General features: G+C 40.7%; 1 pseudogene; it reads left to right on the top strand.

Moving 5' to 3' along the window:
• Positions 1-31140: 31140 nt before the first annotated feature.
• Positions 31141-82192, top strand: LOC129557776 (frizzled-3-like; annotated as a pseudogene).
• The last annotated feature ends 61987 nt before the right edge of the window (positions 82193-144179 follow it).

Below are 144179 nucleotides of genomic sequence, written 5' to 3'. Positions count from 1 at the left end.
TTTAGAGTTTGAAGAGGGCATGTGGGATTTCTCTTGAGACCCTGCAGCGGAAAGGGTCGTAGTGTCACGGTCACGGGAGAATTTCATGGTTTTTCTTGAGTTGCAGCTTGAAGCTTGGAGGTCTTCTCGAGTTACAACGGGGACGTCTGGAACTCGCTAGTGTTGCCTCAGGGAAGTCAGGTCTCCTTTCGTGTTGAAAGTGGAACCTCGGGATTCCTTTCGAGTTGCTGCAGAGCATTAGGGCCTCGTTTAGACTTGAGTCGGTAAACTCAGTGTTCCTCTCCAGTGGAGACAGGGATCTTAAGCTTTCCATGAAGGTTCCACTTGGGAATCAGACCTAGTCTTTGTTGAGGATGGAGCTCTGCTTTCCTCCCCAGTTGTGAAAGGGTTGTCAAGCCGGCTGTATCTTCAAGTGGGGAATTTGCGCTTTTTGAGAGGCTCAGTCGGGGATTCATGCCTTGGATCAAGTTGCGAGTTGACACTCAGTGTTACAATGGAACGGGGGTAAGCGCATGATGACTCTTCTTTAGTTGAGTGTGAACTCAGAGTCTTTTTACCATGCTGCAGGTTCCATGGTGTTGCCCTCAAGTTTCAATATGTGAGACAGGACTCGTCAAGTTGTGCAAGGGGAAGTGGGGATTGCTCTTCTGTTGAAAAAGGAATGGCCCATTATCTTGAGATGAGGTGTGATCACGCGGCTTCTCTTAAATTGTGGTGGGAAATTCGGAGTTCTTCTCTCATCATGACGGGTATCTCTGGGCGATCCTTGAGTTGCCTCAAGGAATTCAAGCTTCATATCGAATTTTGAGAAGATCTCAGGATTGCTATCTAGGCACTGCAGGATAAAAACATCCTCCTATCGCTTTGAAGGAGGAACCTTGAGGTTTTTCTTGAGTTGCTACGGGAAGTTTGGGGTTCCTCTCGAGTTGCGACGGGGACCTCAGAGACTCGCTCATGTTGTCTCAGGAAAGTCTGGTCTCCGTTCGTTTTGGATGGGGAACCTCGGGATTCCTCTGAGTAGGAGCAGAGGATTAGGGCCGCATCTAGTGTTGGGTCGGTCAACGGTTTGTTCCTCTCCAATGGCGACAGGGATCTCCGGGTTGCCATGAAGGTTCCACTTCGGAGTCAGACCTAGTCTTTGTTGAGGATGGAGTTCTGCTTTCCTCCATAGTTGTGAAAGGGTTGTCAGGCCACCTGTCTCTTCAATCGGAGAATGTGGGCTTTTTTGAGAAACTCAGCCAGGGATTCATGCCTCGGATCACGTTGCGAGGTGATACTCAGAGTTCCAATGAAGCTAGTGTAAGCCCATCACGATGCATCTCTAGTTGAGTGTGAACTCGGAGTCCTTTTACCATGCTGCATGATCCACGGGGTTGCCCTCCAGTTTCAATATGTGAGACGGGACTTGTCAAGTGGTTCGACGGGAAGTTGGGATTGCTCTTCAGTTGAAAAGGGAACGGCCCATTATCTTGAGGTGAGGTGTGATCACGGGGCTCCTCTTAAATTGTGGCAGGAAATTCGGATTCCTTCTCTCATCGTAATGGGTATCTCTGGGCGATCCTTGAGTTGCATCAAGGAAGTCAAGCCTCATATCGAATTTTGAGAGCAACTCGGGATGCTGTCTAGGCGCTGCAGTATAAAAAGAGCCTCCTATTGCTTTAAAGGGGGAACCTCGAGGTTTTTCTCGAGTTGCTGCGGGAAGATTGGTGAATCTCTCGAGTAATGAGGGGATTATCAGGGAGCCTCCCGTGTTGTCTCTGGTAAGTCAGAAAGCCTTTCCATTTGCTAGGGGAACCTCGGGATTCCTTTGGTGTCTCTGCAGACATGCTGCTACTGCTACTGCTAAGTCACTTCAGTCGTGTCCGACTCTGTGCGACCCCATAGATGGCAGCCGACCAGGCTCCGCCATCCCTGGGATTCTCCAGGCAAGAACACTGGAGTGGCTTGCCATCTGCAGACATATAGGACTGCATATAGATTTGAGTCTGTCAACTCAGGATTCCTCTCCAGTGGCAACAGGGTTCTCACTGTTGCTCTCAAAACTGACCTAGGGAGTCAGTCCTTGTCTCGTGTTCACACATGGAACTCCGCTTCCTTCGTGAGGTGTAAAAGGGGTGTTAGGCCTCAATTGATTTGAATTTATACATAGCAATTCCATCACGAATGCTCTGGAAGGCAGGACTCCACTCGTCTTGTGAGTTGATACTGGAGGATACATTTGAATCGGTGCAGTGGAATCAGACAGTATCTCGAGTGGGTGTGGACATTGGTACCTTTTCAAATTTTGGTTTGACCCCCGGGGTTCCTCCCGAGTTTCAAGGTGATACAGGCCTCCTCGTAATGTGCAACGGGAACGTCGGAATTCCATTCCAGACAAAGAAGGGGAATTGACTCTCATATGGAAAAGAGGACTGTACAGCGGGGCACTTTGTCTGTTGCTGCGGGAAACTCGGTGTGCCTCTCAAATGGGGACGGGTATATCGGGGTAATTTTTCAGTCACATAAAATGTTAAGTAACCTTTTGTGTTTCAATCATGAACATGGGATTTCTCTTGAGACTCTAGAGCGGAAATGTTCCTCATCTCTCCTTGAGGGGAGAATCTTATGGTTTTTCTCGAGTTGCAGAGGGAAGCTTGGGGTTCCTCTCGAGTAGCCACGGGGACCTCAGGAACTCACTAGTGCTGCTTCAGGGAAGTCTGGTATCCTTTCATGTTGGAAGGGGAACTTCGGGATTAATCTCGAGTCACGGAATTGGAATAGGGCCTCATCTAGAGTTGAGTCCGTAAATTGTGTGCTCCTCTCCAGTGGGGACGGCTATATCAGGGAACTTTCTGAGTCGCATAAAGGGTGTCAAGTACCCTTTATGCAGGAATGTGGGATTTCTCTTGAGACTCTGCAGCGGAAAAGTTCCTCATGTTGCCTTGAGGGGAGAATCTTGTGGTTTTCCTCAAGTTGCGACGGGAAGCATGATGTTCCTTCTAAGTTACGACAGGGACCTCTGGGACTCGCTAGTGTTGCCTCAGGGAAGTCAGGTCTCCGTTCGTGTTGGAAGCGGAATCTTGGGTTTCCTCTCCACGCATGACAGAGGAATAGGGCCCAATCTAGCGTTGAGTCGGTCAACTGTGTGTTCCTCTCCAGTGGCGACAGAGATCTCGGGGTTACTATTTAGGTTCTATGGGGGAGTCAGGCCTCGTCTGGACTTGAGGCATGGAATTCTGCATTCCTCTAGAGTTGTAAAAGGTAGTCAGTCCTCGTATGGTGACCAGGTGGTTCAATAGGACTTTTTCTATAGACTCAGCATGAGTGTCAGGTCTCCCATCATGTTGTGAGCGGGACCTACCTCAGTTGGAGGGGTCACTCAGAGTACTTTATCCTTGCAACAGGATCCACGGGATAGTCCTCGAGTTTCAATAGGAGACAGAGACCTCCTCTTATAGTGGGAGAAGGAAGGATTCCTCTTGAGTTGAAGCAGGATTGAAAGCTCATATTGTGATGAGGTGGGGAATATGTGGCTCTTCTAGAGGTGTGGACAGAAACTCAGGGTCTCTCTCGATTGAAGACAGGTATTCTGGGAGACCCTTGAATTGGAAATAGGGATTAAAGCCTCCTATTGATTCTTGACAGTAAACTACGGATTGCTCTCCAGGCGCTGCCGGAAGAAAAGGGCCTCATGTGATGTTGCCGTGGGGCTTCTTGTGGTTTTAGTTGAGTTACAGAGGGGTGTTTGGCTTTCCTTTAGAGTTATTATGTGGAACACAGGGAGATTCTCTTGTTGCCTCAGGGAAGACAAGATGCGAGGGGAGCTCAGGATTGCTCTCGTGTCACTGCAGAGGAATCGGGCTTCAATTCGCATTGAAGGGTTTAATCACGTAGTGTTTCTCGAGTTGGTGCAGGAAACTTTCGGATCCCTCAAGAGGCAACAGGGTCCTCACCGAGACTCTCAAGTTTCTCTGGGAATTCAGGAATCCTTTTGAGGTGTGAGGAGCCTTTGGGATGCCTTTCCAGTCAGTGGAGAGGACTAGGGTCTCATTTGGAGTTGAGGCGCTAACCTCAGGTTGCCTCTCCAGTTCTGATATGGATCTCAGTGGTCCTATGGAGTTTCAACTGGGGAGTCATGCTACGTCTCTTGTTGAGGCATCGGATTCCGCTAACCTTTCGAATTGTAAAAGGGGTGGGAGGCCTCCTTTCGAGCTGAAGTTGGGTCCTGTGGCTTTTTCTCAGTGATGCGCCTGGGAAGTCAGGCCTCCTTTCGTGTTATTATTTGATCCTGGGGGGTCCATTTGAATCGATGCAGTGCAATCAGGCCTTATGTCAAGCAGATGGGCAAATCCGCTTCTTTTTCAGTTGTGGCATGACCCCACGGTGTACTCTCGAGTTTCAAGGGGAGACCGGCCTCCTCTTCAGATTCTACGGGAACATTGGTATTTCTTTCCAGACGAAGCAGGGGAGTTGATCCTCATTTCCAGATGACGAGTGGAAAACAGGGCCTCTTCTTGAGCTGTGGCAGAACCTCGCTGCTCCTCTCGAGTGTGGCCGGGTGTCTCGGGGAACTTCTTGAGTTGCGTATAGGGTGTCGTGTATACTTTAGAGTTTGAAGAGGGAATGTGGTATTTCTGTTGAGACGCTGCAGTGGAAAGGGGCATCCTGTCACGTGGAGGGGAGAATTTCATGGTTTTTCTCGTGTTGTGGCTTGAAGCTTGGAGGTCTTCTCGAGTTACGACGGGGACCTCTGGGAATCGCTAGTGATACCTCAGGGAACACAGGTCTCCTTTTGTGTTGTAAGTGGAACCTCGGGATTCCTGTCATGTGGCTGCACAGCATTAGGGCCGCATTTAGGCTTGAGTAGGTAAACTCAGTGTTCCTCTCCAGTGGCAACAGGGATTTTGGGGTTGCTGTGAAGGTTCCACTGGGGAGTCAGGCCTAGTCTTTGTTGAGGATGGAACTTTGCTTTCTCCCCGAGTTGTAAAAGTGTTTCAGGCCTGTTGTCTCTTCAAGCGGGGAATTTGGGCTTTTTTGCTAGGCTCAGCCAGGAATTCAAGCCACTAATCATATTGGGACATGATACTCAGTGTTCCACTGCAGCGTCAACTCAGAGTCCTTTTACCTTGCTGCAGGATCCACAGGGTTGCCCTAGCGGTTCAATAAGAGAGACAAGACTCCTCAAGTTGTGTGAGGGGAAGTTGGGATTCCTCTTCAGTTGAAAAGGGAATGGGGCATTTTCTTGAGGTGAGGTGTGATCACAGGGCTCCTCTTAAATTGTGGCAGGAAATTCATAATTCTTCTCTCATCGTGATGGGTACCTCTGGGCGACCCTTGAATTGCAACAAGGAATTCAAGTCTCATATTGAATTTTGAGAAGGAACTCGGGATTGCTGTCTAGGCGTTGCAAGATAAAAAAGGCCTAATCTCGCTTTGCTTGCATATTGAGTGCAGCACTTTCACAGCATCATCTTGCAGGATTTGAAATAGCTCAGTTGGAATTCCATCACCTCCACTAGCTTTGTCCGTAGTGATGCTCTCTAAGGCCCACTTGACTTCACATTCCAAGATGTCTGGTTCCAAGTGAATGATCACCCCATCGTGATTATCTTCGTCTTGGAGATCTTTTCTGTACAGTTCTTCTGTGCATTTTTGCCACCTCTGCTTAATATCTTCTGCCTCTGTTAGGTCCATACCACTTCTGTCCTTTATCAAGCCCATCTTTGCATGAAATGTTCCCTTGATATTTCTAATTTTCTTGAAAAGATATCTTGTTTTTCCTATTCTGTTATTTTCCTCTATTTCTTTGCATTGATCGCTGAGGAAGGCTTTCTTATCTCTCCTTGCTCTTCTTTGGAACTCTTTGGAAAAGGTCAGCCTTCATTCCAATCCCAAAAAAAGGCAATGCCAAAGAATGCCCAAACTACCGCACAATTGCACTCATCTCAAACGCTAGTAAAGTCATGCTCAAAATTCTCCAAGCCAGGCTTCAGCAGTATGTGAACCGTTAATTTCCAAATGTTCAAGCAGGTTTTAGAAAAGGCAGAGGCACCAGAGATCAAATTGCCAACATCCGCTGGATCATGGAGAAAGCAAGAGACTTCCAGAAAAACATCTATTTCTGCTTCTTTGACTATGCCAAAGCCTTTGACTGTGTGGATCACAATAAACTGGAAAATTCTGAAAGAGATGGGAATCCCAGACCACCTGACCTGCCTCTTGAGAAACCTGTATGCAGGTCAGGAAGCAACAGTTAGAACTGGACATGGAATAACAGACTGGTTCCAAATAGGAAAAGGAGGACGTCAAGCTTGTATATTGTCACCCTGCTTATTTAACTTATATGCAGAGTACATCATGAGGAACGCTGGGCTGGAAGAAGCACAAGCTGGAATTAAAATTGCTGGAAGAAATATCAATAATCTCAGATATGCAGATGACACCACCCTTATGACAGAAAGTGAAGAGGAGCTAAAAAGCCTCTTGATGAAAGTGAAAGAGAAGAGTGAAAAGGTTGGCTTGAAGCTCAACATTCAGAAAACGAACATCATGGCATCTGGTCCCATTACTTCATGGAAAATAGATGGGGAAACAGTGGAAACAGTGTCAGACTTTATTTTTTGGGCTCCAAAATCACTGCAGATGCTGACTGCAGCCATGAAATTAAAAGACGCTTACTGATTGGATGGAAAGTTATGACCAACCTAGATAGCATATTAAAAAGCTGAGACATTACTTTGCCAACCAAGGTCCGTCTAGTCAAGGCTATGGTTTTTCCTGTGGTCATGTATGAATGTGAGAGTTAGACTGTGAAGAAAGCTGATCACTGAAGAATTGATGCTTTTGAACTGTGGTGCTGGAGAAGAATCTGAGAGTCTCTTGTACTGCAAAGAGATCCAACCAGTCCATTCTAAAGGAGATCAATCCTGGATGTTCATTGGAGGGTCTGATGCTGAAGCTGAAACTCCAATACTTTGGGCACCTCACGGGACGAGTTGACTCACTGGAAAAGACTCTGAGGCTGGGAGGGGTTGGGGGCAGGAGGAGACGGGGACGACAGAGAATGAGATGGGTGGATGGCATCACCGACTCTGTGGACATGAGTTCGCTTGAACTCCAGGAGTTGGTGATGGACAGGGAGGCCTGGCGTGCTGTGATTCATGGGGTCGCGGAGAGTCAGACACGACTAAGCGACTGAACTGAACTGAATCTCGCTTTGAAGGAGGAAACTTGAGGTTTCTCTCGAGTTGCTGCAGGAAGTTTGGGGATCCTCTCGAGTAACGACGGGAATACCAGGGAGCCTCCCTTGTTGTCTCTGGGAAGTAAGAAAGCCTTTCCATTTGTGAGCGGAACCTCGGGATTCCTTTGGAGTCACTGTAGAATAATAGGGCTGCATCTAAATTTGAGCCCGTCAACTCAGGATTCCTTTCCAGTGGCAACAGGGTTCTCGGGGTTGCTCTCAAATCTCACCTGGGGAGTCAGGCATTGTCTCATGTTCAGGCACGGGACTCTGCATTCTTTGCAATTTGTAAGAGGGGTTTTCGCCCGCAGTCAAGTTGAATTTGTACCTGGAGATTCCATAAGGAATGCTTGGGGAGTCAGGTCTCCACTCCTCTTGATAGTTGATACTCGAGGATACGATTGAATCAGTGCAGTGGAATCAGTCAATATCTCGAGTGGGTGGGGACATCGGTACCTTTTCTAATTGTGGTTTGACCCCATGGGTCCTCCCTAGTTTCAAGGTGATACCAGCCTCCTCGAAATATGCAACGAGAATGTTGGTATTCCATTCCAGACAAAGCAGGGGAATCGACTCTCAATTGGAAAAGAGGACTGGACAACGGTGCACTTTGTCAGTTGTGGTGGGTAACTGTGTGCCTCTCGAGTGGGCACTAGTATGTCAGGGTTATTTTTGAGTCGCATAAAGGATGTTAAGTAACCTTTTGAGTTTCAAGCTGGAATGTGTGATTTGTCTTGAGACTCTAGAGCGGAAATGTTCCTCATCTCGCCTTGAGGTGAGAATCTTGTGGTTTTCCTCGAGTTGCAACGGGAATGTCAGCAACTCACTCGTGTTACTTCAGGGAAGTCAGGTCTCCTTTCATGTTGGAAGGGGAAGTTCGGGATTCCTCTCGAGGCACAGCAGGGGAATAGGGCCGCATCTACCATTGAGTTGGTCAACTGTGTGTTCCTCTCCATTGGTGACAGGGATCTCAGGGTTGCTCTGAAGGTTGATCTGGGGAGTCAGGCCTCATCTCAATTTGAGGCATGGAATTCTGTTTAATTTGGAGTTGTAAAAGCCGAGTCCTCATATCATAATCAGGCATTTCAATAGATGTTTTTTTATAGTCTCAGCATGGCTGTCAGGTCTCCCATCATGTTGTGAGGGGATAGTCGGTGTTCCATTGGAGCTCTCCTAGGACATCAGGACCTCCCTTGATTGAAGGGGACACTCAGAGTCCTTTATCCTTGCAGCAGGTTCCACGGGATAGCTCTCTAGTTTCAATAGGAGACAGAGGCCTCCTCTTGTGGTGGGAGAAGAAGGAAGGATTCCTCTTGAGTTGAAGCATGAATTGAACGCTGATATCGTCTTGAGGTGGAGAATACGGGGTTCTTCTAGAGGTGTGGACAGAAAGTCGGTGTTTCTCTCGATTGAAGATGGGCATTCTGGGAGCCCCTTGAATTGTAATTAAGGATTCAAGCCTCCTATCTTATCTTGAGAGAGAACTCGTGATTGCTTTCCAGATGATGCAGGAAGAAAAGGGCTTCATGGGATGTTGCCCGGGGTATCTTGTGGTTTTTGTCGAGTTGCAGAGTGAACTTAGCCTTTCTTTTCAAGTTACAATGGGGAACTCAGGGAGACTCTCTGTTCCCTCAGGGAAGCCAAGTTGTGAGGGGGAGCTTGGGATTTCTCTCAAGTCACTGCAGAGGAATCGGGCTTCAATTCGCATTGAAGGGGATAATCACAAAGTGTTTCTCGAGTTGGGGCGGGAATCTTTCAGATCCCTCGAGTTGCAACTGGGGCCTCACGGAGCCTCTCATGTTGTACCTGGGAGGTCAGGAATCCTTTTATGTGGAAGGAGCCTTTGGATGCCTCTCGAGTCAGTGCAGGGGAATAGGGTCTCATCTGGAGTTGAGGCAGTAACCTCAGGGTGCCTTTCCAGTTCTCACATTGATCTCAGTGCTCCTATGAAGTTTCAACAGGGGACTCAGGCCAAGTGTCTTATTGAGGCTTGGAACTGCGCTATCCTTTCGAGTTGTAAAAGTGTGGGAGGCCTCCTGTCGAAATGAAGTTGGATCCTGGGGGTTTTTCTCAATGATGCACCTGGGTAGTAGGCCTCCCTTCGTGGTGTTAGTTGATCCCTGGGGTTCCATTTGAATCAGTACAGTGGAATGAAGCCTTATGACAGCGGACAGGGAAATCGGTGTCTTTTTGAATTATGGCACGACCACCCGGGGTCCTGTCCAGTTTCAAAGGGAGACCAGCCTCCGCTTCAGATTCGAAAGGAACATTGGGATTCCTTTCCAGACGAAGCAGGGGAATGGATCCTCATTTCGAGATGACGAGTGAAAAACGGGGCTCTTCTTAAGTCAGGAAACTCTCTGTTCCTCTCGAGTGCAGCCGGTATCTCAGGGAGCCTCTTGAGTTGCGTACAGGGTGTCTAGTATCCTTTCAAGTTTGAAGAGGGAATGTGGGATTTCTCTTGAGACACTGCAGTGGAAAGGGGCATCCTGTAGCTTTGAAGGGAAAATTGGATGGTTTTTCTCGAGTTGCAGCTTGAAGCTTAGAGGTCTTCTCGAGTTACGATGGGGATCTCTGGGACTCACTAGTGTTGCCTCAGGGAAGTCATTTCTCCTTTCGTGTTGAAAGTGGAACCTCGAGATTCATTTCGAGTTGCTGCAGGGCATTAGGACCACACTTAGACTTGAGTCGGTAAACTCAGTGTCCCTCTCCAGTGGCGACAGTGTTCTTGGGGTTGCTATGAATGTTCCACTGGGGAATCAGGCCTAGTCTTCGTTGATGGAACTCTGCTTTCACCAGAGTTGTAAAAGGGTGTCAGGCCTGCTGTCTGTAAAGGCGGGGAATTTGGGCTTTTTCGAGAGACTCAGCAGGGCATTCATTCCTCCAATCATGCTGGGAGGTGATACAGAGTTCCATTGGAGCTGTTGTAAGTGCATCAGGACTTATCTCTAGTTGAGGGTGAAATTGAAGACATTTTACCTTGCTGCATGATCCACGGGGTTGCCCTCGAGTTTCAATAGATGAGACAGGACTCGTCAAGTGCTGAGTGGGGAACTTGGGATTACTCCTCAGTTGAAAAGGGAATGGCCCATTATCTTGAGGTGAGGTGTGATCACGGGGCTCCTCTTAAATTGTAGTGGGATATTCAGAGTTTTTCTCTCATTGTGATGGGTATCTCTGGGTGACCCTTGAGTTACATCAAGGAATTCAAGCCTCAAACTGAATTTTGAGAAGGAACTCGGGATTGCTGTCTAGGCGCTGCAGGATAAAATGGGCCTCCTCTCGCTTTGAAGGAGGAATCTCGAGGTTTTTCTCGAGTTGCTGCGGGAAATTGGGTGATCCTCTCGATTAATGACGGGAATAATAGGGAGCCTCCCGTGTTGTCTCTGGGAAGTCAGAAAGCCTTTCCTTTTGTGAGGGAAACCTCGGATTCCTTTGGAGAGGCTGGAGAGGTACAGGGCTGCCTCTAGATTTGAGCCCGTCAACTTAGGATTCCTCTCCAGTGGCAACAGGGTTCTCGGGGTTGCTCTCAAAATTCACCTGGAGAGTCAGGCCTCGTCTCGTGTTCAGGCATGGAACTCCACTTTCTTCACAAGTTGTAAAACAGTGTTAGGCCACAGTTGATTTGAATTTTTACCTGGAGATTGCATGGAGAATGCTCGGGGAGTCAGGCCTCCACTCGTCTTGTGGAGTATCATAATCGAGGATACGTTAGAATTGGTGCAGTGGAATCAATCAATATCTTGAGGGGGTGAGGATATCGGTACCTTTCCAACTGTGATTTTACCCCCTGGGTTCCTCCCTAGTTTCAAGGTAATACCGGTCTTTTCTTAATTTGCGAGGGGATCATTGGGATTCCATTCCAGACAAAGCAGGGGAATCGACTGTCATGTGGAAAATAGGACTGGAAAATGGGGCACTTTGTCAGTTGTGGCGGGAAACTCGCTGTGCCTCTGGAGTGGGGACGGGTATGACGAGGTAATTTTAACTCACATAAAGGATTATAAGTAACCTGTTGAGTTTCAAGCGGGAATGTGGGATATCTCTTGAGACTCCAGAGCAGAAATGTTCCTCATCTCGCCTTGAGGGGACAATCTTGTGGTTTTTCTCGAGTTGTGACGGAGACCTCAGGAACTCACTCGTGTTCTTTAGGAAGTCAGGTCTACATTCATGTTGGTAGTGGAACTTTGGAATTCCTCCTGAGGCGCGTAATGGGAATAGTCCCTATCTAGAGTTGAGTCCACAAATTGTGTGCTCCTTTCCAGTGGGGACCACTATGTCAGGGAACTTTTTGAGTCGCATAAAGGGTGTCAGGTACCTATTCGAGTTTCAAACGTGAATGTGGGATTTCTCTTGAGACTCTGCAATGGAGAAGTTCCTCATCTCGAATTGAGGGGAGAATCTTGTGGTTTTTCGCGAGTTGTGGTGGGAAGCTTGGGGTTCCCCTCGAGTTGTGACGGGGACCTCAGGAACTCGCTCATATTGACTCAGGGAAATCAGGTCTCCTTTCGTGTTGGAAGGGGAACCTCGGGATTCCTCTTGAGGCGCTGCAGAAGAATAGGGGCACATCTAGCATTGAGTCGGTCAACAGTGTGATCCTCTCCAGTGGCGACAGGGATCTCGGGGTTGCTATGAAGGCTCAACTGGGGAATCAGGCCTCATCTCGACTTGAGGCATGGAATTCTGCTTTCCTTCTGAGTTGTAAATGAGGAGTCAGTCCAAGTATCGTGATCAGGCTGTTCATTAGGGCTTTTTCTACAGGATCAGCATAGGTCTCAGGTCTCCAATCATGTTGTCCAGGGATACTCGGTGTTCCATTGGAGCTGTGCTAGGACATCGATTAGAGGGGGAACTCAGAGTCCTTTATCCTTGCAGCAGGATCCGCGTGGTTGCCCTTGAGTTTCACTAGGAGACAGAGGCCTCCTTTTGTGGTTGGAGAAGAAGGAAGGATTCCTCTTGAGTTGAAGCAGGGATTGATTGCTCATATTGTTATGAGGTGGGGAATACAGGGCTCTTCTAGAGGTGTGGATGGAAACTCGATGTTCCTCACAATTTAAGATGGGTATTCTGGGAACCCCTTGAGTTGTAAAAAGGGTTTCAAACCTCCTATCGAATCTTGAGAGAGAACTCGGGATGGTTCTCCAGGCGCTGCAGGAAAAACAGGGCCTCATGTGGCGTTGCCTGGGGCATCTCGTGTTTTTTTTTTTTTTTTTTCCAGTTGCGGAAGAAAGTTAGGCTTTCCTTTTGGGTACGACTGGGAACTCACAGAAACTCTCCTGTTGCCTCAGGGTAGTCAAGTTGCAAGGGAGAGCTCGGGATTGCTCTCCAGTCACTGCAGAGGAATTGGGTTTCAATTCGCATTGAAGGGGGTAATCACAAAGTGTTTCTCGAATTGGGTCAGAAATCTTTGGGATCCCTCGAGTTGCAACAGGGGACTCATGTAGCCTCTCAAGTTGTCTCTGGGAAGTCCGGAATTCTTTTGAGGTGTGAGGAGCCTTTGGGATGCCTCTCAAGTCAGTGCAGGGGAATAGGGTCTCCACTGGACTTAAGGTGCTAAGGCCAGGGTACCTCTCCAGTCCTGACATGGACCTCAGTGTTCCTATGGAGTTTCAACAAGACATTCACAACACATCTCTTGTTGAGTCATGGAACTCCGCTATCCTTTCGAGTTGTAAAAGTGTGGGAGGCCTCCTGTCGAAATGAAGTTGTATCCTGGGGGTTTTTCTCAATGATGCACCTGGGTAGTAGGGCTCTCTTCGTGGTGTTAGTTGATCCCTGGGGTTCCATTTGAATCGTTACAGTGGAATCAGGCCTTATGTCGAGAGCATTTGGAAATTGGTGTCTTTTTAAATTGTGGCACGACCCCACGGGGTCTTCCCGAGTTTCAAGGGGAGACCAGTCTCCTCTTCAGATTCGACATAATCATCGGGATTCCTTTCCAGACAAATCAGGGGAATTGATCCTCATCTTGAGATGACGAGTGGAAAATAGGTCACTTCTTGAGCTGTGGCAGGAAACTCGCTATTCATCTCGAGTGCGGCCAGGTATCTCACAGAACTTCTTGAGTTAGGTATAGTGTGTTGAGTATCCTTTCGACTTTGAAGAGAGAATGTGGGATTTCTCTTGAGATGCCGCAGCAGAAAGGGGCAACCTGTCACGTTGAGGAGAGAATTTCATGGTTTTTCTCGAGTTTCGGCTTCAAGCTTGGAGGGCTTCTAGAGTTACCACGGGGACGTCTGGGACTCGTTAGTGTTGCCTCAGGGAAGTCAGGTCTCTTTTCGGGTTGAAAGTGGAACCTCTGAATTCCTTTCAAGTCTGTGCAGGGCAATCAGTTCAGTTCAGTTCAGTGGCTCAGTAGTGTCCGACTCTTTGTGACCCCATGAATCACAACAAGCCAGGCCTCCCTGTTCATCCATCACCAACTACCAGAGTTCACTCAGACTCATGTCCATCAAGTCCACAATAACATTCAGCCATCTCATTCTCTGTCGTCCCCTTCTCCTCCTGCCCCCAATCCCTCCCAGCATCAGAGTCTTTTCCAGTGAGTCAACTCGTCGCATGAGGTGGCCAAAGTATTGGAGTTTCAGCTTTAGCATCAGTCCTTCCAATAAACACCCAGGATTGATCTCCTTTAGAATGAATTGGTTGGATCTCCATGCAGTCCAAAGGACTCTCAAAAGTATTTTCCAGCACCACAGTTCAGAAGCATCAATTGTTCAGCGATCAGCTTTCTTCACAGTCCAACTCTCACATCCATACATGACCACTGGAAGAACCATAGCCTTCACTATATGGACCTTGGTTGGCAAAGTAATGTCTCAACTTTTTAATATGCTATCTAGGTTGGTCATAACTTTCCTTCCAAGGAGCAAGCGTCTTTTAATTTCATGGCTGCAATCAGCATCTGCAGTGATTTTGGAGCCCCCAAAAATAAAGTCTGACACTGTTTCCACTGTTTCTCCTCTATTTCCCATGAAGTGATGGGACAAGATGCCATGATCTTTGTTGTCTGAATGTTGAGCTTCAAGCCAACCTTTTCACTCTGCTCTTTCACTTTCATCAAGAGGCTTTTTAGTTCCTCTTTATTTTTCCATAACAATGGTGTCATCTGCATATCTGAGGTGATTTATATTTCTCCTGGCAATCTTGATTCCAGTGTCATCGGCATTTCTAAGGTGTTTTATATTTCTCCTGGCAATCTTGATTCCAGTTTGTGCTTCTTCCAGCCCAGGCTTCCTCATGATGTACTCTGCATAGAAGTTAAATAAGCAGGGTGATAATATACAGCCTTGACGAACTCCTTTTCCTATTTGGAAACAGTCTGTTGTTCCATGTCCAGTTCTAACTGTTGCTTCCTGACCTGCATACAGATTTCTCAAGAGACAGGTCAGGTGGTCTGGTATTCCCATCTCTTTCAGAATGTTCCACAGTTTATTGTGATCCACTCAGCCAAAGTCTTTGGCATAGTCAATGAAGCAGAAATAGATGTTTTTCTGGAACTTTGTTGCATTTTCCGTGATTCAGCAGATTTTGGCAATTTGATCTCCTGTACCTCTGCCTTTTCTAAAACCTGCTTGAATATTTGGAAGTTCACGGTTCACATATTGCTGAAGCCTTGCTTGGAGAATTTGGAGCATGACTTTACTAGTGTGTGAGATGACTGCAATTGTGAGGTAGTTTGAACATTCTTTGGCATTGCTTTCTTTGCAATTGGAATGAAGACTGACATTTTCCAGTCCTGTGGCTACTGCTGAGTTTTCCAAATTTGCTGGCATATTGAGTTCAGCACTTTCACAGCATCATCTTTCAGGATTTGAAATAGCTCAACTGGAATACGATCACCTCCACTAGCTTTGTTTGTAGTGATGCTTTCTAAGGCCCACTAGGGCTGCATTTAGACATGAGTCTGTAAACTCTGTGTTCCTCTCCAATGGCGACAGGGTTCTTGGGGTTTCTATGAAGGTTCCACTGGGAAGTCACGCCTAGTCTTTCTTGAGGATGGAACTCTGATTTGCTCCCGAGTTGTGAAAGGGTTGTCAGGCCTGCTGTCTGTTCAAATGGGGAATTTGGGCTTTTTCGAGAGGCTCAGCCAGGGATTCATGCCTCCGATCATGTTGGGAGGTGATACTCAGTGTTTCACTGGAGCTGGTGTAAGCGCATCTCTAGTTGAGTTGAACTCGGAGTCCTTTTGCTTTGCTGCAGGATCCACGGGGTAGACCTCGAGTTTCAATTGGTGAGACAGGACTCGTCAAGTGGTGCTTGGGGTAGTTGGGATTCCACTTCAGTTGAAAAGGGAATGGCCCATTATCTCGAGGTGAGGTGTGATCACAGGGATTCTTTTAAATTCTACGGGAAATTAGGAGTTCTTCTTTCATAGTGACGGGTGTCTATGGACGACCTTTGAGTTACATCAAGGAATTCAAGCCTCATATCGAATTTTGAGAAGGAACTCTGGACTTCTGTCTAGGCCCTGCAGGATAAAAAGGGCCTCATCTGGCTTTGAAGTTGGAATCTCAAAGTTTTTCTAGAGTTGCTGTGGGAAGTTTGGTGATCCTCTCGAGTAAATTCGAGAATATCAGGGAGCCTCCCATATTGTCTCTGGGAAGTCAGAAAGCCTTTCCATTTGCGAGGGGAAGCTCGGGATTCCTTTGGAGTCACTGCAGAGAAATAGGGTTGCATCTATATTCGAGTCCGTCAACTCAGGATTCCTCTCCAGTGAAAACAGGGTACTAGGGTTGCTCTCCGAGTTCACCTGGAGAGTCAGGCCTCGTCTCATATTCAGATATGGAACTCCACTTTCTTCTCAAGTTGAAAAAGGGGTGTTAGGCCGCAGTCGAGTTGAATTTGTACCTGGAGATTCCATCGAGAATGCTCGGGGAGTCAGGTCTCTACTCGTCTTGTGAGGTGATACTCGAGGATACATTTGAATCTATGCAGTGGAATCAGGCAATATCTCGAGTGGGTGGGACATCGGTTCCTTTTCAAATTGTGTTTTGACCCCCGGGGATCCTCCCGAGTTTCAAGGTGATATTGGCCTCCTCATTATGTGCGATGGGAACGTCAGGATTCCATTGCAGATAAAGCAGGGGAATCGACTCTCATCTGGAAAAGAAGACCCCAAAACGGGGCACTTTGTCAGTTGTATCGGGAAACTCAGTCTTCCTCTCGAGTCGGAACGGGTATGTTGGTGTAATTTTTGAGTCACATAAACGATGTTAAGTAACCTTTAGAGTTTCAACCGGGAATATGGGATTTCTCTTGAGAGTCTAGAATGGAAAATTTCCTCATCTCGCCTTCAGGGGATAATCTTGTGGGGTTTTTTTGACTTGTGGCGGGACGCTTGGGGTCCCTCTCGAGTTGCGACTGGAACCTCAGGTTGTCGCTCTTGTTGCCTCAGTGAAGTCTGGGCTCCTTTCGTGTTGGAAGGGGAAACTAGGGATTCCTCTCGAGGTGCGGCAGGGGAATTGGGCTGCATCTAGCATTGAGTCGGTCAACTGTGTGTTCCTCTTAGGTGGTGACAGGGATCTCAGGGTTGCTATGAAAGTTCACCTGGGGAATCAGGCCTCATATAGATTTGAGGCTAGACATTCTGCTTTCCTTTCGAGTTCTAAAAAGGGTGTCAGTCCTCTTGTCTTGATGAGGCGGTTCAATAGGTCTTTGTCAATAGACTCAGCATGGGTGTCAGGTCTCCCATCATCTTGTGTGGGGATACTCGGTGTTCCATTGGAGCTGTGCTAGGACATCTGGACCTACTTCGATTGGAGGGGGAACTCAGAGTCCTTTATCCTTGCGGTAGGAAGAGCAGGATCACCCTCGAGTTTCAATAGGAGACAGAGGCCTCCTCTTGTGGTGGGAGAAGAAGGATATATTCCTCTAGAGTTGAAGCAGGGATTGAATGCTCATATCATGATGAGGTGTGGAATACGGGGCTCTTCTAGAGGTGTGGATGGAAAAACAGGGTTACTCTCAATTGAAAACGGGTATTCTGGGAGCCCCTTGAGTTGTAAATAGGGATTCAAGCCTCTTATCGAATCTTGAGAGACAACTCGGGATTGCTTTCCAGGCGCTTCAGGGAAAAAAAGGCCTCTTGTGACATTGCCTGGGGAATCTCGTGGTTTCTGTCAAGTGGCAAAGTGAAGTTTGGCTTTCCTTTAGAGTTACGATGGGGAATTCAGGGAGAGTCTCGTGTTGCCTCTGAAAGTCAAGTTGTGAGCGGGAGCTCGAAATTACTCTCGAGTCACTGCAGAGGAATCGGGCTACAATTTGTATTGTAGGGAGTAATCAAAAGTGTTTCTTGAGTTGCTGCAGTAAACTTTGGGATCCCTCGAGTTGCAACAGGAGACTCACGGAGCCTCTCGAGTTGTCTCTGGGAAGTCAAGAATCCTTTTGAGGTTTGAGGAGACTTTGGGATGCCTCTCGAGTCAGTGCAGGGGAATAGGGTCTCATCTGGAGTTGAGGCGCTAACCTCAGGGTGCTTCTACAGTCCTGACACGGATCTCACGGATCCTATGAATTTCAGTAGGGGAGTCATGCCACGTCTCTTGCTGAGACATGGAACTCCGCTATTCTTTTGACTTGTAAAAGGGGTGGATGGCCTCCTGTCGAGTTATAGTTGCGATCTGGGGCTTTTTCTCAATGATGGGAAGTCAGGCCTCCCTTTGGGTGTTAGTAGATCCCGGGGGTTCCATTTGAATCCGTACAGTGGAATCAGGCCTTATGTCGAGCGGATGGGGAAATCAGTGTCTTTTTGAATTGTGGCACGTCCCCCTGGGTGTCCTCTCGAGTTTCAAGGGTAGACTCCCTCCTCTTCAGATTCAACGGGATATCAGGATTCCTTTCCAGACGAAGCAGGGGAATCGATCTTCACCTAGAGATGGGGAGTGGAAAACAGGGCTCTTATTGAGCTGTGACAGGAACCTCACTGCTCCTCTCCAGTGTGTCCGGGTATCTTGTATAATTTCTTGCGTTGTGTGTAGGCTGTCGAGTATCTTTTAGAGTTTGAAGAGGGAATGTGGGATTTCTCTTGAGACACTGCAGTGGAAAGGGGCGTCCTGTCCCGTTGAAGTGAGAATTTCATGGTTTTTCTCGAGTTGCGGCTTGATGCATGGAGGTCTTCTCGAGTTACAACGGGGACCTTGGGACTCGGTAGTGTTGCCTCAAGGAAGTCAGTCTTCTTTCTTGTTGAAAGTGGAACCTCGGGATTCCATTTGAGTCACTGCAGGGCATTAGGGCCGCATTTAGACTTGAGTCGGTAAACTCAGTGTTCCTCTCTCACGGCAACAGGGATCTTGGGGTTATTATTAAGGTTCCACTGGGGAGTAGGCCTAGACTTTGTTGAGGATGGAACTCTGATTTCTTCCCAAGTTGTAAAAGTGTTCTCAGGCCTGCTGTCTCTTCAAGCAGGGAATTTGGGCATTTTCGAGAGGCTCAGTCAGGGATTCCTGCCCCCAATCATGTTGGGAGGTGATACTCAGTGTTCCACTGGAGCTGGTGTAAGAACATCATTACTCATCTCTAGTTGAGTGTGAACTCGGAGTCCTTTTACATTGCTGCAGGATCCACGGGGTTGCCCTCGAATTTCAATTGGTGAGACAGGACTCGTCAAGTGGTGTGCGGGAAAGTTGGGATTCCTCTTCAGTTTAAAAGGGAATGGCCCATTATCTTGAGGTGAGGTGTGATCATGGGGCATCTCTTAAAATGTGGCGTGAAATTCGGAGTTGTTCTCTCATCATGACGGGTGTTCTGGGCGACCCTTGAGTTGCATCAAGGAATTCAATCCGCATACCGAATTTTGAGAATGAACACGGGACTTCTGTCTAGGCGTGGCTAGATAAAAAGGGCCTCATCTTGCTGTGAAGGAGGGATCTCAACGTTTTTCTCTAGTTGCTGCGGGAAGTTTGGTGACCCTCTCGAGTAACGACGGGAATATCAGGAAGCTTCCCGTGTTGTCTCTGGGATGTCAGAAAGCCTTTCCATTTGCTAGTGGAACCTCGGGATTCCTTTGGAGTCACTGCAGAGAAATAGGACTGCATCTAGATTCTAGCCCGTCAACTCAGAATTCCTCTCCAGTGGTAACAGGGTTCTCAGGGTTGCTCTCAAAATTCACCTGGGGAGTCAGGCCTCGTCTCATGTTCAGGCATGGAACTCTGCTTTCTTCTTGAGTTGTAAAAAGGGTGTTAGGCTGCAGTTGAGTTGAATTTGAACCTGGAGATTCTATCGAGAATGCTCAGTGAGTCAGGTCTCCACTCGTTTGTGAGTTGATACTCGATGATACATTTGAATCTGTGCAGTGGAATCAGACCATATCTCTAGTGTGTCGGGATATTGGTGCATTTTCGAATTGTGGCTTGACCCCCGAGCATCATCCAGAGTTTCAAGGTGATACCGGCCTGCTCGTAATATGTGACGGGAACGTCGGGATTCCATTCCAGACAAAGCAGTGGAATCGAATCTCATCTGGAAAATAGGACTGGAAAACGGGGCGCATTGTCAGATGTGGAGGGAAACTCGGTGTTCCTCTCGAGTGGGGCCAGGTATGTCGGCGTAATTTTTGAGTCACATAAAGGATGTTAAGTAACCTTTCGTGTTTCAACCGGGAATGTGGAATTTCTCTTGATTCTATATTCCTCATCTTGGCTTGAGGGGAGAAACTTGTGGTTTTTCTCGAGGTGCAGTAGGAAGCTTGTGGTCCCTTTAGAGTTGCGAGGGGGACCTCAGGAACACGCTCGTGTTGCACTAGGGAAGTCAGGTCTCCTTTTGTTTTGGAAAGGGAACCTCGGGATTCATCTCGTGGCCCGGGGGAGGAATAGAGCCACATCTAGCATTGAGTCGGTCAACTGTATGTTCCTCTCCAGTAACGACAGGGATCTCGGTGTTGCTATGAAGGTTCAACTGGGGAATTAGGCCTTGTATCGATTTGAGGCATGGAATTCTGCTTTCCTTTCGAGTTGGTAAAGGGGAGTCAGTCCTCTTGTCATGATCAGGCAGTTCAATAGGGCTTTTTCTACAGGTTCAGCATGGGTGTTAGTTCTCCCATCATGTTGTGACCGATACTCAGTGTTCCACTGGAGCTGTGCTAGGACATTAGGACCTACCTCGATTTCAATTGGAAGTCAGAAAATCCGCGGGATAGCCCTTGAGTTTCAATCAGAGACAGAGGCCTCCTTTTGTGGTTGGAGAAGGAAGTAATCCTCTTGATTTGAAGTAGGGATTGAATTCTCATATCATGATGAGGTGGGGAATATGGGGCTCTTCTCGAGGTATGGACTGAAATTCGGCATTTCTCTGGATTTAATACTGGTATTCTGGGAGCCCCTTGAATAGTAAATAGGGATTCAAGCCTCCTATTTAATCTTGAGAGAGAAATCGGGATTGCTCTCCAGGCGCTGCAGGAAAAAAAAAAAATGGGCCTCATGTGACATTACCTGGGCCATCTCGTGTGTTTTGTCGAGTTGCGGAGGGAAGTTTGGCTTTCCCTTCGAGGTACGACGGGGATCTCAGGGAGATTCTCGTGTTGCCTCAGGAAAGTCAAGTTGTGAGGGGGAGTTCTTGATTGCTCTGGAGTCACTGCAGAGGAATCTGGCTTCAATTCGCATTGATGGGGGTAATCACAAAGTGTTTCTCGAGTTGGGGCAGGAATTTTACGGATCCCTCGAGTTGCAATAGGGGCCTCACGGAGTCTCGCATGTTGTCTCTGGGAAGTCAGGAATATTTCTGAGGTGTGATGAGCCTTTGGGATGCCTCTCGAGTCAGTGCCGTGGAATAGGGTCTCATCTGGAGTTGAGGTGCTAACCTCTGGATGCCTCTCCAGTTTTGACATGGATCTCAGTGTTCCTATGGAGTTTCAAAGGTGAGTCATGCCACGTCTCTTTTTGAGGCATGGAACTCCGCTATGTTTTCGAGTTGTAAAAGGGTGGGAGGCTTCCTGTCGAGTTGAAGTTGGGTCCTGGGGCTTTATCTCAATGATGCACCTTGGAAGTCAGGCCTTGATTCACAGTGTTAGCTGTTCCCGCGGGTTCCATTTGAACCGGTACAGTGGAATCAGGCCTGATGTCGAGTGGATGGGGAAATCGGTGTCTTTTTGAACTGGTGCATGGCCCCCAGTGTCCTCTCAAGTTTCAAGGGGAAACCGGCTTCGTCTTCAAATTCTACGGGAACATCGGATTTCCTTTCCAGACGAAGCAGGGGAATCGATCCTCATCTCGATGTGAGTGGAAAACGGGGCTCTTCTTGAGCTGTGGCAGGAAACTCGTTGTTCCTCTCGACTGTGTCTGGGTATATCCAGCAACTTCTTGAGTTGGGTACAGGGTGTTTAGTATCCTTTCGAGTTTGAAGAGGGAATGTGGGATTTCTCTTGAGACACTGCAGCAGAAAGGGGCGTCCTGTCGCGTGGAGAAGAGAATTTCATGGTTTTTCTCTAGTTGTGGTTTGAAGATTGGAGGTCCACTCGAGTTACGACGGGGCCCTCTGGGACTCGCTAGTGTTGCCTCATGGAAGTCAGGTCTCCTTTCCTGTTGAAAGTGGAACATCAGGATTCCTCTCGACACACGGCAGGGGAATAATGCCACATCAAGCATTGAGCTAGTCAACTGTGTGATCCTCTAAGTGGTGACAGGGATCTCGGGGTTGCTATGAAATTTCAACTGGGGAGTCAGGCCTCGTCTCGATTTGAGGCATAGAATTCTGCTTTCCTTTCACTTTTTTTTTTGTTATGAATTTTTATTTTTTTAAGGTGATTTTTATTTATTATTTTTTTATTTTACAATATTATATTGGTTGGTTTCGCCATATATTGACATGAATCCGCCCCGGGTTTACATGAGTTCCCCTTTCTGTAACCCCCTCCCACCTCCCTCCTCCCCTTATACTCCCTCTGGGTCATCCCCGTGCACCAGCCCCGAGCATCCTGTATCATGCATCGAACCTAGATTGGTGATTCATTTCACATATGATAATGTACATGTTTCAATGCAATTCTCCCAAATCATCCCACCCTTGCCCTCTCCCACAGAGTCCCAAAGACTGTTCTGTACACCTGTGTCCATTTTGCTGTCTCGTATACAGGGTTAAGGTTACCATCTTTCTAAATTCCATATATATGCGTTAGTGTACTGTATTGGTGTTTTTCTTTCTGGCTTACTTCACTCTGTATAATAGGCTCCAGTTCCATCCAACTCATTAGAACTGATTCAAACGCATTCTTTTTAATGGCTGAGTAATACTCCATTGTGTATATGTACCAAAGCTTTCTTATCCATTCGTCTGCAGATGGACATCTAGGTTGCTTCCTTGTCCTCGCTATTATAAACAATGCTGCGATGAATATTAGAGTACATGTGTCTCTTTCAATTCTGGTTTCCTCAGTGTGTATGCCCAGGAGTGTGATTGCTAGATCATATGGCAGTTGTATTTCCAGTTTTCCAATGAATCTCCACACTGTTCTCCATAGTGGCTATACTAGTTTGCATTTCCACCAACAGTGTAAGAGGGTTCCCTTTTCTCCACACCCTCTCCAGCATTTATTGCTTGTAGACGTTTGGATAGCAGCCATTCTCACTGGCATGAAATGGTATCTCATTGTGGTTTTGATTTGCATTTCTCTGATTATGAGGGATGTTGAGCATTTCTTCATGTGTTTGTTAGCTATCTTTCTGTCTTCTTTGGAGAAATGTCTGCTTAGTTCTTTGGCCCATTTTTTGATTGAGTCGTTTATTTTTCTGGAGTTGAGCTAAAGGAGTTGCTTGAATATTTTGGAGATTAATTATTTGTCAGTTGTTTCATTTGCTATTATTTTTTCCCATTCTGAAGGCTGTCTTTTCACTTGGCTTATAGTTTCCTTTGCTGTGCAGAAGCTTTTAATTTTAATTAGGTCCCATTTGTTTATTTTTGCCTTTACTTCCAATATTTTGGGAGGTGGGTTACGGAGGATACTGCTGTGATATATGTCAGAGAGTGTTTTGCCTATGTTCTCCTCTAGGAGTTTTATAGTTTCTGGTCTTACATTTAGATATTTTTTTTTTTTTTTTACAAATACAGCAAGAAGGAAGGAGACTTAAAGTGGGACATTATGCTGAGTGATGACCTCATCCCGGGCCCCCATCAGCTAGTGTTTCTGTGTCAGTAGATAGAAATCCTGCCTCTCAAAAACAACTGAAATAAAAATGAATTTATAATTTTTTAATTAAAAATTTAAATTGAAGTATTGTTGATTTATAATGTGTGTTAGTTTCAGGTGTACAGCAAACTGATTGAGTATATATATATTTTTTTCTTTTTCAGATTTTTTCCTTTATAGGTTTACATTTAGATCTTTAATCCACTTTGAGTTAATTTTTGTGTATGGTGTTAGAAAGTGTTCTAGTTTCATTCTTTTGCGAGTGGTTGACCAGTTTTCCCAGCATCACTCGTTAAAGATACTGTCTTTTCTCCATTTTATATTCTTGCCTCCTTTGTCAAAGATAAGATGTCTATAAGTGTGTGGATTTATCTCTGGGATTTCTATTTTGTTCCATTGATCTATATTTCTGTCTTTATGCCAGTACCATACTGTCTTGATGACTGTGGCTTTGTAGTAGAGCCTGAAGTTCAGCAGGTGGATTCCCCCAGTTCCATTCTTATTTCTCAAGATTGCTTTGGCTATTCGAGGTTTTTTGTATTTCCATACAAATTGTGAAATTATTTGTTCTAGCTCTGTGAAAAATATCATTGGTAGCTTGATAGGGATTGCACTGAATCCATAAATTACTTTGGGTAGTATGCTCATTTTCAAAATATTTCTTTTTCCAATCCACGAACACGGTATATTTCTCCATCTCTTAGTGTCCTCTTTGATTACTTTCACCAGTGTTTTATACTTTTCTATGTACAGGTCTTTTGTTTCTTTAGGTAGATGTATTCCTAAGTATTTTATTCTTTTCGTTGCAACAGTGAATGGAACAATTTCCTTAATTTCTCTTTCCATTTTCTTATTATTAGTGTATAGGAATGCAAGGAATTTCTGTGTGTTGATTTTATATCCTGCAACTTTACTGTATTCATTGATTAGCTCTAGTAGTTTTCTGGTAGAGTCTTTAGGGTTTTCTGTGTAGAGGATCATGTCATCAGCGAACAGTGAAAGTTTTACTTCTTCTTTTCCAATTTGGATTCCTTTTATGTCTTTTTCTGCTCTGATTGATGTGGCCAGAACTTCCAGAACTATGTTGAATAGTAGTGGTGAGAGTAGGAACACTTCTCTTATTCCTGACTTTAGGGGAAATGCTTTCTGTTTTTCACCATTGAGGGTAATGTTTTCTGTGGGTTTGTCATATATAGTTTTTATTATGTTGAGGTATGTTCCTTCTATTCCCACTTTCTGGAGGGTTTTTATCATAAATGGATGTTGAATTTTGTCGAAGGCTTTCTCTGCATCTATTATTTTTATTTTTCAGTTTGTTAATGTGGTGTATTACATTTATTGATTTGTGGATATTGAAGAATCCTTGCATTCCTGGGATAAAGCCCACATGGTCATGATGTATGATCTTCTTAATGTGTTGTTGGATTCTGATTGCTAGAATTTTGTTAAGGATTTTTGCATCTATGTTCATCAGTGATATTGGCCTGTAGTTTTCTTTTGTTGTGGGATCTTTAGCAGGTTTTGGGATTAGGGTGCTGATGGCCTCATAGAATGAGTTTGGAAGTTTCCCTTCCTCAGCAATTTTCTGGAAGAGTTGGAGTAGAATAGGTGTTAGCTCTTCTCTAAATTTTCGGTAGAATTCAGCTGTGAAGCCGTCTGGACCTGGGCTTTTGTTTGCTGGGAAATTTCTGATTACAGCTTCTATTTCCATGCTTGTGATGGGTCTTTTAAAATTTTCTATTTCTTCCTGGTTCAGTTTTGGAAAGTTGTACTTTTCTAAGAATTTGCCCATTTCTTCCAAGTTGTCCATTTTATTAGCATATAATTGCTGATAGTAGTCTCTTATGATCCTTTGTATTTCTGTGTTGTCTGTTGTGATCTCTCCATTTTCATTCTAACTTTATTGATTTGGTTCTTCTCCATTTGTTTCTTGATGAGTCTGTCTAGTTTGTTTGTCAATTTTATTTACCCTCTCAAAGAACCAGCTTTAGGCATTGTTGATTTTTGCTATGGTCTCTTTTGTTTCTTTGCATTTATTTCTGCCCTAATTTTTAATATTTCTTTCCTTCTACTAACACTAGGGTTCTTCATTTCTTCCTTTTCTAGTTTCTTTAGGTGTATAGTGAGGTTATTTAGTTGACTTTTTTCTTGGTTCTTGAGGTGTTCCTGTATTGCTATGAACCTTCCCCTTAGCACTGCTTTTACAGTGCCCCAGAGGTTTTGGGTTGTCATGTTTTCATTTTCATTCATTTCTATGAATATTTTGATTTCTTCTATGATTTGTTCGTTATTCAGCAGCGTGTTGTTCAGTCTCCATATGTTGGCATTTTTAATAGTTTTTCTCCTGTAATTGAGATCTAATCTTACTGCATTGTGGTCAGAAAAGATGCTTGGAATGATTTCAGTTTTCTTGAATTTACCAAGGCCAGATTTATGGCCCAGGATGTGATCTATCCTGAAAAAGATTCCGTGTGCACTTGAGAAAAAGATGAAATTCATTGTTTTGGGGTGAAATGTCCTATAGAGACCTATTAGGTCTAACTGGTCTATTGTATCATTTAAAGTTTGTGTTTCCTTGTTAATTTTCTGTTTAGTTCATCTATCCATAGGTGTGAGTGGGGTATTGAAGTCTCCCACTGTTATTGTGTTATTGTTGATTTCCCCTTTCATACTTGTTAGTAATTGTCTTACATATTGCGGTACTCCTATGTTGGGTGCATAAATATTTATAATTGTTATATCTTCTTCTTGAATTGATCCTTTGATCATTATGTAGTTTCCTTCTTTGTCTCTTTTCACAGCCTTTGTTTTAAAATCTATTTTATCTGCTATGAGTATTGCTACTCCTGCTTTCTTTTGGTCTCTATTTGCGTGGAATATCTTTTTTCCAGCCCTTCACTTTCAGTCTGTATGTGTCCCTCATTTTGAGGTGGATCTCTTGTAGACAACATATATGGGGGTCTTGTTTTTGTATCCATTCAGCCAGCCTTAGTCTTTTGGTTGGGGCATTCAACCCATTTACGTTTAAGGTGATTATTGATAAGTATGATCCCGTTGCCATTTTCTTTATGGTTTTGGGTTCAAGTTTATATACCCTTTCTGTGTTTCCTGTCTAGAGAAGATCCTTTAGTATTTGTTGGAGAGCTGGTTTGGTAATGCTGAATTCTCTCAGCTTTTGCTTGTCTGTAAAGCTTTTGATTTCTCCTTCATATTTGAATGAGATCCTTGCTGGGTACAGTAATCTGGGCTGTAGGTTACTTTCTTTCATCACTTTAGGTATGCCTTGCCATTCCCTCCTGGCCTGAAGAGTTTCTGTTGAAAGATCAACTGTTATCCTTATGGGAATCCCCTTGTGTGTTATTTGTTTGTTTTTCCCTTGCTGCTTTTAATATTTGTTCTTTGTGTTTGATCTTTGTTAATTTGATTAATATGTGTCTTGTAGTATTTCGCCTTGGATTTATCTTGTTAGGTACTCTCTGGTTTTCTTGGACTTGGGTGATTATTTCCTTCCCCATTTTAGGGAAATTTTCAACTATTATCTCCTCAAGTATTCTCTCATGGTCTTTCTTTTTGTCTTCTTCTTCTGGGACTCCTATGATTCGAATGTTGGGGCATTAAACATTGTCCTCATTTCTTTTAATTCATTTTTCTTTTTCTGTCTCTGTTTCATTTATTTCTACAATTCTATCTTCTAGCTCGCTTATCCTATCTTCTGCCTCCATTATTCTACTGTTTGTTCCCTCCAGAGTGTTTCTGATCTCATCTATTGCATTATTCATTGTATATTGACTCTTTTTTATTTCCTCTACTACCTTATTAAACATTTCTTGCATCTTCTCAATCCTTTTCTCCTATTTATCTGTAACTCCATTTTGCTTTCCAGATTTTGAATCATTGTCACAAATAAAATTCGAAATTCTTTATCAGGTAGATTCCCTATATCTTCCTCTTTTGTTTGTGTTGGTGGCCATTTATCCTGTTCCTTTAATCCTGGGTATTTCTCTGCCTCTTCATCTTGCTTATATTGATGTGCTTGGGGTTGCCTTTCGGTCTTCTGGCAGTTTGTGGAGTTCTCTTTATTATTTAGTTACCTCATTGTGTGTGGGGTTGGACGGGTAACTTGTCAAGGTTCCCTGGCTAGGGAAGCTTGTGTCACTGTTCTGGTGGGTGGAGGTGGATTTCTTCTCTCTGAAGTGTAATGAAGTGTCTCGTAATGAGTTTGAGATGTCAATGGGTTTGGGGTGGCTTTGGACAGCCTGTATATTGAAGCTCAGGGCTATTCTCCTGTGTTGCTGGAGAATTTGCGTGGTATGTCTTTCACTGAAACTTGTTGACCCTTGGGTGGTGCCTGGTTTCAGTGTTTGTATGGAGGCATTTGATGAGCACCTATCAATTAATATTCCCTGAAACAGGAGATCTCTGGTGTTCTCAGGATTTGGACTTAAGCCTCTGCCTCTGGTTTTCAGTCTTATTCTTGCAGTAGGTTCAAGACTTCTCCATCTGTTACTTCCAAAGCTGTTCCTTCTGTTAAAGCTCTTCTGTTTGCTGTTTCCTTCAGTGTCTAATTCCCGTCCTGACCCCAGGGAGCTGTGGTGGACACTTTTCTTTTTTTTTTCTTTTTTTGGCTCACCTGTTCAGTCCTGCTGTGGGGAGGGAGGAACACTGCTAACAAATGTCACTGGCATCTGTGGGGAGTGCTTGCAGTGTCTCGGCTACAATGGGATTGCTCCTGCTCGCGGCATGTGTGCTTTCCCTGTTTATGCTGCTCAGGCTCTAGGTTGCTCTGCCAGGAGCTGTCCACGGCCGGTGCTGGGTTGTGTGCACTTCGCAGGTCTGATTGGCTCAGGTTCAGGTACTCGGGTACTCCACAAAGGCGCAGACTTGGTTGGGCCTGCGTTTTGTGCCTTCCCAGGTCCGAGCAGCTCAGGTGACCAGGCATTTGGCAAGTGCGGTAGCTGCGACTTATCGCCTACCTGGTCCCTGCCGCTCAGTTTTCTGTGTGTACAACTGGCTCACCTTCTTAGGCAGATATCGACCAGTCCAAACCCAAGAAGTATTGGTTAGCAATGAAGCCTGCCTGCAGCTTGGTATGGGAAGCCTCTCTGGGGCCACGGTTGCCCCATCCGGCGCTGGCCGCCCTCCCCTGCCTGTCCCGGCAGGGGATGGGGGATGGGCCATCCACACCTGGCTTGCTCTGCTGAGTCCTTTGTTCTCTGAGAGGGGCTGGCGGAATCTTAGGTTGGGGCTTTTCACCTTTTCACAGGCTTTTCGCCTTTTAGCGGCACAGTCTGCTTAGCTATTTCCCCGTTAGCACCCTCAGATTGCCCTCAGGGTGTTCAGGCCCGGTCCTCTCTCTAAGCGCTGCTGCCGCTCCTCCCTGACCAGCCCCCGCTTGCTAGTGAGGGGTGTGGGCGTCTGCCCCGCCTCTCCGCTGAGAGTTTCCTCTGGGCACTTAGTCTATGGGTTTTAATTATTTATTTCTTTTTTCTCCCGGTTATGTGACCCTCTGAGGCTCCAAGGCTTGTCACAGACTCGCCTATGAGTGTTTCCAGGTGTTTGGAAACTTCTCTCTCTCTTTTTTTTTAGGCCTCCCTTCCCGGGACGGAGCTCCGTCCCTCCCTCTTTTGTCTCTCTTTTTATCTTTTATACTATTTCCTACCTTCTTTCAAAGACTATGGGCTGCTTTTCTGGGTGCCTGATGTCCTCTGCCGGTATTCAGAAGTTGTTTTTTGGGATTTTTTCAGCGTTCAAATTTTCTTTTGCTGATTTCGTGGGGGAGAAAGTGGTCGCCCCATCCTATTCCTCTGCCATCTTCTACTCCTCTCCCCCTCAATGACTTTTTATATATTCCATAGACACAGAGTCTGCCTAATTGATCATGTGGATTTAACCCGCAGCTTGTACAGCTGGTAGTAAGGTTTTAGGTCTTCTTCCTTAGCCACACTGCCCCTGGGTTTCAATTGTGGTTTTATTTCCACCTCTGCATGTGGGTCCTCCACTGGAGTTTGCTCCTTCGGCTGCCCTGGAAGACTTGGGTTTGCCCCTGTGAGGGCCAGGTATGGAGGTGGTTCAGCTGCTTGGGTAGCAGGGGTTCTGGCAGCACCAGGTATTCGGGGGAGTTGGTGGCCAGGGGAGCAGGAAATACAGTGCACTAGAAGGATATGACAACCAGTACTGGCCAATACGCTCCAGTATTCTTGCCTGGAGAACTCCCCTCCTCCCTGACAGATATGCCTGTCAGGTCACAGTTTACAGGGCAGCAAAGAGTTGGACATGATTGAAGCGACCCTGTGGGCATAGACGCAGGACTTTTTTTGCCTATCGCAGCTCTGTCCCAGTAAGAGTTGAGCATGAAGCTGGCGCAGCTGCTTGACTTGCAGGGACCCTGGTAGCGCCAAGTGTGCAAGGACACGGACTGCCTCTGCTGCCAGAGTTACGTCCCTATCAGAGGCTCTTGTAGCTGGCGATCGAAAGGCCTCTTTGGCCATTCTACCTGTAGCTCCTCCTGTTCAGGAACTTAGAGGGCTACTTTGCCTGGGGTCCTTATCTGTTGTTCGGTGTATCAGGCACATTGAGGGGCCCTCCCAACTAGGATCCTCGTCTGTAGGTTGGCGTCTCTAGCACTTAAAGTGGCACCCTGGGTGGGGTCCTACTCTTTAGTTCAGTGTGTCAGGCGTTTGATGGGCCAGCCTCTCTATTGTTCAGCTGCCAATGCTGGCGTGTGGGGGAGAGAGGCTATGGTGATGGCTCCATCCCCTACCCATGACTCAGCAGTATTGCCTTGCTTCCATGCCTGGCTGGATTTCCTCCCTCACATCCCCTCAATCCGTCTCTCCTCAGTCAACAGCAGCCCTCACCCTGGGATTGCCCCACAATCCCTAAACTCCAGCTCCCAGCTGCTGCGCCTTCCAGGGGACCAGTGTTCCTGTCTGAGGTATGTATGGCTGTGGCAAGGACTGTCTGATTTTCATTCCATTTAGGCTACCACAGAACAGCTGTTTCACTCTCAGCCTTAAATCTTTCTCCTCTGACTCAGACAACTGCCCCAATGCAGGGATTGGACCCCTGCCTCAGTTCCCCCATCAGCCGAGGGCAGGTCCAGTACTTCTAACACTCTTGTTTTTCCCCGTAGTTCCTTCGTCCTACCAAGTTCTGCGTGGTTCTGTATATTCTTTTCCACTGGTCACATACTCTTGTCTGCTGTTAGCTGGTGTTCTGCATGCACCTCTGTCTCTGAAGGTGTATTCCCGGCGTATTCTTGAAGAGAGATGTACTCCATGTCCACCAACTCCTCTGCCATCTTGCTCTCCTAGGGAAGATTTTTACCTCTTATTTTTAAGAAAGTTCTATTTGAGGCTAGGGTAAATTGAGGACTGTCTTGTAATTAAACGTTTTTTAAAAAATAACTTTTGGCTACTATTCTACTGGAGCTTTTTATTTATGTATGTTTATTATATATATATATATATATATATACTTTTTTATAGTTTGAAATCTTCCTGTAAACTGTTTGTCCTAAATAAATAGTATTAATTACACTATTTATTAATGGCTATGCCTGTTTTAATAAAGAGTAATATTTTTGAAGACAAAGCAAAATTAAGTATACATTTTTCATTTTTTTTTTTTGCCAACTGTGGAATATCTCATTGCATGACCCACAAGCAAGATATTTACATTATTTCTTTGACATATCGTCGTGTTCTCCAAGGACATAAGCATAAATAAGCCACAAGTGCTAAATGCAGAAATCCAAATCATTAGGTTCCGAATAAGTAAATGATTCTTGTCTTATGTTTTTAGGTTCCCAGATTGTGATGAGCCGTATCCTCAGCTGGTGGACTGGAATTTAGCTGGCGATCCTACTGAATGAGTCTCAGTGGCAGTGGAGAGGGACTACGGCCTTTGGTGTCCCCGAGATTAGAAAATTGATCCTGATCTTGGCTGTTCCTTTTTGCACATAGGTGGTTGCTCACCTTTTTGTCCAAATATGTACTTTAGGAGAGAAGAGCTTTCATTTCCTTGGTATTTCATAGGATTGATTTCAGTCATTTGCCTTTCTGCCATGTTGTTTACTTTTTTAACTTTTTTGATTGATGTGATAAGATTCCGTTATCCTGAAGGACCCATTATATTTCATGCCGTCTGCTACATGATAGTGTCATTAATTCTCTTTTTGGGATTTTGCTTGAGGACTGAGTCGCCTGCAATGCATCCAGCCCTGCACAGTATAAGGCTTCCACAGTGACCCAAGGATCTCATAACAAAGCCTGTATCATGCTTTTTATGATACTCTATTTTTTTTTTTTTTTACTATGGCTGGCAGCGTTTGGTGGGTGATTCTTACCATCACGTGGTTCTTAGCAGCTGTGCCAAAGTGGGGTAGTGAAGCTATTGAAAAGAGAGCCTTGATGTTTCATGCCAGTGCGTGGGGCATCCCTGGAATGCTGACCATCATCCTTTTATCAATGAATAAGATTGAAGGTGGAAATAAGAGTGGTGTGTGTTTTATTGGCCACTACGATGTTGATGCCTTGAGGTATTTTGTTCTTGCACCCCTCTGCCTGTATGTGGTAGCTGAGGTTTCACTCCTTTTAGCTGGCATTATGTCCCTAAACAGAGCACGAGCGTAGATTTCATTAGAAAAGGAGAACCAGGATAAACTGGTGAAATTTATGATCTGGATTGGTATTTTCAGTACTCTGTGTCTCCTACCATTCTTGATTGTAATTTGATGCTAGTTTTGTGAGTGAGCTTACCGCGGCATCTGGGAAACAACGTGGACACAGGAACGATGCAGAGGATATCACATTCCATGTCTTTATCAGGTAAGGGAAAACTTATTCTCAATTTCAGAATGTTTAACAGTGAAAAAAGCTAATCTTAGCTGTTTATTTAACTCTTCATGAAAAACCTGAACATTAAAATTCTGAAGTCAAGTTAATGAACAAATTTATTGTAGTAAGAATGTCATACACACGTTTCTGTTAACATCTTCCTTTTAAAAGATCACTTTCTTGAGTCCAAGCCATGGGCTTTTAAGCATTTTACTTCTGTTATCACAAAATAGTTGCTTGTTGATTACTTAGAAGTCTGCAGGTTTGAGGGGAAGATGTTGATGAAAAGACAGTGTCTGTGGAAATTTTTACTGATACTTAGAAAGGGGGTTTTAACAGTTTTGAAAAAAAAAATTAGAATGCATTTGTACAAACACTTTCATCTTTTAGTTGGTCTTAGTTTTTCATTTTTGCATACTGAACATTTTGTGATTTATCTTTTAATTTAAAGAGATCAGATAATCATAGAATTTTAGATCTAGAGAGGACCTTAGAGATGGTTTATTCAAGTTCCCTCTATAATTTAGAGTTCTTAAACATCTATCTTATTTGAGGCTTAGAAATGTTAAGTGACTTGCTCACTTTATTAAAGTACTTATGCTTTATAGATAATTTCTGTTTACTTGTCTCTTTCCGCTAATAGACAATGAACTCTTTAAACGCAAGAACATCTTTTTCATATTTTTTCAAAGCATGTTCTATAAGTCAGTAGATGATGGCATTGAAAATGGGAATGTGTAGACTGAGAAGAAAGGACATTTTAAAGAAATGTTCCAGTTTTACTGGAAACAAGGAGTGTGTGATTAGCACATAGTCAATTCTCGTAAATACTTGATGACTGAAAATGCCATTTCCTTTTTTTATTTTGTGATATAAATAATTCTACACAGAATTACATTTTATTATAATATAAAATTACTATAGAATAATATAATATTATATTATAATATTATAAATATTAGCTACTGGCTTTTAAAAAACTAACCTATAATTGAAAGACCAGAAAAAATGAATAATTGAAATTTTCTTACACTTCTTGACAGAATTGCTTATTAAAAACTCTTAATATGAGTTTTCAGGTCTGAAGCTAAGTAATCAAATTTTGCCTCTAATGAGAGAGAAAGAGATGATTGAATTACATCATATAGTTCTCCATGTAAGGTTTCTAGGATTCCAAATATATATTATCTTAGGACTATAAAAGAAATAATGTATAATGATCTGAAAAATACCAGACCTGAAACATGTAAGTAAGGAAATTAAAGTAGTTGGGACGCCACTATTTTCAAGACATTCCTAAGAATCTTTTAGCATCTTTAGAACCAGTTTGAGCTATACAAAATCAGTGTGTGTATTCATTTCTTTACAGTCATAGGTTCTATAAGTGATTTTTTATTTCCAACTTACAGAAATAATGTTGGATTTCCAAAATCCTAAAAAGATAGAAAATGGTATAACTATAACATAGTTATTAAGCTATAAAGTCTGGGTCAGGAATCCTGGCTTCATACCTAACTCTTTTTATTTACTAGCTTTATAGATTTAGATCAACTTCACTTCTTTCCACTTCAATTCTTCATCTGTAGAATGAGTAATGGAATCTCATAGTAATAGAACAGTAATCATGCTCATAGAAATAGTAGTAGAATCTGTCTCCTAGGACTGTTTTTAAGTGGAACTATGGTGTTGGAGAAGACTCTTGAGAGTCCCTTGTACTGCAAGGAGATCCACCCAGTCCATTCTAAAGGAGATCAATCCTGGGTGTTCATTGGAAGGACTGATGCTAAAGCTGAAACTGCAATACTTTGGCCACCTCATGCGATGAGTTGACTCACTGGAAAAGGCTCTGATGCTGGAAAAGGTTGGGGGTGGGAGGAGAAGGGGACGACAGAGAATGAGATGGCTGGATGGCATCACTGACTCTGTGGACATGAGTTTGAGTGTACTCCGGGAGTTGGTGATGGACAGGGAGGCCTGGCGTGCTGTGATTCATGGGGTCGCGGAGAGTCGGACATGACTGAGCGACTGAACTGAACTGAACTGAAGAGGCTCAAAGCATTTTATGAAACAGTTATACATTTCAAAGTTTGTTAATATTTCTAGAAAGCCATTCACATATAACATATTTTAAAGACATGGGGTTTAAAATCCCATGTGTAACACTTTGAGTCTCAGTTTCCTCATGTAGAATATGTTAATTACAGTAATATCTACCTCATAGGGGGCTGTGAAGATTAAATGAGAAAATAAAGTTAAACCTCTTACTAGAATGCCATGCACAAAGAAAAATTTCATTACTCTGTTGTTGCAAGTACATAATTCCTGAGGTTTAAAAAAGAATTGTTCTTATATTCTGTATTAGAATCATCATTTTGTCTTTTAAACATTGATTTTCAAAAGAACACGTTTCCTTTCCTAAAGTTTCCCCCTTCATTTTTTCTCTTTCATCCATCTAATCCAATGATCTATGTCCCAGGAATTTTTACACTAGAACCTGTGTTTCAATAATTGAAATGTGTTACCGTAATAGAAGCAGCTTAGCTAAGACTGTCAAGTTCACATTAGAGCCATTTGTAGAATTAAAAAAAATTATTTCTGTAGAAAACAAACAAAAACCCATTATTTCTATTTTCTGCCACAGAAGGGATCCCATCTGTTGTTTATCTAATCTTGATTCAGAAACATACAAAAAAATCATATCTAACATGATTTTATCTTCATTTTCTGATAAGAGTGTTTCCCCTTTACTAGACAATAACAGAAGGAATCAGCATTGTTTATGAAAGGACCATAAGGAAATGGGTATGTTTTGCTCTTCAAACATTAATGGCAGCAAATAATTCTCTATAAATATATAATATGTACTACTAATCTTTAAAGTGGTAAGTATTCTGCTTATGACTTCCTAGCACGAAACTGATTTTTCCTCAAAATTTTTCAGTGACTGTAATAGAGGGAAAGAGGGAGAGTTACTGAAAAAATATTGTAAGTCTCTTATAGGAAAATATTTTGAAATATTATATTTTAGAAGTGTAGAATATTAAATTTATTTTTAAAATATTCATACTATTATGTTCAGGCAGTAAAATGCTATCAAGCAGGCACTTTTGGATAAATCCTTTAAAATATACAAGTCATTTTGGCATCTGCTAAACAGACTAAATAGCCTAAGCCATGAGTTCCATTTTAGTCCTAACTGCAGATATATATGGTGGTGGTGGTGGTGGTGGTGGTGTTCATTCGTTAAGTCATGTCTGACTCTTTGTGACCTGAAGAACTGCAGCACGCCAGGCTTCCCTGTCCTTCACTATCTTCCAATATATACTATCTAGTGTACAAATGGTTTATACATATTTAAGAAAAAATTCAGTGTTCTGGCTTTTGTTGTAACAAGTCAGCTCTGCGGGTGTAGTGCAAAAGCAGCTATCAGTCAGTTCAGTCACTCAGTCAGGTCCAATTCTTTGCAACCCCATGGACTGCAGCACGCCAGGCTTCCCTGTCCTTCACCAACTCCCGGAGCTTGCTCAAACTCATGTCCATCGCGTTGGTGATGCCATCCAGCCACCTCATCCTCTGTCGTCCCCTTCTCCTTCCGCCTTCAATCTTTCCCAGCATCATGGTCTTTTCCAATGAGTCAGTAATTTGTATAGGTGGCCGAAGTATTGGAGCTTCACCATCAGTCCTTCCAATGAATATTCAGGACTGACTTCCTTTAGGATTAACTGGTTTGATCTCCTTGCAGTCGAAGGGACTCTCAATAGTCTTCTCCAACAGCACAGTTCAAAAGCATCAATTCCTAAGCTTTCTTTATAGTCCAACTTGCACACCCATACATGACTACAGGAAAAACCATAGCTTTGAGCAGTGACCCCAGAAGAGAGTTGACCCAGACTTGCCTGTGAGCATCCAGGAGTCTCTGGCGGAGGTTTTTTGTCAGCAGGGGCCTTCTACAGGATGGGGGGGCACTGAGTGTGCCAGTGCATGTATGAGACCTTTTGAAGGAGGTCACCATTATCTTCATTACCTCTACCATGGTTTCGTCTCAGGTGAAACAACAGGGAAGGAACACAGCCCCACTCATCAACAGAAAACTGGATTAAAGATTTACTGAATAAGACCCCACCAAACGTAACAAGACCCAGTTTCCCCCACAGTCAGTCTCTCCCATCAGGAAGCTTCCATAAGCCTCTTATCCTTATCTGTCAGGGGCTGGACATAATGGAAACCACAATCACGGAAAAGCAGCCATCAGTTCAGTTCAGTTCAGTCGCTCAGTCGTGCCCGACTCTCTGCGACCCCATAAATCATAGCACGCCAGGCCTCCCTGTCCATCACCAACTCCCGGAGTTGAGTCGGTGATGCCATCCAGCCATCTCATTCTCTGTCGTCCCCTTCTCCTCCCACCCCGAACCTTTCCCAGCATCAGAGTCTTTCCCAGTGAGCCAACTCATCGCATGAGGTGGCCAAAGTATTGCAGTTTCAGCTTTAGCATCAATCCCTCCAATGAACACCCAGGATTGATCTCCTTTAGAATGGACTGGTTGGATCTCCTTGCAGTATAAGAGACTCTCAAGAGTCTTCTCCAACACCACAGTTCAAAAGCATCGATTCTTCGGCGATCAGCTTTCTTCACAGTCCAAATCTCACATCCATACATGACCATGGGAAAAACCATTGCCTTGACTAGACGGACCTTGGTTGGCAAAGTAATGTCTCTGCTTTTTAATATACTATCAAGTTTGGTCATAACTTTCCTTCCAAGGAGTAAGCGTCTTTTAATTTCATGGCTGCAATCAGCATCTGCAGTGATTTTGGAGCCCAGAAAAATATAGTCTGACACTGTTTCCACTGTTTTTCCATCTATTTCCCATGAAGTGATGGGACCAGATGCCATGATCTTCGTTTTCTGAATGTTGAGCTTCAAGCCAACATTTTCACTCTCCTCTTTCACTTTCATCAAGAGGCTTTTGAGTTCCTCTTCACTTTCTGCCATAAGGGTGCTGTCATCTGCATATCTGAGGTTATTGATATTTCTTCCAGCAATCTTGATTCCAGCCTGTGCTTCTTCCAACCCAGCATTCCTCATGATGTACTCTGCATATATGTTAAATAAATAAGGTGACAATATACAACCTTGACGTACTCCTTTTCCTATTTGGAACCAGTCTGTTGTTCCATGTAGAGTTCTAACTGTTGCTTCCTGACCTGCATACAGGTTTCTCAAGAGGCAGGTCAGGTGGTCTGGGATTCCCATCTCTTTCAGAATGTTCCACAGTTTATTGTGATCGACACAGTCAATGGCTTTGGCATAGTCAATGAAGCAGAAATAGATGTTTTTCTGAAACTCTCTTGCTTTCTCCATGATCCAGGGAATGTTGGCAATTTGATCTCTGGTGCCTCTGCCTTTTCTAAAACCTGCTTGAACATCTGGGAGTTCACGGTTTACATACTGCTGAAGCCTAGCTTGGAGAATTTTGACCATGATTTTACTAGCGTGGGAGATGAGTGCAACTGTGCGGTAGTTTGAGTATTCTTTGGCATTGCCTTTCTTTGGGATTGGAATGAAGACTGACCTCTTCCAGTGCTGTGGCCACTGCTGAGTTTTCCAAATCTGCTGGCATATTGAGTGCAGCACTTTCACAGCATCATCTTTCAAGACTTGAAAGAGCTCAACTGGAATTCCATCACCTCCACTAGCTTTGTTATTAGTGATGCTTTCTAAGGCCCACTTGACTTCACATTCCAAGATGTCTGGTTCTAGGTCAATGATCACGTAGACAATACATAAACAACTGGAAGTGTTTCAGCAAGACTTTGTTTGTAGTGACGTAATTGGGGCAGATTTGCTCTGTAGGTTGTAGTTTGCCAGCTTCTGAACTATAGCAAGCATTATTCTCTATCACTTTTGATAATTCTTTCATTTCAGTGGTTGGTGACCTATGGCACTTTTCTTTCCCATGGAAATTGTCACTGTTTCATTCTCGTTACTGTTTTTGAGGATCATCATTTTACTCTGTCACATAATGGTATTAAAAATATTCAATAAAATAAATTCTAGTGCATCACTATAATAAACATATGCCAATAAATCTTATTTCCAGTTGTCTTTGAAGTCATACCACACCAGTTTAAAGGAAATTTTCAGAAGTTTATGGGAATAGTAAAATAGAAACAACATAATGTAATAGTCATAGAAGCTTCTAGTTACTTAGTATGTACTATGCATCAGGTTCTGTACTCAGTGAATTTATACACATTATGTCCTTTAATTCTCAAAATAGCACAATACGTTGTATTCTGCTTTACAAATGAGGAACTGAGTCATATAATTAAATACAACTTATGTAGGTTATTACAGTAAGTGATAAAGCTAAGGTGTGAATTGTATTTATTATTCCAAAGACTACTAACCACCTACCTGATCATGTCGAATATGAAATCTTCCATTTTATTTCCTCTGTCTGCTTGGCTGCTCAGTCGCTTCAGTTGTGTCTGACTCTTTGTGGCCCCATGGACCACAGCCTGCCAGGATCCTCTGTCCATGGGAGTCTTCAGGTAAGAATTCTGGAGTGGGTTGGGGATTTTCCCAAACCAGGGACTGAACCTGGGTCTCTTGCATCTTCGGCATTGCAGGCAGATTCTTTACTGCTGAGCCACTGGGGAAAACCTTCTAGTGAATCAAAAATATTTTATCAGTGATTTTATGAAGTGTGTTAAGGTAATTTGATTTCCCAATTGGCACTAGTAGTAAAGAATATACCTGCAGTTCAGGAGACGCAAGAGATATGGGTTCAATCTCTGGGTCGGGAGGATTCCCTGGAGGAGGAAATGGCAACTTACTCCAGTATTCTTTCCTGAAAAATTCCATGGACAGTGGAGCCTGATAGGCTACAGTCCATGTGGTGGCACAGAGTTTGACATGACTGCATGCACTGTAACTCCAGCAATCCCACTCCTGGGTGTACACACTTAGGAAACCAGAATTGAAAGAAACACATGTACTCCAATGTTCATTGCAGCACTGTTCATAATAGCGAGGACATGGAAGCAACCTAGATGTCCATTTGCAGGTGAATGGATAAGAAAGCTTTGGTACATATACACAATGGAGTATTTTTCAGCCATCAAAAAGAATGCATTTGAGTCAGTTCTAATGAGGTGGATGAAATTGGAGCCTATTATACAGAGTGAAGTCAGCCTGAGAGAAAAACATCAATACAGCATACTAATGCATATATATGGAATTTAGAAAAATGGTAACATTAACCCTGTATACGAGACAGCAAAAGAGACATAGGTGTATAGAACAGTCTTTGTGACTCTGTGGGAGAAGGTGAAGGTGGGATGATTCGGGAGAATGGCATTGTAGCATGTATATTATCATATGTGAAATGAATCACCAGTCCAGGTTCGAGGCATGATACAGGATGCTTGGGGCTGGTGCACGGGGATGACCTGGAGGGAGGATATGCGGAAGAGGGAGGTGGGAGGGGGTTTCAAGAGGGGCAACACATGTACACCCGGGGCAGATTCGTGTCAATGTATGGCAAAACCAACCAATATATTAATGTAAAGTAATTTGCCTCCAATAAAAAATAATTTTAAAAGGTCATTGAGTTCATTAATATTGTTAAGTTTGTTAAAGAGCTAAGAAGTTTATCTTAAAGTAGAGCATTAGGAAAATAAATATGCTCAGGTTTCTTCAGACAGTATGACTTCTGAGAATATGTCTGAGTAGGAGCATAAGCATAGTCTGAACCAGTTAAATCAGGAAAGAATTCACTATTTGAGATATCATAGATCTTACATGATGGAGGGGAGATCTCCAAAGAGTTCCCCACTTCAAAAATTATTATGAATTGGGACCAGTCCAATAAGAAGCTAGGGCTCGTCAAGCAGGGGCTATTAGGTGGATGAGATGGGAAAGGCCACACAAGTGTGATTGCTATTTACTGGGGAAAGGTGAGCCTTGGGCCAGTTGGTAAGTTGAGAAAGGGAGCCAGGAACTCCCTTGCTAGCCTAAATCACCAGGTCCATAGGCTGAAGTGTTTGCAAGTTAGTTGTGCCTCCTGTCAATCAGCTTGAACAATACTTTCTCCAGGATTCCCACTAACTGATTCACCAAAGAGCTCAAAATATAAAGCCACCAAACACATGAGAAAACAAACCACTATGACTGAGTCACAGCATCAAACTTAGAACTACTGATACTGAAATTGTCAAATACTGAATGATAGAATAGGTAAATATGTAATATTTATAGAAATAAGAAATATAGTCACAGGTTACCAATATACAAGAAATTACTTGGAATAATATATTTTTAAAAATCTAGAAACATAATTTTTGAAATGGAAACTCATCTGATAGAGTTCCTGAAATATTTAATATAAAACAGCAATTTAGGCTGCTGTTTGAAGAGAAATTCAATGAACTGGTAGTAGGTGAAAATAAAACTATCCAGAATGCCGTAAGAGAGACAAAGAAAATGTGACAGTGATGTTAAGAGAAAGTGAGAGCAGAATGAGAAGGTCGAATACGAGTATATTGGGTTGGCCAAAAGATGGTATGGGTTTTCTGCATCTGAATGAACTTTTTGGCCAACCCAATAATTAGATTCCCAGGAGGGAGGGAATTGAGAGAATCTAGGAGAGACAATATTTAAAGCGATAATGACTACAAGTTTTCCACAACTGCTAAACAGACCAAGGAGGTACTGTATACCACTAGCAGGATAAATAAAAAGAAATACACACTTCAATGAAACTGCAGAACTCCAAAGACAGGAGTCACAATAAGCAGTCTCAGAAAAGGGGACAGATCTAAAAAAGACCAACAGTTAGAATGACAGCAGAGTCCTTAACAATAACAAAAGCCAGAAAACGATATATTTTAAATGTTGAGAGAATAAAACCTTTTCAACCAGAATTTTGTACCAGGTAAAACTCTTGTGGGGATGCACAGCCAGATCCCCTTCACAGAAGAACAAGCCTCTCAGCTGCATGGAGTGGGGTCAGTAGACACCCTTCAGGTGGAGAGCTGCCTTATCTGAGGTGGGCCTGCAACCAGCGATTCTTAGGTGGGCTAAGAAGACTTGGCCGTTGGCCCAGCAAAGGACCCTCTGATGGTTCTTATTTGCTCCGGAATTCCCTACCAGTTTGGCTGAGGCTTTTCTGAGAATGGATGGCAGGTCACTTTCTTCTGTCCAATTGTAGACATTGTTCCCAGATAAATATCTCACACTCCAAACTTCGTCACTGAATGTTCTGGAAAACGCCAATTTGTTCTCAAGAATAGAGACGAAATAAAGCCATTTACATATAAACAAAAACTGTGAGTTTACCACCAAAAGATTTGTACAAACTTCTAAAAGTTATATTTCAAGAAGAATGAAAATAATCTCATGATAGTAGGAGATGCAAGAAGAAATGATGAAGTTAAGTTGTAAACGTATATGTAAAGCTAAATAAATGTTTCTATAAAATACCAACAACAGTTTTTACTTTGGGGGTTTAAAAAAAACGTCTAAAGACCTATAGAGAAAAAAAATACACCAAAAAAATGTATATATATATATACATATACATATATATATCGACCAGAATTGGGTTAATGCTCTAATCAGCTCTATCAGATATATTGATGATCTAGGACCCCTGACAGATGCCTGTCCCCAACCCTCTTTTTTTTTTTTTTTTGCTCTTCTCATGGGCCTCTTGTTCTTAAGGGTGTAAAATTTTTTGAAGGTTTTTTAAATTTTTTGAATAGGTGATTTGTAATGTTTATAATGTTAAAAATAGTAAACATATATATTGAGAAGCATTATTCCTACTCTTGGTTCTCATTTCTCAATTTTTGCCCCCCTCCATCTCTACCAGTAATCACGATTTATATCAATAATTTCTTGTATGTATTTCCAGAATTTTCTTTCTACATGGTTGTTTTGAAAAGTAAGTCATAATTAAAAAAGCCTGTCATGCACTAAGAGGTCACTAAATTTAGTTCCCTTCTCTCCATAACCTTCTTGTGACCATAAGACCCAGAAAGAATAATTTTCCATAATTTTGGTACTGAATATCACATTTTTTTGCTTTATATTTATAAACATAAATTGGAACCATAAAACCATGTTTCATGCATATCATATTCTTTTTTTTATTTTTTATTAGAAAACTGAAATTTAAATGTGTTTATATCACTCACTGAGTACATGGCATTTAAAAATAACATCTATAGATAACCCTGTATACGAGAGAACTAATCTTCTAATGTATAGGCATAAAGTGGTTTCTATTATTTATATTCTTAATGCTTCTATGAGTAATTCCCATTTAGTATTGTTTATTTGCAAGATTTTTTTGATTATTGTTACCTGATGTTTCCCTTTTTAGAGAAACATTTTTAAGGCAGCTTTGACTCTGTTAAGCCTCTCAATTTTATCTTTATTTTTATTGTATTAATACATGGTATGCATTAGTTGCTTTCTTTTCTTTATGATTATTCTGTTTATTTTTCTAACTTCTTAAACTGGCTGTATACTTGTATACTCATTGCTTTTCTTTTTTATGTGAAGTCTACTGCATTTAAGGCCTCAATGGATAATGTTTTCCATATCCCGTAGGTTTTAAGACTTTGTATTTTTGTTATCTTTCTGTGATGATGTCATATTTTTAATAAAAAGTTTATGGAGATTTCCTAGCCTTGACCTAGAGCTAATTGAAAAGGCAAAATATTTTTTAAAGATGTGAATATGATTAATAGAACCTTGTGTGTTTTCTGTAAAGTGATTCTGGTGTTTCAGAATATGATACCATAAAACTAGAAAGTTTGGTTGTGCTATTTTTTCCAAGATGCAAATTGTTTTATTATTTCAAGTATTCTAAAATGATGGGGAAACAGTGGAAACAGTATCAGACTTTATTTTGGGGGGCTCCAAAATCACTGTGGATGGTGATTGCAGCCATGAAATTAAAAGATGCTTACTCCTTGGAAGGAAAGTTATGACCAACCTAGATAGTATATTAAAAAGCAAAGACATGACTTTGCCAACCAAGGTCCGTCTAGTCAAGGCTATAGTTTTTCCAGTGGTCATGTATGGATGTGAGAGTTGGACTGTGAAGGAAGCTGATGGCTGAAGAATTTATGCTTTTGAACTGTGGTGCTGGAGAAGACTCTTGAGAGTCCCTTGGACTGCAAGGAGATCCAACCAAACCATTCTAAAGGAGATCAATCCTGGGTTTTCATTGGAAAGACTGATGCTAAAGCTGAAGCTCCAATACTTTGGGTACCTCATGCGACGAGTTGACTCATTGGAAAAGACTCTGATGCTGGGAGCGATTGGGGGTAGGAGGAGACGTGGAAGACAGAGAATGAGGTGGCTGGATGGCATCACCGACTCGATGGACATGAGTTTGAGTGAACTCTGGGAGTTGGTGATGTACAGGGAGGCCTGGCGTGCTGTGATTCATGGGGTCGCTAAGAGTCGGACACGACTGAACGACTGAACTGAATTGAATTTACATATAACTTACTAGTTTCAGGTATGCAGCATAATGATTTGATATTTGTATATATTGCAAGTGATCACTGTAATAAATCTTAACATCCATCACCATACATAGTTAAAAAGTTTTTTTTCTTGTGATGAAAACTTTTAAAATCTACTCTTAGCAACTTTCAAAACTGTAGTACAGTATTATTAACTACTGGCACCAAACTGTACATTACATTTCTATGCCTTATTTCTTCTATGACTTGAAATATGTACCTCTTGACCACCTTCACCCATTTTATCCGTTGCCCTACCTTTGCCTCTGGCAACAACCAGTCTGTTCTCTTCATAAGTTTGGTGGTTTTTTTGAGGTGGGTGGGTTTTTTTTTAAGATTCTATATACAAATGAGATCATAATGTATTTGCTTTTCTCTGACTTAATTTCCCTTCGCACAAACCTTCAGAGTCAATCCATATTGTCACAAAATGGAAAATGGCATCTCTCTTTACTGCTGAATAGTATCCATTGTATCTGTGTTCCGCGTCTTCTTTGTCTGTTCAGCCATCAGTGGACACAGGTGGATTCCATCTCTTGGTGGTTGTGACTAATGCTGCAGTGAGCATGAGGTGCAAATATCTTTTCAAGTTTGTGTCTTTGTTTTCTTAAAATAAATACCCCTGAGTGGAGTTGTTGGGTCATATGGTGGTTCTGTTTTTTACTATTTGAGGAATCTCCATATTCTTTTTCCATGGTGGTTGCACCACTCTTCACTCCCACCAGCAGTGCACAATGGTTCACTTTTTCCTCATCCTCACCCATGCTTGTTATTGCTTCTCTTTTTGGTAATAGTCATTCTGTCAGTTGTGAGGTGATATTGTGGTTTTGATTTGTGTTTCCCTGAAGATTAGAGATACTGAGCACCTTTTCATGTATGTGTTGACCATCTGTGTGTCTTCTTCGGAAAAATGTCTGTACAGAAATTTTGCCCATTTTTTAATTGGATTGCTTGGGTTTTTTAATTGAAATTGTATGAGTTCTTTATATCTTAAAGAACTCCTTAACATATATATGACTCACAAATATTTTCTCCCATTCAGTTGGTTGCCTTTTTATTAGGATGATGATTTCCTTTGCTGTGTAGAAGCTTTTTAGTTTGATGTAGTCCCACTTGTTTATTGTTACTTTTGTTATCTTTACTTTTTGTATCCAAAAAAAAATTTTAATCATTGTTAAGACTGATGTCAAGGAGCTTGCTATTTGTTTTCTTCTGGGTATTCAAGTCTTTAATCCATTTTGAATTAATTTTTGTATATGGCTTTCCCGTTTCATTCTTTAACACATGGTTGTCCAATTTTTCCAACATAATTTATTGAAAAAACTGCTCTGTGAAATGAATCGGCAGTCCAGGTTCAATGCATGATATAGCATGCTCGGGGCTGTTGCACTGGGATGACACATAGGGATGATATGGGGAGGGGAGTGGGAGGGGAGTTCAAGATGGGGAACACGTGTACAGTGGGAGTGTATTCATGTTAATGTATGGCAAAACCAATACAATATTATAAAGTAATTAGCCTCCAATTAAAATAAATAAATTTAAAAACAAAGTTAAAAAAATGAAAAGACTGCTCTTTCCCTATTGTGTATTCTTGGCGCTTTTATCAGAAATTAATTGACCATATATGCATGGGTTTATTTTTGGACTCTGTTCTGTTCCATTGATCTGTGTCTGTTTCTGTGCTACTGTCATGTTGTTTGAGTACTATTACTTTGTAATATAGTTTGAAATCAAGGAGCATGAATGATACCTCCAGCTTTGTTCTTTTTTCTCGTGATTGCCTTGGGTAATTGGATCTTTTGTGGTTCCATGTAAATTTTAGAATTTGTCCTATTTCTGTGAAAAACGCTGTTGGAATTTTGGTAGCAGTGCAAAGAATCTGTAGATTGCTTTGGATAATACAGACATTTTAACAATATTGATTTTTCCAGTCTTTAAGAATGGAATATCTTTCCATTTATTTGTTTTCAGTTTTTCTCCACTAATGCCTCATTTTCTTATTGTAAATCATGAGATTATAGGACAGTTTCATGGAGTTTCAAAGAACTCATTTCTGAACATAGTCTTTCCATAGTTTTTTCAGGGCTGAGGAAGTTGACCTATTATTGTAATGCTTAGGAAAGTCTAAACTATGTTTTCTGTTTCATTATTCTATACATAATAACAAGCTAATTTAAAATTTTCCTGTTTCCTGGTTAATTTTCAGTTTATATTTAGAAGAGAGAATGGAAAATTTCAAAAATTATTTACCTTCAATTTGATTTGTTTCGAGAAAATAGCAGTTTATTACTTAATCCAAAAAAGAAAGATTATGCTTTTCACGTGATGAATGAGCATTATTATACTGTGAAGTCTGATTAATAGTTCTTTATGTACATCAAGATTAAGTGTAAATTCTTCAGGGTTTTTAATTATTTGTTTTCCAATTATTGCATCCATTATTGTAAAGTATATATGTACAGAATATTATTCTATTTTCCAGCTATTTCTAGTTTATAAGATTAAGGTGACATAAGAGTGATGATCATTTTCCCCTCAGTAAAATTAGGATGAAAGTTCAAGATGTTGTCCTTTGCTTAATCAAATTTAACTTCTGAAGAAGTAATATTTTCTATTTTGTAATATCATCAAAGCAAAGGAATAGAATTGAGGTAATTATTATTTTTGTTTTCATTTTAACTTCTTGAGTGAACTTTCTTTAAGCCTTTACTTACCTAATTTGTGAGTTTTCCATGAGGTTCATTAAATAATAGGCACAGTATATTCAGATGTCATAATCAATCTTTATGATGTTGATAGTCTGTGGTGAATAGTAACACTTTGAGAATGTATGGACTGTACCAGTCAGTTCCTTCCTAATCAGACATGCTCTCCTTTATTTCCTCTCGGTTTAATGAAACCATTTTCTCATCTTTTTCCCTGGCTAAACTTTCACTTGGAAAGTTGTCTAATTTTTTAGATAATGGGATAAAAATTTATTCTTTAATCATTAAATTTTATCTTTTATTTATCTAAAAGTTGACATCACCCACAGTTTACAGCAGTCACTGGTAAAGTCAATTTGGATCTAAATTAACTTCCCTCATTGCCATTAGCCATTCTTGAATTTAGAATGCAACATTCATTTAAGGTAGTCTCAGTGCTTGGAAAAGAAAATGAGATTATTTACAAAATATCAGTAGTGTGGAGTTTGTATTTTGTCATTTCCTCTATTGTTTGAAGGAAAGCTTGAGAATTGAAATCCCAGCTTACTATACCTATTTTTCACTGCGTTAAAAACAAATTGGTGGTCCAACAATGGGAGAAGGTAAACTTAGAAATAAAAGGAAGATTGATACATAAAGATCTGGTTAAAGAAGTGAATTGCTAATTAGTTTTCTGTTTACCCAACCTAGTGCTGCTTTAATTTCAAAACTACTGCCTCTCAGAAAGTAGCAAGGTATGGTGACATTGTAGGAGCCTTAACTGCCTTTTTGTCCTTTATTTTTCAAAAAAAATTATAACTGTTTCTGACATACAGGTATTTATACACACACACATACATATACATATATATGCATGTATAGGTTGGATTGGTCATAAAGTGCATTTGAGTTTTCCATGAAAAGTTACTGAAAAATTTGACCCAGATAATCACGATGGTCACTCATCTAGAGCCAAATGTCCTGGAATGCGGAGTCAAGTGGGCCTTAGGAAGCATCACTACGAATAAAGCTAGTGGAGATGATGGAATTCCAGTTTAGCTATTTCAAATCCTGAAAGATGATGCTGTGAAAGTGCTGAATTCAATATGCCAGCAAATTTGGAAAACTTGGCAGTGGCCATAGGACTGGAAAAGGTCAGTTTTCATTCCCATTCCAAAGAAAGGCAATGCCAAAGAATGCTCAAACTACCGCACAATTGCACTCATCTCACATGCTAGTAAAGTCATGCTCAAAATTCTCCAAGCCAGGCTTCAACAGTACATGAACTGAGAACTTCCATATGCTCAAGCTAGTTTTAGAAAAGGCAGAGGAAGCAGAGATCAAACTGCCAACATCTGTTGGATCATGGAAAAAGCAAGAGACTTCCAGAAAAACATCTATTCCCACTTTATTTACTATGCCAAAGCCTTTGACTGTGTGGATCACAATAAACTGTGGAAAATTCTGAAAGAGATGGGAATACCAGACCACCTGACCTGTCTCTTGAGAAATCTGTATGCAGGTCAGGAAGCAACAGTTACAACTGGACATGGAACAACAGACTGGTTCCAAATAGGAAAAGGAGTTCGTCAAGGTTGTATATTGTCACCCTGCTTACTTAACTTCTATGCAGAGGACATCATGAAAAACACTGGGCTGGAAGAAGCACAAACTGGAATCAAGGTTGCCGGGTGAAATATCAATAACCTCAGATATATATACAGATGCCACCACCCTTATGACAGAAAGTGAAGAGGAATTAAAGAACCTCTTGATGAAAGTGAAAGAGGAGAGTAAGTGCCTGGAGACTCAACATTCAGAAAACTAAGATCCTGGCATCTTGTCCCATCGCTTCATTGCAAACAGATGGAGAAACAATGAAAACAATGAGAGACTATTTTGGGGGACTTCAAAATCACTGCAGATGGTGACTGCAGCCATGAAATTAAAAGACACTTGCTCCTTGGAAGAAAGTTATGACCAACCTAGATAGCTTATTAAAAAGCAGAGACATTACTTTGCCAACAAAGGTCTGTCTAGTCAAAGCTATGGTTTTTGCAGTAATTTGGATGGATGTGAGAGTTGGACTATAAAGAAAGCTAAGCACTGAAGAATTGATGCTTTTGAACTGTCGTGTTTGAGAAGACTCTTGAGAGTCCCTTGGACAGCAAGGAAATCAGTCCTGAATATTCATTGGAAGGACTGATGCTGAAGCTGAAACTCTAATATTTTGGCTACTTGATGCAAAGAACTGACTCATTGGAACAGACCCTGACGCAGGGAAAGATTGAAGGAGGGAGGAGAAGGGAACAACAGAGGATGAAATTGTTGGATGGCATCACCAACTCAATGAACATGAGTGTGAGTAAATTCTTGGAGTTGGTGATGGACAGGGAGGCCTGGCGTGCTGTAGTCCATGGGGTCTCAAAGAGTTGGATCCGACTGAGTGACTGAAGTGAACTGCAAAATCTAAATGAATTTTTTGGCCAACCCAATATGTCATATTCATATATATGTATATTATAAAGAAAAACACATTGAACAACAGTAGATTTATCACTCATTTAATAAATGAAACACAAAACACCAGATCCCCCTTCCTCATTGAATCTCCCTTGTAAACTGTCATTTTCCAGAACTTGGTGTTATTGTGTATTTACACTCATATGTATTTACCTAAACAATATATTGTATTAGTTGAAGTATTTTAAAATTTTTCAGTGTCAAAACTGCATGTATTTTTACAGTTTGCTTTTGTCATTTATTATTTCTGTGAGATTTATCTATGGTAATATGTACAGTGTGTGTTTATTTGCTGTCTTTGCTGTTGAACTTTCTGCTGTATGAATATATCAAATTTGTTTATGTGTTTTACTGTTAATGGATATTTAGGTTACACATTGTGTTTACTCTGTTATAAATAATATTGCTATGAATATTGTGCATCTGTGTGAGTTTCTCTAGAATATATAGCTAACGTAGATCTTGTGACTCTTCAGCTTTACCAGATGTTGCCAAATTGTTTACAAAGTTGCTGTCCAATTTAGAACTTCATATGAAAGTACAGAGAGTTCTCATTGTTCTACATGCTCACCATCACATGTACAATTTTTCCAATCTTATTGACAATCCTCATTGCTATTTTAATTTGTATTTCCTTGATTACTAGTGAAATTGAACTTCCTTTTTCTTACATATATAACTTATAATAGCTAAATAGCTTATTGTTTAGGTTTCCTCTTCTGTAAATTGCTTGTGTATAATACACAGTTCAGTTCAGTTCAGTTCACTTCAGTCGCTCAGTCATGTCCAACTCTCTGCAACCCCATGAATCACAGGTAAATATATTCTGGTATGATATCTTAATCTGTTTTATGCATTACAGATAAAGTCTAACTTTGTTTTTTCATTGTTCTAATGGTGTCCTTGATGAGTAAAAGTTTAAAATTTTAATATACATTATTCTTTTTGTTTTTTAAAGAAAGTTGTTGAAGAAATCTCTACTCAAAGATTACAAATAATATTCTCTTTTGTTTTCTTTAAAAAGTTTTAAAGTTTTGATTCTCAGATTTGGAATTTTTTTCTACAGAGTGTATTTTTGGATCTGGAGTAAGGAGGTGATATCTTTTAAAAACTACGTAAATGTCTAGCTAGCACTGTTTATGACACGTCCATCCTTTCTCCACTGATTTGTGATGCTACCTCTGTCATACAGTATCTAGTTTTCACTTGTGAAATTTATTTTGCTATTCTTCTCCTCAGTTCATTTTCTACCCTTGTCTTGATCTTCTGTCATTGTCCAAATTCTGATAGGTCTTTATATCTGATATGGTGAGTAAGTGAGTTTTCAAGGCAGAATAAAAATAAAGGCAGATAAAGCTATGCAGTGTAGTAGGGCACAAAATTTGAAATCAGAAGACCTAGACCTACATTTCAGAACTGTAGTCACTTATCAACATGTATGAGCCTGATCAGAAGTTTATTTTTATGTGGGCTTTCAATGACCATAAACCAACACTCTGAAATGAATTTTTGTTTTGAAGAAAACAAATCTAATACAATGTAGGTCTCATTAGTAAAGAATAGATTCCCCTTGACCAGGAAAGAAGCCAAAGACTCTGCCTACCTGATTCAAAGCCAAAGTCTCAGAAACAATAATTGAACTTCAGTTCAGTTCAGTTCAGTCGCTCAGTCATGTCCGACTCTCCGTGACCCCATGAATCACAGCACGCCAGGCCTCCCTGTCCATCACCAGCTCCCGGAGCTCACTCAAACTCATGTCCACAGAGTCGGTGATGCCATCCAGCCATCTCATTCTCTGTCATCCCTTTCTCCTCCCGCCCCCAACCTTTCCCAGCATCAGAGTCTTTTCCAGTGAGTCAACTCATCGCATGAGGTGGCCAAAGTATTGCAGTTTAGGCCACCACAATAATGATACATATGTCCTTGGTGTTTTTCTTCTTCTGTGAGACATTTTTTCCCACTTTAGCATGAATAATTTTTCTGTTTAATTAAAAAGAATTTAAGCCCCAGGGTCTTTGGTAGATGATGGATCTAAATTGGGAGAACATTTTCTGTATTGTGTTCAAATAAAGTCATGTTGCAAAATTCTGTTGATTGATATTAGAGTGTTGTTAGTGGAGACTGGTTGTTGAAAAGATAGGAAAAGTGGGCTCTTCACAGCGAGGCAGGCAGTTGTAGAAAAAAGACACTGACCAAGATATAAGGATAGTGGTGGAGGCTGATTGTCTGCCTTTTCTGCTGGGGATTCTCTATCAGTTCCTAGTAAAGAGACCAAAGAAATATATCAGTTGAGGCTTTTCAACTGTTAAGGTGGCATTTTATAATTTAACTTTATTTTATATTGGAGTAATAGTGATTTATGATACTGTGTTATTTTCAGGTGTACAGCAAGGTGATTCAGTTATGCATAAACATATCTCCATTCTTTTTTGTATTATTTTCCCGTATAGGTTATTACAGAATATTGAGTACAGTTCTCTATACAGTAGGTCCTTGTTGATTATCTGATTTATATATAATAATGTGTATATGTTAATCCCAAACCCAATTTATCCCTCTTTTCCACCTTTCCCCTTTTGTAACAGTAAGTTTATTTTCAAAGTTTATGAGTCTCTTCCTGTTTAACTTGAGTTGCTTTCTCAGTGTATCGCTATCATGACAGGTACTGAATTGTGTTACATGGGGATTTGGCTTTAACCAGAACTGTGTAATACAAAATGTCCCACTTTACAACCCTCTGTCCTACAATTCTCCTCTTTACTCTCTGGCCCAGTTGAAGGTTTTTGTTGTTGCTATTATTACTGATTTTGTTTTTCAGTTCAGTTCAGTCACTCAGTCATGTCCGACTCTCCGCGACCCCATGAATCACAGCACGCCAGGCCTCCCTGTCCATCACCAACTCCCGGAGTTCACTCAAACTCATGTCCACAGAGTCGGTGATGCCATCCAGCCATCTCATTCTCTGTCGTCCCCTTCTCCTCCCACCCCCAACCTTTTCCAGCATCAGAGTCTTTTCCAGTGAGTCAACTCGTCGCATGAGGTGGATTTTGTTTTTAGCACTCCTTTAATTCAAACATTGTGATATATGGAAAGTATTTCTAATTTATGAAAGATAATACAATGCAGTTTAAAAGTTCTGAAGGAGTCATCAGATGCGGTTTCTCTCCCAAGTTCCCTTTTTCTCCTCTCTTCCTTTTCTGGGTAAACGTATTCGGTCTCATATCTTGGATTATATAGGTCAACTTTTCTTCTGAACTCCAGACATGTATCTATTTATATGATATTTCCAACTTAACATGTCTAAAATACAATTCTTAATTCTTCTTAAACCCTGTTCCTGCATTCCATCCCCAATTATTTCCATTCAGTAAATGGTATTGTCATCTGTGAGTAGTTGTTCATTTTCTAAGTCATGTCTGACTCTTTGCAACCCCATGGACTGCAGCCCACCAGGCTCTCCATCTCATCGAATTTGCTCACCTTCATATCCATGAAGTCAGTGATACTATCTAACCATTTCATCCTCTGCTACCTGCTTATCCTTTTCTCTTCAGTCTTTGTCAGCATCAGGGTCTTTTCCAGTGAGTTGGTTTTTCACCTCAAGTGTCCAAAGTATTGGAGCTTCGGCATCACTTCTTCCATTGAATACTCAGGGTTGATTTCCTTTAGGATTGACTGGTTTGATGTCGTTGAAGTCCAGGGCTCTCAAGAGTCTTCTTCAACACCACAATGAACTAAAGCATCAATTCTTCAGCACTCACTCAAACTTCTGTATGGTCCAACTCTCACAGCTGTACATGAGTACTGGAAAGATCATATCTTTGACTGTATGGACCAGTCCAGCTATAATCATGTTCCAGTTAGAGCTAAAGTGTAATAAGGGAATTTTTAAACAGAGTCAGCCTAAAAGACAAAATAAGTTAATTTGTAGAATAGAAATGCAAAATGATGACTGGAAATAAAAACATGGGCTACTAGAATCCAGGTCTGAAGTGGCTGGGATAGCTAGGCCTTCAGTTTCTATGGGTATACAGAAGTAAAAGTGTTACATGGGAGTCAGAGAGTCCTCTGACTAGGCTTATCAGTTAAAAGTAGGAGTCAGAAATAGGACTCTTCTGCTCCTAGAAGAAAGTTTACATAAAAGGTGGAACCAGCTCTTTCCTGAAGCTGCATTTAACATAAAAATACTTAAAATATTTATCTAGAGATGTGAGAGGGCCAAACCGTAATGACTCAGTAGCTGAGTCTATGGTAGCTGATAATGTCTGGAGTGTGCAGTCATCAATATTTGACCTGGTTTTTAACTAGGGCCCCATAAAGTAAAGTTAAGTCACTCAGTCATGTCCGACTCTGTGACCCCATGGACTGTAGCCTACCAGACTCTTCCATTCATGGGATTTTCCAGGCAAGAGTACTGAAGTGGATTGCCATTTCCTTCTCCAGAGGATCTTCCCAACCCAGGGATCAAACCTGGATCTACCATCTGAGCCAGCAGGGAAGTCTAAGGCTCCATGGGTACTGGTAAAGACAAAAATGAATGAAACATGGTGGATAAATGGAGGAAGTGAGTAAACAGAAATTCCAAAGCACAATTAAAGAAAAAAGGCTAAACCAAAAAAGTCATTCAATAAAATCAAATCAGGAGATGGATTCACTCCCAAATGTGATAAAAGTAGTAAATAGAAAGTAATAATTTTCTTAAGACTTATTTTTAAAATATATGTGTTTAGGATTCTTCAATAGATAAATAATAAACAGCACTTTAAAAGAATAAAAACTTATGATAAATTAGCAGAAATGAAATAAGAATAGACAAAGATAAAAGTCAATTTGCCTAGAAATGTAGTTATAAGAATTAAGTCAATAGATGGAATGAATTCTAAAATAGACATGATTAAAGAGAGAACTAGTAAAGTAGAAAATTGTTCTAACTCTAGATCACCCAGAATGCATAATAGAGACATAAACTACTCAAAATTACCGAATGATGCCATTCAGTTCAGTTCAGTTAAGTTCAGTTCAGTTCAGGATATTAAAAATAGGTTGAGAAGCTTCAGTATACATCAAATGGGAGTTCTAGAACAAGGGGCTGTAAGAATGATTAAGAAATGATAACTAAAGAACTGCATCCTGAATTTTTCAGAACTGAAAACTTGAAACCTCACATTAAAAGCACACTCTGCATACTAAGCAGGACAAGTAAAAACCAATCACAATGAGAAACATTCTTTGCAACTATAAGGATAGAGCAACTAGAAGGCTAGAGACATTTAAAAGTTACCAGAGAGAAGAAATCTCCAAAAGATTATCAACTGTGCAGGCTTCTCAACAGCAATAGCAGCTAGAAGATAGTGAACTAATATCTTTAAAATGCTGAGTGATGATAACTTTATCCATCTAAAGCACCACTGAAGATTGAGGACAAGAGAAAGACATTTTGGGTCAAGGACTAAAATAATTTATCTCCACCATACCCTATCTATAAGAATTTCTGAAGAGCATCCTTTAGTAGAAAGAAAAGAGAACCCCAAGATAAGATAAGGGTGTACTTTTTGGCAAAGCCACTAAAAGATGATAATAACAAGACCAATTAATTTTGTAAAGGTTATTCAGAGTCTCTGGAAAATAATAACAAGGAGTATTAGGTAGGTCAAGTGTGCTAGGAGAATAGTTTTGTTCAAGAAGATGGAAGTGCTGAATACTTTTAACTATAACTTTTTCTCATAAAGCCAAATATAAGTACATATTGTAAATGTATGTATGTATTTATTGATCACCTGCTATGTGCCAGACACTGATCTAGGCTCTGGGAATAAGACCGCTGGGGGGAAAAACTCCTCGTTGAGTTTATACTTTAGTAGGAGGAAACTATATATTGTTCAAAAACAGTAGTATAGCACAAACAGGCTTGAAAGAAATATACTGGTAAATAGGAAAATACACTTGAAATATGTGATGGTATGATGAAAAATAAACTGTGTGACAACATTGACATGAGACAAAATACTCTTTAAAGTGAGCACTGAAACATTGGGCAGCTAGAGCATTTATATAACACCTAACATAGACTTGAGTTTGAGTAAACTCTGGGAGTTGGTGATGGACAGGAAGGCCTGGTGTGCTGTGATTCATGGGGTCGCGGAGAGTCGGACACGACTGAGCGACTGAACTGAACTGAACTGAACATAGACTTAAAAGTGAAAAGTGAAAGGATTAGAAGGAAAACTGATGAGCCCACAGATTAGCATATCTCTATTAAAATAGATAGGTAGGGACTTACCTGGTGGTCCAGTGGTTAGGAATCACCTTGCAGTGCTGGGGACATGGGTTTGATCCTTCGTAAGGGAACTAAGATCCCACGTGCTGCATGACAACCAAGTCCACACACCACAGCTAAGACTCTATGGAACCAAATAAATAAATATCCTAGAAAACAAAAATGAATAGGTAAACAGAAAATTAGTCAATAAAGAATATACCTTGTTTTAGTGCACTTTCTTTTATTGTACTTTGCAGACACTACACTTCAGTCACTTCAGTCGCTCAGTTATGTCCAACTGTCTGTGAACCCATGGACTACAGCACGCCAGGCCTCCCTGTCCATCACCAACTCCCAGAGTTTACTCAAACTCGTGTCCATTGAGTTGGTGATACCATCCAACCATCTCATTCTCTGTCATCCCCTTCTCCTCCCGCCTTCAATCTTTCCCAGCATCAGGGTCTTTTCCAGTGAGTTAGTTCTTTGCATCAGGTAGCCAAAATATTAAAGTTTCAGCTTCAGCATCAGTCCTTCCGATGAATATTCAGGACTGATTTCCTTTAGGATGGATTGGTTGGATCTCCTTGCTGTCCAAGGGACTCTCAAGGGTCTTCTCCAACACTACAGTTCAAAAGCATCAATTCTTCAATGTTTAGCTATCTTTATAGTCCAACTCTCACATCCATGCATGACTACTGGAAAAACCATAGAACTAGATGGACTTTTGTTTGCAAAGTAATGTCTCTGCTTTTTAAATATGCTGTCTAGATTGGTCATAACTTTTCTTCCACAGAGTAAGTGTTTTTAATTTCATTGCTGCAGTCACCATCCGCAGTGATTTTGGAGCCCCCCCCCCAAAAATAAAGTCTTTCACTTTTTTTACTGTTTTCCAATCTATTTGCAATGAAGTGATAGGACCAGACACTGTGATCTTAATTTTCTGCATGTTGGGTTTTTTTTTTTTCTTATTTTTTAAATTTATTTATTTTAATTGGAGGCTAATTACTTTATTTCATTCTATTGGTTTTGCCATACATTGACATGAATCTACCTCGGGTGTACATGTGTTCCCCATCTTGATCTCCCCCCCCCACGTCCCTCCCCATCCCATCCCTCTGGTTTATCCCAGTACACCAGCACTGAGAATCCTGTGTCATGCATCGAATTTAGACTGGCAATAACCCTGTACACGAGACAGCAAAAGAGACACAGATGTATAGAACAGTCTTTTGGACTCTGTGGGAGAGGGCAAGGGTGGGATGATTTGGGAGAATGGCATTAAAACATGTATATTATCATATGTGAAACGAATCTTCAGTCCATGTTCGATGCATGTTGAGTTTTGAGCAAACTTTTTCACTCTCCTCTTTCACTTTCATCAAGAGGCTCTTTAGTTCTTTGCTTTCTGCCATAAAATTGGTGTCATCTGCATATCTGAGGCTATTGATATTTCTCCTGGCAATCTTAATTCCAGCTTGTGCTTCCTCCAGCCCAGCATTTCTCATGATGTCCCCTGGATAGTAGTTAAATAAGCAGGGTGACAATAAACAGCCTTGACGTACTCCTTTTCCTACTTGGAGCCAGTCTGTTGTTCCATGTCCAGTTCTAACTGTTGCTTCTTGACCTGCATACAGATTTCTCAAGAGGCAGGTCAGGTGGTCTCATATTCACATTTCTTTAAGAATTTTCCACAGTTTATTATAATCCACACAAAGGCTTTGGCATAGTCAATAAAGCAGAAATAGATGTTTTTCTGGAACTCTCTTGCTTTCTCCATGATCCAGCTGACGTCGGCAATTTGATCTCTGGTTCCTCTGCCTTTTCTCAAACCAGCTTGAACGTCTGGAAGTTCACGATTCACGTATTGCTGAAGTCTGGCTTGGAGAATTTTGAACATGACTTTACTAGAGTGTGAGATGAGTTCAATTATGAGGTAGTTTGAGAATTCTTTGTCATTACCTTTCTTTTTGATTGGAATGAAAACTGACCTTTTCCAGTCCTATGGCCACCTCTTGAGTTTTCCAAATTTTCTGACATGCTGAGTGCAGCACTTTCACCACATCGTCTTTCAGGATTTGAAATAGCTCAACTGGAATTCCATCACCTCCACTAGTTTTGTAAGTAGTGATGCTTCCCAAGGCCCACTTGACTTCACATTCCAAGATGTCTGGCTCTAGGTTGGTGATCACACAATCGTGATTATCTTGGTCATGAAGATCTTTTTTGTATAGTTTTTCTGTGTATTCTTGCCACCTCTTCTTAATATCTTCTGCTTCTATCAGGTCCATACCGTTTCTGTCCTTTATTGAGCCCATCTTTGCATGAAATGTTCCCTTATTATCTCTAATTTTCTTGAAGAGATCTCTTTTTCCTATTCTGTTGTTTTCCTCTATTTCTTTGCACTGATCACTGAGGAAGGTTTTCTTATCTCTCCTTGCTATTCTTTGGAACTCTGCATTCAAATGAGTGTATCTTTCCTTTTCTTCTTTGCTTTTTGCTTCTCTTTTTTTCACAGTTATTTGTAAGACCTCCTCAGACAACCATTTTGCTTTTTTGCATTTATTTTTCTTGGGGATGGTCTCGATCGGTGTCTCCTGTATAGTGTCACGAAAATCCATTGATAGTTCATCAGGCACTCTGTCTATCTGATCTAATCCCTCGAATCTATTTGTCACTTCCACTGTATAATGGTTAGGGATTTGATTTAGGTCATACCTGAATGGTCTAGTGGTTTTCCCTACTTTCTTCAATTTAAGTCTGAATTAGACAATAAGGAGTTTATGGTCTGAGTCACAGTCAGCTTCCAATCTTGTTTTTGCTGACTGTATAGAGCTTCTCAATCTTTGGCTGCAAAGAACATAATCAATCTGATTTCAGTATTGTACATCTGGTGATGTTCATGTGTAGAGTCTTCTGTTGTGTCATTGGATGAGGGTGTTTGCTATGACCATTGCATTCTCTTGCAAAACTCTGTTAGCCTTTGCCCTGCTTCATTCTGTACTCCAAGGCCACATTTGCCTGTTACTTCAGGTGTTTCTTGACTTCCTACTTTTGCATTCCAGTCCCCTATAATGAAAACGACATCATTTTGGGGTGTGAGTTCTAGAAGATCTTGTAGGTCTTCTGAGAACCGTTCAACTTCAGCTTCTTCAGCATTACTGGTCAAGGCATAGACTTGGATTACTGTGATATTGAATGGTTTGCCTTGGAAACGAATAGATCATTCTGTCCATTTTCAGATTGCATCCAGGTACTGCATTTCAGACTCTTGTTTTGCAGACACCACAGTTTTTACAAATTGAAGGTTCGTGGCAACCCTGTGTTGAGCAAATCTGTTGATGCCTTTTTTTCCAACAGCATTTGCTCACTTTATATCCCTGTGTCACATTTTGGTAACACTTGCATAACAGGCATATCTCTGAGATATTTCTGGTTTTGTTTCAGACCACTACAATACAGCAAATATCACAATAAAGCAAGTCATACAAGTTTTGGGGGTGGGTTTTTATATAAAAGGGTCTCCATGAGCCTCCCTATTCACTTAGACACAACGATACTGAGATCAGGCCAACTAATCTTACAATGGCCGCTAAGGGTTCAAGTGAAAGGAGTTGCACACCTCTCACTTTAAAGCAAAAGCTAGACATGATTAAGCTTAGTGAGAATGTCGTCTTGAAAGTTGAAACAGGCCAAAAGTTAGGCCTTTTGAGCCCAACAGCCAAGTTGTGAATCCAAAGGGAAGGTTTTTAAAGTAAATTGAAAATGATACTATAGTGAATTAATGAATGATAAGAAAACAAAACAGCCTTATTGCTGATATAGAGAAGTTTGGGGATCTGCATAGATCAGCCAGCAATGGCATTCCCTTAAACCCAAGCCTAATCTAAGACAAGGCCCTAACTCTAATTCTGTGAAGGTTGAGAGAGATGAGACAGCTGCAGAAGAAATGTTTGAAGCTAGCAGGGGTCAATTTCGTGAAGATTAAGGAAAGACGTCATCTCTGTAGCATTAGAGTTCATGGCAGAGCAGCAAGTGCTGATGTAGAAGCTGCAGCAAGTTATCCAGAAGATCTAGCTAAGATCATTCATGAAGGTGGCTGTTCTAAACAACAGATTTTAAGTATAGACAGAACAGTCTTCTATTGGAAGAAGATTTCACCAGGACTTTCATAGCTATAGAGGAGAGGTCAGTGCCTGGCTTGAGAGCTTCACAGGGCAGGATGACTCTCTTGTTAAGGGCTAATGCAGCTGGTCTGGTGGCTCAGTGGTAAAGAATCTACCTGTCAATGCAGGAGATGTGGGTTTGATCCCTGAGTCGGGGAAAATCCCCTGGAGCAGGAAATGGCAACCCACTCCAGTATTCTTGCCTGGGAAATTCCATGGACAGACGAGCCTGGTGGGCTACAGTCCATGGGGTTTCAAAAGAGTAGGATATGACGTGGCAACTGAACAGTAACAAAATGCTCATTTGCCATTCTGAATTATGCTAAATCTTTTCTTCCTGTGCTCTGTAAATGGAAAAACAAAGCATTGGTGACAGCACATCTGTTTACAACATGATTTACTAAATATTTGAAGCCCACTGTGGAGATCTACTGCTCAGAAAAAAGAGATACCTTTGAAAATATTACTGCTTATTGACAATGCGTTTGGTCACCCAAGCACTCTGATGGAGATATACAAGATTAATGTTGCTTAATGCCTACCTTCTCAACATCCATTCTGCAGCACACAGATCAAGGAGTAATTTGAACTTTCAAGGCTTTATTATTTAAGAAACATATTTTGGGAGTGGCACACCTCACAGCTTGCAGGATCTTAGTTTACTGACCAGGGATTGAACCTGTGCCACCACAGTGAAAGTGCCAAATTCTAACCACTGGACTGCCAGAGAAGTCCCATAAGAAATACATTTTTAGGCTATAACTACCGGAGTGATTCCTCTGATGGATTTGGGTGGTTAAATGAAAACCTGGAAAGGATTGACCATTCTAGATGCCGTTGAGAACATTCATGATTCAAGGGAAGAGGTCAAAATATAAATATTAGCAGGAGTTTGAAAGAAGTTGATTCCAACACCCATGGTGCCTTGAGGGGCTTTAAGACTTTGGTGGAGGAAATAATACCCAGTGTGGTAGAAAAATAGCAAGAGAACTAGAATTAGAAGTGGAACCTGAAGATGTGACTAAATTGCTTCAATCCCATGATAAAACTTTAATGGATGAGGAGTTGCTTCTCACGGGTGAGCATTAAGAAAATGATTTCTAGACATGGAATCTATTCCTGGTGAAGATGCTGTGAGGACTGATGAAATGACAACAGAGGACTTAGAATATTACATAAACTTAGTTGATAAAGCAGAAGCAGGCTTTGAGAGGATTGGTAAAATGTTACCAAAACAGTAATTCATGCTACAGAGAAATTTTTCATGAAAGGAAGAGTCAATGGATGTAACAAACTTCAATATTATCTTATTTTAAGAAATTGCCACAGTCATCTTCTATATAAACCACCCCGATCAGTCAGCAGCCTTCAACATCGAGGCAAGACCCTCCACAACGAAAAGAGTATGACTCATTTGAAGGCTCAGGTGACGGTTAGCATTTTTTAGCAATAAAATTTTTTTAATTTATATATGAGCATTGTTATTTAGACTCATGAGTAGATACTACATTCTACATTATAATATAAATGTAGGTTTTATATGTACTGGGAAACAAAATAATTCCCATGCCTCATATTATTGTGATATTTGTTTATTCTGGTGGTATGGAACCAGACTACAATATCTTTGAGAATGCCTATATAGAAGATTTGAACAACACAATTAATAAAGTTGGTCTAATACATACAGAAAATTTTGTACCTAACAAATAGAGAATAAGCGTTATTTCTGAGCACAGAAGAAGTACTTTTAAAACTGGACTATGAAAAATCATAGGCTCCAGTTTCATCCACCTCATTAGAACTGATTCATATGTATTCCTTTTAATTGCTGAGTAGTACTTCATTATGTAAATGTACCACAGCTTTCTTATCCATTCGTCTGGGCCAGTCCAAGTTCGATGCATGATACAGGATGCTCGGGGTTGGTGTACTGGGATGAACCAGAGGGATGGGAGGGGGAGGGAGGTGGGAGGCGGGGTCAGGACGGGAAGCATACATAGAAAAAAAAAAATAGAAACAACTGTTCTACTTCAAAAATAAATAAATAAATAAAATTAAACATAAAAACATAAAAGTTGAATTAAATTTAACGTATTTTTGTTACTAAGATTTCTCTAATTTCTCTTTCTGCTATGGGTTACTATTCTTGGTTTCAAATATTAATGGAGATGTTACTTGCGTATTAAACTCTGAACTGAGAAAAAAATAGAAACTAAAAATTGTACTTATAAATAACTCATAGGTTAAAGAGGAAGCTTGAAAACAGCCAGCAAAGCAGACATGAAAGGAAGAACATATTAAATAAAAGAACAGAAACTAATAAAATGGGGGAAATGATTAACACTTTCTTAATTGTATATTGTGATAACCAATGATAGGATGAACAAAATTGGCCAAGAAGAATATAGTATTATTTGCACCTCTATTCCTATTCATGGTTTATTTTCTATATTAGAAATCTTTTTCTTTAGACAATATCTAATATGCAAGGAGACCCAACCAGTCCCTTCTAAAGGAGATCAGTACTGGGTGTTCATTGGAAGGACTGATGCTAAAGTTGAAACTCCAATACTTTGGCCACCTCATGCGACGAGTTGACTCACTGGAAAAGACTCTGATGCTGGGAAGGATTGGGGGCGGGAGGAGAAGTGGACGACAGAGAATGAGATGGCTGGATGGCATCACCGACTCGATGCACGTGACTTTGAGTGAACTCCGGGAGTTGGTGACAGACAGGGAGGCCTGGCATGCTGTGATTCACGGGGTTGAAAAGAGTCGGACATGACTGAGCAAATAAACTGAACTGAACTGAACTGAATACGGGCTAGAAAGAAAATTATGGAACTCAGGCTATAGAATATATAGTCATTGTCAATTTTTCAGCAGTATACCTTTTCCATATAATGAGAAAATTATAGGACTGTGTAAGTGCAAACATCAGACTTGTATAATTATTTTGCTGTTTATTTAAAAGATTTTACAGTGGTCTTTAAGAGAAATTTCTATTTATATATTTAAGGTATTCTTCTTTCCCTTCTTGTAGGTTACCCAAATGAGTCGTCCAGATCTGACCCTCTTTCTGATGAAATACCTGATGGCTCTCATAGTTGGCATTCCTTCCATTTTTGGGGTTGGAAGCAAAAAGACTTGCTTTGAATGGGTCAGTTTTTTTTTTTTTTCACGGTCATAGGAAAAGAGTAAGTTGAAGTAAATTATCATGGTGTTCACAGGTTTCACATTTACATAATTTTGTGTGTGTGTTTCCTATGTTGAAACAATTTTGACTTGAAAGAAATATTCCAAAAAGATTATAACTTCAGCTGCCACCAGGTATGATTAAATCTTAAACCTAAATACTTACTCAGAAAAGATAGCCAAGTAGAACCAGGCTTAAGGCCTGTTCCTTACTAATTCAGAATATTTGAGGGAAAGCCAATCTTTAAAAAATAAAAAACTCCAAATTATAATCTTCTTAAAATTAAAAACAAATGAATGCATATATATATATTCTTATTTGGTCTTTTTTACATTTCTGTGACGATTAGTATTATCATCTCTTTGTTAAAGATATGAAAACATGCACAAAGAGGCTCAGTACCTTCGCTAAAGTCACACAGTATTAGATTTCCATTTCCAATTGTCCATTGTTCTTCCAAGTTACACCATAAATTATTTAAAGGGGTAGCATGTTATTTTATTCTAAGTTATACACATTAAAGCCAAAATAGTGAAATGATACTAGCAGATAAATTGAAATAGGTTAAAGATGCTATTTTAATTCATAATTGGCCAAATTGCCTATTAGAGAGTCATGGTAATATATAAAATTTGGCCATATTTGAGGAATCTTTCATTTTTTGACTGCCTAATTAATAGAATAAAATAAAACCCTGCAGTATTCACAAAGGAACAGATGACTTCAAACTTTTTACTAAGTATAAAGCTAATATTTATACTGTATTTGAATTGTCACAAATTCTGAGTTAGTGGAATCCATATTCTTATGATTTTATTTAACCTAAGTTACATGGAAAGTAAGTTTTGGGAAAATGAATTTCTAGAAAAGTCTTAAGACTATATGTAAAATGTTATTGTGCTTTGTATGGGTTAATGTGCTTTTAAAATAGATCTTAAATTACCATATTATAAGAATCTTGTGTTTTCTCAGTTATCACTAATTAGCAGCTTCTGTTACACATATTAGATTGAAATCTATAAAAACCACAATTTTAAAATATACATTCCTTATTACCATATTTGAGACTACTGCTGGTGATATCAGATAATGACTTTCTCCTTTAAGTGCAATTTCATTGGACAGAGAAGTAAAGAAGGGGAAAGGTTAATTCAACAATGACAAAAATGTCTTTTCTGGGAATTCATCCTTTGAGAAAGACATTAATGAGTGGATACTATGTGCCGTAACTATTCAGTGATGCCAAAGTTCAATAGCAAACAAAACAAACCAAGTCCTTGATTTCTGTGGAACAGCTTTACTTGGGAGATTTAACTGTGTATTCTTTGAAATTTTTAAATGTGTTTTAATCACAGTAAAACATAATTCTAAGGAGAGGGTTTGAATTAGCATTCCTGGTCACCTCGGGGCCATACACAAGCCATTCTGTCACACAGCAATTCTGTTGTGTTAGAAACTCCAGATGGGGCTAAACTAAACCAACACTGTCCTTTTGGGGACTCATCCCAGTTATTTGGGGGATCCCAACTGGGCCAGAATCCTTTTGAAACTGGTTAGACCTTCCCAAAACCCTTCCACTTGGTTTTCTGGAACCATGGACCACCCACTTCCCTGACTCAACAAAGTCACTGTGACCCTCCCAGGTGGGACTGTGCTCTGGGCTAAAGAGTCACTCTTCCAGAGTGTGAGCAGCCTACAGTCATTTCTAGCATTTGTCTGGTTGAGGCTTTGAGAAATGTCTAGAGAGTAACCGTAATAATGGTTTCCAATCAATTGAGCCTGCTTAATACTCTAAGCACTGTTCTAAGCACTAAATCATTTAATACTCTAGACAACCTTGTGAGGAAGATTGTCATTTTACAGATCAGAACACAGAACCAAGGTTCAATAGCTAGTGAGTGGTAGACCTGAGATTCAAACCCAAGCAGTCTGATTCTAGCCTTTAGTCTTTACCATTAACCCCTCTGTTATACTGTGCTGTCGAAAGACTGGCTTCTAAACTTATGGCAGTCAAATTAGTGTTCTTTCTCTCAGTGAAGCCACATTTAAGATTTCTTATGCTAATAATTCTGACACTAGTTGAAATATTTTTAGAAATCTTGTTTTGGACTTATCTGGGTCACATCAGTTAATTTTTCTGGACCCCTGTTTTCTTATTGTAAAATGAGACAGACCTTCACCATTTGAAGGTAGATTGAATTTTTGGAAAGACCAGACATCAGTTTGAACCAATTTTTAAAGACAAGTTTAGAAAATAAATTCAACAGTCCAGAGCAACTTTGGGTTTATGTATATGTGCACAGGGCCATTGATGACAGAAGAATAAATGTGGTAATAACTATGTTTGAGTTGTTCTTTCCTTTATCTAGTTTTTGATACTTCCAGGACATATGTAAACATGTTTTATCGTTACTTTATGATTGACTTTGAAACATTTCAACTTCAGTTTGATCCCCAGCTGTTGTTCTGCTGTATGACTTTTGAAAAGTTCTTTAGTCCCTTGTGATCTCAGTTTCTTCATCTATAAAATGGGGATCTCAAAATTTACTCTTGATGGCTATCCACCACATAGAAGTGTCTGTTCAGGAGTTAATCTCCATAATAAAAATATTATTAAGAAAGATTAACAGAGAATATATGTGAAATGCTTGTCATTATGCAGGTACTCAAGAAATACTAGCCTTGCCACAGGAGTGGAAAAGATCAGTCTTCATTCCAATCCCAAAGAAAGGCAATGCCAAAGAATGCTCAAACTAATGCACACTTGCACTCATCTCACCTGCTAGTAAAGTCATGCTCAAAATTCTCCAAGCCAGGCTTCAGCAGTACGTGAACTGTGAACTTCCAGATATTCAAGCAGGTTTTAGAAAAGGCAAAGGCACCAGAGATCAAATCGCCAACATCCGCAGGATCATGGAAAAAGAAAGAGAGTTCCAGAAAAACATCTATTTCGGCTTCATTGACTATGCCAAAGCCTCTGACTGTGTGGATCACAATAAACTGTGGAACATTCTGAAAGAGATGGGAATACTAGACCACCTGACCTGCCTCTTGAAAAACCTGTATGCAGGACAGGAGGCAAAAGTTAGAACTGTACATGGAACAACAGACTGGTTCCAAATAGGAAAAGGAGTACGTCAAGGTTGTATATTGTCACCCTGCTTATTTAACTTCTATGTAGAGTACATCATGAGGAATGCTGGGTTGGAAGAAGCACAAGCTGGAATCAAGACTACCAGGAGAAATATCAATAACCTCAGATATGCAGATGACACCACCCTTATGGCAGAAAGTGAAGAGGAACTAAAAAGCCTCTTGATGAAAGTGAAAGAGGAGAGTGAAAAGTTTGGCTTGAAGCTCAACATTCAGAAAACAAAGACCATGGCATCTGGTCCAATCACTTCATGGGAAATAGATGGGGAAACAGTGGAAACAGTGTCAGACTTTATTTTGGAGGGGCTCCAAAATCACTGCAGATGCTGATTGCAGCCATGAAATTAAAAGACGCTTACTCCTTGGAAGGAAAGTTATGACCAGCCTAGATATCATATTAAAAAGCAGAGACATTACTTTGCCAACCAAGGTCCGTCTAGTCAAGGCTATGGTTTTTCCCGTGGTCGTGTATAGATGTGAGAGTTGGACTGTGAAGAAAGCTGAGCACCGAAGAATTGATGCTTTTGAACTGTGGCGTTGGAGAAGACTCTTGAGAGTCCCTTGGACTGCAAGGAGATCCAACCAGTCCATTCTAAAGGAGATCAATCCTGGGTGTTCATTGGAAGGACTGATGCTAAAGTTGAAACTCCAATACTTTGACCACTTCATGTGACGAGTTGACTCACTGGAAAATACTTTGATGCTGGGAGGGATTGGGGGCAGGAGGAAAAAGGGACAACAGAGAATGAGATTGCTGGATGGCATCACCAACTCAATGGGGATGAGTTTGAGTGAACTCCGCGAGTTGGTGATGGACAGGGAGGCCTGGCGTGCTGTGATTCATGGGGTGGCAGAGTGTCGGACAAGATTGAGCGACTGAACTGAACTGAACTGAACTCCAGCACTAAAAATTACAATGGCAATAACAGCAGTGATTCGTTTCTAATGTGAAAATTTAGAATATATGCACTTTTTTGTCAGTTTATAATCTAATCTTCACATCGGAACTTTTTTTAATAATATTGTCTAATTTTAACTTTATGATTTTTATAGTCACTTATTTACCCAAACTGACACACTGACCTTTGCACCTATTTAATTGGCTCTTTAATTACCATTTTGTTCATCAACATAAACATCTATCTGCTTTTAGTCTTTACATAGCAGTTAAAAACTTTAGCTCTGGACATAATTCATCCCCTTAATTCTTTTTTTCCTAATCCTTTATTATGTCTGGGACTTCACTGTATGTTTGCTTAAATTAATTTTTCATATGTTTTGTTCTAGTTACGGTCATGTTTATTCAAGAACTAGATAGCAGCTTCTGTCATAAAATCAACTTCTAACCAAAAACAACTGCTCTTACAAATTAAAAAATGAGTCTATGCCATGATGAGACCTCCACTACTTCTATAAACCATGCAAGAAAATAGTATTTTTACTTTATAGTAGTACCTTTGCAATATTTCAGTGTCTTCAAGAATGATACATTTCTTTAGCTGAAAGGGACTTTTTAAAAATGATGAAATTGCATGCCTTCATTTTATAGATGAGGAAAATTAAGAAAAGGGGATAGTGACTTGCCTAAGATCACATATTTATTGATAGAGTTGGAACTAAAATCCTGAGTTCCATGTTCTAATACGAACCTCTTTCCATCAAACCAATTTAGGGGACAGATTGACACAGATTTTTGTTTTAGTCTCTCTTCTGTCAACAGTGTTACCTTATATCTGTCCTAAAGACATTGCTTGGAGAGTTTTTTTTTGAGGAATAACATCAGTCTGTCAAAGTATTGTTTTTGGTCTGTAGGGTTATCTTACACTTAGTTTTTTCTTATCTAGGATAGTGAAGAAGAGCCGACAGGTACTCCAGGAACTTGATTTTGCTCAGTCCCTCCTGAGAGATCCAAATACTCCTATCATAAGGAAATCAAGAGGAACTTCCACTCAAGGGACATCCACACATGCTTCTTCAACTCAGCTGGCAGTGGTGGATGACCAGAGAAGAAAGCAGGGAGTGTCCACAGCAAAGTGAGCGGCTATCACGACAGCCTCCACAGGTCCCGTGATGTCAGATGAGGTTTATTGGCAGCTTAGTTTATATCATGTACTGAGTTAGAGTCATATGGTGTCCGAAGGAAGAGCAGCCAGTTCTGAAACAGAAGTTGATCATTATTAACCTTTCTGAACTTTGCTAGGTTCAGTTGTCCCAAATTATGGTCAGGCTTAATCCCAGCCAGAGGAGTTTAGACACGATGCAGTGAGCAATGTGGAGTCATTGCTCATCAGAGAGAAGACAAAGTAAAAGTGGTTATTTTAATAAGATTAACTTAGCAAACAATTATGGAATACCTACTATGTCAGACACTGTGTGAGTTTCTGGGACTACAAAACTTATTTAGGCATGATCTTTGTTCTCAATAAGCTCAAGAAAAATAAGGTAGTCATTATTTGTGTTGTAGTTGAAAGCATGGGGCCTATAATAATAAGCCTCAGTGTCCTCATCTGTAAAATGGAAATAGTAATAATATCTGTCCCTTAGTAATGTTGTAAAAAATAAACGAGATCATATACCTAATTGCTCAGAACAGTGCCCATCTCAGTAAGTGCCTGTGATCAACTTTTATTGTCAACATGATATGGTAATAATTAAAGTAAAATGCAAATATAATGGTATAGTCCAGAGGTTGTCAAATTTTTCTATAAAGAGAAAAATAACCAATATAATAAATATTGTATTATAGATGAAATAACATAATAAATAACTTTAGGCTCTGTGGGTTACATGGTTTTTATTGCTACCATTCACTTCTGCTGTTAATACCATGAAAGCAGCCATAGACAGTATGCAGTCAAAATAGGAGTGTTCCAGTAAAATTGTTTACAAAAAAAGGAAGGGGCCCAATTTGACGAGCAGACCACAGCTGGAGAGCCCCTGTTTGGTAGCATGGACAAGGGGGTGATTAAATCTGGTGGGGAAGAGGTGGGAGAAAGCATCACAGAGAACGTCTGAGAGTGGGCAGGATGTGCTTTCTTGTTATATTTGATGGTAGAGACACTAGAATTAGAAACCTCTCAGGAGCTCTGCAGCAATTCAGTTAAGAGATGATGGAGTTTTATGAAAGAACAGTGACAGTGCCAAGAGAGTCATAGCTGATCTGAAAGATACGTAAAAATAAGAAATGAAAAGATAGGAGTTGTGAGATGGATTAAAAGCAGTTGGAGAGAAGGAATGTGCTGAAAGAATTTTTTTTTAAGATTTCTAAACTTGGGAAACTGAAAGAATGAAAATTATGATGCCTGAAATTCTGTTTTGTGTTTCTGTGGCTGTCCTGTTATCCTTCCAGCCTCATTCCAGCCTTTCTTTCAGTCTTCCCTGTCCTTGTCATGTAGGGTATGATTCCTAGATGTACTCTTTTTTTTAGACCTTCTTATTTGTCTTCTCAACTTGCTTTCTTTTGCCTTCTAACTTGGTCAGCTACTCTAGGTTTTGAAAAGAAGCAGCCTTTGACATGTTTTCTATCGTGTATCCATTAACTTCACATGTTTTCTAACTTTGACATGTTTTCTATCTTGTATCTATTTCTTTTTATTTTCCTTGCCAGATTTTTGAAATATTTTTAATATTTCCTTTCTACCAATTCCATCTTTCATTCTTTGTATTTCTGGTCTTTTTCACCTTCTTACCCTACTTCTAATATAACCAAGGACCTGTTTTTAAACCACCATCAAAGATCTTTTCTCTTTCCTGCCTTTTCCTTTCATTCAGCACTCCTAAGTGAAAAGCATTCTTCTAGGTGCTAGGAATGCAGAGATGGAAGACAAAAGAGTAGTAGGTATGATAAAATCATACACAATGTGGTTTAAGAATCCAGAGAAGAAACCCTTTTAAGTCACTGTGGAAAGTCTTGTTCACAAACAAGGTAGTACTTTAATTTGACTAGCGTACAGAGGAGGCAGCTGGAAATCTCAGACAAGGAAATAGCACATGCAGAGGCAAGGAGGACAAAAGGGCATTTAGATATCAGGGCCACCGTAGGAGAGGAAACATGCTGAGGAGTTCGGGTTTTTTTTTTTTTTTCCTCCTGGAGCAATGAGAAACTATTAAAAGACTTTGAGCATTGGGGTGATAAAATTAGATTTGTGTTTTAGGAAGATCACTTTGACTACAGCATAGGAGAGGAGGTTGTCAGTAAGCCCAGTTGGGAAGTTTCTAGAGTAAAACTAGAGCTCTTAACTTAAAACACTCAGAGAGAGAGAGAGGAAACTGGAGAATCTTTCAGAATACCTGCCTCCATGAGGCAGCTCCAGTTGGCGCTAGTGGTAAAGAACCCACCTGCCAATGCAGGAGATGTAAGAGACATGAGTTCGATCCCTGAGTTAAGAAGATTCCCTGGAGGAGGAAATGGCAACCCATTCTTGCCCGGAGAATCCCATGGACAGAGGAGCCTACCATGGGGTCACAAAGAATTGGATATGACTGACGTGACAGCATAGCATGGCTCCATGGACTGACTTTCAGCAGTATTTGATATTTGACATTATTAGCCTCATTATTTTTAATAAGGAATGAACTGTTATACTACAACTCTTATGCATGTGGCATTCTGTGTATTAAGAGATATATAGAAGAAAGCTAAAGTATAATTTCTGCTTTCCAGGAGAATAGAACCTTATAGGAAAGGTAGGGCATATACATAATAACCAATTAAAAATAGTTCAAACTAGCATATAATTAAAACTGTGAGTATTAGAGATGATCAGTGTTATAGAACTTCAAATGATCAGATTGGCTCCTCTGAAAATATCTCAGAGGAGATAAATAGGGTGAGCAAATGGTAATACAAGTAACGAGTTCATATTGAGCAGAAAATTTCTGAAGGGAGTTAAATATAGAATTTTAGCTTCTGTAATCTAAATGATATTAAAGTTTACATAAGAAAGCTTATCAGAGAAGGCAATGGCACCCCACTCCAGTACTCTTGCCTGGAAAATCCCATTGATGGAGGAGCCTGGTGGGCTACAGTCCATGGGGTCGCTAAGAGTTGGACACGACTGAGCAACTTCACTTTCACTTTTCACTTTCATGCACTGGAGAAAGAAATGGCAACCCACTCCAGTGTTCTTTCCTGGAGAATCTCAGGGACGGGGAGCCTGGTGGGCTGCCATCTATGAGGTCGCACAGAGTCGGACACAACTGAAGTGACTTAGCAGAAGCAGCAGGAAAGATTATAATCTATTTTTTTTAAATTTATTTTATTGGAGGCAAATTATCTTACATTAATATATTGGTTGGTTTTGCCATACATTGACATGAATCCACCCCGGGTGTACATGTGTTCTCTTTCTTGAACCCCCCTCCCACCTCTCTCTTCCCCATATCCTCCCTCCATGTCATCCCCGTGCACCAGCCCCAAGCATCCTGTATCATACGTTGAACCTGGACTGGTCACTTATGATAATATACATGCTACAATGCCGTTCTCCCCAATCATCCCACCTTCACCCTCTCCCACAGAGTCCCAAAGACTGTTCTATATGCGTATGTCTCTTTTGCAGTCTCATATACAGGGTACAGGTTACCATCTTTCTAAATTCCATAAATATGCGTTAGTATACTGTATTGATATTTTTCTTTCTGGCTTACTTCACTCTGTATAATATAAGGTGGTGGTAATTAAAAAGCTGTGAGATGGAATTTCTTGAAGCTTAATAGGACATACCAAGAACAAGATCATCAGTCAACATCAGTTCAGTTGCTCAGTTGTGTCCAGCTCTTTGTGACCCCATGGACTGCAGCTTGCCAGGCCTCCCTGTCCTTCACCAACTTCTGGAGCTTGCTTAACCTCATGTCCATCGAGTCGGGGATACCATCCAAACATCTCATCCTCTGTCGTCCCCTTCTAGGAGAAGAATAAGATACAGTAATGAAAACAGTACAGTAAGAAGAGCCTAGCATGTGATTCAGAGAAAATGTTTATAAACACATGAGGGTTTCTATGAAAGTTTAGTGTCATGGAAACTAGGGGATAGCGTATGACCTCCTGTGATGGCATTTCTTACCTCTCTGCTTAATTAAAACCACATTCATCCTTTAAGTCCTGCTTAATTCCCATAACATGGCAGCTAATTAATTGCTTTTAAAACATTCTTTGAGTGTGACCTATTTTCAGTACAGTTTGTTTTTCCTCAGCTAAGTTCGCAGTTTCTGGAGAATGTGAACTTGCTGACAGATATCTGTATAACCCTTGACAGTATCTAGCCCTGTGTTGTTCTTTAGTTGTTAAGTCGTGTCTGACTCTTTGCAACCCCATGGACTGTAGCCTGCCAGGCTCCTGTCTTTGGGGTTTCCCAGGCAAGAATATTGGAGTGGGTTGCCATGTCCTTTTCCAGAGAATCTTCCCAACCCAGGGATCGAACCCATGTCTTCTGCATTGGCAGGCAGATTTTTTATCACTGAGCCACGAGGGAGGAAACAAATAAATCTGTCAAACAATTTTAGAAATAATTTGGGCATATAATCTCATGGATATTTCTATATTTTGGTCGTGGTTTTCTCATCATCTTATGTTATCTTGGCTGTAAGATTATACATATGCACACATATCTGCTTCTGAGTACTCACTGTAGTCCAGATTCCTTGATGGATAATTACTGATCTCAGTCCTATGTAAAATAAAATAGACTTAGGTAAATATACCTACACATACATGTCGACTTCAAAGAATAAGTAATTGGTAGTTAGATGAGAGGATATAGAAAAGGAAATGGATGAGTAGCTGGGTGGAATTTGAAAATGAGTGGTTAGTTTCGTAAGAGGGTGACATTTTACTGTGTAGTCAAGTCCTAATTATCCATGGGCAGATGGTTCATATACTAGAATTTTGTGAATAACCATATATTTCACTTAAATAGACATAACTCAGTTTTTTCTATGAAAAAGGTATTTGAGTCTTATTCACCAAATTAAACTCAAAGATTTATGTTTCAGTTTTAGAAAATGTAGTTCACATTTTTAATTACTTTGATATCATATTTTGCTTTTTACATTTGCCATATTTACTTGAATTATATACTTATGAAGTCATCGAGAGGTGAAAGTTCTCCAAATTAGCTAGCAAGTTATAGTTAGAAATTTTTTCAGTTTAGGGCAATAATTATTATGTAAAATAAGTATTAACTAGGATAACATGCTTATTCTATTTTCATTATTTTGATTTGCAACATTGTAATTATTTAATCAAAAGTTACAAATAAAATTTAAAACCTTTATGTTCTGAATGTGAAGTCTTTTAATAAATAAAAATTAAATGCTTTTTTATCCATTAATTTGAGGAATTTAAAAAATATTCTAAAGGTAGTTTTCCATTCTTAAATTTTCTTTTCTGCTTTACTCAAACAGGGGAAGAAAGACATGCTTTCTTTTATCATTTTAAAAGGACTTAATTTTTAAACTTTGTGATCTAATGAAAACAATGTTTGATAAACACTGCTATATGAGACTAAATTACCTCATTAGTATATGAATCAGTCTTTCCAATCTTTAAATTTTACAAATGATTCATAATGAGTCATGAAATTTGTTATAATCATTAACTGAGGGAAATGGTAAATTGGTATTTTCTGACAGCCAGGAGGTATTCAGCTGTTCATGACTAGTTCTTTGGATAACTTTAAAATCTCTTTTTTATTTTTAGAACTACTACTAAAAATTTAATGTATTAATTATATCTGGTTGATTTTTTTGATCACTGTTATTCTAAATTAAATACTTTTTACTTGCATTCCTATACACTAATAATGAGAAAATAGAAAGAGAAATTAAGGAAACTATTCCATTCACTGTTGCAACGAAAAGAATTAAATACTTAGGAATATATCTACCTAAGGAAACAAAAGACTTGTACATAGAAAACTATAAAACGCTAGTGAAAGTAATCAAAGAGGACACCAATAGATGGAGAAATATACGATGTTCGTGGATTGGAAGAATAAATATTGTAAAAATGAGTATACTACCCAAAGTAATTTACACATTCAATGCAATTCCTATCAAGATACCAATGATATTTTTCACAGAACTAGAACATATAATCTCACAATTTGTATGGAAATACAAAAATCCTCGAATAGCCAAAGCAATCTTGAGGAAGAAGAATGGAACTGGGGGAATTAACCTGCCGGACTTCAGGCTCTACTACAAAGCCACAGTCATCAAGACAGTATGGTATTGGCATAAAGACAGAAATATAGATCAATGGAACCAAATAGCCCAGAGATAAATCCACGCACCTATGGACACCTTATCTTTGACAAAGGAGGCAAGAATATAAAATGGAGAAAAGACAATCTGTTTAACAAGTGGTGCTGGAAAAACTGGTCAGCCACTTGTAAAAGAATGAAACTAGAACACTTCCTAACACCATACACCAAAATAAACTCAAAATGGATTAAAGAGCTAAATGTAAGACCAGAAAGTATAAAACTCCTAGAGGAGAATGTAGGCAAAACAATCTCTGACATAAATGACAGCAGGATCCTCCAAGACCCACCTCCCAGAATATTGGAAATAAAAGCAAAAATAAACAAATGGGACCTAATTAAAATCAAAAGTTTCTGCACAGCAAAGGAAATTATAAGTAAGGTGAAAAGACAGCCTTCAGAATGGGAGAAAATAATAGCAAATGAAGCAACTGATAAAGGATTAATCTCCAAAATATACAAGCAGCTCCTGCAGCTCGATTCCAGAAAAATAAATGACCCAATCAAAAAATGGGCCAAAGAACTAAACAGACATTTCTCCAAAGAAGACATACAGAAGGCTAACAAACACATGAAAAAATGCTCAACATCCCTCATAATCAGAGAAATGCAAATCAAAACCACAAGGAGATACCATTTCACACCAGTCAGAATGGCTGCTATCCAAAAGGTACGTGCAATAAATGCTGGAGAGGGTGTGGAGAGAAGGGAACCCTCTTTTACTGTTGGTGGGAAGCAAACTAGTACAGCCACTATGGAGAACAGTGTGGAGATTCCTCAAAAAACTGGAAATAGGACTGCCATATGATCCAGCAATCACACTCCTGGGCATACACACAGAGGAACCAGAATTGAAAGAGGCACATGTACTCCAATGTTAATTGCTGCACTGTTTATAATAGCCAAGACATGGAAGCAACCTAGATGTTCATCTGCAGACGAATGGATAAGAAAGCTTTGGTACATATACACAATGGAATATTACTCAGCCATTAAAAGGAATGCATTTGAGTCAGTTCTAATGAGGTGGATGAAACTGGAGCCTATTATACAGAGTGAAGTAAGCCAGAAAGAAAAACACCAATACAGTATACTAATGCATATATATGGAATTTAGAAAGATGCAAATGATAACCCTGTATACGAGACAGCAAAGGAGACACAGATGTATAGAACAGTCTTTGGGACTCTGTGGGAGAGGGTGAGGGTGGGACGATTTGGGAGAATGGCATTGAAACATGCATGTTGTCATAAGTGAAACGAATCACCAGTTCAGGGTCAATGCATGTTACAGGATGCTTGGGGCTGGTGTGCGGGGATGACCCAGAGGGAGGATAAAGGGAGGAGGGAGGTGGGAGGGGGGTTCAGGAGGGGGAACTCATGTACACCCGGGGTGGATTCATGTCAATGTATGGCAAAACAAACCAATATAATATTGTAAAATAATTAGTCTCCAATTTAAAAAAATTAAAAAAAAATAAAGTTTGAGACTCCATAAAAGTCTCAGCAAAAAAAAAAAAAGGGGGGGGTCTATGGTTATATAAATAATCAGGTCAAGTTTATTGAGAACAGATCTATTTTTTAAACAAGTCTTAATTTGGTTATATTTGGTAAAAATGAGGGTGATTTTAGGGAGAAAAGGATGTTTCAATAAATGTTAAATCCCAGTTTGTTAATGACGGTCTACCAATGGAGGTAGTAAGACTCATTTCTTGGATAGTTCCTTGCTGTTATGTGATATTAATGTAAAATTTAATTGAATTCTTAAAGAACACCCTAAGTTTCTTTCTGAAGCTTATCTCAGTGAGCTATCTTTGGATGAAGATCAGATGCCTCGTGACCTGCAACCACGACTAAAAAAAAAAAGGACATAATTTAAAGGACTGTCTCCAACCTGGATGGAAGGACTTTTTTCAGAAGAAACTACACTACACCAGGATGAGAAGACGATGACATCAGAGGTAGACAGCTTGCCCAAGATGCTGGACCTGATTCGTATGATCATTTATAATGTTTTCTTGACTTCTTAGCCCTCTGCATATAAATCAAATGCTTTTCTACCATAGGCCTGATCCTATGTTAGTTTCAGAAATTAATCCAATTGTTGGGTTTGTAGACATGTAAAAGCTCATTCTCTCACCTTGGTCATAGAAAATCTCTTCACAGCCGCTCCAGCAAAGTGCAGCCGCTGTACCTTACCTTGGACGAGGGGTATATCCTCAAGGCCTTCCCTCCTGACCTTGAACACGGCTGTGAAGAGATTTTCCACGACCAAGGTAAGAGAAACCCAAATAAGACGGGTAGGTATTGCTAGGGGGCACCAGAGGGCAGACAAACTGAAATCATAATCACAGGAAACTAGCCGATCTGATCACATGGACCACAGCCGAATGTGGTCCACTGGAGAAGGGAATGGCAAACCACTTCAGTATACTTGCCTTGAGAACCCCATGAACAATAACAAAGGGCAAAATGTTAGGATACTGAACGAGGAATTCCACAGGTCTGTAGGTGCCCAGTATGCTACTGGAGCTCAGTGGAGAAATAACTATAGAAGGAATAAAGGGAGGGGGCAAAAGCAAAACCAATACCCAGTTGTGGATGTGACCAGTGATAGAAGCAAGGTCCGGTGCTGTAAAGAGCAATATTGCATAGGAACCTGGAATGTCAGGTCCATGAATCAAGGCAAATTGGAAGTGGTCAAACAGGTGATGGCAAGAGTGAACATAGACATTCTAGGAATCAGTGAATTAAAATGGACTGGAATGGGTGAATTTAACTCGGATGACCATTATATCTACTACTGTGGGCAGGAATCCCTTAGAAGAAATGGAGTAGCCATCATGGTCAACAAAAGAGTCCGAAATGCAGTACTTGGATGCAATCTTAAAAATGACAGGATGATTTCTGTTCGTTTCAAAGGCAAACCATTCAATATTACACTAATCCAGGCCTATGCCCCAACCAGTAATGCTGAAGAAGCCGAAGTTAATCGGTTCTATGAAGACCTACAAGACCTTTTAGAACTAACACCCAAAAAAGATGTCATTTTCATTATAGGGGACTGGAATGCAAAAGTAGGAAGTCAAGAAACACCTGGAGTAACAGGCAAATTTGGCCTTGGAGCACGGAATGAAGCAGGGCAAAGGCTAATAGAGTTTTGTCAAGAGAATGCACTGGTCATAGCAAACACCCTCTTCCAACAACACAAGAGAAGACTCTACACATGGACATCACCAGATAGTCAACACCGAAATCAGATTGATTATATTCTTTGCAACCAAAGATGGAGAAGCTGTATACAGTTAGCGAAAACAAGACCAGGAGCTGACTGTGGCTCAGATCATGAACTCCTTATTGCCAAATTCAGACTTAAATTGAAGAAAGTAGGGAAAACCACTAGACCATTCAGATATGACCTCAATCAAATCCCTTATGATTATACAGTGGAAGTGAGAAATAGATTTAAGGGACTAGATCTGATTGATAGAGTGCCTGATGAATTCTGGACGGAGGTTCGTGACATTGTACAGGAGACAGGGACCAAGACCATCCCCATGGAAAAGAAATGCAAAAAAGCAAAATGGCTGTCTGAGGAGGCCTTACAAATAGCTGTGAAAAGAAGAGAAGCGAAAAGCAAAGGAGAAAAGAAAAGATATAAGCATCTGAATGCAGAGTTCCAAAGAATAGCAAGGAGAGATAAGAAAGATTTCTTCAGTGATCAATGCAAAGAAATGGAGGAAAACAACAGAATAGGAAAAACAAGAGACCTCTTCAAGAAAATTAGAGATTCCAAGGGAACATTTCATGCAAAGATGGGCTCGATAAAGGACAGAAGTTGTATGGACCTAACAGAAGCAGAGGATATTAAGAAGAGGTGGCAGGAATACACAGAAGAACTGTACAAAAAAGATCTTCACGAACAAGATAGTCACGATAATGTGATCACTGACCAAGAGCCAGACATCTTGGAATGTGAAGTCAAGTGGGCCTTAGAAAGCATCACTACGAACAAAGCTAGTGGAGGTGATGGAATTCCAGGTGAGCTCTTTCAAGTCTTGAAAGATGATGCTGTGAAAGTGCTGCACTCAATATGCCAGCAGATTTGGAAAACTCAGCAGTGGCCACAGGACTGGAAGAGGTCAGTCTTCATTCCAATCCCAAAGAAAGGCAATGCCAAAGAATGCTCAAACTACCGCACAATTGCACTCATCTCACACGCTAGTAAAGTCATGCTCAAAATTCTCCAAGCTAGGCTTCAGCAGTATGTAAACCGTGAACTCCCAGATGTTCAAGCAGGTTTTAGAAAAGGCAGAGGCACCAGAGATCAAATTGCCAATATCCGCTGGATCATGTAGAAAGCAAGAGAGTTTCAGAAAAACATCTATTTCTGCTTCATTGACTATGCCAAAGCCTTTGACTGTGTCGATCACAATAAACTGTGGAACATTCTGAAAGAGATGAGAATACCAGACCACTTGATCTGCCTCTTGAGAAACCTGTATGCAGGTCAGGAAGCAACAGTGAGAACTGGATATGGAACAACAGACAGGTTCCAAATAGGAAAACGAGTACGTCAAGGTTGTATATTGTCACCTTGCTTATTTAACTTATATGCCGAGTACATCTTGAGGAACGCTGGGCTGGAAGAAGCACAAGCTGGAATCAAGATTGCTGGGAGAAATATCAATAACCTCAGATATGCAGATGACACTACCCTAATGGCAGAAAGTGAAGAGGAACTCAAAAGCCTCTTGATGAAAGTGAAAGAGAAGAGTGAAAAGGTTGGCTTGAAGCTCAACATTCAGAAAACAAAGATCATGGCATCTGGTCCCATCACTTCATGGGAAATAGATGGAAAAACAGTGGAAACAGTGTCAGACTTTGTTTTTTTGGGCTCCAAAATCACTGCAGATGTTGATTGCAGCCATGAAATTAAAAGACGCTTGCTCCTTGGAAGGAAAATTATGACCAACCTTGATAGTATATTAAAAAGCAGAGACATTACTTTGCCAACCAAGGTCCATCTAGTCAAGGCTATGGTTTTTCCCGTGGTCATGTATGGATGTGAGAGTTGGACTGTGAAGAAGGCTGATCGCCGAAGAATCGATGCTTTTGAACTGTGGTGTTGAAGAAGACTCTTGAGAGTCCCTTATACTGCAAGGAGATCCAACCAGTCCATTCTAAAGGAGATCAATCCTGGATGTTCATTGGAGGGACTGATGCTAAAGCTGAAACTGCAATACTTTGGCCACCTCATGCGACGCGTTGACTCACTGGAAAAGACTCTGATGCTGGGAAAGGTTGGGGGCGGGAGGAGAAGGGGACGACGGAGAATGAGATGGCTGGATGGCATCACCGACTCTGTGGACATGAGTTTGAGTGTACTCCGGGAGTTGGTGATAGACAGGGAGGCCTGGCATGCTGTGATTCATTTGGTCACGGAGAGTCAGACACGACTGAGCGACTGAACTGAACTGAACTGAAAAGCTCATTCGGCTTATACAAAAACTCTGTTAGACTTGTTCCATCCTAATGTCCTTAAACCATGGCAACAGTCTGCTTCTAAATTGGAAAATTAAAAACAATAGCTGGAAATCAGAGTCAGGGCTATGGGAAATCCAAGATGGCTGCTTGGCTTTTCCCAGCTCCCTGACAAACCACATTTTTTATTTGATGGGTTAAAGCCTCCATGGCTACAGGGCCTCCATAATGAAAAACCACGGAATATTAAGTTTTGTAAATTGTTAAATTAAGTTTCTAGTTTTGTTAATCTAGTGTTTACTAAGACTCACTGCTGAGACAGCTCCTTGTTACGTGATACTGCTAAAAGATTTAATTAAGTTATTAAAAAGGACACTCTAGGTTAGTTTCTAAGACTTATCTCAGTAACCAATCTTCAGATAAAGGTCGGATGCTCCATAATGTACAACCAGGAGATTAACACCAGATTATAATCTTTTAACGAATGAAGTCAGGTGACTTGGGGTATACCAGGCTTTATCTAATGAAAGTTCTTGACTTATAATTTTTATTTTACTAATAACTGCTAGCTATGGCTATATTATTTTCTATGTCACTTGTTTCACTGAGCCTGTGATATAATGCTGAACTGACAGTTCCATATGAGATCAATAATTGTAATAATGTGACTCTGGGTATGGGAAAAAGCAACAAGAGGAAATATTTTCCTGGACCAGAAGGCTAGTAAGACAGTGGTCCAGAGACTTTTGCTACTTGCAAGGCCTGGTCCAATTTTAGCACACTGAGTGGCCCATCACTTCCCTAGACCTGGGAATGAGCCTTCCCAGCACCACGGGACACAATGGCCATGAAATGGTGTCATGTGGTCAGATATGTGGCTATGAAGGGACCCTGCTGACTGGAAATTGGTACTTGCCAGCTGCCTCTACAAAGATTACATCATGACCATTGCAAGCTGCTGACCTTCAACACCCCCTGAAAGAAGTTCAGGGTGAAAATCAGGAATGAGGCACTCTGTGCTCCGAAAAAGAAATAAAAAACTGACAGATCAGGCCTTCAGATTGTTAGATCTTTTCAGAAAAAGGTTTTATGAGTTCCAATTCCTGCATCTTCTCATACCTAGAAAAACACTGATGTCGTTAATGGTGAAATCTGCTTTGGCTATTAAAAAAAAAATTTTTTTTTTTTTTTTTTTTTTACAATTAAAAGTCAAAATAGAGTAGCTATGATTCAGACATCCTGGGAAATAACTATTTCCCAGATATCCTGAAAAATGATATTATGGATGTGATTTCAGATTAGACGCTGTGACCTAATGTAGAACTTAATGCTCCTGTAATGCATTTTTGCTTCGATACTTTGCTTGCTGCTCGTAAAACCAAAGTTACTCCATTTTAAGATAAGGTTGTTTTTAAGTAAAGATTCCAAAAATTGTTTTTGAAAAAATAAAAAATAAAAACTGTGTATAGTTACACGGGGGCTTTCCTGGTGGCTCAGTGGTTAACAATCCACCTGCAAAGCAGGAGCCACAGGAAACACAGGTTCAGTTCCTCTGTCAAGGAGATCCACTGGAAGAGGGCATGGCAACACACTCCAGTACTCTTGCTTAGAGAATCCCATGGACAGAGCAACCTGGAGGGCTGCAGTCCATAGCATCACACAGAACTGGACATGACTGAGTGACTTAGCATGTACACACATATAGTATATATGACTGTGAGTTTTCTTAGCTCTAATGGGGATTCAGTGAGTCAGAATCATAACAAAAGAAAAATTTTACAGGTCCCACTGCTGCTTTTCAAGATAAATAGAATGATGGAGAGGACGGACTGCGATGAGCAATGGAGCCCAGTTGACATACTAAAAAGCTGCATCGTGGGGAAGGGATAAGGAGAGAATTTGCTTCTGAGGGAACATGGGTTACAAAGTGTTAGGAGGTTGTTAGCTGTGTATTTAAGTTGATGCAGCTTTTATGAACTAGCATCCTGACAGCCTCAAGCCCTAATGAAAAGTAAGACCATTGTGCTATTAACTGGGCTCTCTGGAAGGAAGCTGTCCACATTTAGCATCACCATTGCTTGCCAACTCCCTTACATTTTTAAGGTTCCGCAAATTTCTCCTCTAATTTCATATGCTCCCTTTTCCATTCCCAGGGTTGCAGTAAAATTGTAGTTTGCTGTACCATGACTATCACCATTCTTCTAGATTGCCTGGGATGATGCCATATTTCTTCTGTCCTTGTTCGTCCTCTCCCAGGACCAACCTCACAACCCAAAACTTATTTGAATGAGAAAAGTATCCTTACTTAGTGTAGTTCTAGATGAATCGGCTCTGCTTAACTTCAGATTCTGTCTTGTTGCAAGGCAGTTCTTAATTCTGAGCCTAAATAGTAGACTTTTTCTCCCTTTTGTTTGGCCATTTGAATAATTCAACAATGTAAATCATGAAATTATTTTGTAAATCAGTGTTATTTTCATGAAAAATTTTAGTATTATTTTCTAGTGTGTTCTGTTACCTCCCACATTAGGTACACTCCCTGCAGTTACAGAGGAATGGAGGAGAGACTGACTACCTCATGGCAGCATGTCATTACTTACAAATCACTCCAGGCACAGTAGTCCCCACCAGCTCAATGAGCAATCATGACATAGCAGCATCAGAGATCTCAGTAATCATCCTATGACTCGTCACACATGGTACCAGCATGAATCGGGTTATTGAAGAAGATGGAAACAGTGCTTAAATTGTCCTGTCTAAGGTGGAAAATTTGTGCTGTTTTAAAAGCAGATTATATTCTTTGCCTTTGCATGACTGATTGCTATAGCTCAGTTATGATGCTTTCAGTCAGGTGCAGATTGTGTCCACTGAAAAGTAAATTTTTACTTTTTATGCTTCATCAAACTTGGAACCTCGAGGCATCCAAAATGCGAAAAATGATATCATCACTTAAATAATTCTTATTTCTAGGTTATGAAGAAATAATTATTTGTCTGGTAAGCATTTTTATAAACCCACTTGTTTTATATTTGGAAAAATCCTAAATGTATGCTGACTGCTTTATAGTGAACTTTCATAAAATATCAACTAGTTGTGAGATAACATTCTGGTAGTTCTCTGTTAATAAATCAAAATTTCAGAATTAAAGAAATTTTCTATGCAAGCTTTATTTCTCAGATGAATAGTAGGACTTTGTAGTTTTCTTTCTACTAAGTGAAAAAGAACTGTGTTTTTAAACTGAAGGAGAATTTGATAAATCAGCAAGGGTATGTTAGCTAATAGAATATAAAATAAACTGAAGAATCTGATTAGTCTACTGAAGACTCTTTTGAAATTCTGTCAAAATAGTCTTTATCCAGAGAAATACAGGAGTAGGATTAGCAACAGAGTAAAAGCAGAGATGGGCATTTTTTTCCCTCAGTAATTGTGTTGTTTTTTGTTATTTTAGTAAATATTACTTTTACAGGCTGTGTTTTATATTGATAACTTATCCGTATGCCTGACAGAAAATTTTCACTTTTAGCCGTATTTTCCCATGTAGTAGTATTGATTTGTAGAGAAGTTCATGTTCAGATATGTTCTATGGAAGCATGTAATAAGATAAGCATCACACACTGTAAGCCTTTTTTTAGTAACCATAGTTACAAAACAGCAAGGTGTTTCCTCTGTATTTGTTATTGTGTTTTTTGCAGTGAGATGTAATCTTGCCAAAGCCACCAGATGTTGGTATCCAGGCCCCTCCTATCAGTGGACTCGTTTGCACTCGCATTGCCCAGTAGCCAATAAGCTACAGCTTTTGCCCCACACCCTTACCTTCAGATTCTGGGTCATTCTTGTTTACAGCTGAAATATATATATAACCCGAGTCCACAGTGGTGATTAATTTGGGATATTTGAAATTCATTGTAGCTTAATGAAGCATGATTAGTCTTGCTATGAAGTATTTTTTAACCTTAAAAATATCAACTCAAATATCTTTGACATTTTGCCTTGTAATATTCAATAACTTAAATAAAAATTGTAAACTTTATTAGGCATGATAGTGATCGGAAGGGAAAGAAAAATTCTGGAAAATGCTGGATGTGTTGTGTAGACAAGCATATTTAAACAAGCCATCCTCAACCCTGACTGCAGATAAGAATCACTCGGGGAACCTCGGATGCCTCACACCTTCCTTTCATTGAGATGAGGACTGGTAGTTTTGTAAAAAGCTTCCCCAGTGATTCTAATCTGCTGCAGGCCTGATTGCAGGCTGTTTGAAACTAACTTGCCCCTGCTGACAATGTGATGGCATCACATTATAGCATGTGAAAACCTAGCTGGACACAATGTTAGGCTTTTATATCCATTACCTGATTGATCTACAACTGGAATTCTGGAAACCACTTCTAAATATTCATACTCAGTAAGTCAAAGGTGATGGTAGGACTTCGGTGATTCTTATGCAGATACCCAAGAATTAGACTTTAAAAAATATTCTAGACTCCAGAGAGGTATGATTTTGCCGTGTGTTAGTTTTTGACCTTTTACAAGTTAATTTCTCTTAGCCTCAGTTCCCTTGTTTTGGAATGAAGATAGAAAATAAATACCTACCTCACAAAGTTGTCAATAGGTATCAGACGAAAAATCGTATGAAAGATGAAAGCTCTTTGAAAACTTTAGTGTTACGAACTAGAGGTGATTGAGATTATTGAGGACTTAAGATATTTATTTGAGGGTTCCCATAGTAAAACCTTTGACATGTGTTTGAATTCATGTGGACTTTTTCCTCTCCTTCTTTAAAACAAAATGTACCAAGAAATTTGGTATTGGAAAAGCTTTCATCAGGCACAGAAGTCAGTTTTCTGATAATAATAACTTGTTTGCCTGTCATGTTTTTTTTCTTTCAAAGTACATATTTCTTAATATTTAAGGCAAAATAATAGGATAAGGAATGAGGAATTCCCCAGGACAGTAGGTGCCCAGTATGCTGCTGGGGATCAGTGAAGAAATAACTCCAGAAAGAATGAAAGGTTGGAGCCAAAGCAAAACAAATACCCAGTGGTAGATGTGACTGGTGATAGAAGCAAGGTCCGATGCTGTAAAGAGCAATATTGCATAGGAACCTGGAATGTTAGGTCCATGAATCAAGGAAAATTGGAAGTAGTCAAACAGGAGATGACAAGAGTGAACATAGACATTCTAGGAATCACTGAACTAAAATGGACTGAAATGGGTGAATTTAACTCAGATGACCATTATATCTACTACTGTGGGCAGGAATCCCATAGAAGAAATGGAGTAGCCATCATGGTCAACAAAAGAGTCTGAAATGCAGTACTTGGATGCAATCTTAAAAATGACAAAATGATTCCTGTTGGTTTACAAGGCAAACCATTCAATATTACAGTAATCTAAGCCTATGCCCCAACCAGTAATGCTGAAGAAGCCGAAGTTGAATGGTACTATGAAGACTTACAAACCTTTTAGAACCAACACCCAAAAAAGATGTCCTTTTCATTCTAGGGGACTGGAATTCAAAAGTAGAAAGTCAAGAAACACTTGGAGTAACAGGCAAATTTGGCCTTGGAGCACGGAATGAAGCAGGGCAAAGGCTAATAGAGTTTTGTCAAGAGAATGCACTGGTCATAGCAAATAACCTTTTCCGACAACACAAAGGAAGACTCGACACATGGACATCACCAGATGGTCAACACTGAAATCAGATTGATTATATTTTTACACCCAAAGATGGAGAAGCTCTATAGAGTTAGCAAAAACAAGAACAGGAGATGACTGTGGCTCAGACCATGAACTCCTTATTGCCAAATTCAGACTTAAATTGAAGAAAGTAGGGAAAACCACTAGACCATTCAGATATGACCTAAATCAAATCCCTTATGAGTATACAGTGGAAGTGAGAAATAGATTTAAGGGACTAGATCTGAAAGATAGAGTGCCTGATGAACTCTGGACCGAAGTTCATGACATTGTACAGGAGACAGGGACCAAGACCATCCCCATAGAAAAGAAATGCAAAAAAAGCAAAATGGCTGTCTGAGGAGGCCTTACAAATAGCAATGAAAAGAAGAGAAGCGAAAAGCAAAGGAGAAAAGGAAAGATATAAGCATCTAAATGCAGAGTTCCAAAGAATAGCAAGGAGAGATAAGAAAGCCTTCTTCAGCAATCAGCGCAAAGAAATAGAGGAAATCAACAGAATAGGAAAGACTAGAGATCCCTTCAAGAAAATCAGAGATACCAAGGGAACATTTCATGGAAAGATGGGCTCGATAAAAGACAAGAATGGTATGGACCTAACAGAAGCAGAAGATATTAAGAAAAGATGGCAAGAATAAACAGAAGAACTGTACAAAAAAGATCTTTACGACCAAGATAATCACGAGGGTGTGATCACTGACCTAGAGCCAGAAATCTTGGTATGTGAAGTGAAGTGGGCCTTGGAAAGCATCACTACAAACAAAGCTAGTGGAGGTGATGGAATTCCAGTTGAGCTATTTCAAATCCTGAAAGATGATACTGTGAATGTGATTCACTCAATATGCCAGCAAATTTGGAAAACTCACTAGTGGCCACAGGACTGGAAAAGGTCTGTCTTCATTCCAATCCCAAAGAAAGGCAATGCCAAAGAATGCTCAAACTACCGCACAGTTGCACTCATCTCACACGCTAGTAAAGTCATGCTCAAAATTCTCCAAGCCAGGCTTCAGCAGTACGTGAACAGTGAACTTCCAGATGTTCAAGCAGGTTTTAGAAAAGGCAGAGGCACCAGAGATCAAATTGCCAACATCCGTTGGATCATGGAAAAATGCAAGAGAGTTCCAGAAAAATATCTATTTCTGCTTCATTGACTATGCCAAGGCCTTTGACTGTGTGGATCACAATAAACTGTGGAAAATTCTGAAAGAGATGGGAATACCAGATCACCTGACATGCCTCTTGAAAAGCCTGTATGCAGGTCAGGAAGCAACAGTTAGAACGGGACATGGAACAACAGACTGGTTCCAAATAGGAAAAGGACTAGCTCAAGGTTGTATGTTGTCACCCTGCTTATTTAACTTCTATGCAGAGTACATCATGAAGAACAGTGGGCTGGAAGAAGCACAAGCTGGAATCAAGATTGCTGGGAGAAATATCAATAACCTCAGATATGCAGATGACACCACCCTTACGGCAGAAAGTGAAGAGGAACTTAAAAGCCTCTTGATGAATGTGAAAGAGGGGAGTGGAAAGGTTGGCTTGAAGCTCAACATTCAGAAAACTAAGATCATGGCATCTGGTCCCATCACTCCATGGGAAATAGATGGGGAAACAGTGTCAGACTTTATTTTTGGGGGCTCCAAAATCACTGTGGATTCTGAGTCCAGCCATGAAATTAAAAGAGGCTTACTCCTTGGAAGGAAAGTTATGACCAACCTAGATAGCATATTAAAAAGCAGAGACATTACTTTCCAAACCAAGGTCCATCTAGTCAAGGCTATGGTTTTTCCAGTGGTCATGTATGGATGTGAGAGTTGGACTGTGAAGAAAGCTGATCGCCGAAAAATTGATGCTTTTGAACTGTGGTGTTGGAGAAGACTCTTGAGAGTCCCTTGGACTGCAAGGAGATCCAACCAGTCCATTCTAAAGGAGATCAATCCTGGGTGTTCATTGGAAGGACTGATGCTAAAGCTGAAACTCCAATACTTTGGCCACCTCATGCGACGAATTGACTCACTGGAAAATACTTTGATGTTGGGAGGGATTGGGGGCAGGAAGAGAAGGGGATGACAGAGAGTGAGATGGCTGGATGGCATCACCGACTCAATGGACGTGGGTTTGAGTGAACTCCGGGAGTTGGTAATGGACAGGGAGGCCTGGCGTGCTGTGATTCATGGGGTCGCAGAGAGTGGGACATGACTCAACGACTGAACTGAACTGAACTATTATTAATTCTTCATAAGATATTTGAACATTTGGCTCAAATGCTTTACTTTTCCCTCCATCCTCATTGTCTTCATCCTTGAAAGTTGAATTAATACTCAAGGCAAGTAGATTCTGAATTCCCTCACATCTGACAATAGACCTTTACTCTGAAGATCAAATTGGTAAGAACTCATTTCTAAATAAATCAGTAATTCTTGAGGCTTTTGTCTGAAAATTTCTCCTGAGAACAGCATGAAAGACCAAAACATTCAGTCACAAAAATAAGTTAACATAGAAGGTTCCAGTTTGAACTCAAAATGCTGTAATTCATTGCCATCTGCATTATATCATCAGTTGCCAAAATGTTAATTGGTTTCTTTGTGGGCCAAGTATAGACAGTTCAGTTCAGTTCAGTCGCTCAGTCATGCCTGACTCTTTGCAACCCCATGAATCACAGAACATCAGGCCTCTCTGTCCATCACCAACTCTCGGAGTTTACCCAGACTCATGTCCATTGAGTCAGTGATGCCATCCCGCCATCTCATCCTCTGTCGTCCTCTTCTCCTCCTGCCCCCAGTCCTTCCCAGCATCAAGGTCTTTCCCAATGAGTCAGCTCTTTGCATAAGGTGGCCAAAGTATTTGAGTTTCAGCTTCAACATCAGTCCTTCCAATGAACACCCAGGACTGATCTCCTTTACAATGGACTGGTTGGATCTACTTGCAGTCCAAGGAACTCTCAAGAGTCTTCTCCAACACCAGAGTTCAAAAGCATCAGTTCTTTGGCACTTAGCTTTCTTCACAGTCCAACTCTCACATCCATAGACAGTTAAGTGAACATCAATAAGAAAATCTTACCCCTGTGCTTCCTGATTTTTAAATATTCATTTGTATCTTCTCTATTAAACTGTTGATATATTTGTAAATGCTTTATTGGCCTTTCAGTTATTTTCACTACCTTAGTTTTGCTTCACAGAACTTAATTAATATTGTTAATTCGTCATTTTAAATAACAGTATTTAGTTTGGGTTGTGTTATTTATCAAACTAGTGCTCAGAATTAAGTTTTTTTTCTTTAAAGAAACAGTTGAAGAACTATATTAAAACAGCAGTTTCAAGTCTCAACTAACTTAAACCAACTTGAACAAGTCCGGACAGCTTTTTTACCATATGTTTAATTTGTGTTGTGATTGGCAGATGATAATGTTTAGTATTTTATTTGTTTAATTGACAACTGAGAAAAAATAATTCTCTCTAAAATGTTAACATATAACCAAAAAGTTTTCGAAAAGTACTCTGCTTTTAGCAATATTGAATTGAATTTTTTCAGTGATTAAAGCAAACTACCCAAAGTAATATTAAGCTCAAAACAATAATTAGTTTCAAAGAACAGTTAATAACTCAGCAACTAGAAGAGGACATGGTAGGTTTTCAAAAAATAAAGTTACGCAAGTCACTTTAGTAGTGATAGTCTCAGTTCAAAGAAATTTGAAGAGTCTAAATTTAAGCTAAGTGAAATGACTCTCTGCTTTTCCAGAATAATCTGTGGCAAGTAATAATCGATGTTGCACCAAATAAAGTTTATTTCTCCTAGAGTAACAGCACACATTACTATTTTAATTAAATATATATACAAACTTATACCAACACTTTATATTATTTTAAAAGGTTAACAGCAGTTTTTAGAAGTAGGTTCTTATTGGTTTTATGTGAAATTACATCTTTGTATGCTAGTTGGGTGAATGAATATTCAAGTGAAACTTTATTAATAATGATTTTCTTTTTCTAAAACTGTTTCTTACAGCATATTTAAGAAAATTCTAAGAATCTCTTCAAATGAGTAAAATTAACTACATTTTAACCTACCTCATTAGTTTCTTTGTGATAATAGCTGGAAATAGCTGAAGCTGTAACTTTATTTATGTAGACAATATCCCCATGAAATAAAAGGAAGTACTTACAATTTTTTGATAAAATAGTGCATCATTGGCTGGAGCTTAAAAAATTTTAACATACTAAATTTTCACTATGATGATATTTATATTGCTTTTGACATGCCAAAGGTATACTTATATATTATCATACTTGGATGATTAACATAGTCTAGCATAATGAAAATTGCCTTGGGGTGGAATTCAATTCAATTCAATTCATTCAATTAATATGGTGTATTATTATTACACCATAATAATGATGTAAACTGAACGGGTCATTTAATTTCTCTTTGTCTCAATTTCTTTGATGTAAAATGAGGATAGGTAATTTGGGGCTCTGAGATCTGCTTTACAAGACATTGTGAAGATCAAATGAGCTAACAAGAGTTATAGTGCTCTTTAAGAAAACACTGATGGGATCCGTTTTTGTTAGAATTTGGGGGTTACAGAAAGTAAGCATAGTGGTGAAGTGAAGTCGCTCAGTCATGTCCGACTCTTTGCGACCCCATGGACTGTAGCTTACCATGCTTCTCTGTCCATGGGATTCTCCAGGCAAGAGTACTGTAGTGGGCTGCTATTCCTTCTCCAGAGGATCTTCCCTACTCAGGGATTGAACCTGGATCTCCCTCATTGTAGGCAGATGCTTTACCGTCTGAGCCGAGCAGTAAAAAACAGAATAGGCAGTTAGGCCAGTATTCATTTGACAGTCTTTAAATCAGCAATCCAATTGACCTTTTAAAAATGAGATTCTTTTTTGAGAATGACTATGCCCTTAGATTGTATTGGCCCTTTATTATATGTTATACCAGAATATGCTCTGAACATTTATATGGTTGAATTTATAGGTCACTTTAAACAGAAATTTGGGGATATTCATTATATGTCTCCTTTGATATGGAATGATATAACTACATCAGTTTGGCAAGAAAGCTATAAAGAGAAGTGTAGGCCTTGTTACTATTTTTCCTTTGAGGTCTTTAATATGCCTAATTATTTCCAATTAGGAACAATTCTTTTCTATTAAAAAAGGATTACTTTTATCTTTAATCAAAAGAATTTTGATTACTGTAACTTATTGGTTTTCATCATGGCAAAAAATTTAAATTTTAAGTGATACTATTATATTTGTATATGTAATTTTTTAACCTGCATAAAGTAAGGATTTCTCCACTCTTCCACACATAAACACACAAAAGGGCATTTTTATAGAACTTAGATGTACAAAGGAACTCACGATTCTTTTAAACTTCTTTTGTGCCTTTTTACAACTGAGTAAGGAAAGGTGTTTGTTTAATTCATCTATGTTTCTTAGTAGCTGTATGATTTTATACATTATTCTTGTGTCATTTTTATATTTTTTATGAAAAAATTATGGTGACATCTCTTCAAATTTTAATTCACTTCAATTCTGTTTTGCTCCAATTATATGATTTTTAAGAAAGGAATGGGAAAACTAAGGAACCTTTACCTACCATCTTTTGTAATTACTCTCCTGGATTTTCTCCTAATTTAAATTCTATACTTCCTTAATAGCAAAATTGATAGGATTATAATAATTTCTCTCAAGGTCCAAAGTGTTCTGGGAAAGAGAATATTAAGGTTTATCCAGAACCAGCCATCTTTGTAGACATTCCTATTTGGTTGATTTGTAAAGATTTAACACAGTAAATTAATAAGCATATTTCTTATTCTGTGATCTTTAATTAGAAAGTAACTTTTTTGTTGCCATATAGATAAAAGAAAGTAAATTTTCACTTAAATTCACTTTCAAATCCCATGCTAGTACAACATTACTTCTTATAAAAGAGAGTAGTTCAATCTACTTAAATGTATTGAAGAATGGTTTCCTTCAGAATTGTTTATTTTAATAATCACCTTTCTTAGGAAATCTGTTTTGTTCTTTCTTGGGCATTTTCATTGGTGTGATATAGCATTATTTATAATTTTTTATCATTTCATTGGCCACTGTCAACAGTTTTCCCTGATCAAGAGAAGCAAGTATTTACCTTAGAGTAATTCAGACCTTGAAAATTCAGTGTTTCATTATTTTCATAATTACTGTTCATTAATAATATTAATTTTTATAAGACAGTGATATTTTTCAAGCTTTTTATCACATTTCGTGCAGTGGGATGAGCTATATTTTTATTATAGCCCTGGGATTTTTATTATATAAGTTAGCTTCTTTGTATTGCTAACTTGAAAGTATTAAACTTTAACTGTGTTGACATGCTATTGACTTAAAAGAACTTTAGAGCTTAATAGTTTCTTTTTTCTAAATTGGCAGATTTTTTGAATGCTTAGTAAAAATATATTATATTAATTTTTAAATCTGACAGAACTTTGTATCAGAGGGCTGAATTGTAGTGTTGACTCTGTTTTCAATGAGTTGTGGAATGTTGCAATTTTATCTCTTGGGACCTCAATTTAACCATCTGTAAGTGAAAGAAAAAGGGGATTAGACCAGGTTGTGTCTCAAATTCCACCTGTCTCTGGTTTGGTTATCCCTTGACTATTTTAAAATCATTATCTTATTCTTGTTATCCTCCCATGAACTCCATTTACTAGATCAGCCTGCAATGTTAATACAAGTTGCACTTAAATTGAAAGAATTCAGATGTTGCTGATTTTGTTTTTCATTCTTGATTTTAGGTAATTTTAACGGAGGAAAATTACATTACACATTGTAAAAGTAAAAAAAAAAAAAAAATTACAAATAATCAACATGACTTTTTTTCCTCCCAAGGGAAAAATCTCCTAAGGAACCAATATAAGCACCTTAAAACTGATGTACAGTAAAATAAAATAACATCTCTAATTTGTGGTCTTTGTTTTCTTAAATATGAGCATAGCTACTTAGGCTAAACTTTAAAAAAAACTGTATTAAGGTAAAATTAGTAAACAAAGCATGTAACAGTTATATGAACTGAACTGAACTAATTGAAAAGCTGTTATTTTTTGCTGACATTAAAATAATTATAAAATACAAAAAGAATTGAGGACTGGATTGGAATTTGTCTGTTCAGTAATTATCCATAAACTGAATTCTTAGATTCTTTGCGTAATTACAGTTGCCAGATTGCCATGAGCAAATGAATGTCCCACTTTAAAATATCTTTAGAGATAAATGTGGTTTGTTTGTTTTATTTTTTCAGCTCTGCAGAAGATGTTTCTATGAAGCCTCCTTCTGTAATAAAATGTAGAGATTCTATTACTTCCATCTCTCGACAGAGTTCTCTTCTAGATTTCTTGATAATTACATTCTCTGAGAACCAGGCCATAGAGGTTCCTATTACTCTTAAAGATCATTGTCTTTGCTCTAATTGTCTTCATTAACTCCTGTCAATCTCTTGAACCCTTGGTCTGTAGATTTACAATCTAGGTACTGGGTTTGGTGTCTGGTGGGTAGAGAAGAATAATGGAAATTGATACAGAAAGTTGCACTAGTTTCTGATGTAATTTGTTTGGCTGTACTTGATTCCTTGTCTTTCTTTGGTCAGTTCACTGGGCAGGGAGCTCTCCTGACATCCAAAAGTTCAATTAGATGCCCAGCGTCTCTCATTCACACATTGCTATATTACAGTGTTATATTAACCACCTGTTAAGAACAACCACCACAACTTTCTTTTCAGTTATCTGACTCTGTGTGTTTTGCTATTATATTTGTTAAACCTTGAGTCTGAGGTCTAAAAATTTCATTGAGTATTTTCTGGGTTTTGATAATAGGATATTCTATAAGGTAAAACAGATAATCCTAGGGTGGTTTAATTTATATTTATCCATCCACCAATTTTCTGCTTTTCTAACTGACCCCTCCTCAGTTTTGAAAATTAAGTTTATAAATATCTTCCATCTCTCCCTTAGCCCTGCTTCAGGTAATTTTTCTCTGAACTACTCTTGTTGGCAGAAAGTTTTAGTATGAAATAATTCTGTGTTTCTGAGACAAGATCAACACAGTAGTTCTTTACATTGAGTTGAGGGGAACATTTACTTGAAAATGTTGCAGTTTCTTTAAATGTGAACATTTTTAATCATGAAAAGGACTCTCTGATTTGAAAACGTTTGGAAGTTCTCTTCTCATCAGGTGTGAATTATAATAAATCTGAATTTTTTATCATTCATCTTTTTTTAAAAAGTTAATGCCTCTAGAATGATCCCATTTCACAAATCTTTTCCCCCAAATATTTAATACCAACTTCAAACAACTTCTCTGCTTTTATTTTCCAACACCACACTCCATTTTTAAGTTTTATTTTTTCATTGAAGTTTAAACATATTACTATGTGAAGGAGTGACTGAAGTTTGAACATTTAATTTGGCATGATAAAGAGAGCTACACCATGCATACACCATCGCTTTCTCCCATTCCCAGAAAAAAAAGTTCGTTTGACACTTAAAAGCTGTTAAATTGTCTTGAAAGAGCTATGGAAGCTGTTTCTTCTCATTTAAGCTTTTTAAGAAAATGCCAATTTGGATTATTTATATAAGTATGTCTACAGTTTATCATCAGTTTAGTTCAGTCGCTCAGTCGTGTCTGACTCGTTTCAACCCCATGAATCACAGCACACCAGGCCTCCCTGTCCATCACCAACTCCCGGAGTTAACTCAAACTCACCTCCATCAAGTTGGTGATTCCATCCAGCCATCTCGTTCTCTGCCGTCCCCGTCTCCTCCAGCCCCCAATCACTCCCAGCATCAGAGTCTTTTCCAGTGAGTCAACTCGTCGCATGAGGTGGCCAAAGTATTGGAGTTTCAGCTTTAGCATCAGTCCTTCCAATGAACACCTAGGATCGATCTCCTTTAGAATGGACTGGGTGGATCTCCTTGCAGTCCAAGGGACTCTCAAGAGTCTTCTCCAGCACCATATTTCAAAACAATCAATGCGTCAGCAATCAGCTTTCTTCACAGTCCAACTCTCACATCCACACATGACCACAGGAAAAACCATAGCCTTAACAGGTCGGACCTTGGTTGGCAAAGTAATGTCTCTGTTTTTTAATATGCTAACTAGGTTGGTCATAACTTTCCTTCCAAGGAGTAAGCGTCTTTTAATTTCATGGCTGAAATGAGCATCTGCAGTGATTTTGCAGCCCCCCCAAAATAAAGTCTGACACTGTATCCACTGTTTCCCCATCTATTTCCCATGAAGTGATGGGACCAGATGCCATGGTCTTTGTTTTCTGAATGTTGAGCTTCAAGCCAACCTTTCCACTCTCCTCTTTCATTTTCATCAAAAGGCTTTTTAGTTCCTCTTCACTTTTTGCCATAAGGGTGGTGTCGTCTGCATATCTGAGGTTATTGATATTTCTCCTGACAATCTTGATTCCAGCTTGTGCTTCTTCCAGCCCAGCATTCCTCACGATGTACTCTGCATAGAAGTTAAATAAGCAGGGTGACAATATACAACCTTGACGTACTCCCTTTCCTATTTGGAACCAGTCTATTGTTCCATATCCAGTCCTAACTGTTGCTTCCTGACCTGCATACAGGTTTCTCAAGAGGCAGGTCAGGTGGTCTGGGATTCCCATCTCTTTCAGGATTTTCCACAGTTTACTGTGATCCACATAGTCAAAGGTTTTGGCATAGTCAATGAAGCAGAAATAGATGTTTTTCTGGAACTCTCTTGCTTTCTCCATGATCCAGTGGATGTTGACAATTTGATCTCTGGTGCCTCTGCCGTTTATAAAACCTGCTTGAACATCTGGCAGTTCACCGTTCACGTATTGCTGAAGCCTGGCTTGGAGAATTTTGAGCATGACTTTACTAGCATGTGTGATGAGTGCAAATATGCAGTAGTTTGAGCATTCTTTGGCATTGCCTTTCTTTGGGATTGGAATGAAGACTGACCTTTTCCAGTCCTATGGCCACTAGTGAGTATTCCAAATTTGCTGGCATATTGAGTGTAGCACTTTCACAGCATCATCTTTCAGGATTTGTAATAGCTCAATTGGAATTCCATCACCTCCACTAGCTTTGTTCGTAGTGATGCTCTCTAAGGCCCCTTTGACTTCACAGTCCAAGATGTCTGGCTCTAGGTCAGTGATCATGTCATTGTGATTATCTTCGTCTTGAAGATCTTTTTTGTACAATTCTTCTGTGTATTCTTGCCACCTCTTCTTAATATCTTCTGCTTCTGTTAGGTCCATACCATTTCTGTCCTTTATCGAGCCCATCTTTGCATGAAATGTTCCCTTGATATCTCTAATTTTCTTGAAGAGATCTCTTGATTTTCCTATTCTGTTGTTTTCCTCCATTTCTTTGCATTGATTACTGAAGAAGGCTTTCTTATCTCTCCTTGCTATTCTTTGGAACTCTGCATTCAGATGCTTATATCTTTCCTTTTCTCCTTTGCTTTTCGCTTCTCTTCTTTTCACAGCTATTTGTAAGGCCTCCTCAGACAGCCATTTTGCTTTTTTGCATTTCTTTTCCATGGGGATGGTCTTGGTCCCTGTCTCCTGTACAATGTCACGAACCTCCGTCCAGAGTTCATCAGGCACTCTATCTATCAGATCTAGTCCCTTAAATCTATTTCTCACTTCCACTATATAATCATAAGGGATTTGATTTAGGTCATACCTGAATGGTCTAGTGGTTTTTCCTGCTTTCTTCAATTTAAGTCTGAATTTGGCAATAAGGAGTTCATGGTCTGAGCCACAGTCATCTCCTGTTCTTGTTTTTGCTAACTGTATAGAGCGTCTCCATCTTTGGCTGCAAAGAATATAATCAATCTGATTTCAGTGTGGACCATCTGGTGATGTCCATGTGTAGAGTCTTCTTTTGTGTTGCTGGAAGACGGTGTTTGCTATGACCAATGAATCCTCTTAGCAAAACTCTATTAGCCTTTGCCCTGCTTCATTTCATGCTCCAAGGCCAAATTTGCCTGCTACTCCAGGTGTTTCTTGACTTCCTACTTTTTCATTCCCGTCCCCTATAATGAAAAGGACATCTTTTTTGGGTGTTAGTTCTAAAAGGTCTTGTAAGTCTTCATAGAACCGTTCAACTTTGGCTTCTTCAGCATTACTGGTTGGTTTATACACCTGGATTATTGTAATATTGAATGGTTTGCCTTGGAGATGAACAGAAATCATTCTGTCTTTTTAAGATTGCATCCAAGTACTGCATTTCAGACTCTTTTGTTGACCATGATGGCTACTCCATTTCTTCTAAGGGGTTCCTGCCCACAGTAGTAGATATAATGGTCATCTGAGATGGCTGGATGGCATCACCGACTCTGTGGACATGAGTTTAAGTGAACTCCGGGAGTTGGTGATGGACAGGGAGGCCTGGCGTGCTGTGATTCATGGGATCGCGGAGAGTCGGACACGACTGAGCGACTGAACTGAACTGAACTGAGTTAAATTCACCCATTCCAGTCTATTTTAGTTCACTGATTCCTAGAATGTCTATGTTCACTCTTGTCATCTCCTGTTTGACCACTTCCAATTTTCCTTGATTCATGGACCTAACATTCCAGGTTCCTATTCAATATTGCTCTTTACAGCACCAGACCTTGCTTCTTTCACCAGTCACATCTACAACTGGGTATTTGTTTCACTTTAGCTCCATACCTTCACTCTTTCTGGAGTTATTTCTCCACTGATCTCTAGTAGCATACAGGGCACCTACAACCTGGGGACTTCCTCATTCAGTATCCTATCATTTTGCCTTTTGATACTGTTCATGGGGTTCTCAAGGCAAGTATACTGAAGTGGTTTGCCATTCCCTTCTCCAGTGGACCACATTCTGTCAGACCTCTCCACCATGACCCATCCGTCTTGGGTGGCCCCACACAGCATGGCTTAATTTCATTGAGTTAGACAGGGCTGTGGTCCATGTGATCAGATCAACTAGTTTTCTGTAATTATAATTTCAGTGTGTTTGACTTCTGATGCCCCCTTGCAATACCTACCGTCTTATTTGGGTTTCTCTTACTTTGGTCATGGAATATCTCTTCACAACTGCTCCAGCAAAGCGCAGCCACTGTACCTTACCTTGGACGTGGTGTAGCTCCTCTCTGCCATGCTTCTGCATGTGGTCGGTTCCACTGGAGCCAGAGTCTCTCGCGTCTGTGCAGCTGAAGCTGGTGTCTCTCACATCTGTGCCGCAGGAGCCGGCCTCTCTCACGTCTGCACCGCTGGAACCGGCAGTTAATAGTTTTTTCACTTTCTGTAATATACAATACCTGAAGCTCACATTTATTTAATGTGAGTGGGTTTTTTTTTTTTTTTGGAGCCCCTTTTTTTGTTTTGTCTTTTATTTTCTTAGTGTTGTACATTATTGTATATGTTAAGTTATCATGGTCATCTCAGTAGAAAGCTCTTGAGTAGATGGGTTTTTGTTTTTGAGAGTCAGCCCAAGGAGAGTCATATGACGTGGCCATAGCTAGGTATTATTATTCTGAGCTATGTGAAGCTGCTGGTTTTGTTGATCAAATGTTAGCAGTTTCATAATACATATTTAAGAAACAATCAAACAAAAGATCTTTTAGAAGAGATATTTCAACTTCCCAATTCAACTCTTTTAACTGACTTACCAGAGATGAGGCTTCATGAAGATTCAAACTACAGATAATCAGAGGCCTATCAAGAAAATTCTGCTTTGTTTTGCTGTTAAATTGCCCAGTTTTCAAAGGTTTTTAATCAAAATGACTTCAATAATTGAAGCAAATATCTTTTGGGAATGCTTAAGGTATGTAAGTTTTTCATTAAATCTGTGTATAGTTTTTCAGCTTTCATTCACTGAGATATTGTCATATATCAAAAGATTAATCTGTAATATCATTTGAAGGCAAAATAACTAGCCCCACCAATATCTAATCGAGCCGGACTCAATTTTGCCGGCTATATAATTTTGTATTCTGAGTATGCTTTCTAAAATAATAATGTTATGTAGCCAACAAATTTGCCTAAACATGCCATTTTAAAGATTTTCTTTATACTTGTGTTTCACGTAATAAGAATTAAAACGTAAGAGTATAAAAAATGGTATAGAAATTAGAAGCTCCTACATAGGAAATCCCCAATTTTAAATAGATCTGTGTTTTGAAAGGTTGTGGATTGGGTTGTTCCAAAGTCAGACTATATCCCTCATGTATATAATATTATGAATAATAAGGTTAGCAGATAGCCCACAAGAGCTGACCTAATGCTCTCCAAAATTAACCTAGGGGTCTTGGTTTGGAATAAAGTGTTCTTGACTATAGCCCTTTCACCTGTTTTAAAAAAAACGAATACATTGTTGCTAGCACAGATGACTATCAATTAGTAAAATAAATAGTTAGCTTTAAAATAAAAGTGGAAATAGTTCAATCAGTGTTGGTGAAACTATTTTGAGACAAGAGATTTCATTTAGGTGACTTAAGTTGGGAATCTGCTCCTCTTTTGAAGAGCCCATGTGATGACTGAAAGTCCTGTGTGTTTTCAGTGACCTTGAGGAAGGGAGTCAGTCATTCCTCTTAAAGGTCATAAAAAGTAGGGTCCTTGCTGATCTTATGATTTTCAGTTCAAAAACTGTGTCTGGAAAATCTTAGATATCCTTCACCCACATTGTTCAAAGGCTGTCTGTATTTCAGACTCAGTCTACCTTCAACTGAGCCTGTCTTCCAGCTCTGCTTCCTCATACTAAATTTATTGGTGGGCATTCTCCATTTTTTTTTTAAGTCTTTACTCATTTTACTGCTATGAGAAATGACCACCACATTCTCCTTTTTTCAAGAAATATAAAGGTAGAAGAGATATTCCTTTCTCATTATTTTTAAAAGCTATTGTTTTTGAACTGCTGGCACTTAGCAGTTTAGTTTTTAGACCCTAATCTGAATTACGTTGATAGAGGTGATCCTAAAATTGATCTAAAGTTTTAATCTTGCTTTATCATATAAGCATCCGGTTGGAAACTGTGCTGATGAAGATTTGTATTTTGTGGCATTAGTTCTTCATATTTCCTTTTTATGTGTTTAAAATTGATTATTAATTTCCAAATGAGTAGAGAATTTACTGTTGTGAAGCTATATAGAGGGCAAGTGTGCTTGATTAGAGCATGAACCGTGCTTTCACATTAACTGATGTGCTTTGTACTCTGCTCTTGTAGATTTATTTTGTTTTCAGTAGACTGATGTCAAGTTTTTGTAAATGTTTTTACTTAGCACTTTAACTATGATTGTACAAACTGATTTTAAATGTAGTGGTTGTATATTTTGGTTATAAATTGGAAAACTGTAATAAAAATTACATGATTTGTTCTCTATTTTGTCATCAGTACCTGATTGAATGTAATTTTGTACATCATATACACTGCTATTTTTATTTTTTTATTTTATTTTTATTTTTTTAAATTTTAATTGGAGGCTAGTTACAATATTGTATTGATTTTGCCATACATTGACATGAATCCACCGTGGGTACACACGTGTAACCATCTTGAACCCCACTCCCACTTCCCTCGCTATACCATTCCTCTGGGTCATCCCAGTTTACCAGCCCCTAGCATCCTGTATCATGCATTGAACCTGGACTGGTGATTCGTTTCACATATGATAATATACATATTTCAATGCCATTCTCCCAAATCATCCCACCTTCACCCTCTCCCACAGAGTCGAAAAAACTGTTCTATACATCTGTGTCTCTTTTGCTGTCTCTCATACAGTGTTATCGTTACCATCTTTCTAAATTCCATATACATGCATTAGTATACTGTATTGGTGTTTTTCTTTCTGGCTTACTTCACTCTGTATAATAGGCTCCAGTTCCATCCACCTCATTAAAACTGATTACAATGTATTCTTTTTAATGGCTGAGTAATACTCCATTATGCATATGTACCACAGCTTTCTTATCCATTTTTCTGCTAATGGACATCTAGGTTGATTCCATTCCCTGGCTGTTGTAAACACTGCAGGGATGAACATTGGAGTACACGTCTTTTTCAATTCTAGTTTCCTCGGTGTGTATTCCCAGCAGTGGGATTGCTGGGTTGTATGGCAGTTCTATTTCCAGGTGTTTTTTTTTTTTTTTTCTCTCATTTTTTTTTTTTTTTTTTACTTTACAATATTATATTGGTTGGTTTTGCCATACATTGACATGAATCCGCCCCAGGTGTACATGAGTTCCCCTTCCTGTACCCCACTCCCACCTCCCTCCTCCCCTTATCCTCCCTCTGGGTCATCCCCGTGCACCAGCCCTGAGGATCCTGTATCATGCGTCGAACCTGGACTGGTGATTCGTATCACATATGATAATATACATGTTTAAACGCATTTCTCCCAAATCATCCCACCCTTGCCCTCTCCCACAGAGTCCCAAAGACTGTTCTATACACCTGTGTCTCTTTTGCTGTCTCGTATACAGGGTTATCATTTCTATCTTTCTAAATTCCATATATATGTGTTAGTGTACTGTACTGGTATTCTTCTTTCTGGTTTACTTCACTCTGTATAATAGGCTCCAGCCATTCTGGCTGGCGTGAAATAGTACCTCATAGTGGTTTTGATTTGCATTTCTCTGATTATCAGTGATGTTGAGCATCTTTTCATGTGTTTGTTAGCCATCTGTACTTTTTCTCTGGAGAAATGTCTGTTTAGTTCTTTGGCCCATTTTTTGATTGGGTAGTTTATTTTTCTGGAATTAAGCTTCAGGAGTTGCTTGTATATTTTTGAGATTAATTCTTTGTCAGTTGCTTCATTTGCTATTATCTTCTCCCATTCTGAAGGCTGTCTTTTCACCTTGCTTATAGTTTCCTTTGCTGTGAAGAAACTTTTAATTTTAATTAGGTCCTATTTGTTTATTTTTGCTTTTATTTACAATATAAGGTGTGTCATGGAAGATCCTGCTGTGATTTATGTTGGAGAGTGTTTTGCCTATGTTCTCCTCTAGGAGTTTTATAGTTTCTGGTCTTACATTTAGATCTTTAATCCATTTTGAGTTTATATTTGTGTATGGTGTTAGAAAGTGTTCTAGTTTTATTCTTTTACAAGTGGTTGACTAGTTTTCCCAGCACCACTTGTTAAAGAGACTGTCTTTTCTCCACTGAATATTCTTGCCTTCTTTGTCAAAGATAAGGTGTCCATAGGTGTGTGGATTTATCTCTGGTCTATCTATTTTGTTCCATTGATCTATCTTTCTGTCTTTATGCCAGTACCATACTGACTTGATGACTGTGGCGTTGTGGTAGAGCCTGAAGTCCGGCAGGTTGATTCCCCCAGTTCCATTCTCCTTTCTCAAGATTGCTTTGGCTATTCAAGTTTTTTTGTATTTCCATACAAATTATGAAATTATTTGTTCTAGCTCTGTGAAAAATATCATTGATAGCTTGATAGGGATTGCATTGAATCTATAAATTACTTTGGGTAGTATACTCATTTTTACAATATTTATTCTTCCAATCTACAAACACGGTATATTTCTCCATCTATTAGTGTCCTCTTTGATTTCTTTCACTAGTGTATATATGTCTTTTGTTCCTTTATGTAGATATATTCCTAAGTATTTAATTCTTTTCATTGCAATGGTGAATGGAATAGTTTCCTTAATTTCTCTATTTTCTCATTATTAGTGTATAGGAATGCAAGGGATTTCTGTGTGTTGATTTTATATCCTGCAACTTTACTGTATTCATTGATTAGCTCTAGTAATTTTCTGGTAGAGTCTTTAGGGTTTTCTGTGTAGAGGATCATGTCATCTGCAAACAGTGAGAGTTTTACTTCTTTTCCAATTTGGATTCCTTTTATGTCTTTTTCTGCTCTGATTGCTGTGGCCAAAACTTCCAGAACTATGTTGAATAGTAGTGGTGAGAGTGGGTACCCTTGTCTTGTTCCTGACTTTAGGGGAAATGCTTTCAGGTTTTCACCATTGAGGATGTTTGCTGTGGGTTTGTCATATATAGCTTTTATTATGTTGAGGTATGTTCCTTCTATTCCCGCCTCCTGGAGCGTTTTTATCATAAATGTGTGTTGAATTTTGTCAAAGGCTTTCTCTGCATCTATTGAGATAATCATATGGTTTTTATTTTTCATTTTGTTGATGTGGTGTATTACATTGATTGATTTGCGAATATTGAAGAATCCTTGCATTCCTGGGATAAAGCACACTTGGTCATGATGTATGATCTTCTTAATGTGTTGTTGGATTCTGATTGCTAGAATTTTGTTAAGGATTTTTGCATCTATGTTCATCAGTGATATTGGCCTGTAGTTTTCTTTTTTTGTGGCATCTTTGTCAGGTTTAGGGATTAGGGTGATGGTAGCCTCATAGAGTGAGTTTGGAAATTTACCTTCCTCTGCAATTTTCTGGAAGAGTTTGAGTAGGATAGGTGATAGCTCTTCTCTAAATTTTTGGTAGAATTCAGCTGTGAAGCCATCTGGACCTGGGCTTTTGTTTGCTGGAAGATTTCTGATTACAGTTTCAGTTTACGTGTTTGTGATGGGTCTGTTAAGATTTTCTATCTCTTCCTGGTTCAGTTTTGGAAAGTTGTACTTTTCTAAGAATTTGTCCATTTCTTCCAAATTTTCCATTTTATTGACATATAGTTGCTGATAGTAGTCTCTTATGATCCTTTGTATTTCTGTGTTGTCTGTTGGGATCTCTCCATTCTCATTTCTAATTTTATTGATTTGGTTTTTCTCCCTTTGTTTCTTGGTGAGTTTGTTAATTTTATTTACTCTCTCAAAGAACCAGCTTTCGGCTTTGTTGATTTTTGCTGCAGTCTCTTTTGTTTCTTTTGTATTTATTTCTGCCCTAATTTTAAGATTTCTTTCTTTCTACTCACCCTGGGGTTCTTCATTTCTTCCTTTTCTAGTTGCTTTATGTGTAGAGTTAGATTATTTAGTTAACTTGTTTCTTGTTTGTTGAGGTATGCCTGTATTGCTATGAACCTTCCCCTTAGCACTGCTTTTACAGTGTCCCACAGGTTTTGGGTTGTTGTGTTTTCATTTTCATTCGTTTCTATGCATATTTTGATTTCTTTTTTTATTTCTTCTATGATTTGTTGGTTATTCAGCAGCGTGTTGTTCAGCCTCCATATAGTTTTTCTCCTGTAATTGAGATCTAATCTCACTGCATTGTGGTCAGAAAAGATGCTTGGAATTATTTCAATTTTTTTTAATTTACTGAGGCTAGATTTATGGCCCAGGATGTGATCTGTGGTGGAGAAGGTTCCGTGTGCACTTGAGAAAAAGGTGAAATTCATTGTTTTGGGGTGAAATGTCCTATAGATATCTATTAGGTCTAACTGGTTTATTGTATCATTTAACATTTGTGTTTCCTTATTAATTTTCTGTTTAGTTGATCTATGCATAGGTGTGAGTGGGGTATTAAAGTCTCCCACTATTATTGTGTCATTGTTGATTTCCCCTTTCACATTTGTTAGCATTTGTCTTACATATTGTGGTGCTCCTATGTTGGGTGCGTATATATTTATAATTGTTATATCTTCTTCTTGGATTGAGCCTTTGATCATTATGTAGTGTCCTTCTTTGTCTCTTTTCACAGCCTTTGTTTTAAAGTCTATTTTATCTGATACAAATATTGCTACTCCTGCTTTCTTTTGGTCTCTGTTTGCGTGGAATATCTTTTTCCAGCCCTTCACTTTCAATCTGTATGTGTTCCTCGTTTTGAGATGGGTCTCTTGTAGACAACATATATAGGGGTCTTGTTTTTGTATCCATTCAGCCAGCCTTTGTCTTTTGGTTGGGGCATTCAACCCATTTACGTTTAAGGTGATTATTGATAAGTATGATCCCATTTCCATTTACTTTATTGTTTTGGGTTTCTGTGTTTCCTGTCTAGAGAAGGTCCTTTAGTATTTGTTGGAGATCTGGTTTGGTGATGCTGAATTCTCTCAGCTATTGTTTGTCTGTAAAGCTTTTGATTTCTCCTTCATATTTGAATGAGATCTTTGCTGGGTACAGTAATCTGGGCTGTAGGTTATTTTCTTTCATCACTTTAAGTATGCCCTGTCATTCCCTCCTGGCCTGAAGTGTTTCTATTGAAAGATCAACTTTTATCCTTATGGGAATTCCCTTGTGTGTTATTTGTTGTTTTTCCCTTGTTGCTTTTAATATTTGTTCTTTGTGTTTGATCTTTGTTAATTTGATTAATATGTGTCTTGGGGTATTTCACCTTGGGTTTATCCTGTTTGGGACTCTCTGGGTTTCTTCGACTTGGGTGATTATTTCCTTCCTCATTTTAGGGACATTTTCAACTATTATCTCCTCAAGTATTTTCTCATGGTTTTTCTTTTTGTCTTCTTCTTCTGGGACTCCTATGACTCCAATGTTGGGGCATTTAACATTGCCCCAGAGGTCTCTGAAGTTGTCCTCATTTCTTTTAATTCATTTTTCTTTTTTCCTCTTTGTTTCATTTATTTCTACCATTTTATCTTCTAACTCGCTTATCCTATCTTCTGCCTCCGTTATTCTGCTGTTGGTTTCCTGCAGAGTGTTTTTTATCTCATCTATTGCATTATTCATTGTATACTTACTCTTTTTTATTTCTTCTAGATCCTTGTTAAACCTTTCTTGCATCTTCTCAATCCTTGTCTCCGGGTCATTTGTCTGTAACTCCATTTTGTTTTCAAGATTTTGGATCATTTTAACTCATTTTTTGGAATTCTTTATCAGGTAGGTTCCCTATCACTTTCTCTTTTGTTTGGGTTTTGTGTGTACATTTATCCTGTTCCTTTTCTTTCTGGGTATTTCTCTGCCTCTTCATCTTGCTTATATTGCTGTGTTTGGGGTGGCCTTTCCATCTTCTGGCAGTTTGTAGAGTTCTCTTTATTGTGGGGTTTCCTCGCTGTGGGTGGGGTTGAACAGGTGACTTGTCAACATTCCCTGGTTAGGGAAGCTTGTGTCGGTGCTCTGGTGGGTGGAACTGGATTTCTTCTCTCTGGAGTGCAATGAAGTGTCCAGTAATGAGTTATGAGATATCAGTGGTTTTGGAGTGACTTTGGGCAGCCTGTATATTGAAGCTCAAGGCTATTTTCCTGTGTTGCTGGAGAATTTGTGTGGTATGTCTTGCTCTGGAACTTGTTGGCCCTTGGGTGGTACTTGGTTTCAGTGTAGGTATGGAGACGTTTGATGATCTTCTATTGATTAATGTTCCCTGAAGTCAGGAGTTCTCTAGTGTTCTCAGGTATTGGACTTAAGCCTCTGCTCTGGTTTTCAGTCTTATTCTTGCAGTAACCTCAAGACTTCTCCATCTGTCATTTCCAAGGTGGTACCCTCTGTTTCAGCTTCTTCTGTTTGCTGGTCTCTTCATTGTCTAATTTCCGCCCTGACACAAGGGGGCGGTAGTGGACACTTTTTTAGGCTCCCTTGTTCAGTTGTGCTGTGGGGAGGGAGGAACACTGCAAATAAATATCACTCGCATCCGTGGGGAGTGCTCGCAGTGTCTCGGCCACACTGGGTTTTCCCCCACTCATGGGCACACAGCGTGTGTGCTTTCCCAGTCTATACTGCTTAGGCTCTAGGTTGCTCTGCCAGGAACTGTCAGAGCCCTGGGTTGCATGCACTTCCCAGGTGAAAGTTGCTCAAGTTCTGGTACTCGGGTACTCCACAAAGGCGCAGACTCGGTTGGGCCAGCGTTTTGTGCCCTTCCACGGACCGAGCAGCTCAGGTGACCAGGTGTTTGGCTAGCGCTGTTGCTGTGACTTATCACCTCCCCGTCCCTGCCTCTCGGTTTTCTGGGTGTACAACCAGCACACCTTCTCAGGTGGATGTCGACTGGCCAGAATCCCAATAAATCTTGGCTAGCAATGAAGCCTGCTTGAAGTTTGGTAGATGATGCCTCTCTGGGCCTGCGATTTCCCCCTTCCGGCTCTGGCTGCCCTCCCCTGCCTGTCTCAGTGGGGGATGGGGGACAGGCCATCCACATCCAGCTAGCCCTGCTCAGTCCTCCACTCTGTGAGCAGGGCTGGCAGTGTCCTAGGTCAGGGCTTTTCACCTTTTCACAGGGTAGCTATACCATAGTCTGCTTTGCTATCTCAAGTTAGTTTCCTCAGATTGCCCTCCCATGCATTCTTTAGTTGGAAGGGACCTTAAAAATCATAAAGTTCAACTTCGAACCCAGTACCGACATCCTCCAAAGCCATCTTTTATAAGCCTCTGCTTGAATGATTTCAGTAACAGGAAGCTTATTACTCTAAGGCCTTCCATTCCATTTTGAAGTCAGTTGACAACCAAAATGAGCAAAGTAAGCAAGGAAATTAACACTTCCCTAAAGCCTTCATAAAAGTTTACCCACTCCAGTATTCTGACCTAGAGAATCCCATTGGTTATATAGTCCTTGGAGTCACAAAGAGTTGGACACAACTGAGTGACTTTCACTTTCAAAGTCTTCATAAAGGAGCTTCTGACATCTTCATTTCAGCCCCATGAGACCCATGTCAGACTTCTAACTTACAGAAGGTGATAAGTTGCTTAAGTGTTGCTTAAGCCCATAAATTTAGGGTAATTTATTAGAGCAGCAGTAGAAAACTAAAATATTCAGCCTCACACTTGCACATCTGCAAAGTGTGGGCAGCGAACAAGCGAGGAATGGAAAATGGCCCAAGGAATCCATTAAAGACCAGAAACATTGCACAGAACTGGCCTGTTGCCATGAAACAGACTGTTGAGGTGGCTTGGAGAAGTTGGAGGTACTGACATTAATAAGAGCAATCAGTCTCCGGTGTCCTTCTTCCAATATTATCCTTCAGTTTTTTTCACCATTATTGTCCAGTTTTCCTTTTATTCCCACTTCTCCTTTACCTTCTCCTCCATCGTACTTTCCTCCGTTTTTAAATAATGCTCTTTATTTTTATCTGCTAATCAAGTGTATGTTTTTCTATCAACCTCACACTCCCACTAGCATACCCACCCAATTTGTTGGAAGGAGATAAGGAGCAGAATATGAGAGGAGCATTGGGAGAAGGTTGAGATTTTGCAGCGTGCCAAGAATTAAAATGGTAAGGAACGTAGCTTTACCACCTGGTTTCTGAGTACTCCAGTGCAGCACACAAATTCACAAATGAGGGTTACATACAAATCCATTTATTAGGAAAAAAAATCAAAACTAAGCAGGCACTCAAAAGTATTTTGAAAATTATAAAGGGTTTTTACTAAGGTACCGATTAGTGACTGTCTCCTATTTTGCTGCTGAAAAATTATATTGACCCCCCTTTTCACTATCTCTAAGCTCAAAACTAAGGCCTTAAGGAGCGAATGGAAGGTTTTCATCAACGTCAAGTAACATTAGATGAGCTACTAAACAATAGTAAATACAAGAGAAGCATCTAAACACTTAAGTGAATCAGTGGCGCATGTACATTTTAATTTTAAGAATTGTTTGGCCCCAGATTTTTAGGAACATGTTTGCTGAGTGTGATGACTAAGATCCATGCATTAATGTCTTTGTACAAGCTTCTGATTTCCCACATGTCCTGCTGGCTACAAAGACAGAAGGGACATTGTTCTCTGGTGACAGACTGGGCTTTGGTGGAGCCAGTTTAGGGGCACTATTGTTAATAATCCCAAGGGCACAGGTATTACCTCAGTCATCAATTTAATAGATCCCAAATGAACCCTTAGCACAAAGAGAAGTCTCCTTTTCAATGTGATGATAAGCATTTCTGAAAATTCCAATAATTATGTGGGCCACATGACTGTCAGAAATTGGCTTGTTTCTAGAGCCATTGCTGCAGCACTAAAATTGATGAGCAAATACAGAGGAGATCAAAGTCGTTTAACCTGAAAGTCCTTTTCTTCCTTTCTCCTGTCCTAATCATTGTTAGGAGTTCTTTTGCAGAAGCAAGACAAATTTAATTAGAGGCTTGTTTTTGCTGTCACAGTTTTAGTTGTTTTTCCAGAACCAAAGGTTATGTTCATATTGTTTTTCTTGTCTGTAGTTGAAAGTAATTTTGAAAATGATTTTTCAAGCCTCTGTGACTGTTCATTAGCATTCATTCATTTATTCAATAAACATGCATTTGTTTACCTATGCCGTATCAGGTAGTGAATAAGACCCTAGAATTCTAATTTGAAGAAGAAAATGCCATGATTTATACTCCTGCAAAGTTCACACTCTAGTAAGGAGATACACTTGTAGACACCTGAGTACTATAATTGTGGTGTGTTCAAAATGTTATTTGAGCACAAATGTGGAAGTAGATACTTCTGCCATGAAGACTGGGTGTTCAGAGAACTATTAGAATATGAATGATCCAAACAATAAGAATTTATTAATCACCTAATAATTACTGAGGTTATGGTAGGGAACAAATAGACAGTTGTCCTGTTGTAGTTCTATAATGGAAATTTTGAGTCTAAAGAGAGGAAGCAGAAAATAAGTAAAGACATTAACAGATTAGTTTCAGATAGTAATAAATGTTATGAGATATAACTAAGCATCCTGTAGGGAAAGGCTTAAGGGTCTTGGTAAACAATACGGATTTTATTCGAAGTGCAAAGGTGTGCCATTGAATCATTTTAATTAAGGCATTAGCATGAGTAATTTTCCTTTTTAAAAAAGCATTCTGCTGACTCTATGAAAATGGATTGTGAAAATCAAGAATGCACACAGGTAAGCCAATAAAAAAGCAACTGCATTAATACAGGTTAGAGATAATAATGATTAGGACTCAGGTGGCAGTTTTAGAGATGGACAGGAAAGGGAAAATTCAGGATGTCTTAAATGTAGCGTCTGTACCACAGACTTCGAAAATGAACTCATGGTTGCCAGAGGGAAGGGATAGTTGAGGACTTTGGGAATGTCATGCACACACTGCTATATTTAAAATGGATAACCAACAAGGACCTACTGTACTGTGCATGGAAATCTGCTCAGTGTTATGTATCGGCCTGGGTGGGAGGGGGGATTGGGGGAGAATGGATACATGTGTGTGTATGACTGAGTCCCTTCACTGTTTGGTTGAAACTGTTACAACATTGTTAATTGTCTGTATCCCAATAAAAAATGCTTTTGGTGTTAAAAATAAATAAAAATTTTATAAATAAAAACTTCAAGATAAAAATAGAATCAGTAAGATTGACATACCGGATGGGATAGTGACAGGAAGGGGGTGAATGAAAGATGACTCCTAGTTCTTTGGTTAGAGCTGCAAGGTGGAGTCAGAGTCATGTACTGTGGTGGAGAAAACTGGAGGAAGAATAGATGCTGGAGCGGAAGACCAAGAGTTCTGTTTTGGACAGGTTTAAAGTGAACGTTACCCAAGTGAAGATGCTAAGTAAGCAGCTGGATATAAGTCTAAAACTCAGTTCAAGGCTTTGGCCTGAGACCAAAATGTGAGAATCATCGAGATGTAGATAGAAGCCATCAGGTTATAGGAGATCACCTTGGGAAGACTGGATAGAGAGAAGTTATGTAGAAGACAAAAGGTCAGGAAAGGAGAACTAAGAATGAGAGGTCAGTGATCAAATAAGAATATCCAGGGAATGTGTTGAAGAAGCCAGGAAAGAAATACTGTATAAAGGAAGGAGTCCTTAAACCAGTTAAATGATGCTTAAAGGTCAAATAAGATGATGACTAAGGAAGACCATTTGATTGGACCACGTGGAGGATACTGAGAAGAACAACTTAAAGGGAATTCTCTGGCCATCCAGTGGTTGGGACTCCATGTTTTCACTGCCAGGGGCCCAGTTTCAATTCCTGGTCAAGGGACTAGTGTGGTGCGGCAAAAACAAAAAAAAACCACCAACAAAAACAAATGGAGTGGGAGGGGAGGCAACCTGGAATGGACTGGAGAGTGAATTGGAAACTTGCATTTTTAGCAGTTGGAAGATTAGATACTTTCAATGACCCTCCCAATGTAAACAGTCAAAAATTATCTTTGTGACTGTATTGCTAACCTGGCATGACCTTAACAAAGGTCAAAAACAAAGCGAAAACAAGAAACACTGGTGATAAGGTAGCACCAACACCAGCTTCTCTTGAGCTTTTTGCTGAATCCTAGATTTGTGGGGCAAGAAATTAAGCTTAAGGTCACAATATCAATTGGAGACTGTGATAAATCTCTGCAGAAAGCTGGGACTTCAATGGCAATGTAAAAGAGATGGATGAAAAGAAAGTCACTCGAAACGAGACATCAAAGAAATCTGAATCCGAATTTAGCACTGGTTGGCAGGAGTATGATGGAATTTCCCCCTGAGAATGTGTAATGGCCCTCACAATATATTTTTTGGTCCAAATATATGCTGCATGTGATCTGAACCTTAAGCCAAGAATATAACTCCAAGTGTCCTGAATTGCTTGTTACTCCAGGCAGTTGTCAGAAGCAAATGTACATCTTTGGAGGAAAGCAATCTAACGTTGGGAAAGACTGGGGGCAGGAGGAGAAGGGAGCGACAGAGGATGAGATGGTTGGAGGGCATCACTGACTTAATGGACATGAATTTGAGCAAACTTCGAGAGATGGTGAAGGAGAGGGCAGCCTGGCGTGCTGCAGTCTGTGGGGTTGCAAAGAGTCTGACCTGACTTAATGACTGAGCAACAACAACGTTAATTTAGGTGCCAAGGAATTTCCACAGAGAAATTTCCAACAGAAAGGAGCAGTTCATAGTCAAAGCTAGCAACACACACACTAAAGAACAAGACATCAGGAGTGAGAGTCTATTCTCCCAGGACTGAAGATTTTTAGAGTTAGCACACAATATAAAATAACAATTTAACATGTTTAAAGAAATCAAAGAAGGTATTAGATGTATAACACGATACTGTGAAAAATCACTAGGCAGGTTTGAAAAAAAGAGGCCTAGCTGAATGTCTAGATATGACTGTTTTAGTAACTGAAATTAGAAACAACAGATTAAACAGAACCGAAGAGAGATGACTAACTGAAATACGCATGTTCAGTTGATCAGTCAAGTCCGACTCTTTGCAACCCTATGGACTGTAGCCCACCAGGTTCCTCTGTCCTTGCAGAAATTTGCGTGGTGATTTTTTAAAATTTATTTTTTGGCTATGCTGCATAGCATGTGGGATCTTATTTTCCCAATCAAGAGTGGAACCTCTGCCTCCTGCAGTGTAAGTGTGGATTCTTAACCACCTGACTGCCAGGGAAACCCTGTATGGTGATCTTAAGTGTTTAGAATTCTCTGATATTCTCCTCTTCAGGAGGTGGAGCTTCATTCTCCTTCCCTTAAGCATAGATCAGCCTTCTTGATTTGCTTCTAAGAAACTGAATAAAGTGGAACTGAAGGTGTGTGATTCGGGGACTGTGTCATAAAGGATACTGTGGCTTCCTGCTGCTGCTTTCCCTCTCTCATACCTCAGCTTGGGGAAGCCAGCTGGTCTGTCCAGAGACTACTCAGGCAGCCCTGGGAGAGGCCCCTGTGGGGAGGAATGAAAGTGAGCCAACCTGGAAGCAGCTTTTTCTCCAGCCCTGGTCCCACCTCCATTGATGACAGCCCCAGGGTCACTTGACCATCACCTTGTGAAAGACACTGAGCCAAAACCACCCAACTAAATCATTCCTGGATTCCTGTCCCCCAGAAACTGTGTGAAGTGGTACATGTTTGTTGCTTTCAGCAGCTAGGTTTGTGGGTAATTTATTATACAGCAATAAATAAGTAATACAGGATTAATTTGAAGAAATTACCCTAAAGGCAGCACGCGGATAGAAAGCAATAGAAATGAGATTAATCAACATTCCAGAAAGAATAATGGGAACAAAGAAATGCTTGAAGTATTAATTGCTTGGAAATCTCTAGAATTGTTGAAAGATAATAATCATTAGGTCCATGGAGCCCAGTGAATACTAAGATGAATACTTTTCTTTTTAACAGCACTTAGACATCTTATAGAAAAACTGACGACTACCAGATGGGGAAAAGATTCTTTAACAACACAGCCAGAGAGGAGAAAGCTCAGTCTCAAAGGGATGGCAATTACAGTGAAAGCTGATTTCTCTATAGCTATAATGGAAGTTAGGAGCCAGGAATATATCTTGATTTACTGACTGCAAGACAACTGTAGTTTGAGCATTCTTTGGCGTTGCCTTTCTTTGGGATTGGAAGGATCCCAAAGACTGACCTTTTCCAGTCTGGTGGCCACTGCTGAGTTTTCCAAAGTTGCTAGCATAGTGAGTGCAGCACATTCACAGCATCATTTTTTAGGATTTGAAATAGCTCAGCTGGAATTCCATCACCTCCACTAGCTTTGTTAGTTCTGATGCTTCCTAAGGCCTACTTGACTTTGGACTCCAGGATGTCTGGCTCTAGGTGAGTGATCACACCATCGTGGTTATCTGGGTCATTAAGATCTTTTTTGCTTAGTTCTTCTGTGTATTATTGCCACCTTAATATCTTCTGCTTCTGTTAGGTCCATGTCGTTTCTGCCTTTTATTGAGCCCATCTTTGCATGAAATGTTCCCTTGGTATCTCTAATTTTCTTGAAGAGATCTCTAGTCTTTCCCATTCTATTATTTTCCTCTATTTCTTTGCATTGTTCACTTAGGAAGGCTTTCTTATCTCTCCCTGCTATTCTTTGGAAGTCTGCATTCAGATGGGTTATATCTTTCTTTTTCTCCTTTGCTTTTAGCTTCTCTTCTTTTCTTAGCTATTTTTAAGGCCTCATCAGATGACTATTTTGCCTTTCTGCATTTCTTTTTCTTAGGGATGGTCTTGATCACTGCCTGTATATTATGAAACTCTGTGCATAGTTCTTCAGGCACTCTCTCTGTCAAATCTAATCCCTTGAATCTATTTGTCACTTCCACTGTATTTTCGTAAGGGATTAATTTAGGTCATACCTGAATGGCCTAGTGGTTTTCCCCACTTTCTTCAGTTTAAGTCTGAATCTTGCAATAAGGAGTTCATGATCTGAGCCACAGTCAGCTCCCGGTCTTGTTTCTGTTGACAGTATAGAGTTTCTCCATCTTTGGCTGAGAAGAATATTATCAATCTGATTTCGGTATTAACCATCTGCTCATGTCCACGTATAGGGTCATCTCTTGTGTTGTTGGAAGAAGGTGTTTGCTATGACCAGTGTGTTCTCTTGGCAAAACTCTATTAGCCTTTGCCCTGCTTCAGTCTGTACTCCAAGACCAAACTTGCCTGTTACTTCAGGTATCTCTTGACTTCCTACTTTTGTATGTCAGTCACCTATGATGAAAAGGACATCTTTTTGGGTGTTGATTCTAGAAGGTCTTCATAGAACCGTTCAGCTTCTTTGGCATTAGTGGTTGGGACATGGACTTGGATTACTGGGATATTGAATGGTTTGCCTTGGAAATGAACAGAGATCATTCTATCAATATGCCAGCAAATTTGGAAAACAGTAGTGGCCACAGGACTGAAAAAGGTCAGTTTTCATTCCAATTCTAAAGAAAGACAATGCCAAATAATGCTCAAATGGCACACTGCACAATTGAACTCATTTCACACACTAGCAAAGCAATAGTCAAAATTCTTCTAGTTAGGCTTCAACGGTACATGAACTGAGAACTTATAGATGTTCAAACTGGATTTAGAAAAGATAGGGGAACCAGAGATCAAATTGCCAACCTGTGTTGGATCATATAAAAAACAAGAGAATGCCATAAAATCATCTACTTCTGCTTCATTGACTACACTATAGCCTTTGACTATGTGAATCACAGCAAAGTGTGGAAAATTCTTAAAGTGATGGGAATACCAGAGCACCTTACCTGCCTTCTAAAAAACCTGTGCGCAAGTCAAGAAGCAAGAGTTAGAACTGGACATGGAGCAACAGACTGGATACAAATTGGGAAAGGAATACGTTAAGGCTGCATATTGTCACCCTGCTTATTTAACTTATATGCAGAGTACATCATGAGAAACTCCGGGCTGGAAGGAGCACAGCTGAAACCAACATTGCTGAGAGAAATATCAGTAACCTCAGATTTGCAGATGACACCACCCCTATGGCAGAAAGTGAAGAGGAACTAAACCAACCCCTTGATGAAAGTGAAAGAGGAGAGTGAAAAAGCTGGCTTGAAACTCAGCATTCAAAAGGCTAATATCATGTCATCTGGTCCCATCACTTCATGGCAAATAGATGTGGAAACAATGGAAGCAGTGAAAGACTTTATTTTCTTGGGCTCCAGAATCACTGCAGATGGTGACTACAGCCATGAAATTAAAACATGCTTGCTACTTGGAAGAAAAGCTATGATAAACATAGACAGCGTATTAAAAAGCAGAGACATTACTTTGCCAACAAAGGTCCATCTAGTCAAAGCTATGGTATTTCCAGTCACTGGAAAAGACTCTGATGCTGGGAGAGATTGGGGGTGGTAGGAGACGGGGACGACAGAGAATGAGATGTCTGGATGGCATCACCAGCTCGATGGACATGAGTTTGAGTGAATTCCGGGAGTTGGTGATAGACAGGGAGGCCTGGCGTGCTGTGATTCATGGGGTTGCAAAGAGTCGGACACGACTGAGCGACTGAACTGAACTGAACTGAACTGATGGATGTAAGAGTTGGACTATAAAGAAAGCTGAGCGCTGAAGAGTTGATGCTTTTGAACTGTGATGTTGGAGAAGACTCTTTTTTTTTATTATTATTTTACAATATTATATTGGTTGGTTTTGCCATACATTGATATGAATTTGCCCCGGGTTTACATAAGTTCCCCCTCCTGAACCCCCCTCCCACCTCCCTCCTCCCTTTATCCTCCCTCTGGGTCATCCCCGCATGCCAGCCCCGAGCATCCTATAACATGCATCGACCCTGAACTGGTGATTCGTTTCACATATGACAACATACGTGTTTCAATGACATTCTCCCAAATCATCCCACCCTCATCCTCTCCCATAGAGTCCCAAAGACTGTTCTATACATCTGTGTCTCTTTTGCTGTCTCGTATACAGGGTTATCGTTTGCATCTTTCTAAACTCCATATATATGTGTTAGTATACTGTATTGGTGTTTTTCTTTCTGGCTTACTTCACTCTGTATAATAGGCTCCAGTTTCATCCACCTCATTAGAACTGATTCAAATGTATTCTTTTTAATGGCTGAATAATACTCCATTGTGTATATGTACCATAGCTTTCTTATTCTTAATAATAGCCAGGACATGGAAGCAACCTAGATGTCCATCTGCAGACGAATGGATAAGAAAGCTATGGAGAAGACTCTTGCGAGTCCCTTGGACTGCAAGGAGATCAAGATGGATTCTAGCAAAGAGGCTTCGGAGTAGGCTGATATCACCTACTAAGGGGTGGCGCCCTCTCCCTTTTTGACCCTGGAGGAGACTTTCTGTACATGTGCAGTTGGGAAGGTCGCCTTGACTTCCAGAGTGAGAACCATGTGGTTTCTTCACCTCTTATCTGGGCACGCTCAGCTCCTTCTCACTCCTGCTATTACCTTCATCTTATGGTCTCTGTGCACAGGGGGACAGACTCCAGCTCTCATCCTGAGGTCCACTACCTCAGAGTGGCATGCGTGGAGGGGTGTGGAAGCTCCGTGCTGTCTCTCCACACCTCATTCTGGACATCTCACCCATCTGGCTCCTCCTGCGTTACCTCGTTTTATACTAAACTAGTGATCTGGAGGCTCCATATGAAGACAGTGACATCAGATAATGGAAGGGGACCCTTGATGTGCACTTCCCCAACGATTAGTGATGTTGAGCATCTGTTCAGGTACCTGTTGGCCATCTGACTATCTTCTTTGGAAATATGTCAGTTTGGGTCCAAGACCACCCAGCACCACAGGGTGCACTCTGTTGCTACTCAGTCTTCTCCAGTCAGATTCCCTGGATGGGCAGGAATAGAGGCCGAGTTATTTGTTCTCCTGCTGAAGTGAGGCAGAAGAATGAGCTGGTGGGGCCCCTTGACTGGAGGCTCAGTTCAGACAGTACTGCCAAAGAACGGTATTCCCTGGCCAGATGGGACCCCCAGCAAAGCCACAGGCTGGGATGTCTGCTCCCGCACATGTTAAGTGGGAACATGGTTCACAGAGGGCTGCAAGCAGGTCCCTGTAAGCCTGGCACCCTGTGTCTATTTGATCCCTGATGGTGGAGCCCTGCCACTCCCTCAAGTAATTTCTTTGAGGCAAGACCCAAACAGACCTCCCTAGAAGCACATTCCACAATGCTGAGAAAGCAGGGTGTCCATTTGGGGTTCTCTTTTTGCCTGTCAGAGAAACTAGGTGGGGGGGGGGGCGGAGATGGGGTGGCTATGCCAGCCTGGGCGGTGCTATGTAAGCCTGGGGGAGGAACAGCATGGTCAGACTGTACTTTTTCCTTCTGCCTTCAAATGTGGTCCTCCACAGTCTCTGTGGTCCAGATGGTTGCTTCAGTCTCACCCCTACGGCCTACGAGTTTCTCTGTGGAAAGATACTAGTTGATCCTCTTGAGAGCTGAAGTGGCTTGAAGCATGGCTCCACCCTTATGAACTTAGCTTGGGGAAGATGCTGCTGCAGGTCCAGCTGGGGCACTGGGCCAAGCTCTTAATGGCACAAAAAGTTTGACTGGTGATGGCAGGATCTGCTAGCATTGGAGGGTCTCCTCTCAGGTGATGGGGCGGGTCCTGTGGCTCACTAGTGGGAAAAGACCACTGGCGGCAGTAGCTGTGGGGAGTCCTCACTGGTATGAGTCATCCTGGAGGCCGCCGTTTTCTCATCAAGACCTGCCCCAGCCAGCAGCCTTGTTGTTGTTTAGTCACTAAGTTGTGTCTGACTGTTTACAACCTCATGGATGCAGCACGCCAGGCTCCCCTGTCCTTCACTATCTCCCGGAGTTGGCTCAGATTCATGTCCTCTAAATTGGTGACTCCATCCAACCATCTCATCCTCTGCTGCCCCCTTCTCCTCCTGCCTTCAATCTTTCCCAGCATCAGGGTCTTTTATAATGAGTCAATTCTTTGCATCAGGTGGCCAAAATATTGGAGCTTCAGCTTCAGTATCAGTCTTTCCAATGAATATTCAGGGTTGATTTCCTTTGGGATTGACTGGTTCGATCTCCTTGCAGCCCAAGCAACTCAAGAGTCTTCTCTGACACCACAAATTTAAAGCATCAATTTTGTAGCCCCTCAGAGATATATACTCAGTAGGTCTGAGGTGGGGCCCAGGAATCTGAATTTGAAAGCACACATGATTCTGAAGCCTGTGGCCTTAGGACCACACTTAGAAAAACATTCCTATACATCATAGATTCTCGAACCCATTAGGCAGCAAGCACATCCTCTATATCACAGAAGCACAAATAAACAGGTGATGATGAGTTGTTTTCAATACTTCTTGAGATTTTTTTTTCCTTTCCCCTTTGTCCCTGAATGCTTGGCTCTGCAGCAGCTTGCCTGTGCTGTGGGGTGGGCACGTGGGAAGTGTGGACACCTTCCAGCCATCCTGGTGGATGCAGCTCAGCTCCAGGGAGGGACAGGGCAGTTTTGAGTCACCTTTCCTAATGAGCATCGCTTGTTGACTGACTGGAGGGGAGGATCTCATTATTCATGTTTGGCACAGGGCCTTCTCTCTTGATTGCAAAGGAACAGAGGCCCTGCGGCTTCCCCCATGTTCACCTCTGTGGAAAAAAAAGTGGAAAGATCATCCAAGCAACACTTTAGTTCATGCTTCTCATTGAAAAGAGTTAGATTAGCTGGAAGGAAGCTTATGAGGCTGTTTGGCAGAGAATTTTCACACTTGATCTATTCCTTCTTCCTCCATCCATTACCCCTTGCCCAGCCCCTCTTGATCCCTTGAATAGGGACATTGTCTGCTCCAAGTCATCCAAAACAAAGCCTCTGTTCTTTTGAGCAATTCCTGCCCACCCCCACTCCAGCCCCCAGATGCTTCAAAAACATACCCCTAAGAAAACAGCATGAGGTTAAAGAATATCATGTCAGTATCCCTATTCCTGTAAAAAGGCTGGCCTAAATCCAGAAACATCATTTCTCATATTGTTCTTGTTTCAAAATCCTACAGTACATTTTTCTTTTTATTTTTATTGGAGGCTAATTATTTTACAATATTACATTGGTTGGTTTTGCCGTACGTTGACATGAATCCGCCCCGGGTGTACATGAGTGCCCCCTCCCGAACCCCCCTCCCACCTCCCTCCTCCCCTTATCCTCCCTCTGAGTCATCCCCGCATACCAGCCCCGAGCATCCTGTAACATGCATCGACCCTGAACTGGCGATTCGTTTCACATATGATAATATACATGTTTCAATGTCATTCTCCCAAACCATCCCACCCTCACCCTCTACCACAGAGTCCTAAAGACTGTTTTATACATCTGTGTCTCTTTTGCTATCTCGTATACAGGGTTATCATTTCCATCGTTCTAAATTCTATATATATGCGTTAGTACATTGTATTGGTGTTTTTCTTTCTAGCTTACTGCACTCTGTATAACAGGCTCTAGTTTCATCCACCTCATTAGAACTGGCTCAAATGCATTCTTTTCAATGGCTGAGTAATAGAAACTGCAATACTTTGGCCACCTCATGCGACGAGTTGACTCACTGGAAAAGACTCTGATGCTGGGAAAGGTTGGCGGTGGGAGGAAAAGGGGACGACAGAGAATGAGATGGCTGGATGGCATCACCGACTCTGTGGACATGAGTTTGAGTGAATTCCGGGAGTTGGTGATGGACAAGGAGGCCTGGCGTGCTGTGATTCATGGGGTCGCGGAGAGTCGCACACGACTGAGTGACTGAACTGAACTGAATACTCCATTGTGTATATGTACCAAAGCTTTCTTATCCATTCGTCTGCAGATGGACATCTAGGTTGCTTCCATGACCTGGCTATTAAAAACAGTGCTGAGATGAACATTGGAGTACATGTGTCTCTTTCAATTTTCTTTGTGTCTTAGTAGAACTCTCAAATAAAGCTCCTAAGGCCAAACATATTTGGAGTTAAAAATTAAGTTGGGAAACGGTGGAATTTGTGGAGCTCAACTCCAAAGTGCCTTCCAGGACCAGCCACAGCCAACACTTCAGGTTGATGGTTTCAACATAAACAACCTTCTTTAATCATGAGACGGCTCTGTACAGAGGCGTAAGGGGAGGTTCTTCCCTCCCCAGAAGAGGAAGGTTCACTTCATCCTGGCTCCCGGTTCTATAGCCCACAGGGACTGGAAAAGAGAGAAGCCTTAGCACCTCTTCCTGCAGTCTTGGCTCCAGTTCTCCATCCATTGCACCCAGGACTCCTACTGGCCCCTGGACATCTTTTGGGCTAACATTGTTTCGATTCAAAAATGTCCGTTTTCATCTGTGGGAGTCCCTTCACTAGGTCTTGAGATGTGAGTATTTGCTAAGGTAACACTGTTCAGGGGGTTGGCTCCAATCTGATATAATTTCTAGAATGGCTCCTATCATCAAGTTTTAAGACCACGGTGCTCCCTTTGAATGTGGGGCATAAGTTTAGATGAGAGAGAAGCTGGGGTGGGGAGGGGAATGCCCATCTTCCTTTCTTTCCTTGCAGAACTTTTTTCCCATTTCTCCATGTTTCTGCCTCGTGGAATCTTACTCTTTGCTTTTGTTCCTCTGCAGCTCTATTTAAGGCTTCCCTGGTGGCTCAGTGTTAAAGAATCCACCTGCCAAGCAGGAGACTCTGGTTTGATCCCTGGGTTGGGAAGATTCCCAGAAGGAAATGGCAACCCACACACGTATTTTTTGTCTGGAAAATCCCATGGATAGAGAAAGCCAGTGGGCTACAGCCCAGGGGTTCACAAAAGAGTCAGGCACAACTGAGTGACTAAGCAACAACAGTCTTGTTTAAACCAGACTTTGGCTGCACCACTCAGCTTGTGGAATCTTAATTCCCTAAGGAGAGATTGAACCCGGGATATAGCAGTGAAAACCCAGAATCCTAACCACTAGGCAACCAGGGAACTCCATTAAACCTGGAGTTCTGAACCTATGGTTCATGGATCCCTTGAATATACAAGAATACTTCTATTTTATGGGGAAAAGCCCAGTTTTCACATTGTCAAAGTGGACTGAGAAAAAAGAACAGTCATTCTCAACTTCTCCTTTCTCTGACGCTGTCACTGCTCCCTTGGGTTCTGACTCTTGTGCTGCTGTGACTCTTCCTCCCTGAGCCGTGGCTCCCATTTCTTCTCTCATGTGCTCTTGTGCTGAGTCGCTCAGTCATGTCTGACTCTTTGTGGCCCCAAGGACTGTAGCCCGCCAGGCTCCTCTGTCCGTGGGATTCTCCAGGCAAGAGTACTGAAGTGGGCTGCCACGCCCTCCTCCAGGGGATGTTCCTGACCCACGGAAGAAATCCCTGTCTCTATGTCCCCTGCTTTGGCAGGCAGGTTCTTTACCACTAGCGCCATCTGGAAGGCCCTTCTCTCCTCCCTTCTCTCTTTCTCCTTCCGTCTTTGGCTTATTGCCCCATGCCATCTTTTTTTTTTTTTTCCCCTGAAAATAGGGTATAATAAAAAGTGAATACTAATAATTGTCACATGGTGGACAATGTTCAGTAAATGAAGGTTAATTTCCCTAGTTATGTTCTTAATTTTAAAAGCCACTGAACTGGATATTTTTCTGTAAAAAAAAAATTCACGAGGGGTAATTGCTGGCTACTTTTAAAAAAAATCATCTGTGACGGTTCGTTCTACACACTGTGAGCCCTCAGCTGTGAATAAGAGCATAGTTTCCTGCCCCACATGCTAATCAGACATCGGGAGGGCAATCGCGCCCCCTATTGTCACAGTTTTAGATTGCATGTTGCGTTAGAGGCCGAAAGGTACCTCCAAAGGCAAGAAATCTAGTTATTTAATAGAATTTGAGAACAGGATTGCTTTCAGCAGCTTGCTGGTCTATCCCAACGGGAGGGTTCAGAGAGAAAGAGGCAGAGGGAACAGGGAAGGGTCTGACTCTTTGTCATCGGAGCAATACAAGACACCTCAACCATTAGATAGAGTGGATCTTTGTCCTTAAAGAGTACAGACTGCAATCCCACCTTCTGGTGTTTCGATGTTTTGAGATATTAATATTCCAGTATTTTGCTGGCATAATGCTACCATTATGTTAATGTAAAAAATCTTAAATGCATCTTGAGATACATTTAGAGAGTCAGACACTGCATTTTCAAATGGTAAAGTTTACTCATCTGGAAAGTGTTCTTTTATGCCTGTATAACATTCAAGAAGAGAAAGAAAATCAACTGACAGAGAGTCTCTTGCAAGAATGAGTCTCCATTTCCAGACTTCAGAAACTTCATTTCTCATATTATCCCAAGAGAAGGAAATGGCAACCTACTCCAGTATTCTTGCCTGGGAAACCCCATAGACAGAGAAACCAGGTGGGCTACAGTCCATGGGATGACAAAGAGTCGGATACGACTTACTGACTATCCCTGCTTCAAACCCCCTAAAGTACCATTTTCTTGGAACTCTTATTTCTTGGTAGAACTCTAGAATAAAAACACAAGAGCCATGCTTATCTGTTTGGAGTTAAAAATTAAGTTGGAACATAAGGTGGAATTTGTGGAGCTTAATTCCAGAGTACCTTCCTTGGACCAGCCCCAGATGACACCCCAAGGAAAGGAAAGAAGTCTGGGGCAAAGGTCAGCATTAGACATTTCAGGTGGAAGGTTTCAACACAGATATCCAACTTCTTTAACCATGAGACTGCTGTACACAGAAGTGCAAAGGGAGGTTCTTCCCTCCCCAGAATTCTACAGTGTCCAAATGTAAAATCGTTGTTGTTCCCCAGGCGTTCATCTTGTTCCTTTGTAATGTGCAAAACTGAGATCCATCTGGGGATGGGGAAAAGATAGCATCCATTGGAGCCTCAGGGACCAAGGGAGGATATGGTTCTGAAGGTGAAAAACAACAATGGTGTTAGAGGCTGTTGTCAAAATGCTCCTACATCAAAGTAGTTGCACCGAACTCTCAGACTAGTAAAATACTCAGTTACCGAGGCACTGGGAGGGAACCATATACGGGCAGTTTATATTGATTGCAGGCCAAGAGTGGGAAGAAATGAACTTAGCATCTCATCTTTTTTAAGGGACATGGGATGAGGTGGTGTGAGATGGGAGTGAGAACCAACAATTACTGAGCACCTACCGTATGCCACTCGTTGCCTCTCATTTAACCTTCAAAACAGCTCTGGGTGGTAGGTAGTATTAGCCCTAGTTTTCAAGAAATGAGAACTGAGAATCAGGTTAAACGGCATGATTTTTTCATGTTCCTGTGATGAATTTTCTGAAGTATCCCACAGTAACTCCCTGCAAAGCTGAATCAAAGGTGTGGTCAGCTGTAGTTGTCCAGACATCACTCTGTAAGGACTCTCCATCCTTGCAGGAATATAGTAACGTGGAGAAGTTAATTCCACTCCCACCCCTGCCCCGCCCAGCACTTTCTCTTAGGGAGAATAGAATAAAAAGCTGTAAGGAATAGTCGATGGGCTTCTGGGGGTGAAGAGAAGTTATAACCCTTGGCGCCTAGCCGTCCTTCTGGAATGTGGAGAAGGCAGTGACTAACTCATGTCTCTGGTTTGCTGAGGTGATAGACAAGGTTAGAGACAGCCGAAGGTTTGGGACCGTGCAGGAAGGGCGGAGCTGCTGCCACCAGAAGGCGCCCTTCGCTCCTGCCTGCACCCCAGACCCGTCCACACCCACTGCGCAGCTCTAGCCCCAGCCTGGTCTCCACCCGCATCTCTTTCCTTTCTCCAGTCTTTCTCTTTCTCCCCGCCCTCCTCCCTCCGTGCTCGTCTGCTCCCACTCTTCTCTCTGAGGATCATAAGGTAGCAATGAAGGAAACCTCTTGGAACTGCTTTCCACCGCTAGGCACTTTGTTGTCATGTCTATCCATGGAAATCATTTGACAATTTTATGTGACCTTCACTTTGGGTAAATCTTTTCAGTCCTTAATAACAACGTTGCTGGAAATTGTTTCACCAGGGGGAAAATAGCAAGCCCATCATACTATAATTACAACAGGCCTTGCTTTTTAACTTTTAGAGTGACAGCTAGTTAAAAAGCCAATTTCTGGGTGATCACGTAAATGTGCGTCTAAATTAATGGGAAAGGTGTTAACAAAATCTACCCTTTTTCCAAATTCCTTTTAAAAACGAAATAATCCAGAATGTTGTAGAAAACAGTTGGATCTTTTCCACACATGACAAGAGGAAAGAAATAAGTGGGAAAATTGGGAAGAGAGAGGGGACCACACAGAGGGTTGGGTTAGGAAAAGAAGTAGGAAGATAAGGAAGATATAGTGGAAGGAGGGCACGGAGTTTGACCTGAGGAAAAGAGGGTGAAAAAGTGATGAAGAGAAAAAGGAAAGAAAATAGGCATAATGGTTCCTATACCACATGCCTGGAATGACTTGAGTGGGTAGAAATTAAAGCCTGGGTGTTAGCACCTTAAGTTTTCCTAGCCTATGGGGTGGAAGGTGAGGGGGGAATCTGGGGAAAAGAGTCCTAGAGAAACTGCTAACTCCACCATCTTTCTCAGAGCATGTGCTCATCTTCTAGACCCACAGCAGAGGAAACTGCAGAAGGAAGGTCCAAATCTGTTCCCCTTGCAAGGTGAGTGTGCTTCCATCTGCCAGGCTGTCTGCTTGCTTTTCACGTCTCCCCAAATCATATGCTAACAGCACCCATCGTCTGCCATTCTGGCACGAGCCCAAGAAGATGCAGCTAAATTAGAACGTGGGGGAGAGGAAGAGAGCATGGCTAGTTTTCTGCTCTGGAATTTGTGGTAATTCATGAGTCACTGCTGCTGTTTAGTCGCTCAGTCATGTCCGACTCTTTGAGACCCCATGGATTGTAGCCCACCAGGCTCCTCTGTTCATGGGATTCTTCAGGTAAGAATACTGGAGTGGGTTGCCCTTTCCTTCTCCAGGGGATCTTGAGGCCTTTGGAGGTCAGGACAATTGAGATCCTGTAGAAAAGGATTCAGGGTTTTGTGCTGGGCTTGCCCAGTCTCTCCTCATTCCCTTTGACCTGGTTGGTGTGCTTCTGAACATCAGCAGATTTTTGTGGGACAGTCTTGGTATTCAGTTGAAATGAATTCTCCTCTAAGATAAGACTCTTTAGTTCACTTTTGGTGGTCTGGAGTTCATTTCTTTTTCGACTCAAACAACAAATATTTGTTGCATGACTTCCACATGCCAGAGCAGGAAACACGGTGGATTGAAAGATCCCTGCTGTCACACAGAGATTTTCTTCTCACAAAGCAGGACCGGCAGTAACCAAAGAAATAAACAAGAAATCTATCAGCAAGTAAGATGAGCTACACAGAGAATTACAAGAAGTCGCCATAATAGTGAGTGAATGAGTGGTCTTCTGGCATGGGTTGTCTGAGCTTGTGACATCACTTGGAGTACCAGAGGCCCCCGCCCTGCCAAGAAATGAGGGGACACATTGCAGGCTGATGCAAAGGCCCCAGCCCAGGACTAACCTTGGAACATTTGAGGAACAGAGACAAGGCTCACTTGTCCTGAGCCCAGTGAATGAGCAGAGAGGTGTGGGATGAGTTGGAAAGACAGTAGAGGGTAGAGGGGATCACTGAGGCTTTTCTGACTCAAAAGAAGGAATTTGGAATTTTTTTTTCCAAGTTCGGTGGGAAATCATTGGAAAGCTTAAGCTTAGGGATAATTTGATCTGGTCTATATTGGCTCAGATGGTGAAGAATTTGCCTGCAATGCAAATTCGATCCCTGGGTCAGGAAGATCCCCTGGAGGAGGGCATGCAACCCACTCCAGAATTCTTGCATGGGAAATCCCATGGACAGAGGAGCCTGGCGGGCAGAAGAGTTGGCCATGACTGAGTGACTAACACATGCACACACATGTTTGTAAAAGGTTAGGTGGGTTTGTGGAAGGGAAACATGTCTGGGATCAGGGTGGATACCACAATGGTAAAACAGAAATTTCACGGTGGCCCAGACTTGATGGTGGGGGAGTGGTCGAAGTAGAGATGTGGAGAAGAGGATGGATTAGGGTGCATTGTGCATTGATGTCCCTGAGGAAGATGAAAGAAGACACGGGAACATCCCTAGATTTTTGGCTTAAGTAACCAAGTGGATTGTGTTGCCCTTTTCTGAGACGGGGTGCTTGAAAGAGGATCTTGTCTGGATGTGGGAAGGTAGAATCAAGAACTCTCTTCTGAGCAAGTTCATTTGAGATGCCTGTGAAACATTCAAGTCTTCACCTAGAGTTCTGGGCAGAGGTCAGGGCTGAAAATACCAATTTGGGGAGCCATTGGGCTGTAAGGAGAATCCCGTATTGTGTTTGTCTTCCTCTGCTTCCCTGGTGGCTCAGATGGTAAAGAATCTGCCTGCAATGCAGGAGACCTGGGTTCGATCCCTGGGTCCGGAAGATTTCCTGAAGGAGGAAATGGCTCCCCACTCCAGTATTCTTGCCTGGAGAATTCCATGGACAGAGGAGCCTGGCATGCTACAGTCCATAGGGTCACAAAGAACTGGATACGATTGAGCAACTAATTCTTTCCTTCCTTTTTGTCTTCTTCTGCCCACATTCTCTTCTCCTAAGACCATGCAGCCTTCTTTTCTTGATCTACTGGCTTTTTCTTTGTATGTGTGATGACCTAGGCTGACTAAAGTCCTTATTCACCCTGATCATTTTTCCATGTTGGAAATATAGGAATAAGTATCCCCAGTTATACAAACATACACACACACACTTCTGGATCTTACAGCATATATATGTAAATACAGGTTAAGGAAAGCTCATTGAATTGAGCAGTCAGGGAGGCTTCCAAAATATCAATATCAAAAGATAATATCAATTTTTAATGACCTTTACTGGTGGCTCAGAGGTAAAGAATCTGCCTGCAATGTGGGAGACTCAGGTTTGACCCCTGGGTAGGGAAGATCCCCTGGAGAAGGGAATGGCAAACCACTCTAGTATTCTTCCCTGAAGAACTCCATGGACAGAGAAGCCTAATAGGCTACAGTCCATGAGGTAACAAAGAGTCATACATGACTGATCAACTAACAGACCTACACCCTATTTCTCTGATGGAAACACTGAACTGCAGGTGGATCTAGGTTTTCATGTACAGCTTATCAGGGTAGAGGCAGAAACTAAGCCCTATTATGTATCTCATTGGCTGGAGAGCAGAACTACAGAGACATGGTAACACATCTAGGGGTCCCTTCATCCCCAGACTGAACCTGATACCTGCAAATACTCTGCCTGTTGTTGTCACTGGGACCAGAGCAAACAGGAATGAACTGAGACTCCAGAGCCCAGCACTGAGCTCTAGCTCTGACCCTGAGATCCAAAAGAAAGAAGGAAAATGATTATTGAGGATTCTTACTTGGCAAAACTGTGCCAGTGCTCTTCAGGTTTCAGTCTTAATTTAAACAGCAGTCTTGTGAATTGATTCCTATTATGCCTATTTTACAGATGAAGAAACAAGGACTCAGACAGGTGCAATGACTTCTTGGTGTTTGGGAATCAAGCCCTGGCCTATTGGTAAGTATTGTCCTGTATTGCTTCACCTTGTCATGTACCCAAGGGCCAGATTTTTAACCAGGTTAAAAATCTGTCTTCGTTTATTAAATGGAACATAACATTTTTTTATGTTTATGGGTTCATCTAACTCTGATATTCTGGATTGTAAATGCATTTGAATGCTTAATTTTCCACTTTTCCAAGAAAGAGTTTTGAATCATATTGTGAGTGACGTGCTTTAGCCTGAGTGTGACTGTTACCCTTTCACTGCAAAAGGGTTATCACTTGTGGAGTGGATTTGTTATCCTGACACCTAGGCGTGAAAGGTCACTTAGACACAGAAAGGATACAGACATAGCTTCTTTGTTCCCCTTGTTTATAGCTCTTGGTTTCTTCTTTTCCTTTGTCTCTGGAAAATGCTTCTCATTTTCTAAATCTTTGTGCTTTGAAATCAATTTTTCCAGAGAAATGTCAAAGGAGACACTGGGTTAAATACGGAACTGATTCTGTTACTTTGAGCTGCAGTAGCCTGACTGTCACCCCAGACCTCATCATCATGATGAAAGCAGAGGCTTGGCATTCTGGGATCACCACTTCCTTTGCCAACAGCAAAGGGCAAAGGGTTCCTTCTTAATTGATGTTTGCCTGTCTGGATCCTGAAGATCATTCTGATGGTAAAAAGGAAAGGCAGTACCCGGCTGGCAGCATGATGTTTTGGTCAAAATCTATCTTCACTGAAGAAATTCTCATGGTGTTTTAATCCCATCCCTTTGGGTGGTTGTCCATTTATAACATGTTTTAAAACTTTAGCAAGGCGAATATTCTTAGTGTTCTTGACAATTATCTATTGATGAAGAATTGTTATTATTCAGTTCAGTTCAGTTCTGTTGCTCAGTCGTGTCTGACTGCGACCCCATGAATCACAGCACGCCAGGCTTCCCTGTCCATCACCAACTCAAGGAGTTCACTCAAACTCATTGCCATCGAGTCGTTGATGCCATCCAGCCATCTCACTCTCTGTCGTCCTCTTCTCCTCCCTCCCCCAATCCCTCCAAGCATCAGAGTCTTTTCCAATGAGTCAGCTCGTTTCATGAGGTGGCCAAAGTATTACAGTTTCAGCTTTAGCATCAGTCCTTCCAATGAACACTCAGGACTGATCTCCTTTAGAATGGACTGGTTGGATCTCCTTGCAGTCCAAGGGACTCTCAAGAGTCTTCTCCAGCACCCCAGTTCAAAAGCATCAATTCTTCGGCGATCAGCTTTCTTCACAGACCAATTCTCACATCCATGCATGACCACTGGAAAAACCATAGCTGTGACTAGACGGACCTTTGTTGGCAAAGTAATTATTAATTTTGTATAAAATATATCATGAATGGGATTTGGATTTTGTAAAGTACCTTTGCTGTGTCTATTAGTATGTTCATATGATTTTTCTTCTCTAGGTTGATATGCTGGGTTCCTTCCATTAATTGATTTTGGAGGGTATGCAAGGCTAGAGTTTTGAACTAGCCTTGTATACCCAGGATAAATTCCACTTGGTATTATTTATACCATTACAAAAGAATGGCATAAAAAATTTTTTCATATAGTGTTGGCTTCAACTTACTAATAATTCTTTAAAGATTTTTGCTTCTGTGTTCATAGGAGATACTAGTTTTGTTTTCCTTTCTTGTGAAGTCTTCATCTGGTTTTGGTATTGAGATAGTGCTGTCCTCACGGAATGAGTTAGGAAGTGTTCCCTGTGCCTCTCTTTTCTGGGAAAGATGCTGAGGGAATCGATACAATTTCTTCCTTAAATGTTGGTTAAAAGTCATCAGTGAAATTATCTGGGGGCCTAATGCTTTCAGTTTTAGAAGGTTATTAATTATTAATCCACTTACTTTCTTTAATAGAGAAAAGCCTGTACAAATTATATATTCTGTTTGTGTGAGTCTTGGTAGAAAAGATTTTTGGGAAAAGAAGACCTGCATCTTCAAGGAATTGTCCCATTTCATCTAAGTTATCAAATTTGTAGGCATAGGTTTGTTCATTATATTCTTTTATTACTCACAACATCCATGGGAGGTGTAGTGATAGCCCCACTTTCATTTCTGATAACAGTAATTTCTATTTTCTCTCTTTTTCTCTTTACTGGCTTGGCCAGAGGTGTATCCATTTTATTGATCTTCTCAAAGAATTGGCTTTTGATTTTGCTGATTTTTTCTGTTGCTTTCCTGTTTTCAATTTCACTTGTTTTTATTCTAATTGCAATCTGCCTCCCAATGCAGGAAACTTAAGAGATATCGGTTTGATCCCTAGGTTAGGAAGATCCCTTGGAGAAGGGCATGGCAACCCACTCCAGTATTCTTGCCTGGAGAATCCCACGGACAGAGAATCCTGGTGGACAACAGTCCATAGGGCCGTAGAGAGTTGGACGTGACTGAAGTTACTGAGCACACATGCATGCACAGTCTAAACTTAGATTACTGGTTTTAGATCTTTATTTTTTAAGAAATGTATTAAATGCTATACATTTCCCTTTTTGCACTGCTTTCTCTGTATATGATAAATTTCGGTAAGTTGTGTTTTCAATTAGTTTAAATTTTTAAAATCTTCTCTTGAGATTTCTTTGACCCATGTGGTATTTAGAAGTGTATTGTTTAGTCTCCAAATATTTTAGAATTTTTCAGCAATCGTTTTGTTGTTGGTTTCTAGTTTGTTTCCACTGTGGTTTCAGAGCATGCTTTAGTTTCTATCTCTTTTTTTTTTTTTAATTTGTTAAGGTATGACATGGAAGCAACCTATGTCCACCGACAGATGAGCGGATAAAGGCGATGTGGTATATACACACAAAATGGAGTGCTGCTGCTGCTGCTGCTGCTGCTGCTGAGTCCTCAGTCATGAAGGATGGAATAAGGCTGTTTGCAGCAACGTGAATGGACCCAGAGATGATCGTACTAAGTGAGGTACGTCAGACAGAGACAGATATTGTATGATACTGCTTATATGTGGAATCTTAAAAAAAAATGATACAAGAGAATGTATTTACAAAACAGAAATAAACTCATGGACATAGAAAACAAATGTATGGTCCCAAAGGGGGAAGGGAGGGAGTGCTAAATTAAGAGTTTGAGATTATCATTAGCTATTGCATATAAAATAGGTAACAAAGATCTACTGTATAGCACAGGGAATTATACTCAGTATCTTGTAATAACATATAATGAAAAAGAATCTTAAATAGAACATATAGTTTTCTCTTGATTAGTATTAATGTGGTGTCTCTTTCTCCATTTCTTGGATTTAAAAAACTATTGTATCAAATCTATCATTAGTGAAATTATTACTTCGAAGAATGTAACAACTCTTGCAAAAGGCAGTATAGTAAGCCATTTTCAGTCATTCACACCTTAGTATAAGTCAGTGTATAAGCTCCTTTCAGTAAACAGATAAAGACAATTTTATGTGGAAGGAAATGGAGAAGCTGTAAGAGATAACGAGTCAGTAGCTGAGAAAGGGAGATAGAAGCCCTACAGAGAGAAAGGAGAGGTAGTCACATGAAAAAGGAAAATCTTGTTCTCCTTAAGATTTTTGCTCAAGGCTAATAGTGCCTGAATGTGTAGGAGCTTTCCTTTCTAGGTGAATTCATCACTAGCTGTGTACTGAGTGTGGACCTGGATATGTAGCAAGAGCTAGGAACATACGCTGTCTGTCTTAGAACTTGCTGTGGTTTCGCTCTCTAGGTATATGAAATTGAAGGGAAAACAAAATTAATTTACAGACTTATTCCCCAAGGTTCCTTTTTTGCTTCCTTCCTTAAGCCACATCATCTCAAACCCTTTTTACTTGAACTGCATTAAGGTAGACTAGTGTTCCCAGTTATGCTCAACTCCAGGAAGTGGGATGTTCTTTCAAAGCCCACTTCCTGTCAGAGTGTCTCAGTCTTGAGAGGATCTGTCCAGGCAGAAAAAGCCCTTCAGCCAAGCTGAGTATGTGGTGTGTCTTGATGGTGTGATTTGAGGAATGCCCACAGGGTTCCCACATTCAAAAAATTTCTTCCCTACTCATGTGTAAAATCCTATCCTTGATGATTCATACCTGTTGTTAACACCTGGTGCCTGGAAGGGAAAGACACCTGACTGTTTACTTCTTAATTTTGCCTAGCAGTGGCCCAGGATTAGGGTCATAAAGGGACTTCTGAGTGTACGAATTGGAGTGTCTTGCAACTTCTTGTAAATGCTAACAAAATTCAGTATGAGGTCTCAAGGCTTTGGGGCAGGGGGAGAAAATCAAAGAGGTTTTCAGTGATTATTTCTTAGGAATCAGGTTAACAGCAATGGGCTGGGTTTGACCAAACTTAGGCTGGATCATGGTGTTCTACACATGACCCATTGTATACCCTTGTTTGTATTCAGGTCATGTAAAAGCATGTGAAAGATTGCATGTTGACATCTATTCCACTCTGTCTTTATTGGACTAAATTTATTATATGGTAGTGATTTGGTAGCTTGACTAAAGCTTTGCTGAGTACAAATGACCACTTACTCTAATCTCCCTTCTTTCCATTTATATCCCATTCTTAGTTTTTATTTATTTATTTATTTATTTTATCTTTTTGGCTGTATCAAGTGGCATGCAGAATCTTAGTTCCCTGACCAGGGATTGAATGCGTGCCTGCTGCATTGGCACAGACTCTTAATTACTGGATTGTCAGGGAAGTCCCTTTAATTTTTTTTTTTTAATCTTATCTTCCATTCTTGTTCACTCTTCTCTCAACCAGGTAATATCCACATACCCACAGCAGTCTCCACACCATTTACTTTCTGAGCATTACTTCATGTGGACATTTATGGGCATCAAATGTGGACCCATTTTCATCTCCCTTGGGGAAAGCCCTGCCCGTCACTGCAGGCTTCCTGGAGGCTCCTAAGTAATCTCTTCAGGCTCTGCTCCCTTCAGTCCTCCCACTTCCACATGACAGTCCATCTGAGAAAGTCTGTCATTTAGTGGGGCAAAGTAGAAACATCCTGGACACAGGCCAGAGGTTTGAGCTTGAACTCCTGTTCCATCATTTTCCACTTGTAGATGATTCTGTAAGATAAATGGCACTTAGCCAGTTCTACCTTAGTAATAATATCTGAGTATGTGGAGGCAAAAACATGATGTGTTAACCAATGTTCAGAGCAGAATTATTCACAATAACCCAAAAGTGGAAGCAACCCGGGTGTGTATTAATGTATGAATGGATAAACAAAATGTGGTATATTCACACAGTGGAATATTATTCAGCCACGAAAAGGAACAGAATTCTGACACATGCCACAACATGGATGAACCTTGAAAACAGGCTAAGTTGCAGATGCCAGATACAAAAGGACAATTATTGTATGATTGCATTTATAGAAAATACCTAGAATAGGAAAACTTCTGGAAACCAAGTAAATTAGGCATTAGAAGTTAGTGGAGATTGAATGAAGTAGAGAGTGGGGAGTTATTGCTTAATAGGCTCAGAGTTTCTGTTTAGAGTGATGAAAAATTATGGAAGTAGTGATAACGGTTGTATAATTTGTGACTGTCACTAATGCCACCAAACTCTACATTTAAAAATGGTTCAAATGGCACATTTTATATTATATGTATTTTGCCACAATAAAAGATAGTAAAAAGAACAAACCCAAAACCTGGGAGTTTAATAATAAAACTATCGATGTGACTAAAGATTCCTGGCATGGGAAGAGACCCATAGAGCTAGGAAAAGAGTAAAAACTCAGGGAAAACAAATATTAAGGTCTAAACTCAAGCAAACATGGCTTGTTTGGGAATGGCAACTTAGATAAAGTGAAATTACCAGGAGTGGGGAGGCAGATGCAGCTGTTGAGTAAATGCTAGGTCAGGAAAAGCCTGTGTCTTGTGCAAAAGAGAGTCAACCCAACTCAGGGAAGGGTTTTTAAGCAGAAAGGAACATACATGTATCAGGTTTGCTCATGGGAAAAATCACCCCAGCAAGGGTGGGGGATTATTGTACAAGAACACCATTAAGGGGACTTCCTTGATGGTCCAGTGGCTAAGAATCCACCTTGCAATTCAGGAGGCACGGGTGCAATCCCTGGTCGGGGAGCTAAGATCCCCCCTGCCAAGAAATGGCTAAGCCTGTGCACCACAACTTCTGAAACCCAAGTGCTTTGGAATCTGCGTGACACAACTGGGGAGTCCATGTGCCCCAAGAAAAGACCCCGCATGATGCAGGAAAGAGCCTGCGTGCCGCCACTGAGTCCTGACATGGCCAAATGAATGACTGAATTAACAAAAGGACAACCCCGAAAACAGAGTCAACTTCTGGGTTAGGCTGTAGGACAAGTATAACCCTAGTCTGCACTGTAAACAGGTACAGAGCCCCTGAAAACCAGCTGGAGTGACAGGAGACCCAGCAGTTTCTCTTGTTTGTCTTACCCGCCTTCATTTCAGTTCAGTCACTCAGTCATGTTCGATTCTTTGCGACCCAGTGGACTGCAGCAGGCCGGGCCTCCCTATCCATCACCAACTCCTGAAGTTTACTCAGATTCATGTCCATTGAGTCGGTGATGTCATCCAACCATCTCATCCTCTGTTGTCCCCTTCTCCTGCCTTCAGTCTTTCCCAGAATCAGGGTCTTTTCCAAATAAGTCAGCTCTTGGCATGAGGTTGCCAAAGTATTCAAGTTTCAGCTTCAACATCAGTCCTTCCAATGAACATTCAGGACTGATTGATTTCCTTTAGGATGAACTGGTTGGATCTCCTTGCAGTCCAAGGGACTCTCAAGAGTCTTCTCCAACACCACAGTTCAAAAGCATCAATTCTTCAGAGCTCAACATTCTTCACAGTCCAACTCTCACATCCATACATGACTACTGGATAAACCATAGCCTTGACTAGATGAACCTTTGTTGGCAAAGTAATGTCTCTGCTTTTTAATATGCTATCTAGTTGGTCATAACTTTCCTTCCAAGGAGTAAGCATCTTTTTTGTTTCATGGCTGCAGTCACCATCTACAGTGATTTTGCAGCCCCCAAAAATAAAGTCTGCCACTATTTCCACTGTTTCTCTATCTATTTGCCATGAAGTGATGGGACCGGATGCCATGATCTTTGTTTTCTGAATGTTGAGCTTTAAGCCAACTTTTTCGCTGTCCTCTTTCACTTTCATCAAGAAGGTGGTGTCATCTGCATATCTGAAATTATTGATATTTTCTCCCAGCGATCTTGATTCCAGCTTATGCTTCATCCAGCCCAGCGTTTCTCATGATATACTCTGCCCGCCTTCACACAAGCTTTCTTGGCTATGACAGGAGCCCACGTGCATCTTGCACTAGGCTCAGCCCCATACCAAGTCCCTCAAGTGGGAGAATGACCTTGTGGAATGTAAGCCCACTGACATGATAGCTGGGTGAGCCCTGGAAACTCTCACCTAAATGTCCCTCTTCCTGCCAAGGTCATCTCAGGGTGAACACCCTAAGAAGGAAAATGAAAGAGGAGTGTTTTCCTTCAAGCTGAGAACTTTCTGATTACTTCAATTGTGCCTGTCCTATTTCTCTTACCCAGACTGAGTGAGCCTCTCTCAGCTCGGAAAGAATGCAGTTTATCCTGTTGGGTTTGGTCTTCTTGCCTATTCCCCACCCCCACTGCCCTGGAGGCTGTGTGGAGGCCCAGATTCTCATGGCGCTGCCCCACTGCCCATAGCTTCCCACTAGCATTGCTGCCCAGTTGGAGGCTCTGCTCAAAACCCACAAGGCCTACCTTCTGTCTGCTCCCAGAAATGGCTCCCTGGCAGTTTCCTGGCTTTGAAACCCTGAAACCAATTACCTGGGCTTGGTGTTGGGCATGTTGGTGCTCCAACTCTGCATTTAGTGACCTCCTGTTGGTAGCTTAAACTCAGCCATGAGGAAGTATTTATGATGCTAAACTCAGCAACTCTGCACTGGTGCCGAATAGAATCTCAGAGACAGAGTTTTTGGTGAAGTAGAAAATTATAGCTTTATTGCTTCATCTGGCAAAGGGGGACAGAGTAGGCTCATGACCTGAAAATCTGTGTGTCCCTACCTGGAAGGATTTGGTGAGGAGTTTTATAGCAATGATACAAGGCCGGGGTTGTTGATAAGGATCAGGCTTTGTGCAAGGTCCAAGTTCCTTTGATCTGGCCTCAGAGGATCCCCTGATGAGCTTTTTGATTCCCAAGGTTATCACACTGTGACCTTCTCTCTGGCATGAAGAATGCTTCAAGTAGTCAACATCTCCGGTTTGTTCGGGGAGAACAAACAGTTCTGCAAAAGAGCTCTAAGTGTATCTCTTAGGGTGGAGCTGCACCACTATACCAAGGCTGCACTATTGTTTCTTGGCCTCTCCTCCCTTGTCTCTTCAGCCTCTCCCTTCTCTGATTAGCAGCTATTTGAACCTGCCCTTTGGGATTCAGGGTAGGTCATGGAGGCTAGGGCTTCCCTGATAGCTCAGTTGGTAAAGAATCTGCCTGGAATTCAGGAGACCCCAGTTCGATTCCTGAGTCAGGAAGATCTGGTTGAGAAGGGATAGGCTACCCACTCCAGTATTCTTGGGCTTCCCTTGTGGCTCAGCTGGTAAAGAATCCGTCTGCAATGTGGGAGATCTGGGTTCGATCCCTGGTTTGGGAAGATCACCGGGAGAAAAGAAAGGCTACCCACTCCAGTATTCTGGCCTGGAGAATTCCATGGACTGTATAGCCCATGGGGTTGCAAAGAGTCGGACACGACTGAACTACTTTCACTTTTATGGAGGCTGAAGCCTATTCACTACAAACAAGAAAGGAGGACACAGAAAGTTTTCTATCCCCAGGAGCCCCACAGGGTTCTGCTCAGTTTTATTTACACTGCAGAAATCTGCAAACACCATGAATTAAAGTGTTTCTTTCTGGAGAATCAGTTGTTTCTATCAGTATACCTCTAATTGGGCTTCTGGTTCTTTTAGAAGAATTAACACACAAATAGATGGAACTGCGGGCATTGTTCTCTCAGAGATCTTCTGGATCCTCTTCATCTCCAAAAGCAGGAGGCAGGACTCAGTAATGATTTTAATCTTCTTGTCGAAACCATGTAGTGGGATGAATTGGGAGAGGCTGTCTCAGTTCAGGAAGACTGGATCAGTACTTCCAATGAATATTCAGGACTGATTTCCTTTAGGATTAGTTGGTTTGATCTCCATGAAGCCCAATGAACTCTCCAAGAGTCTCCTCCAACACCACAGTTCAAAAGTATCAATTCTTCAGCACTCAGCTTTTTTTATGGTCCAACTCTTGAATCTATGCTTGACTACTGGCAAAACCATAGCTTTGGCTAGATGGACCTGGTTGGCAAAGTAATGTCTCTGCTTTTTAATATTCTGTCTAGGTTGGTCATCGCTTTCCTTCCAAGGAGTAAGTGTCTTTTAATTTCATGGTTGCAGTCACCATCTTCAGTAATGTTGAAGCCCAGGAAAATAAAGTCTGTTACTGTTTCCAATCTTTCCCCATCTATTTGTCATGAAGTGATGGATGATTTTAGGAACAGATTTTATCATCTCAATGCTTGCATCTCTTCACATCTAGAAAAGCACTAAATCCTTTCATGGTGACATCAGATCCTCATCACTAGCAAAAAAGCCTTTTGTAAAATGAGTGCTTAATGGTACTGAACTCCCCCTTCACTAAAACCTTATATATTAATCTCCTCCCACTACTTCTTTGGAGCAGTCTCCCAGAGTTATCTGAGATGCTGCCTCTTTGCCCCTTTTGCCCCAAATAAAACTTTACAGCTCTCAAGTTGTGCATTTTTTTTGGTCGACATCCCCAAGCTGAGGCTCTTATCGGCCTCCTGAACGAAAGTTGAGTTCTTCACGGGAGGGTGTTTGTGCGTGTTTTCCAGTGATGATATCCTGCTTATAGTTCTCCACCCACAGCCTCTCTGACCTTGTTCTTGAGGCAGAAATGCAAGAGATGGCACCTTCCTCCCTGGGCACATGGACACACCTTCTCCAAACCCTTCCTGCAGGAGGTCAGACACATCTGATCTACTATCTGTGAAACGAAAGGCTGTCTTCTTCCATTAATATCTCTGGTTCCACTGGGAAAGCCTGAAAGGTGTTAGAGGACAGAAAGAAGAAAGCTGTAATCAGTTTAGTTTTACTGTGTTCAAGTTGACAGGGTTTTGATATGTTTGAGACTGTATACAGGATTACTAAATAAAAAAGACTGAGTGCAGAAGAATTGATGCTTTTCAATTCTGGTGCTGGAGAAGTTCTTGAGAGTCCCTTGGACAGCAAGAAGTTTAAACTGGTCAATCCTAAAGGACATCAACCGTGAATATTCATTGGAAGGACTGATGCTGAAGGTCCAATACTTTGGCCACCTTATGCGAAGGGCCAACTCATTGGAAAAGACCCTGATGCTGGGAAAGATTGAAAGCAAAAGGAGAAGAGGGTGGCAGAGAATGAGATGGTTAGATAGCATCACTGACTCAATAGATACGAGTTTGAGCAAATTCCAGGAGATAGTGGAGGATAGGTAAGCCTGGTGTGCTGCCATCCATGGGGTCACAAAGGGTTGGACATGACTTGGTGACTGAATGACAAACCCCTCACCGCTCCCAGAAGGAATAAATCCTGCCAATACCTTGATCTCAGACTTTCAGCCTTTAGAACTGTGAGACAATAAATTTTGTTGCTTAAGTTGCCCAGTCAGTGGTAGTTTTAGCTCTAGGGATTGGGAGCAGGAGGAGAAGGGGACAACAGGGAATGAGATGGCTGGATGGCATCACTGACTCGATGGACATGAGTTTGAGTAAACTCCGGGAGTTGGTGATGGACAGGGAGGCCTAACGTGCTTCAGTCTATGGGGTCGCAAAGAGTCAGATACAACTGAGTGACGGAACTAAATGCCAGAGTGTTCTTATTGTTTTCATGCACTGATGAGAAATAGCTTTGGGATGACTTCTTGTCAGGGGTCATGTCATCATGACTATGAATGTGGAGATCAGAATATTTCTCAGATGGTGAGAAAAGGAAAGCATCTCTCAGAACTGTGCAGACTCGAGGAACTCAAAAGTACCTTGAAAGTACCCTTTGGTTTCCATCCTTTGTGGTGCCAATACGAGACAGCAAAAGAAACACAGATGTATAGAACAGTCTTTTGGACTCTATGGGAGAGGCGAGGGTGGGATGATTTGGGAGAATGGCGTTGAAACATGTATATTATCATATGTGAAATGAATTGCCAGTCCAAGTTCAATGCATGATACAGGATGCTCGGGGCTGGTGTACTGGGATGAACCAGAGGGATGGGAGGGGAAAGGAAGCGGGAGGGGGGTTCAGGATGGCGAACATATGTACACCCGGGGCAGATTCACATCAGTGGATGGCAAAACCAATACAATAATGTAAAGTAATTAGCCTTCAATTAAAATAAATAAATTTTTTAAATGCCGCATTTCATAGTAATACTAATTATTCTTTAATAGTCATGCAGTATGAGACTACAGAAGCAGTTAATCATGTGTGAACTATTTCAACTTTCTTACAATAAAAACACCACCGTGTTTTTATCATCATCTATTTGTTCAGTAAACAGCCTGGCACTGTGCTAAGACCGGAAATGCCAAGATGAGTCTTCGAAACCCCTGACTTTGAGGAGCTGATCTAGTTGGGGAAATCAACCACAGATGGTTATAATGAAGCATGTGCTTGGCATGGTGGTGGATCTCTGCTCCTGGTGCTGTGGGCCTCGAATCTAGCCTGGTGGAGCCAGAAAAGTTCTGGAAATGCAGGAATCAGTAATTAAAGGATGACAGGCTTTTGCTAGGATTGGAGGAAGGGTGCTCTAGGTGGAGGGGAAAAGTATTAAGAAGACCATGGGGGTGGGACTTCCCTGGTAGCCCAGCAGCTAAGACTTAGTGCCCCCAATGCAGGGGACTAGGGTTTGATCCCTGGTCAGGGAACTAGATCCCACATGCCACGACTAAGCGTTTTCATGTCCCAGCTAAAAATACCACATGCTGCAACTAATACCTGGTGCAACCAAATAAATTAGGGGTAAAGTGGCAAGATCAGAGAAATAGACTGAAAAAAGAAAGGCTTGGCGAGGGTAAAGGGTAAAAACATAAGTGGGAGGGGCAGGAGCCTGTCTGCTTTAGAGAGTTCACTCTGAATCTGTAGTGGAGGAGGGACTCAAGAGGCCAGGGGGCAGGAAGCTGTAGCAAAGGAAAGAAATGAGGAGAGCATAGCATCTGTAGAATGCATGACCCTTTACAGCTCTGTCGTCTATTACTTTGGTTTTCACAACCACCCTTTGCAGTCAGTAGGGTGAGATTCACATCTTCATTTTCTTTTCTTTCTCTTTTTTTTTTTAAAATATTTATTTGGCCATGCGAATTATTAGCTTCAGCATGCAAATTCTTAGTTGAGGCATGTGGGATCTAGTTCCCTGACCAGGGATTGAACCCAAGCCCTCTGCATTGCGAGCACAGACTCTTAGCCACTGAAACCATCAGGCGAGTCCCTACATCTTCATTTTCTAAATTCTTACCTCACTGCTTTGTGCCTCATCCATGACCCTTATAAAAAAAAAAAAAACTGTAAATTAAGTATTATTGACCCACTTTACAGGAGCGGATACTGAGGCAGGGTCAGATTCAGAGCCAGATCAAGTGTGGAAAGCAGGACTTATTCCAAACAGCAGATGGGTCCTTCTCCTATACAGAATGAGGTAAGACAACCTTCTGGGCAGATTTGCACCCGGGCAACATCTCTCAGGAATCAGCTTGGCAAAAGGACTGCTGTGCCCAGCTCCTTAAGCACTTTGAAAAGTCCCGTTGAACAAAACAGTGTGGTGGTTCCTCAAAACAGTAAATGTAGAATTACCATGTGACCCAGCAATTCCACTTCTGGGTTTACACCCAAAAGAAGTGAATACAAAGACTCAGATACCTGTACACTTGTGTTCATAGCAGTGTTATTCACAATAGCCAAAAGGTGGAAACGACTCAGGTGTCCATTGATAGAAGAATGGGTAAACAAAATGTGGTCTGTACCTACAGTGAAGCGTTATTCAGTCTTACAAGGAAGGAAATTCTGACATAGGCTACAACATGGATTAACTTTGAGAACATTAGGTTCAGTGCATTAAGCCCATCACAAAAGGGAGAGTACTGTGTGATGCTACTTAGACAGTCAGGCTCATAGAGACAGAAAGTGGAATGATGGTTGCCAGGACAGACGGAGTAAGGATAGAAAGTTGCTATTTAATGGGTAGAGAGTTTCAGTTTGGGAAGATGTAAACAGTTCTGGCAATGGATGGTGGTGATGGCTGCACAGCAATGTGAATGTACTTAATGTATCTGAACTGTCCATTTAAAAAAGGATACAATGGTCAATTGTACGTGTATTTTTCAAAAAAATTAAAAAGTCTCATTGAGCAAGTGACTTGCCCAGAGTCATTGAACAAAGCAAAAACATGGCCTCTGCCAGACAGTCATGCCTGGTCATTATGAGGAAGCTCTTTGGGCAGGCAGAGGTGTGATCTGGCTTTCTTTTTAAACAGAAAGAGAAATCAAGTTTTGCATTGTTATCACACTTACCGCAGCAAATTTGTAGAACTCGAATCCTTGAAGAAATCTGGGTGCTTAGAACTTGGGGTTTGCTTGCTGGCTTTGTCTAGGTATCAAGGTGGGAAGGCGGTGATAAATGAGAGTTTGTTGATTCATTCATTCATTCGATATTGAATACTTGAGGGCCTTTGTTGTGTCAAAATTCCTCTCCAGTTTCCAACGTTTCTGTCTAGCAATCAGTATCTGCCAGCTCTGTTCTTGGTGCTCTGCCAGTTTCCCTTGAACATAAAGTCCTAAGTTACATAAACCTTCATTGATTCCTGGAAAGGTCAATAGAGAAACAGGTAGAGCTGGAGAGGAGGTGATTTGAGGTGAAGTGGGAGGTGCCAGATGCCTAAGAGAATTGCCATTCCAGTGAAGAAGCCGCTCAGCCCTAGATGAGTCTCCTGAGATGTGTCCAGGGGCTGCAGATGCAGAAGCAGTGAGTCCAGCTCATGGACCTTGCCCCTGGTATAGGCCAAGTGTGGGTATTGCCTATGTATTTTTGGTTTACAGTGTTGTGCTAATTTCTGCTATACAGCAAGGTGATCCAGTTACACACTCTCAGTCATGTCCGACTCTTTGTGACACCATGGACTATAACCCACCAGGCTCCTCTGTCCATGGAATTCTCCAGGCAAGAATACTGGAGAGGGTTGCCATTTCTTTCTCTAGGGGATCTTCCTGACCCAAGGATCGAGCCCAGGTCTCCTGGCATTGGCAAGTCAGGCGGATTCTTTACCGTCTGACCCTCTAGGGAAGCCCAGTTACACACATATATACATTCTTTTTTTAATAATCTTTTCCATTATGGTTTATCCCAGAAGATTAGATATAGTTTCCTGTGCTATATAGTAGGAGCTTTTTGTCTATCCATTCTAAATGTAATAGTTTGCATCTACTAACCCCAAACTCCTAGTTCCTCCTTCTCCCTCCCCGACCCTTGGCAACCACAAGCCTGTTCTCTATCTATGTGAGTCTGTTTCTGTTTTGTCGCTAGGTTCGTTTGTGTCATATTTTAGGTTCCACATATAAGTGATATCATGTGGTATTTATCTTTTTCTTTCTGACTCACTGCACTTAATATGATAATCTCTAGGTCCATCTGTGTTGTTGCAAATGGCATTATTTTGTTCTTTTTTATGGCTGAGTAGTATTCTGTTGTATCTGTGTACCACATTTTCTTTATCTATTCATCTGTTGATGGGATATTTAGGTTGTTTCCGTGTCTTGGCTATTGTGAATAGTGCTGCAGTGAGCACTGGAGTACATGTCTCTTTTTGAATTATAATTTTCTCTGGGTATATGCCCAGGAGTGTGGTTGCTGGATCCAAATGGTAATTATATTTTTAGTTTTCTGAGGAACCTCCATCCTGTTTTCCATAGTGATTGCACCAACTTACATTCTTGCCAACAATGTAAGAGGATTTCCTTTTCTTCACACCCTCTCCTGTATTTGTTATTTGTAGGCTTTTTAATGATGGACATTCTGACCAGTGTGAGGTAGCACCTTATTGTAGTTCTGATTTTCATTTCTTTGTTAGTGATGTTGAGCTTCTTTTCATGTGCCTATTGTGTGCTAAGTCGCTTCAGTACTGTCTGACTCTTTGAAACCTTATGGACTATAAAGCCTAGTAGGCTCCCTGTCCGTGGGATTCTCCAGGCAAGAATACTGGAGTGGATCGACATGCCCTCCTCCTGGAAATCTTCCCAACTCAGGATCGAACCTGCCTCTCTTACATTTCCTGCACTGGGAGGTGGGTTAGCACCACCTGGGAAGCCCATTGGTCATCTCTTTGGAGAAATGTCTGTTAAGGTCTTCTTCTCATTTTTGGTGGATGCTTTGTTTTTTGGTTGAGTTCTATGAACTGTTTGCATACTTTGGAAATTAAACCCTTGTCAGTCATGTTATTTACAAATATTTTATCTTATTCTGTAGGTTCTCTTTTCTTTTATGGTTTTCTTTGCTGTGCAGAAGCTTGTATGTTTAATTCGGCCCCATTGGTTTATTTTTGCTTTTATTACTATTTCCTTGGCCTTGGGAGACTGACCTAAGAAAATAATGATACAATTTTTGTTAGAGAATGTTTTGCCTGTGCTCTCTTTTAGAAGTTTTATAGTGTCATGTCTTATTTTGAAGTCTTCAAGCCATTTTGAGTTTGTTTTTTGTATGGTTTGAGGGTGTCTTCTAACTTCATTGACTTATGTGAATGAGTGAGTGAAGTCGCTCAGTCGTGTCCAACTCTTTGCTACCGCATGGACTGTAGCCCACCAGGCTCCTCTATCCATGGGATTCTCCAGGCAAGAATACTGGAGTGGGTTGCCATTTCCTTCTCTAGTGGATCTTCCCGACACAGGAATTGAACCTGGGTCTCCGGCACTGCAGGCAGATGTTCTAACCACTGAGCCACCACTGACTTATATACAGATGTCCAGTTTTCCAACACACTTGCTGAAGAGACTGTCTTTTTCCCATTTTATATTCTTGCCTCCTTTGTGGAAGATTCATTGACTGTAGTTGTGTGAGCTTATTTCTGGGTTCCCTGTTCCGTTCCATTAATCTGTTTGTCTGTTTTTTTTTGAACCAGTTCCATACTGTTTTGATTACTGTAGCTTTGTAGTATTGTCCGCAGTCTGGGAGAGTTATGCCTCTTGCTTTGTTTATTCATCAAGATTTGCTTTGGTAATTCTGGGTCTTTTATATACCATGTAAAATTTTAGATTATTTGCTTTAGTTCTGTGAAAAATATCATGGGTAATTTGATAGAAATCACATGAAGTCTGTAAATTGCTTTGAGTAGTTTTGCCATTTTAACAATATTAATTCTTCCAGTCCAAGAGTATCATATATCTTTCCGTTTCTTTGAATCCTCTTTAATTTCTTTTATTAATGTTTTCAAGTTCTCAATGTATATGTCTTTCACCTCCTTGGTCAGGTTTATTCCTGAGTATTTTATTTTGGTGAGAGTTTAAAAGGTCTTGCTTTTTTTACATTCCCTTTCTGATATTTCATTGTTAGTGTAAAAAAATGCAACCAATTTCTGAATGTTATTCTTGTGTTCTGCTACTTTGCCTAATTCATTTATTAGTTATAGTAGTTTTGTGTGGAGTCTTTAGGGTTTTCTGTATATAGCATGGTGCTGCCTGGAGTTTTAATACCTTCATGGAGGATTAGAGTGATGCCCACAGCAGAAATCCCAAAAGGTAGATCAAAAGAGCAACACATGGAGACAGGCAGTGGTACAAAAAGAGAGAGTGATGTGAAAGACAGTGCGATCTGGAAAAAAGCCCAGCCTTTATGGACTGACATCTTCATCTTGTGCCCCAAAGAATAAAGCCTGGTTGGCTGTTCATAATTATGTGCATAAATGTGACTAGAGCCTATAAAAAAAATCCAGAGTATTTGGTTCTGTCTGCTTCCAGGAGATTTGAGGTTAGAATCCAAGGTAAAGCATAACTATATTTATTTGTTAGCGGTACTTTTATTTTGTCTACTTTTTTCTGTTTGAGGGCTCTCTCTGGTTTCGGAGAGAGGGGCTATTCTCTAGTTAAGGTGCTTGGGTTTCTCACTGTGGTGGTGTCTCATGTTGCTCAGCGCGGGCTCCAGGGTACATGGGCTTCAGTAGCTGCGGCTTGCAGGCTTTAGAACTCAGGCTCGGTAGCTGTGGTGTACTGGCTTAATTGTCCTGAGGCATCTGGGAGCTTCCCAGAACAAGGATCAAACTTGGATCCCCTGAATTGCAAAGCACGTTCTTAACCACTGACCCACCAGGTTAGCCCAAAGCATAACTTAAAAAAATAAGGCTCTGGGGTAGTTTAGTAAAACAAGCACTAGATTTGTAATGATGTGCGGAGGAAGAGCACATCAGGAGAGGCAGGGAGCTTGGCCTGTAGGAGACAGACTGTCTATCTGAGCCCTTTTTCAAAATATAAAAAGAAAATAGTCCTAGCAGTAAGGT

This window comes from Moschus berezovskii, chromosome 15 (genome assembly GCF_049115385.1).
Source record: "Moschus berezovskii isolate FMDL1 chromosome 15, NW_MosBer_1.0, whole genome shotgun sequence".
In the NCBI taxonomy this organism is placed as follows: Eukaryota; Metazoa; Chordata; class Mammalia; order Artiodactyla; family Moschidae; genus Moschus; species Moschus berezovskii.
The sequence above is the reverse complement of the archived record's forward strand: the minus strand, read 5'-3'. Positions and strand labels throughout refer to the sequence as shown.